The sequence below is a fragment of the Panthera tigris genome, chromosome D4, assembly GCF_018350195.1.
Source record: "Panthera tigris isolate Pti1 chromosome D4, P.tigris_Pti1_mat1.1, whole genome shotgun sequence".
NCBI lineage: Eukaryota > Metazoa > Chordata > Mammalia > Carnivora > Felidae > Panthera > Panthera tigris.
The window spans coordinates 73,192,263-73,321,125 of NC_056672.1; the positions used below are offsets into that span (position 1 = coordinate 73,192,263).

The 128,863-nt window shown below is 43.8% G+C and overlaps 1 long non-coding RNA gene and 1 pseudogene across 1 annotated transcript; both read left to right on the forward strand.

Moving 5' to 3' along the window:
* The first annotated feature begins 13,356 nt into the window (after positions 1-13,356).
* Positions 13,357-64,166, forward strand: LOC122233245. Its single transcript, XR_006210771.1, has 4 exons — positions 13,357-13,502; positions 29,134-29,283; positions 45,744-45,922; positions 63,809-64,166. It is a non-coding gene; the product is annotated as an uncharacterized LOC122233245 (long non-coding RNA).
* Positions 64,167-115,021: 50,855 nt separating this feature from the next.
* LOC102954212 lies at positions 115,022-115,450 on the forward strand (annotated as a pseudogene).
* Positions 115,451-128,863: the final 13,413 nt, after the last annotated feature.

Genomic DNA, 128,863 nt, shown 5'->3' on the forward strand with positions numbered 1-128,863 from the left:
ATTCATGGGCTGAAAGTTCTCCAGCTCCAAAAATGCCCCCTTCACCTGCTCATGGGTGCTGGAAACCCCACTGAGTGTCTCTGTTCTCCTTCCATCTTTTGAGTATTCTCACACCAGCCACCCTCACTGTGAGTCCTCACAGAACCTGATTCTTCTGCTCTCTGATTCTCATTCCACCGATATTTACTCCTTCAGTTTCTCTCTTCCTTGTTAGGCTATGTGGTGGGGTTCATTTTATGTGTCAGCTGGACTGACACACAGGGAGCCCAGATATTTGGTCAAACATTATTCTGCTGTATCTTTGAGGGTGTTTCTGGATGAGTATAACCTCTGAATTGGTAGACTGAATAGAGCAGATTGCTCTCCCTAATGTGGGTGGGCCTCATCCAATCAGTCGAAGGAATGAATAGAACAAGAAGGCTAAGCCCCCTTGAATAAAAGAGAGCTCCTCCTACCTGACTGATTGAGTTGAGGCATGGGATTTTTTTTTCCCTCTGCTTTTGGTCTCAAACTAAAACACTGATTTTTCTTAAGTCTTGAGCCTACTGGCTTGGCAATGGCCCTTATACCGTTGGCTCTTCTGGGTCTCCAGCCTGTTGACTATACATCTTGGGACTTCTCAGTTTCCATATAATCACTTGAACCAATTCCTTATAATAAATTTCTCTCTCTGTCTCTCCATATTTAGATCTCCTACTGGTTCTGTTTCTCCGGAGAGCCCTGATAATATAATACACACTGTAAATTTAGTAAGAACAGGGAAATGGTTCTATGCCTCAGTTTCCCCATCCTTAGAGCCTAGTGAAGGGCTGGCATTCAATCAATATTTGTTGAAGGAAGGAGAGTGAGTGAGAGTGAGAGTGAGAGTGAGAAGAAACCCCTATGGCAATGCTACACCTTTGAGCCCTTAGCCCTTCCAAACCCCATAGGGCAGCATTCACAGGATCTATGAAGTTAGTGACTTTGACCTTCAGATCTTTACTTACTTTCCTTTCAGCAACCTTCCCTCTGTTCTGGTAGATCCTTGGGCTCCCAGGTCCCGAATCTATTCTCCAGTTGAGATCCACTGCACACACGAATCCACACAAATGTGTGAGTGATGAGGAGAAGGGTGCCTTGAAAGGGTCCAGAGCTAATGATGCATACAGAGCATTTCCCCTGGTGCTTGACATGTGGTAGGAACTCAACTGTTATTTGTGATTATTGAGACACATGGGAATTCTGACAGAAAGCGTTCACCCCATTCTACAGAAGTGGCTACTGAGGCCCAGAGGGGTAGAGAGGCTTGGTCAGGGTAGAGCTGGGATTCGAACCACTATCTGTGGGAGTCTAAGCCGTATACTTTTCCCAAAAGAGCTCTCACGCTGATTGGGTCATTGTTCCCAATTCATTGCTTTTCCCCTTAAGAGAATTACACATCCTTCTGCTGGCCATGGTTTAATGGTGGGCACCTCCTCATCCCTGACTTTGGGTCTGGCCATATGACTTGGCTTGGCCAATGGGCTCTTAGCAGATGTGATGTGTGCAGAGGTCTTAAACGTGCTGGTCTGGTTTGGCCTCTTGTGCTCCTCTGATCCACCAAGGTAAGAACACACCCAGAACAGCTGCTGGTCCACGGAACAGATTAAACCCAACTCAATGCCTGCAGCCAAGCCAGGCCAGCCTGAAACCTGGAGCACAGCCGTACCAGTCATTCTACAGATTTGTGAACAAGAAAAGTAAATGCTTATTGTCATAAACCCCTGAGTTTTGGAATGGTTTGTTACGCAGCATTAGCATAGCAGGTGCTGACTGAGACATGTTCCCAAATGAGTATCTTTAAGAATGGAGGGGAAGGGGTGCCTGGGTGGCTCAGTCAGTTAAGCATCCAACTCTTGATTTTGGCTCAGGTCATGGTCCCAGGGTCGTTGGGCTCTGCACTGAGCATGGAGCCTGCTTGAGATTCACTCTCTCTGTCTTTCTTTCCCTTCCCACGTGCACGCACATGCGTGAGCTCTCTCTCTCAAAATAAAAAAAAAGAAGAAGGAGAAGAATGGAGGGGAAGTGGAAAGAAACACAATGTTTGGGTCCCTGGAAAGAGTATAATGGACATTACTAATGTCCAGATGCCTCTTCCCCTTGGCACACAGGAAAGTCCCCAGCCCTCTGGCAGTTGTCAGGGCCATGTAACTATTTCTGGCTTATGTGACATGGGTGCAAGTGCCACCTGGAAGTTTCGGGCCACAGCAGTGTAATTCCGGTGAAATTCCCTGGTCTCTCTCCTCTGCCGCAGTGACCAGGGAGGGGACCTCACACTGACTGGGAGCCATGAGATCGAAGTAGTGTCCCTTCACTGGGACCACAGTGGATTTTCATGAGCCAGAAATAAACTTTTGTAGTGTTAAGGGACAGGGCTTTAGGGATTGTTACTGTGTGACCCACAATCCTGGCTAATTCACAGAGAGAGCAAAAGACTATGGGAGGGGTACGGTTGCAACTTTCCCAGAACTCCAATTCCAGGTCTCCCCAGCGAGGGAGAAAGGCCTTGCCACAAGCTCACTCCAAGACCTGGGAGCGTCCCTCACCCCTCTTCCCCAGCTGGCTTAGCGGTCACATGGCGGAGGGGGGGGGTGGTCCAGCTGGCCCCTGCCTAGGAACAGGAACTGTTGGTGCCTGGCCTGCTGCAAGTTGATATATTCAGCGGGAACTCAACCCAGGAGGGGCCGCTCTGGTGCCACAGGCAGGGACTCTGGGTGCGGGAGGTGTGACTTCATTGGCGTTCATGAGGCCTCTTTATGCAGGGAACCAGGGAGCTGTGCTCATTGCAACACTTGACAAACCTGTAAATATTTATTTGGAGTCACTCACTGCCCGGTGTTTGCATGAAATCTGCATTGCCAAGATGCGTCCAGGAAACAGAACTCTTTAACAAGGCCGGTGTGGCCTGGGCCCGGCTGGCACCACCCTTCCTGCAGGCTCACTTCCCTCCTTTGTGAAGTGGGATGGTGTCTCTGCCCTGCTCGTTCTTGGGCAGTGTTGCAGATAGAAAGACAATACCGTGTAAACTGCCAAGCTCCAGGTGCTGGGCTCTCAGACGCGAATACGGCCCAGGTCCTGTCCTGTTGTTTCAAGGGGGCCAAAGAAAGAGATGACCCACCACCCAGGGTAGGGGAGGGAGCTGTGGGGTGAAGAGGGAGACAGAACTGTCTGTAGGGAGATTGGGGAGGACCTCCTGGAAGAGGGGTAGCTGTAATGGGTTCTGAGGGGCAGGTAGAATGTCAACAGGAAAAACGGGAGAATGCAGGCTTGCATTGATGTGTGCAGGGAGCAGCAAGGTCCACCGTGTCACAGGTGGCCAATAAATGAGCAGGCCCTCTTTGGGCCAAGTGACTCCCTAGACCAATCAGAGGTGACTCTGCACAAAGGAGCACTCAGGTCGATTCCCCAGTAGGGGTCGTGGAGAGGAGAGGCTTGGCTGTTGGGTAGGGCAGCCCCAATGCAAGGCATGTTAATTTTCCCCTCACAAAGTGGTCTTGAGGATCTAGAGACCAGCCCGGATCCTGACCGTGAGAAGTGTTGGAAGAGCCTGGGCAATTCAGACTCCAAGGACAGAGACGTGACCAGACTCAGCAACCGAAGGGGCAAGATCAGCACTCCTGGCAGAGAGAAGACCTGGAAGGTGTCCTTAGCAGAGTCTGGGGGTCCCTGAGGGCACGTGAAAACAAGTGGCTGGAAGGAGTGTGGATCAGAAGGGGTGTCGTCAGTCCCAGTGTTGAGTGGTCTGGGTTTTATTTTATTTTTAAATTATTTTCAATTTTATTGATTGAGAGAGAGAAAGAAAACACGGGCACACGCATGAATGGAGGAGGGCCGGTGGGAGAGGGAGAGAATCTTAAGCAGTTTCCCCGCCCAGTGTGAACCCCATGCAATCTCACAACAGTGAGCCGAAATCCAGAATCGGATGCTTAACCTACTGAGCCACCCAGGTGCCCCTAGAGAGTTGGATTTTAATCCCTGCTCTGCCAGAGACCTGCTGTGTGGACTTGCCTGGTCACTTAACTCTCTGTACCTCACTGCCCCTCCAGTTACAAAGTGGATATAATATTACCTGCCTAACTTTCTCCTATGGCTGTTACTCACAATGTGCATTTAGCTTTTATGTCACTGATGAGATGTAGGGGTATGAAAGCAGTGGCCCAAATCACCATTTTATAGAGATGGAAACTCTGGGCAGAAGATAATGCTGTTTGAAGTATGCTACCTGAATCCACGCCACGTACAGAGTCCTGGGCCAGGCATGATGGCGGGCAAGGTGATCCATCTACCCTCTTGACTGTAGCCAAGAGGATCTTTCTATCGCACACCTTGGATCCTGCCATTCCCCTGCCCGAAACCAGCGGGCTGGTAGAAACTTCCAGATGGACAAGTTAGAAATAACTTATCAAGAGCCTTGAAAAGGCAGGTGTGCAGGGTAAGAGCCCAGGTTTTGGAGTCAGTCACCTCTATTCGCAAAGCCCCCACAGATACTTCCCTGTGGCCCCATCGGGTCAGGTGGGCTCCCTGAGCCCCAATCACATTCTCCCATAACATTCCTGCCCCATGGTTGCCTTGTAAAATTGTGAAATGTAAAAGATGTAAGGCAGAGCCTGTGTCTGGCTTACAGTGAGCTTGGGTAACTGGATACTCTCCTAATTATTAGCAGCAGCAGTGGTAATATAACAAGGGGAAGACTGCTACATCTTAGCAGCTGGCACCAAATCCCTCTCAGGGAAGGCACTGTCTTGTTTGGGAACATGCCGTGTGAAGTCCACCTGAGGAGGAAGAGAGCCCGTGGGTGTGGACTGGGCAGGAGCCGGGGTGCGGGAGATGGGGGTGCTGCTCTGTTGGAGACTTGAGAGGCATCTGTGATTTTCATTCTGGGGGTTGGGAAAGGAGTAGGGGAGGGGGGAGAGCGTGAGAGGGGAGGGTGCGCAGAGAGGGCAGCGGAGGAAGGCGCGGGGCCACCCACAGTGGGAGCCTGACCGGAGTCCCAGTGGGGAGGCCCCGGCTCCACTTTATATGCCCAGCTTTATGAGTGCTCCCCTGTCCCTCCCCCACCCTCCACTTCCTGCACTTCGGAAAGTCTACTGTGGTCATCTGTCCCGTGGGGGGGAAATCTAATGGGGCGGGGGGTGGAACTTTAAACAGGGACAGACTTTCACAACTGGGGTGGGTGGTGAGGATCAGCAGAGGCCGCAGGGACGTCCTGGAATGTGCTGGAATCTTGAGCCGGCTCTGGTTATGTGCAGCTCCCTTCTCCCACCCCCTTTGCGGAATGAAGCCAAGTTTACCTTGAGGGGCAAGGGGATACTAGGCTGACATCTGGGCTCCACTGGTATGTTTGCATCAAAGGCAATAATGTCTACATTACTGAATCCTGGAATGTGCCAGGTGCCAAGCCAGGAACTCTGTATGCATCCTCCTACTTAATCCTCACCATCACCCTTGAGGAAGGCAAAGTTTAGAGTGAGTGTGTAAGGGGGACAGGCTCAAATGTCAGCAGAATGAGTCCAGAGCCACCCTTTCTGTCACTACAGTGAACTGCACCTGGTTCTGTGAACAAGGGGACAATGTTGCAGAAATCAAGAGCCAGGAACAGATGGAAGGGTGTGATTTTGTGCGTATCTGTGTAGATTTTTTATATGATAACATTTCCACCAGGAAAGGATGGGGCAGGACTGGGACCAACAGGCTACTGGGAAGAAATGAAATCGGCTTATATCGCACACTAAAAAAAATCCCACATGCTTATAGCATTTGAATGTAAACGCATAAATCATAACAGATGAATAATATGTGATCTTCACTGTGTAAGATCTTTCTAAACAGGTGCAAAGATGAAAATCATGAAAGGAAAAAGGTTGATATATATCTTTACGTTTATTTATTTATTTATTTATTTAGAGAGAGAGAGAGCACAAGCAGGGTGGGGGACAGAGAGAGAGGGAGAGAGAATCCCAAGTGACGAACTCAATGCAGAGCTCAAGCCCACGAACTTTGAGATCATGACCTGAGCTGAAATCAAGGGTCGGCTGCTTAACCAACTGAGCCATCCAGGCACCCCAAAAGGTTGATATATTTAACTGAACAGAACTTCTAAAATTCCATAGGGCAGGAATACCTAAATGAATTTGAACGTGTAACAATACAGTGGCCAAAATATTTGCAATATACGACCAAGAGCAAAACGCCTTTGCAGATTAATAAGAATAAAAAAGTGGCATCTGGGTGGCTCAGTCAGTTAAGCACCTGACTCTGCATTTCAGCTCAAATCATGATCTCACAGTTCACTCGATCAAGTCCCCCATCGGGCTCTGTGCTGACAGCACAGAGCCTGCTTGGGATTCTCTCTCTCTCTCTCTCTCTCTGTGCCCTTCCCCACCTCAAAACAAATAAAATTTTTTAAATTTTTTTTAAAAAGAAGAAAGGGCCAGGGATATAAAAAGGCAGTCCAAAAAAGACAAGTGGCCAGTAAATGAATAAAAATACTTACCTTTGCTAATAATAAAATAAATTCAGATTAAAATAACCATTTCTTCCCCCACCAATAGTCCAAAATGAAACAGACAGCTGGTCTGGGGAAAAATGAAAGATGAAGTGTCAAAAAGTTTAAGCCATGCTTGCCTTCAGCCAGTGAGGCTGTTACTACACCTTTATGCAATGGAAATAATCATGGAGGTCTGCAACTATGCAGCCACAAAAATATACAGGGCAGCGTGTGTGTTTTATGACAAAATACGTGAAAACAAGCTGTCTAATAATAGATCATTGGCAACGTAACTTATAGAATATCCACACAATGGGATAAATCCTTGACTGCTCTTAAAATTGATAGTGTGAATCTAGTATAACAACAAAGAAAGTTGTTCTAATTTTATTACCTAGATAAATAAAGCATATTACAAAATGCTGTTAAGTGTGACGCCATTTTGTAAAGATTTAAAAATCTACATGTAGAAATTTACAAAGGGAAAAAATATGGAAATTGTGTCCTGAGATACCAATATATTTCCCCAGGAAATGAGATTTCTGGTGATTTTGAGTTTTTCCTTTTCGTTTGATTGTTTTGTTGCTTATCATGATTTTTTCCTCTAAAATATTTCATGTGCCTAAAAAAAACCATATCTAGGCCAATCAACATAATAAACAGATGATTTTGCAGGATGCAGGCACAGTGGTATTTATAGGGAAATTCACAACTTTGAACAATGCTATTATCAAAAAAGAGAAAAGCAGCCAACTTTACATGCTAGAAAAAGAACCAAAACAACCCAAAGGAAAATAGTAAGAATAATGGAATAATAAAGATTAAAGTTGAATAAGAGAACAAAAAAAGGCATTGGAATTGATAAACAAAACCGAGAGCTCTCTCTTTAAAAAGATTAATCAAGTATACAAACTTCTGGCAAATCTAATCAAAGGAAGACCGGACACACAAACAAAATGAGAAAGGGGCGTAACCACTCAGATAAAAGAGATTAACACAGACAAAAAAATGCCGCGCAGATTCATGGTCATACAATAGAAGCATCTTAATGAAAATGGCTCATTTCTGCAATACATAAATTACCACGGGACTCCAAAGACATACCTCGGTCACAGGACACACATCAGCCACAGGAAAGCCCAGGCGGAATAAACCAGCTTTCGGGTCAAATTGTTCTGAGAGCCAGCTTTCCTTTTCTCTTGACAAAATAAAAATTAATCAAATAAATAAATAGAAAGGGAAACTTCTGCCAGAAGCTGATTAAGCGCGTCAAGATTAGCCTCAAAATATTATTAGAATGCATCAGAGTTGCTGGGCGAAATGACATCATTTGACACAGGCTGCAATTTTCTTCCAAGCCACAAGCCAGCTCAGCCATTTCTGGGGCGCTGACTCCCCCAGGGGCTCTTAGTTCATGCCTGGCCTCTTTTTTGCTTGGGGAGGTGTAAGACGTTGGAGTGTGCTCCCAGGCGAGGTTCGTGTGTCCAGGCACCCCTAAGATCTGGTGACGTTCCAGCCTTCAAAAGTAAGCCTTCTCCTCCTGAAAAGACCCTGTGTTGAGGACTGCTGATATAATTGGGCACCTTTGGTGTGAGGGTTTCATGCTTTCATGATCACGAACGCCCCGTACAAGGAGTGCTGTGCTCTGAGAATCCCGACACATTTGTGGATGAGAGCAAAACTGAAGGGTATGGGTGTTTTCTTGTACATTCTTTGCCCTGACATTCTCTAACTTAATCAGGGTCTACTATAAACATTAACAGATGTTCATAATCGTAACTGCAGAGTAAGTCTTAGGATATGTCTTTTTTTAAACATCTATTTATGGGAAACTATTGTAGACATCAAAACCCAATGGTGATCAGATGTTACCTAAGTGTGTTGACTGCTGCCCACCGCACTGTCCTTGCTGGAGAAAAAAAAATTAAGCTGTCATCAACCATTTTTATTTAACAAAGACTAATGTCAAAATATAGTACCAGAAAGGAAATCAAAGGGAAAACATGGTTAGAGTCTTCAGATATAAAATCCTCCCCCAGAGTTCATCTCATTCTAGGCGCCCCAAGTTAAGGACCTTGGAACTTACTCTAGCCTTCCATTTCAGCTTCATCAGGAGCACCTGCATGGATCCACAGGGTGTGGGAGCTAATAGAGACTGTGAAGAGGGGGCCCCACTTGCAGAGGAGAAGACAGAGTCTCATGGAGGTACAGAGACCCCCTCAACTCTTTGGTGAATTAACATAAATAACCATCTGGGGAACCCTTCCCAGAGGCACTTTGTAAGTCTTAAGGTGTTTTAGTCAGGGTTCTCCGGGGAAACAGAACCAATAAGTTGTGTGTGTGTGTGTGTGTGTGATAGATATAGATATAGATATAGATGATATAGGTATAGATGATATAGATATAGACATAGACATAGACATAGGTATAGATATAGATACAGATATAGATATAGATAGATTTATTTTAAGGAATTGGCTCATGAGGTTATGGAGGCTGGCGTGTCCAAAATCTACAGAGCATGTCACAGGTTAAAGCTGCAAGGAAGAGTTAATACTGAAGCTTGAGTCTGAAGACAGCCTGGAGGCAGAATTCTGTCTTCTTGGAATCTCAGTCTGTTTTTTCTTAAGGCCTTCAACTGATTTTATGAGGCCCACCCACATTATGGAGGGTAATTTGCTTTACTCAAAGTCTACTAATTTAAATGTTAATAATCTAGAGATGCCCAAGTGGTTCAGTCGGTTAAGTGTCCCAACTCTTGATTTCGGCTCAGGTCATGATCCCATGGTTCATGAGATCAGGCCCCACGTCAGGCTCTACACTCACAGAGCAGAGCCTGCTTGGGATTCTCTCTCTCCCTCTCTTTGCCCCTCCCCCTGCTCGCACTCTCTCTCTCAAAATAAATAAATAAGCATTTTTTAAAAATGTTAATCTCATCTAAAAAATACCATTACCGACTCTAAGGATTCCACCAAAAAACTGCTAGAACTGATCCATGAATTCAGCAAAGTCACAGGATATAAAATCAACGCACAGAAATCAGTTGCATTCCTATACACCAATAATGAAGCAACAGAAAGAGAAATCAAGGAATCTATCCCATTTACAATTGCACCAAAAACCATGAAATACCTAGGAATAAATCTAACCAAAGAAGTGAAAAATGTATACACTGAAAACTATTGAAAGCTTATGAAAGAAATTGAAGACACAAAAAAATAGAAAAAATATTCCATGCTTCTGGTTAGGAAGAACAAATATTGTTAAATGTTAATACTACCCAAAGCAATCTACATATTTAACGCAACATCTATCAAAGTAACAGGAGCATTCTTCACAGAGCTAGAGCAAACAATCCTAAATTTGTATGGAACCAGAAAAGAGCCCGAATAGCCAAAGCAATCTTGAAAAAGAAAACCAAAGCAGGAGGCTTCACAATCCCGGCTTCAAGCTGTATTACAAAGCTGTAATCACCAAGACAGTATGGTACTGGCACAGAAACAGACACTCAGATCAATGGAACAGAATAGAGAGCCCAGAAATGGACCCACAAACGTATGGCCAACTAATCTTTGACAAAGCAGGAAAGAACATCCAATGGAATAAAGACAGTCTCTTCAGCAAGTGGTGCTGGGAAAACTAGACAGCGATATGCAGAAGAATGAACCTGGACCACTTTCTTACACCATACACAAGAAGAAACTCAAAATGGATGAAAGACCTCAATGTAAGACAGGAAGCCATCAAAATCCTAGAGGAGAAAGCAGGCAAAAACCTCTTTGACCTCGGCCGCAGCACCTTCTTACTCAACACGTCTCCAGAGGCAAGGGAAACAAAAGCAAAAATGAACTATTGGGACCTCATCAAAATAAAAAGCTTCTGCACAGCAAAGGAAACAATCAGCAAAACTAAAAGGTAACCAATGGAATGGGAGAAGATATTTGCAAACAACATATCAGATAAAGGGTTAGTATCCAAAATCTATAGAGAACTTATCAAACTCAACACCCCCAAAATAAATAATCCAGTGAAGAAATGGGCAAAAGTCATGAATAGACACTTCTCCAAAGAAGACATCCAGATGGCCAACCGACACATGAAAAAATGCTCAACATCACTCATCATTAAGCAACTACAAATCAAAACCACGAGATACCTGTCAGAATGGCTAACATTAACAACTCAGGCAACAACAGATGTTGGCAAGGATGTGGAGAAAGAGGATCTCTTTTGCACTACTGGTGGGAATGCAAGCTGGTGCAGCCTCTCTGGAAAACAGTATGGAGGTTCCTCAAAAAACTAAAAATAGAACTACCCTATGACCCAGCAATTGCACTACTAGGCATTTATTCAAGGGATACAGGTGTGCTGTTCCTAAGGGACACTTAGACCCCAATGTTTATAGCAGCATTATCACCAATAGCCAAAGTATGGAAAGAGCCCAACTGTCCATCGATGGATGAATGGATAAAGAAGATGTGGTATATACGTATATACCACACACACACACACACATATATGTGTGTATACACACACACACACACACACACACACATATACCATCACATATGATGAAGTATTACTTGGCAATCAAAAAGAATGAAATCTTGCCATTTGCAACTATGTGGATGGAACTGGAGGGTATTATCCTAAGCGAAATTAGTCAGAGAAAGACAAATATCATATGACTTCACTCATATTAGGACTTTAAGACACAGAACAGATGAACACAAGGGAAAGGAAGCAAAAATTATATAAAAACAGGGAGGGGGACAAAACATAAGAGACTCTTAAATATAAAGAACAAACAGAGGGTTACTGGAGGGGGTGTGGGAGGGGCTTAAGGAATGGGTAAGGGGCTTAAGGAATCTACTCCTGAAATCGTTGCACCATGTGCTAACTAACTTGGATGTAAATTATAAAAAAAAAATAAATTATTAGATTAAAAATTAATTAATTAAAAAAAAAAAAAAGAAATGAAGACCTGAAAAAAAATGCTATCACAACAATGTTCAGGCTAGTGTTTGACCAACCATCTGGGTGCCATGGCCAAGTTGACACGTGAGATTAACCATCCCACTGGAGAACAGATTCTGAGTGGAAGAGGCTGATGCAGATGGTTTATAGGGGAGTGCTCTTGGAGACAAAGCGTTGGGGAATGAGGAAAATAGCACAAAGCAGAGAGAAAAGCTGAGCTGCCATGCAGTTGCAGCAGTGGCCTCAGCCCAAACCCCTGGATGGTCTGAAGCTGAGATGACTCTTGTTCCAGTTGAGTCAAGGCAAGGATGCTGGGCCTTCATCCCTGTGCAGAGTCCCATCACTGGCTATGGGCTGTCCCTAGGGAGGGACATGTTCCCAGAGAGTCTATGTTGAGAACCATCCTCCACCAATTCTCCCTGTGCCCGGGGACAGAAGTGTCCCCAACCAGAAGGAGGAGGTTGAGTGGTGCAGCACAGTCCACTCTGTGGACAGTATCTCATTTTATCCCTCACAGAACCTTGTAAAGTGGGATCCATTATCCCCATTTTACAGATGACGAAACTAAGGCCCAGACCAGTGGGATAACTTGTTAAAGCTCACAGGGCTGGCAGGTAGATTCAAATCCAAGCCTTTCAGGCTCTCAATGAGCCCAAGGTCTCCAGCACTCAGCCCCACGAGTTTCCCTATAACAGAGATTGTCATGTGTGGGGTTTATACACTCTCAGCTGCAGGGTGAAGGGCTAAGGGACATATACAGCTTCTAAGAAAGAGGAAGCCAAAAGGGGATTGGAAATGAGGGGACAGACCCTATAGCCTCATGTCAATACTTTTTGCCTTTCCTCTGTCCCTGGTGGGGAAAATCCGATCTCTCTCCGCAGACTACCTGGCTGGGGTCCACAGTACGGCAGTGGCTTTGTCCCATTGGGTCCACATGTAAGATCTCTGCAGTGAGTCCTCCCTCCGGGCAGTTGGTATCCTATAGGAATTCCCCTGCAGGCCCAAGATGGCTTCCAAAGGAGCACCTTCTAAAGAGTTTTTCAAATAACTTGCTTTTAAGAGCTGCACAACTATTAGGATGGGGCAATAGGCGGGTCGAAGAGAATTGCTGGAGGCCACCGCACACACCTACTGCGCGCCCAGCACTGCCCCGGTGGTTTTCACAGCTTTGGTTTGGGGACCCCATCCCGCCCACCCTGGCGCCATGATCTTAGGCTGGTTGTTTAACCTCCAGAGCCTCAGATTGCTCATCTCTCAAGTGGAGGGAATAATACCATTTCAAGAGACCCCTGTGAGCATCAGAGAGCATGTACATAAGATGCTTAGGATGGCCCCCGGCACGTGGTAAGTTCCTAACAAGGGCCAGCTTTCTTCCAGTCCCTGCCCTTTGGGAGCTTAAGTCCACATGCTGATTAATTTGACTAAAGTGGCACAGAGGGTTAAGAACACCCTCAGAGATGAGCTGGTAAGCGGGTCCCGAGTTTCCCTGGCTTGGGTATATGGGGCACATGGTAGGGGGGCCGAGCGGTCTGCAAGCCCAGCTCTCTCTCAGGCCAGGTGGGTAATGAGCCCCTCTGGGCGTCTTATCTGATTGTTGGCATTTGACCTTCATAAAAGGCAACACAAAGGATTATTTTATTTATAAGCTGCATGGGAAGCAGAGCATTTGCGTCTCCTCAGGGAACCTGCTCTTCTCGGAAACAGAAATTTGCGCGCGCGCGCACGCCCACACACGCGCATGCACACGCGCGCGCACACGCGCGCACGCCCACGCACGCACGCGCGCATGCCCACACACGCATGCGCGCACGCTCACACACGCACGCGCGGACACCCGCGCGTGCGCACAAGGACGCACACGCATCAGAGAAAAGTCCAGGAAATGTGGACTAAGCCTTCCGTTTGCCAGGCGCTGTGCTAACACCTCACAGGCATTGGCTGCTTACTCCCCCAGCAGCTCCGTGGGGCAGAAACTGCTGTGAACCCCGGTTAATAGACGGGAAAACCGAGCACAGAGAGGGTAAGTAATTTGCTCTGCCTCTCGCTGCTATTAAGTGGTGGAACCAAAGTGTAAACCCAGAATCTGGCTTTTCGGTCTCTAAACACTGTTGGCTGCCTCAGATCAATGATTACAGGTGCCCACAGGAGGGTAGGTGGGGAGAGGCAGGGAGGGCTTCCCGGAGGAAGTGGCCCTGAAACAAAGCAAGCGACAGCTAAGGATGAGCATCTGTTCGACTCAGACTGTGTGTGTGGAGTCGGTTGTGGGTGGGCAGAGAGAACCCACAGGGGAAGCATCTCGGTGCTAGTTCTGCAGGAGCAAAACCCGGGATGTGGGACTTAAGTCCAAAGTGCACTGGGCGCCATGGGGAAAGTGAGCCAACCCGCCCAGGAGGCCTGAGAAGCTAGCGGGGCATCTGAGCTGCCATTCCTGCACCCCCCCCCCCCCACCTCCTCCCCCATCATGACTTGCTCCTGAGCCCTGAGAGCGGGGATGCCTTGTTCTTCCTTCTTGGCTCCCTCCCTGCTTCTGCGACTGACACGCTGACCCACATCACAAGCAGTTGCATGGTCTGTTCCAGCCGCCTTGGCAGGGCCTGTTGGCTTTGTGACCGCCATCACTGAGTCTTACGCTTGGGCGGGCAGACAGGAAAGTCTCCCGGCCAGAGGGCTCTGTGCTCCCCGATCAAGTGAGCGTGTCTGGCCTTTTCCACAGAGGTTTCCTTGCAGCGTGGGCCTGGCTCTGGAGGCCTTCCATCATTGTTGCGGCTAGGCCAAGGGAGTGAATAAATCAGTTCTGGATCCTGACGATTGTCTCCTGATGAAGCAGCTGCATGGGCGTCACACGCACCCACCCCCCAGGGCTCTTCCTGGTTCCTGCCCCGCGGTCTGCAGACTGGCCACGAAGGTGGTGGCTTTTGAAGGAATGGGCAAGGTAACAGGTAAGTGAAAGAAAGAAAGAAAGAAAAAGAAAGAAAGAAAAAAAGGGCACAAACAAAGCAAACAAGGCCAGCTGTCGGTAGCTCGTTTATTCAATCCACAAATATTTCTTGCATCCTTGCTGAGGTCAAGCCATTTACAAGGAGGAAAGCCCACCAGCTTGGCTCTAAGGGGTGGCAAAATAAGGCTGGAGCTGTCCTGTGGGGACCTCCCTCCTCTTGGATGCTCCCCGGCTTCCTCCACTTCAGCTTGTCCAGAACTGACCTTGTCATGTTTTTCTTCTCTGGATTCCCTGTCCTCAACTGATGACGCCCCTGGAAACCCTACTGCCAAAGCCAAAAACACTGGGTGATATGCGTGACTTCCTGTCCCTCGCTCCCTACGTGTAGTCCATCAGCCCCTCCTGTGGAGCCGCTCCTCTGAACAGCGATCAAATCTGGCTTGATTTCTTCTGCCTCCGTCATCGTAAGGACCCGTTAGCTCTGGCTTGGACCTCTACAGCAGCCTCCGAACTGCAACCTCTGCTTCACTTTTGCCTCCCTGCTGTCCTTTCTCTGTGCCTCGACCAGAGACATCTGTCTAAAGCTTCAAGCCGATCACTTCCAGGATAAAAATCCCTCATCGGTGGCTCCCCCACTGCTCTCAGAACAAAATGTCCGAAGCCCTGCGTGATCTCCCCTGCCTGCTCCATCCCGCTAATTTCTGTCCGTTTTCTGGATGCCATCATAGCTTTCCTTCTGGAAACAGAAGCTTTCCCGACTCCCTACAGGAGAAGCCATTAGTCTTCCTGCCACCTCGCCCCCACCCTCTCCCCCACCATCGCCCCTGCAGCTGTGACCCGGGTGGGTATTCCCCAAGGACATTACGCCACGGCCAGGCTTCCACTTCGAGGGCCTGCTGGGGCCCTCTGACTTTTTGGCCTCACTCTCCCATCCTTTGGAAGGACAATTCTGAGCCATTTTCTGAAGTTTCTTGGAGAGTCCCCTTGAATTGAGCCCTGGTTACCCCCACATGTACCCACGCCAATTCCACACCCTCAATGGCTTTCCCTCGTTCCTTGTCTGATGCCTTCGCTCCTGTGTCCTGGGATGATCACCCAAATAAGTTCCCTGCTCCCAAGTCCTAGCTTTAGGCTCTGCCTTCAAGGGACCCAAACCAAGACACCCCTGCTCTCACTCAGACAGGGGTAGATGCCTTTCCATTCTTCTGTTGTTCAGGTACCTTCCATTTTGTATTATAATTATGTCTACAAGCCCATCTCCCCCACGTCAGTGTGAGCTGGGAAAGAAGAGGTGCCAGGCTGTCACTTCCCAGCACAAAACACAGGCTATCTCAGCAGGTAGGAGGTGTTATGGAACGAATGAACAAGAACTAGGGTGTTCATGATAAAAACACGCAATAGCCTGGGAAAGAAGGGAACTTCCTCAACATGTCAAAGGGCAGTTGTGAAGAACCCACAACTGACCTCACACATAATGGGGAAGGACAGAAAGCTTTTCCCCTCCCATCAGGAGCAGGATGAGAATACCCACGCTTGCTACTTAATATTCAACAGGTCTGGCTGGGGCCATCGGGGCAATTTCTTAAATGAATTAAGAGGCATCCAGATAGGAAAGGAAGAAGGACAAGTATTTCTGTTCACAGATGACATGATCTTAGAGAGAAATTTTTAAAAATCAACAAAAAATTACTAGTGCGAAGAAATGCATTCGACAGCATTACTGGATAGAAGATTAACATGCCAAAATCAGTTGTATTTCTATATGCCAGCAGTGAATAACCCAAAAAGAAAATTAAGAAAAAAAATCCACTTAAAATATCATCAAAAGGAATAAAATATTTAGAAGTGAATTTAACCAAAGGGGTGCAAAACTTGTACATTGGAAACTATAAAACATTGCTGAAAGAAAATTTAAAAGATAGGAATAAATGGAAAGACACCCCTGGGAATGCAAGCTGGTGCAGCCACTCTGGAAAACAGTATGGAGGTTCCTCAAAAAACTAAAAATAAAACTGCCATACGACCCAGCAATTGCACTACTAGGTATTTATCCAAGGGATACCGGTGTGCTGTTTTGAAGGGACACCTGCACCCCCATGTTTATAGAAGCACTATCAACTATAGCCAAAGTATGGAAAGAGCCCAAATGTCCCCTGATGGTTGGATGGACAAAGAAGATGTGGTATATCTATACAATGGAGTATTACTCGGCAATCAGAAAGAATGAAATCTTGCCATTTGCAACTATGTGGATGGAACTGGAGGGTATTATGCTAAGTGAAATTAGTCAGAGAAGGACAAAAATCATATGACCTTACTCATATGAGGACTTTAAGAGACAACACAGATGAACATAAGGGAAGGGAAACAAAAATAATATAAAAACAGGGAGGGGGACAAAACAGAAGAGACTCATAAATATGGAGAACAAACTGAGGGTTTCTGGAGGGGTTGTGGGAGGCGGGATGGGCTAAATGGGTAAGGGGCACTAAGCAATCTACTCCTGAAATCATTGTTGCACTATATGCTAATTGGGATGTAAATTTTAAAAAATAAAAAATAAAATTAAAAAAAATAAAAGAAGCTATTACATTGGGGAAAAATAAAATGAAAAAAATGGAAAGACACCCCTTGTTCATGGATTGGAAGATTTAATAGTGTTAAGGTGTCAATATTTCTTTTTTTTAAGTATTTTTTTAGTTTATTTTGAGAGAGAGAGAGAGCACTCTTGCATGCGCAAGTCAGGGAGGAGCAGAGAGAGGGAGAGAGAGGTGTCCAAGCAGGCTCCGTGCTGCTAGTACAGAGCCCTACATGGGACTCAAACCCATGAACTGTGAGATCATTACCTGAGCTGAAATCAAGAGTCGGACGATTAACTGTCTGAGCCACTCAGGCGCCCCTGTGTCAGTATTTCTTAAAATGATTTATTGATTCAGTGCAATCCCTATCAAATTCCCAATGGCCCTTTTTGCAAAAATGGAAAAGCTGATCCTCAAATTCATACAAAATTCCAAGGGATCCTGAATAGCCGAAACAATTTTGCCAAAGAACAAAATCATAGAACTCTCATTTCCCAGTTTCGAAACTTATTCAAAGCTTCATAAATCTAAACAGTGTGTTGCCAGCAAAAGGATGTATATATAAACCAATGGAATAGAAGTGAGAGTCCAGAAATAAATGAATACAACTGTGGTCAGTTGATTTTGACAAGGATGCCAAGACCATGCAAAGAGGGAAAGAGGAGTCTTTTCAAAAAAAGATGCTGGGACAATTATTTGCAAAATGTACAAGAATCAAGTTAGATCCATTTTCATACCATATACAAAAATTAACTTAAAATGGGCCAAAGACCTAAATGTAAAAGCTAAAACTATAACTCATACAAGAAAAACATAGATGTAAATCTCCATGACCTTGGATTTGGTAATGAATCTTAACTATGACGTCAAAAGCAGAAACAACAAAAGGAGAAAATAGGTAAGTTGGACCTTTGTCAAAATTAAAAGCTTTTGTGCATCAGAGGACACTATCAAGAAGGTGAAAAAACAAGTGGATTGGGAGAAAATATTTACAAATCATATATCTGATGAGGACATTTTATCTAGAATATATCAGGAACTCTAAAAAGTCTAACCACAAAGAGACCCAATTAAAAAATGGGCAAAGGACATGAAGAGACATTTCTCCATAGAAGATCTACAGATGGCCAACAAGTAGGTGAAAAATGCTCAACATCATTAGTTATTAAGGAAATGCAAAACCACAAGGACAGACGACTTTACACTTGACCGAACGAGAATAATAATGATGATGGAACATGACAAGTGTTGGTGGTCATGTAGAGAAATCAGAGCCCTTGCTCAGAATCAGTGGAAATGTAAGATGGTGCAGCCTCTGTGAAAAATAGTTGAGCAGTTCCTCAGCAAGTTGAACACAGAACTCCACATGACTCAGCAAGTCCCCTCCAAGGAATCTATCCAACAGAGTTGGAAAATGATAGTAAAACAAAAATGCGTACGTGTGTTTGCTTCCAGCGGCACTGTGCACAATAGACACAAGGTGGAAACAGCCCAGATGTCTATCAGCTGGTGAATGGATAAATAAAATGTGGTAGAGCCACACGATGGACTATTACTCAGCCACGGAGGGAGTGATGTACTGGCACCTGCTATGACATGGATGAACCTTGAAGACATGATGCTAAGTGAATGAAGCCAGACACAAAAGGTCACATATTGTATGATTTCATGAGTGTGAAATGTTGAGCACAGGCACGTCTGTAGAGACAGGAAGCAGACTAGTGGATGCCAAGGGCGAGGAAAGGGGAGTTGAGGCGATTGGGGGTGACTGTTTCATGGCTACACGGTTTCCCTCTGAGTGGTGAAAATATTTTGGAAGTACACAGTGGTAATGGTTGCACACCATGATGAATGTACTAAATGTTATTGAACAATACACTTTAAAATGGCGAATTTTATCTCAACCCAAACAAAACAGAAGTGGGGTGGATCCAGCTGTGGTGTCGGGCTGCGTGTCTTCTCATCCTGCCCTGCTCCCGTGCACCCCTCTGTCCGGGCCTTTCATGTTTCCCACAGAGCAGTCACCCAGTCAGTGGGGGGTGGATGGGGAGCCACCGCGATCTTTGTCCCCCTGTGTCCTTTCCTGTGGGGGAACGGGCACTGCCTCTCCCTCTCCCCGAGAGTGCCCATCGGAATTTGGCCAGAACTGTTGCTTCAGGTAACAATCGCTTCTGCCAAAGGTGTGTGAATATTTATGACTGCTCAGATGCTTTATGTTTACCATGTCAGCAGCACTGTTTGCATTCGTGCTGATAATAAAAACTCAATTTATAATAAAAACAAGCATTTTGTTGCAGAATCGGGTTTTAAGGCTCCTGTAAAGGCTTTGCAGAGATTTATTTTAGTCTAGTAAATGTCTTGCCCCAGGGTGAGACTTCAGAGCCTTCAAACAGTTCATTTTGAAGGATTTGGTTATTAGAAAACTTTTATAGTCTCTTTAATTTAATGGGAGAAGAATAACAAACAGAACGGCCTCCAACAACAGTGGAGGCTCCGTATCTGGAATGTCTTGCCATCCTAACTGGCAGAGTGGGACAAAACCATGGGAGTTGGAAGACTTGGATCCTGGGCTACTCAAAGGTTAAAAAATTTTTTAAGTTTTTATTTATTTCTTTTTCTTTTTTTAAAAACTTTTTTTTTACGTTTATTTTTTTATTTTTGAGAGACAGAGAGAGACAGAGTGCGAGCAGGGGAGGGACAGAGAGAGAGAGGGAGACACAGAATCTGAAGCAGGCTCCAGGCTCCGAGCTGTCAGCACAGAGCCCGATGTGGGGCTCGATCATGATCTGAGCCATAGTTGGACGCTCAACTGACCGAGCCCCCAAGGTGCCCCAATTTCTTCTTTAAAAAATATTTTTTTTAATGTTTATTTATTTTTGAGAGAGAGAGTCAGAGCATTAGTAGGGGAGGACAGAGAGAGAGGGAGACATAGAATCTGAAGCAGGCCCTAGGCTCCATTCTGTCAGCACAGAGCCTGATGCAGGGAACCCGTGAACCCCAAGATCATGACCTGAGCCAAAGTTGGACGCTCAACCGACTGAGCCACCCAGGTGCCCCTATTTATTTATTTTGAGAGAAAGAAAGCATGAACAGGGGAGAGGCAGAGAGAGGAGAGAACAAGAATCCTAAGCAGACTCCTCACTGTCAGCACAGAGCCTGATGCGGGGCTTGAATTCACAAGCTGTGAGATCATGACCTGAGCTGAAGTGGGACACTTAACTGATGAGCCACCGAGGCAAGGTAAATAACTTTAGACCAGTCCTTTCTCCTCGTTGGGCCTCATTCTTCTCTTTTGAGCAATCGGGGGGTTGAAATTTTACATAATAAGAAATTTTGATCCCATAATCCCTCACTTAGGAATTTTTCTCGAAGGGAAAAAAAATTCAACAAAAGCAAGGGCGCCTGGGTGGCTCAGTCCGTTGAGCGTCTGACTTTTCTGCTCAGGTCATGATCTCACGATTCATGAGTTCCAAGCCCTTCGTAGGGCTGTGTTCTGACAGCTTAGAGCCTGGAGCCTCTTCAGATTCCGTGTCTCCCTCTCCCTCTCTCTCTGCCCCTCCCCCGCTCATGCTCTATCTGTCCCTTTCTCTCAAAAATAAACATTAAAAACATTAAAAAATAATTCAACCAAAGCAGAAAGTTATATGTCTGAAACTGTTCAACATGGTGTTATCTATAGAAACAAAAGGCAGAAGTGAAAAAAACAAAACCCCACAAATTGGAAGTAGCTGAAAAAATTACAGAACAGTTTATGACAGAAAACTCACATTGAAAATGGCGATCGCATGCATATAGCCCCTCCCAACACCACGACGACCAGGATGATGCTCATTAAAACAAGACATGGTTATTTCCTGATGATGGGATCATACTTGATTTTTGTTTTCTCCTTTATGCTCTTGTGTATTTTTCGACTTGTATAATGAACACATCTTACCTTTTATACTCAGAAAAAACCACGTCATTGAAATAGCAATTAATTTTATAAAGATATAAAGAATGGCAACAAAGGAGAAAATGCTTTAGTTGCGATATGAAATGAGAAGGATATAGAACGTGAAATGAATATTCAGGTTGCAACTAGGTTGAAAACAGGAGCAGACCAAATCCCTGAAAACCACTTTGCCTCATTATCAGTATTTCTAATAGCCAGTTCCCTGAAAATTCACCCCTCTGCCTTTAGGTGTTTTGTCTCTATTCAATTATCATTGTCTTCTTCATTTTTTCACTTTTTGACATGGTATGTATTTGTTATCCAGTTGTCTGAGGGTCCTTCTGATAGTTTCATACTTTAAAGAAGTATTTTAAACATTCGTACCCTCCCTTGATTATGGGATTATTTCTATTCTTGTATGTATAATTCGTTCCTCTTTAATCTACTTTTGAATCATTTAAAGACTTGTTAGGCTGTTTGTTAAAAGTCCTTTCTTTAAAATTTAATATTTCTAACCCGCTTTTCAGTGGTACCCAAGGGGGCACCTGGGTGGCTCAGTCGATTAAGCGTCCAACTTCAGCTCAGGTCATGATCTCACGGTTTGTGAGTTTGAGCCCCGCATCAGACTCTGCTGACAGCTCAGAGCCTGGAGCCTGCTTCGGATTCTGTGTCTCCTTCTCTCTCTGCCCCTCCCCGACTTGTGCTCTGTCTCTGTCTCTCAAAAATAAATAAATGTAAAAGAAAAAAATAACAAATAAATCAATGGTACCCAAGACAGTAAGTACGATCAATTGTCAAATCTCCTCTGTCTTGATCCTTCACTAGAATTCCGTCACCAAAGTTATGGGGTCATGCACGACATGGATAAATAAGTGTCCTGAAAGGTAAAAATATCATTTATGAAATGCTGATGATTTATTTAATCAGTATAAAATGCTGCAAAGATAGTAAGAAAGAATAAGATACTCAATGGATTTAACCCAGGGTCACATTGTAGATGAATTCATCTTAGGGAACTGACTGTAGGTGAATTGATTTAAAACCTGTGGAAATGTAAGGGAAATTGCAAAATAATAATAATAATATAATTAATAATAATAACAATGAACAATGCTATACTAGGGTGGGGTTTTTGGGGGGTGTTTTTATTCAAAATTCTTTCTTTTTTAAAAGATTTTATTTTTAAGTAATCTCTACACCCAATGTGGGGCTCAAACTCACAACCCAAGATCATGAGTCACATGCTCTTCGTACTGAGCCAGCCGGGTGCCCCCCCAAATTCCCTTTAACGTTACTGTTTTCCCTCTCTGTTTGTCTGAAAGAAAACATGTAAGCATCTTGTTTGAATTTTTCTTTCAGCAATATGTTTCCATTGAAAACGCCAAACATGAACTTTTAAGTTTTATGTTCACTTAAGCCATTTCTTATGTAGAAGGAGAGAGGTCAATTGTTACTCATCGTCCTTGCTACTTTCTTATTTATTTATTTATTGAAGTAGGCTCCACGCCCAGCATGGAGCCCAACGTGGGACTTGAACTCACGACCCTGAGATCAAGCGTCCATGCTCCTTTTGATTTTGGCTCAGGCCATGATCTCACGGTCATTAGATTGAGCCCCTCATTGGGCTCAGCACAGAGCCTGCTTGGGATTCTCTCTCTCCCTCTCTCTCTTCCCTTGTCTGCTCGTGTCTCTCCTTCCTCCCCCCCCCCAAAATAAATAAATAACCTTAAAAAAAAAGGTAGATGCTCAACTGACTGAGTTACCTACGTGCCCCAGTCTTTGCTACTTTCTAGTGAGAAGGCATCCTGGTCCCTGGAGAGTCATTGGTAACTTGGCTGAGTGGGGTGACGGGTACGGGTAATAGGAGGGGCTGCAACAAAGCTCCACTGCCCTGCATGAGAAAGGGAAAGAGGCTTAAGAATACAGGAGTTGGGGGGCGCCTGGGTGGCTCAGCCAGTTGAGCGCCAGACTACTGCTCGGGTCATGATCTCACGATCTCTGAGTTCCTGAGTTTGAGAGCCACATCGGGCTGTCTGCTGTCAGCCTGTCAGCACAGAGCCCACTTCAGATCCTCTGTCCCCCTCTCTCTGCCCCATCCCTGCTTGCATTTTCTCTCTCAAAAACTAAAAACATTAAAAAAAAAAAAAAAAAGAAAGAGAGGGGCACCTGGGTGGCTCGGTCGGTTGGGCGTCCGACTTCGGCTCAGGTCATGATCTCACGGTTTGTGAGTTTGAGCCCTGCGTCGGACTCTGTGCTGACAGGTCAGAGCCTGGAGCCTGCTTCGGATTCTGTCTCCTGCTCTCTCTGCCCCTCCCCACTTGTGCTCTGTCTCTCTCTGTCTCTCAAAAATAAATAAATGTAAAAAAAAATTTTTTTTTAAATAATAATAAAAAAAAGAAGGAGTGAAGGAGTCAGGGAACTAGTGTCAGATGCTGAGAAAATCTAGTGGGAGGGAAAGCATCCAGGGAAATAACGCTCCTTCCTGGTTTACCATGGTGCCAAAGACGAAACTGGCTGGGGGTGTCTAATGGGGATTTGTTAAATTGTTTGTGCTATGCATGCAGTGAGTGCTGTCTCTGTTTCTCCTACTGAATCACCAGCAACGTCTACTTGGCTCACAAATCCTTTGGAATGAGTGGAATTCTTAATGATAGACCCGGGTCTTACTTGAGATTGGCTCTGTGCAAACATCATAGCTTCCCATAAGAGCAGGCAACATATGGTTACATCTGACCATTTCAGCCTCTGCCTGTGAATATGCCCAGAAAGAAAGACAGAGGGAAGACAGGGGGGAGAAAGAGAGAAAAGGAAGAAAGAAAGAATTGTATGAGAACTTAATAGTGTTCATGCTAGTTTAAAACTGAAACCATTACATTTAATTATGCTAACATTTAACAACGGAGAAAGAAACAGAATTGGACTTCAAATAAACATTTCTGCAAAAAAGCAATATTGGTTGTGGAAGATTTGTCTCAAGTTAAGGGATGAAAGGTAGGAAAAACTTTAATCGGTCAGGATCATCGTTAGTTTCTTTTAATGAAATCTGATAGTCTCTGATGTTAATGTCAATTAACTCTGCTTATACTTATCCGATCCCCAGTTTTTGGACTTATTTACATCTTTAAAATTTTTTATTATTTTTCTTGGTTTCTTCCTTTTTTGTCCCGCCTTCTGTGCATCTGGTAAAGTTTTCTGTATAGCTTCTTCCTTTTTATCCCGGTTAATGAGGAAGCTTAGATTCTATTTATATTCCTGTAGCGGCTATCTTTAAATTAATGTGTAAATTTAATGAACTAATTACTCTAATACGATCTAAGGTTGCCCAGTGTGTCTGCTCATCTGTGGAACAAGTTGAGGATGTTGGCACACTTTTTCCACATTCATTAACCAATCTTCCTTGTTGCCATAAGGAACAAGGATGCCAACATCTTGCAATTGGTTAATGAAGTCTGGGTGTTAGTTTCACTTCTGTCGAAATACAGGAAATGGCATGATGATTATTACGCAGTCAATAATTAAATTTTCTAGCATACTTTATCATTTCCTATGTTCATCATTTTCTTTGCATTCTCCTCTTCAATTTCACTTCTTGATGCACAGGTCCGTGGGTAGCAAATGGTACATCTGGGAAAAGCATCTGTGTTTTGCCCTCCCTCTGGGATGATGGCTCAGCCCAGGAGAGAAATCTAGGTTGGTGGCTATCATCAGTGCTGTGTGAGCGATGAGTCAGGGCAAATAAAGACAGCCTTTTAAGTGGGGTTTTCCAGGCCACCATCAAACAAGTGAAATAATGACACATTTCTGGAATTTGAAGGAGCTTCCACTCTGCTAGGCTCCTCTGGTAGCCATCAGGGTGTTGGGTTTTCCTGCGATCATAGGCTGTTGACTTTCAGGTTTACTTACCATGGAGCTGGGTAGCATGAGACAGGAATAGGGCAAATTAAAATGCCACAAATTACTTTCCTTACCAAAATTTAGCTGCCTTTCTTTCTTTCTTTCTTTCTTTCTTTCTTTCTTTCTTTCGAGAGTTGGGGAGGGACAGAGAGAGAGAGGGAGAGAGAGAATCCCAAGCAGGCTCTGTGCTGTCAGAGCAGAGCTCAACCTGGGGCTCAGTCCCATGAACCACGAGATCATGTCCTGAGCTGAAATCGAGTTGGACACTTAACTGACTGAGCCATCGAGGTGCCCCTAGCCTTTTTTCTTAAAGAGACGTTCCTGAGATTGCTACAGACCTTTGATTAACTTCCAGAATTCTGAAAATTTGATTCTGACATTTCTTTCAGTTTTCTTGTTTTTATGAAATGCAAGAGAGTTTTTGGAAGTCCTTCCTTTGCCATTTTCACTGATACCACTTGTTCATCTGTTTTTTGAATTTTGGTTTACAGGCTCATCTTAAGCAGGCGATCTCTTTTCTTTCCCTGCATTCTTCCCCCTCTGGCAGTTATGTGACTATCTCTACCCAACCCCTGGGGGCCTTTAGTTCAGAGTGAACTCTTACATTAGCAGCCTGGGGCTCTAGCCCAGACATGACATTGGGCATATTGCAGATTTCACTTGAGTCAGCAGCTTGACTGAGGTCCTGTTGGAAGGCCCTGGTCTTCCTCTGTCTCCCTAAGCTTACAGTTTCATGCAACATGTAACCCCTGAGAGCTGTCAACAAGCTTTGTCAGCTTCCTGTTAAGAGGGGTGGGTACCCCTTCAGACCCCTCATGCGGAGCTGTGAGCCTGGATCTCTGCCCTACCTCCTGCTGGAGGCCGTGACTCCTGCCGTATCCTGGGATCCACATTCCCACCCGCTGTGCCTGCTTCCCAGCCTGGAGCCCTGGAGGTTCACCAATACTGCCCCCTCTCCCACTTCTCATTTCTTGTCGTCTTGTTTGAGCTGGACTTTGTCTTTTTAATTTTCTCTCTTCATATTTATTATTGCTGTGTGTTTGGAGCAAGAGGGCTGAGGGTGCAGGGGGGAGACGAGGCATAATGAACAATGTCATCTTAACTATACATTGTGCAAGGTCTGCCATCATTTAAAATTTTAAACAATTTTTCAACCCGAGACAGTATCTATTGACTCTCCGCCCTGACAGATGAGGAAATTAGCCTAAAAGGATTAAAAATGACAATACATATCTCTGGCATGCCAGCGCACTGGGGGCAGTACTCCTGAGTCTGTTTCTCTGACAAAACAAGGTTGCTGTTTCAAAATTGTATAAATACATCAAGCATCTATCTTGATTTCGCTTTCTAGGAAAACACAGAAATAAGGCACCAATCACCATAACAAGGAATTTTTTCCTTTCCTTTTGTCAAGCGTGTTTTATGAGGGTGAAGAAGTGGCTCTGTGGAGGATAGAAATAATTCCCAGAAAAACCATGATTCCATCCAATTATAATATTTGTAGGCAAATATATGAACCCAGATGAAAAATTGTAATGCCCAGTTGGATAAAACTTCACTAACTAGGGGTGCCTGGGTGGCTCGGTCGGTTAAGCGTCTGACTTCAGCTCAGGTCATGATCTCGCAGTTCGTGGGTTCGGGCCCTGCGTCTGGCTCTGTGCTGACAGCTCAGAGTCTGGAGCCTGCTTCGGATTCTGTGTCTCCCTCTCTCTCTGCCCCTCCCCTGCTTGTCCTCTGTCTCTCTCTCTCTCTCTCAAAAATAAATAAAAACATTAAAAGAAAAAACCCACTTCACTAACTAGGAGTTTAAGGTTTAGGTCAGCTTGATCCAATTTGACCAAGTTGTATTCAATTTCTGTGGGCTTTGAGGGGATTCTGGAAGTGAAGGAATTACCATTCCAGCTCTTGGAGAGGGGGAGAGGAATTAAATACACTGTGGTCCACGCTGGCTTGACGAGCTTTAGAAAAGTTGTTTCTGGGTGATGCCTCCAATGACAGCTGAAGGTTTAAGAACAAACTTCTCCATCTTGTTGAAGGCCCAACAATGAGGAAACAATGAATGGCTTTATATGAAAATTTCCCATTGGCTTTTTATGGATCAACCCAGTGTTCTAGAAATGGAAATAATAATCATCAATTGGCTAGGGATATATCTCCGAAGGGTATAGAAATTCAGTTATTTCAATGTTGAGGTCTAGAAGGGTGACAGACATAGTTCTAGAGAAACCTCTTTATAACCAGCAGATGAAGTCAGATTTCGTCTTTGGTCTGTAGGTTCTCTCTCATTAAGGAGTGGATCTTGGAGAAGACTATGGGATGTGTCTCCAGCAGTAGGTGGGCAATTCTGTCCTGGGGGTAAGGATACCCCTAATGGAGGCTCTCTCATCTAACTCCCTGCATATTGGGACAAGCATTGTCTTTATACTTTGCTTACAGGAGTGCCTGGGTGGCCCAGTTGGTTAAGCATCCGACTGTTGATTTCAGCTCAGGTCATGATCTCACAGTTCATGAGATCAAGCCCCACATTGGGCTCTGTTTTGACATTGTGGATCCTGCTTGGGATTCTCTCTCCCCCTCTCTCTCTGCTCCCTCACCCCCCCCCCCCCAATCTGTCTGTCTGTCCCTCTCTCCCTCTCTCTCTCTCTCAAAATAAATAAATAAACTTTTAAAATAAGAACTATTATAATTCACTTATGAGGTGAACTCACTTATCCAAACCCTTCCATGACTTCAGCACAAAGTCCAAATCTCTCCGTAAAAGACTGCTTGCTCTGGACCCTGCCAGCCTCTTTTGCCTTACCCCTGTCCACTCTTCTTCTACCCTGAACTTGGCCCCAGACATACCCAGCTATTTGCAGGTCTGTGAATTCAGCTTCCATGCCTGTGTCTATGCTGTGCCCTCTACCTGGAGATGCATCCCTGCCCTTCCCCCCCTCCAGGAGGCCTTCCCTCATCTACCAGTGATAGGCAGCTAGTAATGGAGAGGATAATTTTGGCAGTGTATGGCCAGACCAAATAACGGTGGCTCACATAAGATGATACTTAACGGCTTTTTCACCTGAAAGTCCTGGTTGGTATGGAGCCTCTGCTTTACAAAGTTGTCTGTGGTGCAGTTTCCTTCTAGATTTTTCTGCATCTGGAAGACACGACCTTTGTCCTCAAGCTGGCTTGCTGTGAGGGGAGCAGGAGGAGGAGCAGGGACAAACCCTCCAAAGTGGACAGGAGCAGAAAGGGCAGGTCTCCTCGCTTCAAGGGCGTGACCAAGAAGTCACACATCACTTTCACTCATATCCCATTACCCGGACCGACTCGCATGGTCACACCCGGCTGCAAGGGAGGCAGGGACATGTAGCTTCTGGGAAACCTCTATCGTTATGGGGGGAATGGGGAGGATGGAGATTGGGGGAATGGCTGGCTGTGGATGATGGCTATGAGAACAGAAAGACCAGCCAGAGTGGATGAAGGTGAATTTGACCATAAGGAAGTCCAACAGGAAATCAGGTGACATCAAAGATGGACACATGGGGGGGGGAGGGGCGCCCGGGTGGCTCCGTCAGTTAAGCGTCTGACTTTGGCTCAGGTCATGATCTCACGGCTTGTGAGTTCGAGCACATGAGGCTCTGTGCTGACAGCTCGGATTCTGTGGCACCTGTCTCTCTGCCCCCTCCCCTGCTGTCACTCTGTCTCTCTCCCTCCCAAAAATAAACATGAAAATTTTTTTAAAAACGGACACATGGGGGTGCCCGAGTGGCTCAGGTGGTTGGGCATTCGCCTTTGGCTCAGGTCGTGATCTTGCGATTTGTGAGTTCGAGCCCCACATTGGGCTTTCGGCTGTCAGCACAGAGCCTGCTTCAGATCTTCTGTCCCCCCTCTCTCTGTCCCTCCTTCATTCATTCATTCTCTCTCTCTCTCTCAAAAAAAAAAAAAAAAAGATGGACACATGGCAAGGCATGAGGAAACAAGATAGGAGCCAGGTTACAATGAACTGGAGAATATTCCCGCGTCCATAGCTTTACTCCTGTAAGTCTTCCTGTCTAAATGCCCTGTCAGCTCTCATCTCTCCAGGCTCAATTGATATGCATGATCTCCTCATGGAATCCCCTACTGGTAATTTTAATCTTTCTCAGGTGTAAATAAAAAGCCTCCTCTCTGGGCTACTAACTGGACCACAATGACTGCAGTAATCTTTTACTGATGCCTATTAGAAGCAGGTACTTATACAGCTCTCATTTTCTTCCCACAATGTCCTAAGTGGGCTTTTAGGGGTTCAATAAAAAACACTTCTCTCTTTCTCTTCCAAAATGAGGACCCAATGGAAAGAAGATCCAGGAGACTGGCGAATGGAGACCAGTGTGAGCTTTTTATCGATAAACTGGACAGCATGGCCTCCTATCTGTGGTCAAAGGTTTTACTGCGCTCCACTTTCCCACCGTGGACCTGGGACAGCCCACCAGGGGTAAGTTTGGACTCAGAGTCACCCACTTACTCAGCATTTCTGCCTTGCACTAGTGTGGTGCAGGGGGACAAAACCGGAAAACATCCCCCGGTCTCCTAGCCTTTTAGTGAATGAGCTCCACCCACTGGGAACTGTGGTCCAAAGTCTGTTGCTCCTCCCCAGTAGCTCGGTCTTCCTCTGTGTGTGTGTGGGGGGGGGGGGGGGGGGGGAGGGGGGTATAGGGGGAGGCATGGGGGCAAGAGGTCAGAGCATTGCTCCCGTGGTGTCTGATCCCCATGTCTGATGCAAGGTAAGAGGAATGAAGCTTTCACCATAGCAATCCCTAAGGAGAGGAACTGTTTTGCCACATTAGAGACTCAGAAGCCAGCGCTGAGATAAGTACCATGACTTGCTAGCCCCACCTAGATATTAGGTGGCAGACAGTTTTGGAACCAAGTCTGTCCAGGTCCAAAATCTGGACTTGAGTCACTAGCTCCAGTAGCTTGTAAGCTCTTCAAGGGAAACATTACAATAAAATATCTCCATATTCCCTGCAGTGCTAACAAAGTATTTATTGAAAGACGCACGGCAATTTGGTCTGAAGGCCTGGGTGTTTGGGCTCATGTTTATTGCTTCTTTGTCCTTGTCTGGTGTTCAATCAAGTTTCTTTACTGGGACAGTTCATGGGGGAGCAGCGACCAGTGATGCTGCCCCGGGATGTTCTCGCCTCTTCTGCAGGATGTTTCTGTGCTGGATTTGATGGTGTGAGGCTCTTTGCTTATGGTTTTGGAATCTACGTTTTCCCTTGAGCCCCCTACTACCTACGAGGAGGGAAGGACAGGGTGGGGAAGAGACTCATCTAGCGGCACAGAGGGATTAAGGGCCATGAGCAGTTCAGGCTGGTGGTTGAGTTGGTAACCCTTCCAACTAATGTCCTTAAATAGTTGTCTAGCATCTATTTCACGAGGGCAAGGAGAGACTGGCTTTATATTAATAGAAATCGTACAGAAAGGGAAATTCAGTTACTAATTTGCCTCCTTAGGCAGAAGTGATATCCACATTCTGAGAACTGTCTGCCAAGTGTTCCCTGCTATCCTGTGGTTCTTCCACGCTTCAGTTTTCTTTTGCAATTTGCTGAACCGTACAACTTTTTGGCAGGTGGATTGAAGGGTTTTATATTTGCATAATGAAATAAGCCACTAGTTTCCAGTAAAACAGCCCCAACTCCATGGAACAGACCTTTGCAGAATTTCAGGCCACCATGACCTGTTCCCTGCAGACGACGGTGCTTGGGAGGAACGCTTTATTTTTATTTTCCACTGGAGGGCGCTGTGTACCTTGGTGGAAGTAAAACCCTCTTCTAGCTCACCAATTTATTCTAGTGATCTTTTAGCTTCCCTCATGGATTTGTGCCCTGAGCACTCATCCAGCTGTCCATTCCTTAATCTGGCTTTTTCCAAAGTTTTACAGGGCAGCAGCGTCAGGGTTCAGATGAGACCCGCACTCAAGTCTGATCCCTACCGGGTTACTGCACTGAGACTTATCTCCCCAATAAAAACACCAGGGCTTACCCCCAGCCTCCCCCCATATGTATGTATCTACTACATGTCTCCACACTATCTGTGGTTTAATTTCCATGACTTTATGTCCTTTGCCTTTGAGAAAACACAAACGAGTCATCTCTCAAGCAGAACCTGCTTCCTGGGTCACAATTTCTACCTCTGGACCGGCAGCATGATCCCCCTGTCCCCCCAAGTTGTCTGCACGAGGCTTTAGAAGATGTCCTCTCCAGCTGTCGCATGCAAAGGACTCACCTGGGTATCTCGTGAAAATGTAGATTCTGACGGAGTAGACCTTGGGACTGGGGCCTTGAGAGTCTGCACCAGCCCTGAGTGATGTCACTGTTGGTTGGCCTAGCACGTTTGGAATAGCAAGATTTACTGGCTTTTGCCTCCAGAAGTTTTCCCACTCGGTTTTGCATATGCGGATGTAGGCAGACAAACTCGAGAACGGAGGCTGGTCAGTATCTGTATAGAGCTTTGACTCTTACTTTCGTAAACCGTTCCTGCAGGGCTGCTCTCCCCCGGACTTTGCTCCTTCTTGTCCATGTCCCTTTCCCTAGCTGGACAACCAGGAAGCGATGTGTCGATGCTTGTGTGTGCCACACTTGTGCCTCAGGTTGTCTTCCACTGTCATACAAAGTAATTTCTTTTCATTTTCTTTGATGTCCCTTTTTCACTGAGAACCTGATTCAGGATACCGTGGATGGTAGCTAATGGTAACAGCAGGCCTCACATGTGCACAAAGCACCTTAATACCCACAAGACAGTAGGGGTAGAGGCTATGGGCCAGGGCTCCAGAGTCTGCCCACCTACATTCAAATCCTGCCTCGGCCACTTTCTAGCTGGTCGGCCTTGGGCAAGTTACTTAGCCTCTCTGTGCTTCCATTTCATCATTTGCACAATGTGGCTAACGATGCTTCATGAGTCGTTGAGAAGATCGAATGAGATCATGTGTGTGAGGCACTCAGAACGGACCTGACATATAGGAGGCCCTCGATCACAATCGGTGATGTTATAATTCCTCAATCCCATGAGGAAGCCGAGGGAACCCGAGGCTCAATGAGGAGAAGTGAGTCACACTCAGGATTCCACATCAAGAATGGTGGCACAATTGGGACCAGATCTGACTCCAACTCCAGTGCTCACTGCACCCCCACCATACTTCCAAATGCCAAGTTTTATTACCCTAAGATTTTAGCACAGAGTGTGGCTGCTTTCCCAGCGTTCGACTGATCTTTTGTTTCCTTTCCTTCTAATGGAGCATTTCCAGCTGGGGTGATTCATGGATCTGGGACCGCATGGCTCCCATTAACTTCGAGGAAAGTCATAAGGCAAAACCCACATCAATCAAGCTTCCAAATTATTCATCCATCTTTACAGGTGACACGTGGATTAAGACGAACAGGGAGTGAAGTGGGTATCGTACAATAACTATTTAGATTTATGAAAATTGCCTAAGAGCTTATGCCAAGTCCCCACACTGAACTTTGTTTTGTTTTCACAAGGTTGAACTTTAGGGATGAGAGAGAGGACGTCACAAGAGAATGGCCTTGAAGCTTGAAGTCCGAGGGGCTGGGACTCCCAGCTTCACTACTAGTTAGACTTGTGATTTTTGAGAAAGGCTTTTAACCTCTTAGAATCTGTTTTCTCGTTCTGTTATTCATCCTTACGATAAACCAAGGAGTTAGTTACTATCCCCATTTTACAGATGTTGAAACTGAGGTACTGAGAAGTTAAGTGACTTGATGGTGACCAAAAAATAAAGCAGCCTTCGAACCCCCTATATTTGAGTCCAGAAACCTATGTCCTTTTACCACTCTAGCCCATAAATGAAATGACAAGTCTAAAAACAGCAGGCGCTGTGTAGGAGCTTAAGAAACCTTTACTCAATCTGAATCTTGAGGACAAACAAAACTCATGTCATATTAATCCCTTCTTCTCTATTGTACCTTTGTACTTAGTAGGTTCTCAATTAATAAGAGTTGAGCTGCCTTATTACCCCTCTGGAAATGGTTCTGTTTTTATTTAATAATTTTCTTAGATGAATTTTAATAGGCAGACCACAATGCTTCTTGTACAATATCTTCTGGACTGCGAGGCGCGGGCATTCATTATTTTATGAGACGCATATGTCATGCATAACACAGCCCTTTTCTTAAACCAACACAACATGCAAATAGAAATTTCATGTAAAATCACATTCAGACAGTCTCAAAGTAGAAACAGATGTCTGAAAAATATGAACGCCAGGCTTATTAAATATTTTATCATCAAATATTTCATACATTTCAAAAATGTCATCTGTGAAAACACAGAAATACCGCCTCAGGAGAACCAAAATATTTAATCACTTTCAAGAAATTCTTAAAAATAAGTCTTCACCTCAGAACTATTCCAGGCAGAGAACAAATTTCCAGGTGCTGCAAGCTATATTTATTATATTTTCATCAAAATCAGTAACCTAGTTGAAGGAGATACAGTAATCAGTAAGGTCATTATTAGGTAAGATAATGACTTCTGAATGAATTCTCTCATTAATCTCATTACAAAATGGTAATGGTACCTGACTAATCATGCCGGAGGGGAGAGCTGTGTTGAATCAGAGCAAAATTAAGGCTGTAATCACAGAGCTGCTCTCTCCATTTCTTCATGAAAGCTTTGCTTGGGGTTTAGGGGCCGGTTTGAGGTTCCTCTGACCCGCTGGACTGCTAGTAGGGGGGTGCCTGGTGTAGCTAGGGGCAGGGTGAAGGGTCTCGGACAGCAGCAGTAAGGAGAACTGTCCTCTCCCTGCTTCTGTCCTCTACTTTCTGTGTGACCTTGGACAGCTCATGCCTGTCTCTGGGCTCCATTTCCCGTTTCCCTGACTTAGTCTCCTCTTCCACCCTTGCCTCTTAAACACATATGGCAGATCACATCACTCCCACAATGGCTGCCCGTCTCACCCCAGGAAGAAACCAGATCCTCACATGGACCACGCACCCTGCATGATCTGCCCCCATTGCCTTCCGGACCTTATCTATCAGCCTCCTCTGTGACTCGCTTCGCTTCAGCCACACTGACCTTGCTGTTTCCTCTGCCTCTCACTTCATGTATCTGCAGGATTCACCCCCTCACATCTTTTCACGTCTTTGCTCCAACGTCCAATGTCACCTTCTCAATAATGCCCACCTGACCGCCATATTGAACGCTGCAGTCCATTCATCGGTATGCCAATTTCCAACTACATTTTCTTTCTCCACGTCCTTGTCGCCTCCCAACACGCTATATACTTTACTAAGTTTCTTGGCTGTCTCCCCCCACCCCCACCCCCACCGGAATGTAAGCTCCACAAGGCTAGGATCGTCGTACACTCACACATATGCCTGGCACACAACCGATGAGCAACAGCTCTTTGATGAATGTGGAATGTATCACATGCTTGTGGGTTCCCAACTTTGCTGGACACTGATGGAGGAACCCAGTGTGTGAGACGACTGGCCAGGGATGACGAAGCATACGTGCTGCAGTGAGGCCCAGTCTGGCGGTAGGGCTGGCTTTGCTTTTCCATCTTGGTAGAAACCGGAGCCACGTCAAGCCCCTTTATTTCCATGAGGACTGGCTGAGAACACACGTGGTGAGTTGCCAATGTTGAGTCAGAGAAACCCCAACAGACAGGAGAGTCGAGTCAAACCGAGTCTGATAGAATTAACAGAGACGAAAGGGATGCCCTGTCCTGAGTCTTAACCCCAGGATAGAGGTCCAGCGTCAGGATGATGGGGCTCCGCAGTAGGAGGCATGCAGAGACCCCAGGGGGTTCAGCAGATGGTGACTCCAGATGTTTGCACAGACTGCTCGTGACCAATGTAGGACAGGTAGCAATCTCCTGCAACCCTCCCCAGTCACAGCACACAGAAACCGGTCAGGCAGTGGTCTTTGTTCACACTGCGCCGATGAGAGAATCTGGAACGTGACTGATACTCACAGATGCTCAATGAGTGTGTGAAGAGCCTCTGGATTGAGGCTTGAATATGTTTGTTTCTGCGTGTCCCATTTTACAGGAGGGCAAAAATAAACCGTCCAGTGGTAACAAGGAGTCTAGAAACCGTATCACTGAAGGGAGCAGGGAAAATCCAAGGATGTTTAACCTGGTCAGCAGAAGGCAGGATGACAGTAAGCCTGGGCTTCCATAACTGCAGGAACAGCATGTAAAAGCTACGTCATTTATATGTTATGTGGGCTTTAGAGCATGGACTGCAGGTAACTGGCCCTAGTGCCACCACACCACTGTCAAGTCTGGGGCAAACATCACTAGCTGATCATGAATATTTTCCTATTAAGCCAGACCAAACCTCAGAATCCTTTTCAACACAGTGCCTCAAATTCTCTCCACCAATTGAATGGAGCTGACATATAAGAGAAACCCTATTTGTGAAACTTTATCTAGAACACAAGGCTAGACCAATGATGGAAATTCCATTAACATTAAGCAAGAACATTTTGTGGGGTTTTTTTGTTTTTCTTTCCTTCCTTCCTTCCTTCCTCCTTCCTTCCTTCCTCCCTCCCTTTCTTCTTCCTTCCTTCCTTCCTTCCTTCCTTCCTTCCTTCCTTCCTTCCCTCCCTCCCTCCCTCCTTCCCTCCTTCCTTCCTTCCTTCCTTCCTTCCTTCCTTCCTTCCTTCCTTCCCTCCCTCCCTCCCTCCTTCCTTCCCTCCCTCCCTCCCTCCCTCCCTCCTTCCTTCCTTCCTTCCTTCCTTCCTTCCTTCCTTCCTTCCTTCCTGAAAGAGAGAGAGAGAGAATGAGAGTGCATGCAAGTAGGGGAGGAACAGAGGGAGAAGGAGAGAGAGAATCTTCAGCAGACTCCATGCTCCGCATGGAGCATTTTGTTATAAGCAAAGATGAAGTAAGTTTCCCTGGGGGCAATGGTTTCTCATCACGGCTCAAGAAAAGGCTGCTTCTCTCCCTTCTTTCCCACAGTGTTGTCTAGTGGCAAGGAAGGCATCCAAGTCCTCACTGGTATGTGGTGAACACATTTCAGTGTGGAGAGTTCAGACCACGAGTTACATCCAACAGGGCACTTTAACAGCTAAGAACTAAAAAATAACGATAATTATGTGATTCACCATAGAGGCATTAGCTAACACTACAGTGGCCATCATGTTGCGATATAAATGTATTGAATCAATATGTGTATACCTTAAGTGTACACAATGTCATGTGTCATTTAAATCTCAAAAAGAAAAGAGCTAAGGACAGTGACTTCAAGAACAAGAAGGACAAGGCACTCCAATACAGAGGACAGTGTCCTGGAAATGCTGCATGGCTGTTCCCAGGAAGTTCTGCCACTTTCTCCTGTTAACCAGGTCTCCATTTCAATGGCTCTAGCTGGCACTACATCCCTTGCATCTTGGCCCAGTATCTTGTCTCCAGATTCTTGCATCTAGTCTTGCATCTAGTCTCCAGATTCTATAGTTCATCCTGTAGCTCCCTTGCTTAGGGTGCTTTTGGCCCTCACTATGGGCACTGGTGGTGAGCTTACACCCTGGTATCCTCAGCTGTGTTCCCTGCAAGGGCATAGGAACTTTTGAATCCCCTATGGGATACACCCAGGGAACTGGGCTCTCTCTCTCTCTCTCTTTGCCTAATTATAGCACACCAGAATTCCTTGAGGCTGTTCATGCTGGTGGAGAGGTGCCCTATAAAGCTGTTGCCCCCCAAAGTAACAAAAGGTAAAACAGGCCTAAGTGCACTTTGTTTCAGCCCTCAACCTGTAATATATATGGGACCTTTCTACCACCTAGTCCTTCCCTGCCCCGATCCTGGGGATTTCTTTTGGAGGAGGAGCCAGGACACTTGAGTCTCTTGTCCATATAATTCTCTCTCCGCTTCTTTCCTCACCTTCCCCTCTCTCTCTGATGGGAACTCAATAGTCTGACACCTCTAGACTCTGTTCTTGATAATAAAGAAATATTTAGAATGTGAAGACTTTAATCTTTCTCAACAAAGCCTATCTTTCAAGGCTATTATCTTGCCTCAGAACTCTAGTTTGATTTGAAGTTGGGCAATGATATCCTTGGTCTAGACTGTGGGTGGTACCTAGGCCTCTGCCTTGAAGCCACAAGGCTATTGATTTAATAGATGGGGAGTTACAGAACACCGTGACTCACAGAGAAGGAAAAACATGGGCTTTTCCATTCTAAAAAGTTATTTTTCTATGGATTAACCAGAATGCACAAAAAGATTTGTGTTTAAGGGTGTCATAGCATTATGTATACAGTTTGGCCTTTCAACAACATGGGTTTGAACCATGTGGGTCCACTTATATGCGAATTTTGTTGGCTAAACACAGTACAGTAGTGTGAAGGTATTTTCTCTTCCTTATAGTTTTATTAATAATATTTCCTTTTATCTAGCTTACTTTATTATAAGAATACAGATATTATTAGAACAGACAAAATATGTTTTAATTGACTACTGATATCGGTAAGGCTTCTGGTCAACAGTAGGCTATCAGTAGTTACATCTCGGGGGAATCACAAATTATACTTGGATTTTCAACTGTATGGTGAATAGGTGCCTCTAATCCCTGCATTGTTCAAAGGACATCTGTAATTTTTTTTTTTTTAAGAATTTGGAAACAAATGGCCAACAAAAAGGGATTCCTAAATTTGTGATATTAAGTGATATCATAGATTATTTATTTACATGAGTGAAATTTTATAATATATTATTAGGTGAAGAAAGCACATCACAAAATGGCATTTTCAAATAGCATAACATTTTGTTAAAAGTATCTAGCTATCTGTCTCTGAATGGTAGAATGGTAAGTGACTTTTATTTTCTTCTTTGTACATTTTCATATTTTCCAAATTACCAGTGAACGTGTGTTAGTTTTGGGGTCAGAAATAAATGCTTTGTTTGTTTGCTTGTTTGTTTGAGGAGAAAATGCAGGTAATCCCTTGATGGGGATGATGAGGGTGGATTCAAGAACCAGATAGATGGAGGACGCTGGGACCGTTTTAGCTTTTCCAAGTCTGAAAGACTCTGGTTCTGGTATTTCCCCAACCTTGGCCTCTGGCCCAGTGGTGTGGTGAGAGAGTGGAAGGTCCTTCCCAGGCTTGGTAGCTCCCCAAGTCCTGGGACAACGTCCAGAGGGCCCCAACCAGCACAGAAAATGTCTACTCCCCATGAAGCCTTCCCATCCTAGAAACACTCCATTTATTTAAGAGCCATGGTGCCACGAGAGCTTTCTGCCTGCACTTAAACCTTGAGTACTCTGGAGTTTCAATCTTTTATGAAATAGCTTTTCATTTTTCCCTCTCTACGAAGGGCTATTACAAGCCACTGAGTGGTTCTTTGTACATCAATTTTTAATCTTGTTAAGGTGTTTTTTTTTTTTTTTCACTTGACCAGTGCTCAGTTCATAAATAAAACATCAAAAATTTGTTCCAATTCCTTCTTAGGTGTTGTTTGTGTTTGTTTTAGTATGGTCTCCCGCTGGGGAGGAAGAGAGCAGTGAACACATCACTATTTGCCCGTGTCCTTTGCCTGTGTACAAACCTTCCGTGGCTTCCAATTGCCAACCAAAGAAAGCCCATGATTTTCAGCATGGCATTTAAGACCTGCCATGACTTGGCCCAAATATCCCTTCCAGCTCAGCTTCTCTCTTCCAACACACCTCCCAAGGCCAAAACCAACCTCTGTTCCAGATCATACTCCATTTCCAGTCTTCTTCCCTCTGCTCACTCTGTGCCCTCTACTGGGAATACTTGGAAGACTTGGAATGATTTCAGTTCAACATTTTGTACGTGATTCTCTTGAGTTGTATTTAAGTTTCTGCCTTACAGATTCTGCCTGGTTCCTTTGTAGATAAGACTGCGGCTTAACAAACATCAGACTTGACGTCAGAACGATCTGGGTGTGAGTTACACTTTGTGACACTAGTCAAGAATTGGCAGTTCTGCTTATTTATTTGTAAAATAGAGAGGGATGCCTGCCTAATGGGGCAGTTATGAGGATTAAGTGCAAATGTATATGTAAGAGTGCTGAGCAGTGGGCATGGCATATATAGGACTTCAGTAACCATGAAATCCAAGTTTTAGACAATATTTATGCATCCAACTGCACACTTGTGCAGTGTAATAAACACCTGTGTATTCATGCCTTCGATCCAATAGTTGTTAACATCTGTCTCTTGATGCTTTATCTATCAACCTAGCTGTATCTATCCAACCATCCATGTATTATCTACCTATCTGTTTATCCATCCAGATCTGTATAAACTCTGTCACTGTTTTTATTTTTGTTTTTGTTTTTTTTGGCTGTAGCACTTGGAGGAGGTAGGAGACATAATGATTCTTTATGCCTCATATACCTAAAAATAAGAAATCTATAACAGAATGCTATTTTGCACCCAATAACATTAACACTAATTTTATATTGTAATCCAGTATCAAGTCCTCATTGAAATTCCTCAGTTGTCCCCCAGATATCTTTTATAGTTTCCCCTCAACCAAGAACCAATCAAAATTCATATATTGCATCTGATTGTTATAGCTCTTCTGTCTCTTCATCTAAAATATCTCTCACACATGGGTCTTCATTGATTTTTGGAAAAACTTGGCCTCTTATAGAATGTGCTACAGTTTGAAGTTTTCTTTTCTGTTTTTTTTTATTATTATTTGAGAGAGAGAGAGAGAGAGCGAGCATGAGTGGGGGAGAGAGGCAGAGAGAGAGAATCTTAAGCAGACTTCATCCTCAGCCCTGAGCCCAACGAGGAGCTCAATCCCAAGACCTTGGGATCATGACCTGAGCCAAAATCAAGAGGCAGTCAACTCAACGGAATGAGCCACCTAGGCAACCCTGAAGTTTTCTTATTGTTTCCTTCCAGTATAATTTAACTTTTTCCTTTACCCCTTTTATCTTCCACAAATGGCATAGACTATAGATCTTCCTGAGTGGTCAAGCAGGGCTTAATTCTTTCCTTTTCATCACCAAGTTTCAAAGTAAGGAATTGGAGTAACTGTCACTTTTAGTGTTGGCATCTGAGTCTCTCTCCCTCTCTCCATAATCACTAAGGATTCATGGATTTTTAAATTAACGCATCCTGTTATTATCCGTTACTTTCATTGTTGGTTTTGATGCTTGGATTGTTCTAATTTGGCGAATGGGAACCCCTTCAAGCCAACTCCTGTGCCTTCTTAAAACCTCCTCCATTTCCCCCTAACATATATTGTGAAAATTTTAAGCCTCTGGAAAATTGGAAAGATTCTTCCAGTGAATACCCACTGCACTGCATCTAGATTCTACCACTCATATTTTACTATATGTGCTTGATCACATATCTGTGCTTCCATTCATTTCCCCATCCATCCATGAATTTATCTAGGTATGATGTGAGAGCCCAATTTTATGTTTTTGCAAGTGACTGTCCAGTTGGCTTATATCATTTATCTTCAATGTCCCTATTTCTCTGAGGATAATATTCTTTCTTTAATAGCATCAACTCTTCATTTCTGGTATTCTAATTCTGTTCCTTTGATGTATCTGTCAAATTATGTGCCAATGCCATATTATTTCAATTTTAGAGACCTTACATGTTTTAACATCCAAGAGAACTAGTTCCCCTTGCCATCGCTCTAAGGTTTTGTGTTTTCCTTTTGCTTGTTTCCATATGAACTTTGAAGTCAAGTTGTCTTTTTCCTGAAAAACAGAAAAATGCTAGTCTTTTTACTGCTATTAGACTGTTTACATTATCTTTGGATATAGCAAGTTTGCCTTACCTAAGAAGAACATCTGTGGGGATGATCAGATTATTTTTATTATTAGAATTATTAATATTTTGAACTGTATTTATTTCCTGATATTGAACCATCCATGCATTACTGTAATAAAATGTGGTCATATGTATTGTTTTCAGTGTGCTGTTGCATCTGTTGATAACATTCTATTTAGGATTTTTGTGTAGTCTTCGATAAGGTTGAGGTTGGCCTGTAGATTTCTTTTTTGCACAATATTCATCAGGTTTATGTATCAGTGTTATTTTCACTTTATGCAAAAAATTCAGAAGTTTGCATTCTTTTTTCTGTTATTTGGAGCAGTTTAAATGGCATCGGGATTATCTGATTTGCAAAGCAATGGTTGACAACATCCGGGCCTGGAAATTTTATGGAATTAGCTCTTTCATAACTTTCTTCCTATTGTGAAAATTGATCTACTCAAGCTATCTTCCTTTGTGTCAATTTTGGTAAATGGCATTTTCCCTAGAAAATTGCCTTTTTCTTCTAGACTTTAAAATGTCTTTGCATGCAATTCTGCAAAGAGAGCTTGAGAAATTCTCGTTTCAATAGTTATTTCTTCCCCAACATTCCTTATTTTGTGTATTTGTTCTTTCTGCATAATTTCTCATGGGTTTAGTTGTCTATCTGTAGAGCCTGTGGGCTAATTTTTATGGAACTTACTAAAGTCTCCACAGTGACCTAATGTATTGTGAATTTTTGTGAATATTTCATGTGAACTTGAGAAAAAGTACATTCTCTATGTCAGTTGGGTTATACATTTTGATAGGCATACATGAGATCTACTTTACTGATTATGTTGCTTAGGGATTCTGTCCATCTTTACCTTTTGTCTACTTCATTCCTGGAGTAAGAGTGATGTGCTAAAATCTCTTTTCATTAGTAGTTTCTGTACATTTCACTTTGCATCTCCTACAGTGCCTGCTTTATGTAGATTGCTGTGCGTTATTTGTACAGTGATATTCACAACCATTACATCTTCATTTTGAATCGCAGCCTGTACATTATCAAGTGTTCTGCTTCGTTTCACTGAACTTCTTTGGCCCAAATTTTATTTAGGTTGTTTTAGAACAAAGTACCACTTTTCTTTCTGTTTGGCACCCTTTGGCCCAATCCTGTATGTTTACCCTTCCTGGATCACTTACTTTCAAGTCTGTTTCTTTGGAAGTCAATCTGAACATCTCTTTCTTCTAAGAGGTAAGTGCTATAGACTGAATGCTTGTGTCCCCTCAAAATTCACATGTTGAAACTTAATCCCCAATGTGATGGTGTTAAGAGGTAGGGCCCTTGGGGGGCGATTAGGCCATGAGGGTGGAGCTCGTGTGAATGGCATCAGTGCCTTTATAAAGGAGACCCCAGAGAGCTCCCTCACCTTTTCTGCCATGTGAGGATACAATGAGAAGATGGCCATCTAGAAACCAGGAAGCCCTTAGCAGACACTGAGTCTGCTGGCACCTTGATTTTGGACTTCCCAGAACTGTGAGAAACAATTTCTTTTACTTAAAAGCTACCCAGCCTCTGGTATTCAGGTTATAGCAACCTGAACAGATGAGGACAGAAATACTTATGATCATTAATTTTACTTGTCAACTTGACTGAGCTAAAGGATGCCCAGAGAGCTGATAAAACATTATTTCTAGGTGTGTCTGTGAGGCTGTTTCCAGAAGAGATTCGTATTGAGATCAGTAGACTGAGTAAAGGAGACGTCCTCACTAATGCAGGTGGGCACCATCCCATCTGTTAAGGGCCCGAGTAGAGCAAAAAGGTGGATGAAGCATAAATTATCTCTTGGCTTGAACTGAGACATCCATCTTCTCCTGCCCTCAGACATCAAAGCCCCAGTTATTGGGCCTCTGGACTCAGGCTGGACTTAAAACATTGGCACCCTTGGTTCTCAGGATTTGGAGTGTGGACTGGGACACCATCAACTTTCCTGGGCCTCCAGCCTGCAGATGGCAGATCGTCATGGGACTTCTCAACCTCCGTGACCACATGAGCCAATCCCTTGTAATACTCTCTTTCTATACATCTACATTTTTCCTATCAAGTCTGTTTCTCTAGAGAACACTGACTAATACAATGAATTAAGTCTATCTACATTTACTGATAGGATTTAAGTTTAGATTCAGTTCTGTCATATTTTATGTTTTATTTATTGTGTATCTTTTGCTATGGACTCTATTTTCTTAAACTTTTATGTTTTGTTTTGTGTTTGTATTTCTTTTGTTGTTTAGAAAGGATTGTGTTTTTGTCTTGATGGTTATGTCCATACTACTGCCTTTATTTAGTGCCCTTAGTCCCCCTCTCTTTACTTGTGTTTGTACTGTTTGGTTTGTTAACTTTATTTTTTTTTTAATTTTTTAATGTTTATTTTTGAAAGAGAGAGACAGAGTGTGAGTGGGGGAAGGGCAGAGAGAGAAACACACACACAGGATCCGAAGCAGGTTCCAGGCTCTGATCTGTCAGCACAGAGCCTGATGTGGGGCTCTAACCCATGGACTGTAAGATCATGACCTGAGCCGAAGTCGGACACTTAACTGAGCCACCCAGATGTCCCTGGTATGTTAACTCTAAATGGTATTCATTTGTTCTCAACTTTTTTTTTTAATGTTTATTTATTTTTGAGACAGAGAGAGACAGAGTGCAAGTGGGGGAGGGGCAGAGAGAGAGGAAGGGAGACACAGAATCCGAAACAGGCTCCAGGCTCTGAGCTGTCAGCACAGAGCCCGACGCGGGGCTCGAACCCACGAACCATGAGATCATGACCTGAGCCGAAGTGGGACGTTCAACTGACTGAGCCACCCAGGTGCCCCTGTTCTCAACTTTTAGCTATGCAGCAATAATGAACTTACTCCACTTGGTTTTTTCTCTTTCCTTTCCCCTTTTTAGTTATATAATTTCGACATTCTCAAAGTAGATGATGTTTGCATACTTTCACATTTGTGAAAATCTAAGTTTTAGTCCTAGTTCTGTCATTGAATAATCCAATGATCAAAATCAGTGTTTTGACCAATGTTTCTCCAATCATTTCCAGGTTGGATAAAGTTCTCCCTCTGGTAGATTCCTCAGGAAGGACTCATGAATACAATATTGTGTGAATCTTTGCATATGTGGAACTATTTCCCTTAGTCTTAATAGTGAAGAACAGATGACTGGTTAGAAAATTCCTTCCTTCCATGGTTTTATATACTTGGGTTTCTTTTTTTTTTTTTAATTTAATTTTTTAAATGTTTATTTATTTTTGAGAGAGAGAGAGACACAGAGCATGTGCAGGGGAGGGGCAGAGAGAGAAGGAGACACAGACTTTGAAGCAGGCTCCAGCCTCTGAGCTGTCAGCACAGAGCCTGACGCAGAGTTCAAACTCACGAACCATGAGATCACGACCTGAGCTGAAGTCAGACACTCAACCAACTGAGCCACCCAGGCGCCCCCATATACTTGAGTTTCTTGAATGCATTACTCTATTGATGGCTAATTTTATATGTTCCTATTGAGATATATAGTGCCTGGATTATTGTTAACCCCTTGGTTTCTGTGTCTGAAGGCTCAGAAGATATTTTCTGGTTTCTGAACATCTAATATTTTCATTAAGATAGAACTTGGTGTTCACTGTTCCGGGTCAGTTTCCCCAGGCATATAGGGAGGCTTTTTTAAAAAATATTTTTCTTCTTCTTAAATTTATTTTTATATTTTGAGAGCGAGCGCGTGCGTGCGTGGGTTGCGAGAGCCATGTGAGAGGAAGCGAGGGTGGGGCAGAGGGAGAGGGAGGGAGAGAATCTTAAGTAGGTTCCACGCCCAGCACAGAGCCTGATGCAGGGCTCAGTCTCACCACTGTGAGATCATGACCTGAGCTGAAATCAAGGAAATCAAGAGTTGGTCCCTTAACTGACTGAACCCCCACGTGCCCCCAAGGGAGGCTTTTTGATATGTAAATTTATGTCTTATTTTATTTCAGGAAGTTTTCTTGAATTATAGTTTTAATGGAGAGTTCTGGTCCATTGTTTTCTTTTCCTAGTTCATAACCCCTGATTATATTCATATTGGTCTTTGCCTATGTTCTATATGTCTCACTTTCTCTCTAATCCTTAAAACTCTTTCTTTTGGTTTTATTTTCTTGACTCTCTTCATTTCCATCCGCTTGGTTGTATCTGTTTTCCCTTGGGTACCTCATACTTTAATCCTTATTCCTCATATGATTTTATCTTTTTTTTCCACTTATTTCCTGAGTTTAGCCAGCTTCTATTTTATGTCTTCCTGTTATTTATACCATTCCTTTTCCTAGTTTTGAACTTGTTAAAAAAAATGTTGAGCTTTAATAGCTAAAATTTCTGGTTTAATTATATTTAGCTCATGCTGGAGTTTTGTGTTACAGCTTTCCTCTCTGTCACATATCTATTGTGTGTGTGTGTGTGTGTGTTTTTATCGGCTAAAAAGTTCTGATTCTCATTTTCTAATTTCTTTTTTTATTTTTTATTTTAGAGAGAGAGAGTGTGTGTGTATGCACACGTGTGCACTGGTGCGTGAGTGGGAGAGGGGCAGAGGGCCAGAGAGAGAGAATCGCAAGCAGGCTCTGTGTTCAGAGCAGACCTCGGCTTGGCGGGGCCTGATGCGTGACTTGATCCCACGCCCCTGGGATCACGACCTGAACCAAAATCAAGAGCCAGATACTCAACTGACTGAGCCATCCAGGTGCCCCTAATTCCTTCTTAAACTTAGTGTGGATTCTGTGAGTTTTTAGAAATGTTTATTGTTATTTATTTAGGTGGGACCTTCCTACCACGTGAGCATAAAGAGAAGGTGGAGGAGTTTGAGTGGCTTGTTTGATTCTGGGTTCGAAGGTTCCTTCCTTTGTTGCTACAGATAAAGGCAGATTCTTTAATACATCAGGTCTTTTCATCTAACTCAGTCTGATTCTTTGATAGTGTCTTATTTGAGTATTATTGGGGGTTACTTTCTCTTTCTTTTCACTACCATGAAGCCATGTATACTGTCCTTTCCAAGAATCTTTCCTCTTCCTGGAAGCAGTACAGTCTCCAGGCTGCTACTTCTAGAACACCATGCTTCGTGGGTCTCTCTTTTTGACTTTCCATAACCAATATTTAATCGGCCAGGTCTCAGACCCATTCTCGGTGGTGCTTTCTCACTCAGGATGAAGAAATACGTGTGTTTCTGGGAATGAGGTCTGGTTGGTGTCATCTGGGCTCTCTTGCTCTAGGACCTTGCTTGCACAGGTCTCTATTCCATGAAGACTCTGCCTGGAATTACGCTCTGCCGTGGACTCGGAATCAACTCTACTGGATGCAGATGTTTATTTTCCCCCCTTACAAGTAAGCTGAGGCTTCCAGTATTTTCTGACTCATTGTTATGGCATAGACATGGGCAAAGAGTAATTTCACCTGCTCTCTTTTTTTTGCTCAGTGAGGTTTTTAGGAGAAATATATAGACAAATTTGAACTCAAGCAGCTGCTCTTATCCTTGAGAATCCCAAAGGCAAAATATAACCTTTGAAAATTATTGATGAATTGGCCAATAATTGCCAATTCAAATATGCGCATCCTTGTAAAGGAAGCACCAGATCATTCATTTATTCATTCAGTTAGTTTTTATTGAGCAACTATTATGTGCTTGGAGCTGTGAAAAATCTGATCTACCACTTGCCACCTGTTAAGGCCCTGAGAGGTAGCTAGTGCAAACATCAGCACACCCATTTCACACATGAGGAGATTTCCCCCTTACCCATTATTCTGTAGGCCCCTAAAACTCTTTTTTTGAAAATTACTTTTAATTAAAAAAAAATTTTAATGTTTATTTATCTTTGAGAGACAGAGAAAGAGCACGAGCAGGGGAGGAGCAGAGAGAGAGGGAGACACAGAATCCGAAACAGGCTCCAGGCTCCAGGCTCCAAGCTGTCAGCACAGAGCCTGATGTGGGGCTCAAACCCACAGATTGTGAGATCATGACCTGAGCCAAAGTCGGACGTCCAATCAACTGAGCCACTCAGGCACTCCAATCTCCTCTCTTTTTAAAAAAAATTTTTTTCTTAGCATTTATTCATTTTTTTGAGAGACAGAGAGAGAGATCAGGGAAGGGACAGAAAGAACGAGAGGCACACACAGAATCCAAAGCAGGCTTCAGGCTCTGAGCTGTCAGTTCAGTGCCCAACGCGGGACTTGAACTCACAAACTGTGAGATCATGACCTGAGCCAAAGTCGGCCGCTTAACCGATTCAGCCACCCAGGTGCCCCATCTCTTTTTAAATTATGTATGCATCAGGACCATTGCACCTGCCATCACCCTGAAACTGTCTGGAACATTCCATCATTGGCTTTTTTGTATCCTTCAGACTTAAATATCATTTCTTCAGTATCTAAGTAGGTTTCCTCCACACTCGCCTCCATTATTCTGTTACTCTACATTATTCAGTTCCTTTGTAGCTCTTATCACAATTTATATTTAGATATTTATTTTTTTGGTCGTTTACTGATCTATTGTCTGTCTCTCCACTAGATTGTAAATCCTGAGAGGGCAAGGATTGTGAATGTGTTCAATTACTTCCCTCTACCTAGTACCTTTCAATGTTGAATGAATGTTGAATGAATGTTGCACACCTCTGGTGATGGGCAGCTCCTCTCTCCATGACCGCCTACATAGATAGCTTTGACCAGAAGGGAACTCTTCCTTTCAGGTGCTGGGAACATGGCAGGACTGCAATAAATATATTTTGAATGAATGATGCCCAGAGAGAGTAGGCAGTTAGCCCAAGGTCACACAGCAGGTTAATGGAGAAGCCAGCATTAGAATCCTGGTCTCTCAAAGCTAAGTGCTCTGTTCATTAGCAACTCTGCCTCTGTGGAGGGGTTGCTGTCTTCTCACTGGGAGTAAAAGACAGATGTTCTCTATTTTTGCCTCAATTAACCTTCTAAAAAATCTTCCTACCTATATAGGTTGGATATGGAGGAATTTTTTTTTTAATTTTTAAAAATTAAAAAAAATTTTAATTAAACTTCAGGCCCCAGCGTTCCAAAGTCAGTCATGAAAACCAAATCGCTACACTTTACCAGGCAGCCTACGGTCTGACCGGAAGGGTTGGGGGGACGGTGATTGCAGACCTTCAGCCACTTCGCAAGCCGTAGGCTTGCAGTGAGCACTGACCAGGTGCCAGGCACTGGGGAGGCAAAGATGGACAGGCAGGCATTTCCCTGCCCGCTGGTTGCTCCACTGTTTCAGTCCCTTACAGAGCAGCATGTGAAGTGCTATGAAATGGGAAAGACAGGAGCTGTGGAAGCCTGGAGGAGACGCCTAATCCATTCTCAGGGCTGAGGGAAGGGGGCTTCCGGGAGGAGGGGACTTGAAAGGTGAGTAGGAGTTAACCAGGTGAAAGGCAGAGGAAGGTGAGTGGAACAGGGAAAGGACTCATGGCCTGATGCAGAGGGAACAGAGCACTTGAGATGATTCCCGGGGCTTCAAGATAGAACCCGGAGAGCTGGCAGGGTGGTGGAATGACAAGAGGAGGCGGGGCCCAGGTCACGGAGAGACTTGCAGGCGGTGGCAGGACCAGGGTGTGACCTTGAGTGCCATAGTGGGGGGGATGGCTATGGAAGAGTGTTCCGCAAGGGTGTGGCCTGGACCAACACCCTTCAGGTGCCATCAGTGGCACCTGATGCAGAAAGGACCTCTCTGGTGATCTTGCCCAAACCCCGCTCCACACAAGGAGCCCCGCTGGAGGTTGCACACCTCTGGTGATGGGCAGCTCCTCTCGCCATGACCACCTGCATAGCTTTGACCAGAAGGGAATTCTTCCTTCTCCCGTGCTGAAAGCCGCCTCCCGCAGTCTCCACTCAACACAGACCTGCCTTTTCTTCTCATCTCATCCTTCTCTGAGCCAGTGTCCCCCAAAGTCCCTTGACCGTGATGACCCTTGAGACGCCCATGATCCTGGAAGGCGTTGACACTGTTACATATCCTAAACTGGTTTCTTTTGGGAGCCAGAGACCACCATGCGACGCCACTCACGCCCCCCAGGGTTGCCATGGAGATAGCCTCAGGTTGCTCTCCAGCAAGGACTCTGACAGAGACGCGCGTCTGGCTCGGAATGTCGTGGCCCTTGTTGGAAGTTGCTGCTTCCACCCACGGGGCGGAATGAAGCTGCCCTGGTGTCAGTCCCACTCCTGGGTTCTGCTCACCTGTATCCCTCTCCCTACTTTGCTGACCTTGACCCTAAGTGTGTGCTTTGCACGCCTTCAATCACCTCTAGGTCATCCCAGTTCCTGGCTCTTAGTTGACGTGGGCGACCCAGATTCTAGCTCCCTGTATCTTGGTCTAGACCCTGTTCCCGAGGGCCCTCTCTGGGTCCCAGCCCCAGGGTCCTTGCCTCATTTCACAGGTCTGCTCAGCTGAGCCCTGCATGACACTGCGTTATTAAGCAAATTCCACCAAATGGGAGTATGAGCTGCCAAGCATATTTCACAAGGGAAAAGGGAATTTTCATCTATCAAAAGCGCATTTATTTCAAGGGGGCCTATCACTCACTGAAATTCACAAGAGAAAGAGAGTCCCAAGAAAATCAAGGGCATTTGCATTACAATCCACCTCGATGCCCAAAAATATCCCGCTGAACATGCAGAATTTCAAGGAAAAGACTGTGTTTTGCTTATTTGCAGGAAAGAAATGAATGTTCCAGAGAAGGGGGGAGCTGAGGTTTAACATTTCAGACATTCAAAGGAAAGTGTTTGGTACATTTTGACCAAAGAACCACCTTCGACCTTACAAATTTTGGGACAGACCCTGGCAGGGGTGGCCAAGAATCCCCACACAATACAGATGGAAATGTGTTGCACGAAGGGAAGTGCCCTGGGATGGACCAAAAGGGTTTGAAGCTGCATGATTTTGACCTCTCAGTGCCTCTGGTTCTTTGTCTTTGAATGGAGGCGATGGTAATAGATCATCCTAAGAATTCGATGTGTGCCCTGCAAACTCGTCTCTCAGACCTCCCTCATCATGGCTGAGGAAAGTGAGCAAGCACTTGACCCACATCGCTGTCTCCCCACCCTCCCCCCCCCCCCCCAGGAGGAGGGGCAGTGCCCACAGTGGCTATGGCGAAGTGGAAATGCCTCTCAAGTTTTGTGCTTGAGGTTAAAGGTGAATGTAATTTGCATCCTGTTTCATAATATTTTGTGTTTATAACATGGATGTGCTTAAATGATTCCCAACTAGAGGGAAAACCGAAACTCAACCACAAAAGACTTCCTACCTGGCTTGTAGGCTAATAGGGGGAGTCACTTTCCATAATAACAGTAACTGATGCTTACTGGACACTTCCTCTATGCTAGTTATGCTGAGAGCTTGCCAAAGATCCTTCTGTTCAGAGAGATTAAGTAACCCGCTCAGAGTCATATGGGTAGAAGGTGGCAAAGCAGGACTCAGAATCAAGCCTGCGTGACTCTAAAACCCAGGCATGAGAACAGTGCACCTGATAGTGTGAGTCTGGCCCCGCCAGGGAAAAGGCTGCCCTGAAGTGTTATGACATCTCACCAGGTGAGACTCCAGGCCAGTTTTCTGCTCTGTCACAGTATTTTAAGAATTCAGACTTAGGTGACTATATGGATTCAAGGGTTCCCTTTTTAACTTCGCTTTTATAAGCCCCATCAGTGATCTGCAAGGGAAGAGCCTCGGAAAGTGGTAGAAGGGTGCATGGTACAGCCCGTGTTCTCAGGATGACCTTAGAAAATTCTCCATGACAGCCTCATCCTGTTGAGAGGTCCCATCACTCGCCTCATTGGTCGTTTTCTTCTCCTGTCTCAAGGCAAGTCTCAGCAGAGGACATTTCCAGTGAAGGAATCTGACTGGTGCTGAGGGTCTCTTACTTTCTGTTAAGGCTGTAATTTTCCCCGTACATTCTTCTTCCCCACCATCAACTTTTCCACCAAGTTCTCAGACTTGTCTTGGGCAGTAAGTAATTGCATTTGCATTGCAGTTGTCTGAGATTGACCAGACTGAAAAAACAAAACAAAACAAAAAAAAAAACTCTGCTGGATGCCTTTAGAAATTAAATATCTGTGAATCACATTTCCAAAGGTTTTATCCCCTCTCCTTTAATTCTGAAGTCTGTCCATGGAGAAAACTATTCAAGACTGTAGGGGGCAGTTTTTATTCATTTTGTCTTCCAGCATCTGAAGCCCTTCTGGTCTGTAACTAGAGTATGGAGCAGTGTGACTGCATAGGGCTACAGATTGGCAGCAGTTTCATTTCCCCCCATTACAGCCCCCCTGTAGCGGATCCCTTACTGGCGTCTCAGCGCCCCTGGCTTTCGGGATTCCTGTGGCCGTTGGAAGTCAGTCGGGTCCAAGCCCATGTCTGCGTCAGCACTTTCCCCCACCTGCCAGCAGCCAGACCTGTGATGTGTAGACCTGAAATGGGCATGTGCCATCTGCTTCCTCCTTTTGCTCCAGCATCAGAGCTCGGGGCGGGGGTGGGGGGGGGGGTGGGGGGAAGGGTGGAGCCTTCTTCCTACTCTCCTTCTTGGACCTGATGCCTCTGGTGCTGTGGGCTGAGAGGAGAACAGGAGATGGGAGAGCACTCTCTCTCTACTTAATTATTTTGGCTATGGGCCTGTTCAGCTGGCCGTTCTAGCTTCTCCAGCCAGCCCTGATGAAGGTCAGTGCCTTCTGGGCAGCAGCCACACACAACGCATGTCTTTCTGTGGGTGCACCCAGGATGCTTCAGATCCAGCTCCAGCATGATCCCTCTGGCTCCCTCAGCTCCCCCTGCCCCGTCACCTCCTGTCTCTGCTGGGGTCCCTTGCCTGGTGAGCAGATCTCTTGAGTGGGGTCCTGGCAAGATGGCAAGACCCTGGCCACCATGCACCTGGTCTAGTGGACATTTTGTTCTTTCTCTCCACCCTACCTTCTCTTCTCTTCTTCCTGCTCAAATAGGACCAAAGGGCAGATGAACAAGTCTTTTGCTGAACAAATACCAACTGGGGTCATGAGGTACCTGTCTGTTTGCATGTGCCCTCAATCTCTATGAGTGAATTCCTTGGAGTCCTTCTGCATCACTTGCCTTGGGGACAGAAGAATAGCACCCTGTTCTCCCCCGAAGATGGACAGAGATGGAGGGAACACACTGTCCTTCCTGTATGTATTTCACCAGTTCCCTCTCCTTCCAGCTTCTGTGTCTGCTTAGATGTGGGTGGGGGAGAGCCTGTTAAGCTTGCCTCTCAAATAGACCCTGACTGGGGTGCCTTGCCCCAATTATTCCCGGCTGTTTAGAATTCAGAGTGCTTACTGCTAACTCTTCTTCCTCAGTTTGAGACCCTAATTGCATTCCACATCCTGTTATCCATAGTTGGAGGGTTTTCATCTTCATGAGACAGAGTCTACCTCTTGCTAAAAAAGATGAGTGGCAAAAACTCACTTTCCCAGCCTCCCTTGCAGCTAGAGTACAGCTATGTTACCCAGCTTTTGGTGTTCACATACATAACCCCAGACTTTGAGTTAGAAAGCAGCAATAGAAAGCATTAGGGACTTTGCAGAAACTCAATATGGCAGCAGTTGGCAGCCGCCATAGCTATATCCGGTTTCTAGAGGCAGCAGCGCAAGGGTCCCATGTCACTGGGGTCAGCGGTGCAAACCACAGAGTCTGTGCAGCAGCTGGGTTGGAAATGCCTTCGTGGACCTCTTCTGACCCGGGGCTCTGCTCTGGGCTGCACACACTCTGAACCCTATTCTCAGGCCCTCCTGAAAGTCTGTGGGGTGTACCCAATATTCTTTGAGCATATCTCAAATCTAGAGCCCTCCCCCATCACAGCTTAAACAAATGTGTATCAGTGTCGTTTAAACAAATGTGTATCAGTGTCGTTAAGAGGGCTTTCAGAGTGACTTCCTGTTTCATTACATATTTGTCAAAAAAAAAAAAAAGATGATGAATCAAACGATGCTATTTTTGGCAAAAGTTGCTTTAAAAAAAAAAAGAAAAGCCTCACCACCAACACACTGAAAAACTTGAGTGGAAAACACTTCCAGGCAAAATATCATCAGTGGCTGATGCACTAGTTACAGCTGCCCTTGTATTTTGTGGCGGCTTTGATTAGAGCTCTCCCACTTAAGCTTTGACTGCTGTACGATTGATCCCACCTTCACCAATATCTTCGGTTTTCTTTTCTAGTCGACATTGACCTTGATTACAAAATAATTTAAAGTAATATTGAAAAAATTTCACGAATTTTTTTTTTTTTTTTACCATCCAGAAAATTTATTCTGGCCAAATTATTAACAGCCAAGATTATACCCAAATATAAGGTAAATAAGTATTGATAATTCCTAAAGTTTTTACTGAGCACCTATGCTGGGCCAGATGCCAGGCTAAGTATTCATTATTTCCTCTAATACAACAGCCCTATGAGACCAGAATTATCATCCCCATTTTATAGCTAAGGAAACCAAGGCTGGCCAGACTAATAGTCTCAGTCTTTCAGCCAGTTGTTCAAGTAGATTAGCTATATTGAGGATGACATTCAGCAAGAGCACCTTCTCCAGGTTCTCTTTGACCTAAAAAGATTGGACTTTATCTACAGCGAAGGGTGTACCATCTGCTTTCCATGCTTCCCAAAGTGTGTCTGTTGTGGCTCCTCTGCAGAGAATAAAATCCTTTCCAGCCAGTTGTAAACGCAAAGAGCTTTGCTACACAGTCCATGGGGAATCAAAGCCTAGCGCAGGTGTGGCAAAACATCCGCCGGAGCCACATGGCAGAACTGGGCCACCAAGGGAGCTGCTGCTCCTTTCCTACAAGAAGTGCATTTGATTCAGAAACACGTTTGATTTGGGAAGCCACCTTTGCGACGTCATGACGCTGCTCTAGACCCATCTCACCTCTGCTCACATCTGCACAGGCAAATGGATGCCCCCACACCTGCTCTTTCTACATTTAACTTGATTCCTAAATCACGTCTCGTACAGTACAATAAAGACAAGATCAGTATTCACTCACGTTCAGCTTCATACGGATAGAGATGGTTACCTACTGAAAACTTATGGATGTGTGTGTTTATGTGGGTTAGTAAACACCCATATATTTCCTTTATCTGTCAATTGAGAAGACCTAGAGGCAGTGGCATGTGGTACCAATGAGCACACCTCACACCCAGACCTGCTCCTACCCCTCGGGCTGGGGAGTCATGGGCATAGAGACATGAGGGGACCACTGAGGCAGTGACAGGGAAATAATCCAGGGAACCACAGCTCTTTAGATTGGGTGAGGGGAGAAGAGCTTAAAAGGAGCCTAAGGAGAGGTAAGCAGAGAAAGGGGGTGGGGGTGGGGCAAGAGGGAACAGAGTCACAGACCTAGGGAAAGAGTTTCTAGAAGGATCAAGTGGCCTCCAGATCAAATACAGCTCAGAAGGGCTGAAGAGTGGACATGGCAGGTGACCTTGATAAGAATAGTCTCAGGTAAGCAGTGGGATCTTAGTGAGATTTTGGTGGGCCGAGAATGAAAAAACACTCCAGGCTAAGGAGACTCAATCAGAAATAAAAGGGGTGGGGGTGGCAATGAAGAATGAGCCATGTTTAAGGAATGAGGAAGAGAGAACCAGAGTCCTTGGAATTTCAAGTTCTAGGAATTCCCGGTAGACTCTATAGCCATTAGGCAACCAAGGCAGGGTGTTGAGTAGAGGAGTGTAATTAAGACAAGACAAACATTTTTTTTTTTTTTTTATGGCTCCTTTCTGGGAATACTACTGAGATTCAGTGAATTTCTCTGAAGTGTAGTGTTTCAAGAATTAGGACCCAGTGTCTCTGTATCAGTCCCTGTTAAAACCGAGCAGGGGAAGAATTCATTTCATGTGATTACACGGAACCAAACCATTTCCTGATGCACCTACACTTGAGACTTGGGGAGATGGGATGTGGAAGATACGGGGACTAGTAATTCTGATGAGGATTTAATTAAGAACTCAATTTTCCCAGACTTCCAATACTGACTGCCTGATGTTTCTTTAATAGGAACTGTTGATATATTCTAATTACGGTGGGTTATTTATGGGATCAGGTCTCATCTCTCTGCTCAATTATGTTTTGTTTGGGAGATTTGCGTACTTTTATGACTCTGGTTCTTAATTGAGTCTATTGTCTTCCCCAAAGATGCACTTAGTCTGGGGACCTATTCGTTTGTGGCTTTTCCTCTACCAGAGATCCCGCCACCTCTTACCTTTCTTTCCCTTTCATTGATAAACTCTGAAGCCATCGGGAAGGAGACTCCCTCCTCCCTGATTCTCAGCACAAACTGTGATTGTGCTCCTGACCTATGGCTTTGCTTTGCAGATTCACTGTATAGTCTGCCTTTATATTTTGGAGACAGGATTCTTTAAAACTGTGCCTGGGTATTAGGTATGTTTGAAATTCTGAGAAAACTGAAAATTTCAGGTGCTTGGCGTCAAGAGGCACATTTGATATTCTGAACTGGAACATATTTATAGGTGTTTCTTTATGGAGGAAAGACTTTTGATTTACTGTCCTGGAGATGTTCTCGGCTGTGGGTAAATCACAATTAGGTGTTGGAAAACTGTGATATTGTTGTATTATTTTGTAGACAAGATTCCTTCCAGCATTACAAGATGACTCTGTTTCCATAACAATAGACATGGATCAACATCATTTTGAATGGCCACGTAGATATTCCACGTTATGGATACATGATAATTTGTGTAACCAATTATTTTCTATTGGTGGGTATCCAGGTAGTTTTCAACCTGGGATGAATAACTTTAGACATGCATCATTGTGCACATCCATAGTTATGTCTAAAGGATCAATTTCCAGAAGGCAAATTGCAGAGTCCAAGGGCGAGTACAATGTTGAGACTTTTAAAGACTATAGACTAGCAGTCCCAACAGATCAACGAGGGCTGGCGGTCTGAGTAGGGAAATGCAAGCCTGAGGACAGAAACAGCACATGTGAATGTATGAATGCTAAGAAGTACAGTTCTGCTTCGATCTTTGCTGATTTAAGACAAAAGTGGTCATGATGAGATCAGGTCAGTGACAGAACTGCTCCCCTTCAGGTACAAAACTTCAGCTCCACCATGATTTTCTAAATGCCCTATCCTACCTCCTTATTCCTTGCAGAGCATGGAGCACATAGTAGGTGTGAAATAAATGCTTGTTAGCCTGAACTGAGTCAGCATAGAAGTCTGTAGCCGCCCTGTTCCTTCAAAGCCCTTTCAGCCTAGGCTTCATGGTATAAAAATGCAACAAAGGGGGAGTTGGCGGTGGGGCCTGATTTGTCATAATTTTGTGATTATGGGGAAGAATTTCATCCTACAAGCATCCTCTGTTTCTGGTCATTTACATTTCCGATTTTGACTCTGTAGCCTTTCAGACATAAAGGAAATATGTAATAGAGGGAAAATGAGAAATATTAGTGCAATCATTTATCATGTTCATTGAAGAGGGTATTGATTCCCTGGAATGCTCGCAAACCCAGAGATGCTTCCAGCATCTAAAGATCTTGCTCTCCCGTGACACACCCCTCTCTGTCTTCTCAGCAGGGTCATTCAAGCCCCCAGATGCTCTCCTTGGCATTGAACATGGGTGTGCTTGTGGGGACTGGGAAAAAGCCCCCCCATAGAGGGCACTGTCCTTGCTCTTTCGTCTTCCCATCTGACCACCGCTTTAGTTAAGCCAGTAACCGTTGCTGTCCTTTTCTGAGCCTACTTCCTGACCCACATAGAAGCTCATGAGGCCATATGCTGCCATTTTCTCTCTCAGTGGTCTCAACCTGAGACAGAGAGGTCTGTAGCTATTTTCTAGTGCTGCCATAACAAATTTCCACACAATGAGGATCCTAAAAGCACACCCATTTATTATCTCACAGTTCTGTGGGCCAGAAGTCTGGGCTCCATACCCAGCTGGCTCTTCGGCTGAAGGTCTCACCTGGTGGGGACTGGGCTGGGCTCTCATCTGGAAACTCCAGGGCAGATTATGCTTCTAAGCCCATTCAGGTTGTTGGCAGAATTTAGTTCCTTGTGGCTGTAGGACTGAGTCCCCATTTCCTTGCTGCCTGTCAGCCAGGGCTGGGTCTTTGCTGCCAGAGGCTGCCTGCATTCTCTGCGGCTGCTTTCCATATGGTTCCATCCAGCAATGGCAGGCCGAGTCCCTCTCATGCTGCCGGTATCTCTTTCTTCTTCACTGCGTCTCTCTAATTCCAGCCAGAGAGAGTGCTCAGCTCTTAAGGGCTCATGTGGCTAGATTAGGCCACTTGAGTAATCCGGGAAAACCTCACTACTTTAAAAAGTCCCTTTTGGGGTACCCGGGTGGCTCAGTTGGTTAAGCATCTGACTTGATATAGGCCCAGGTCATGATCCCAGGTTCATGGGATCAAGCCCTGAGTCAGGCTCTGTGCTGGGCGTGGGGCCTGCTTAAGATTCTCTCTCTCCCTCTCCCTCTGCCCCTCCTCTGCTCTCTCTCTCTCTTTCCCTGTCTTTAAAAAAAATAGTCCCTTTCCCATTATAACCTGATATATTCATTCACAGGTGGTAGGGAGTAGAGCATGGATATCCTGGGGCTCTTGGTCACTTTGCCAGCTTCCAGGGGAAGGTGACAGGAATCCGGCCTCTCTCACTGCAGTCTCTCCCGCAAGGTCTAGCAGGGGGCTCGGCGCTCCATCTGCCTATGTTACCCTTCCTCACTCTGTGGAATTCTCTCTGTAGTCCACGGTCCAGTCAGTTTAAGGGGAAATTGGCTTCTGTGCAAGTAATGTCAATTACCTCTTCTTTTTGTATAGCACTTTGAAAGTTCCAAAGCAAGGTAGGTGAGGAAACTGAGGCTCAACGAGGGCAAGTCACATGGGGAAAGAGGGCACTGACAGGTCAGGAGGTCACTCTACAAGGGCCAGAAGTAGGTTTTAGGTCTCCAGGCTGCCAGGCCATCACTCTTTCAGAATCTGGAAAATTCCCTGCAACCAGAAGCCAAGTAGCTAAGGAACATATCTTCCAGCTTTCCAAGAGAATCCCCTGGGAGAAGTTGGCAAGCCGGTTGGAAGTTTGGCACACACTGTCCCTGGGCTCCAGCTGCTAAGAATTTGCAATGGCAGGACTCCCCCGTAGTGAATGGCACACTGGTTGCTGGCACAGCCTAAATGGAGACACCGGCTTGGACGAAGCGCCCCTGCCTTTTCCAAGCTGACACATGGCTCTGACTTGGCCACCGTTCATCTCTGGGTAACAGTTTGAAAGAGAGGAAAGTCAGAGAATCACAGAGCAGTCGAGCCAGGAGACTATTTAGAGATGAGTTTAATCCAAACCCTTTACCTGCTCATAGAGATGGAAAACATGAGGCTCACCCTGTTGGAGCGATGGCTCAAACGGGCAGTAGAGTCATGACTAAGATCCAGCCATTCTGCTTTCCAGAGCAGAAATCCGTTCTCAACCTCATGGTATTGTGGTTCTTCCTGTGCAGACGTCCTGTGGGCCTGCCCTTGCCACCCACAGCATGATGACTTATACTTGTGTATACGTGCAAGAACACACCATCTGTGTTCAGCCACACACATACGTGCACCAGCAATCTTTTTTTAAATTTTTTTTTTTAACGTTTATTTATTTTTGAGACAGAGAGAGAGCATGAACAGGGGAGGGGCAGAGAGAGAGGGAGACACAGAATCTGAAGCAGGCTCCAGGCTCTGAGCGGTCAGCACAGAGCCCGACGTGGGGCTTGAACTCACGGACCGCGAGATCATGACCTGAGCTGAAGTCAGACGCTTAACCGACCGAGCCACCCAGGCGCCCCCCAGCAATCTTAATAGAATTTCTGGTTGAGAGCCTGGACTCTGGGGTCAGGTGATCTGAGTTCAGATCCCTACAATGCTAACCTTGGGCAAGTTACTGAACCTCTCTGTGCCTCAGTTTCCTCCTTTATAAATGAGAATGATGATAGCACCCAGTTTATAGGGTTGTTTTGAGGGTTCACTGAAATACTGTATGTAAAGGGCTTAAAATGGTGTCTGGCATATAAGTGCTGAGAAATTGCTTGCTATTATTATTTCTAGAAAGGCTACTACCATGCCCCCCTATTGTTCTCTTGGTTGGGAAGTAATAATCTAATATAAATAATAATCCCACACAGTAGTATTCACAAACTGAAATGCCTAGGGTGGTCAGGGGTGGAAGTGGGCTGGGTGTAAGAAAAATTGTATGACCCCCCCCCCATTCCATTTGACTTTCCTTTTTTTTTGAGAGAGAGAGAGTGCAAGCAGGGGAGAGGGGCAGAGGAAGAGAACCTCAAGTAGGCTCTGCGTTCAGCACAGAGCCTGACGCAGGCTCGATCCCACGACCCTGGGATCACGACCTGAGTTGAAATCAAGAGTTGGACACTCAGCCGAACTGAGCCACTCAGGTGCCCCTGATCTTCCATTTTGAAAGAGAAACGAGCAGAGAGATCTATTTCTCTACTATAGCAAAAGCAACAGTGCAAGCACAGTGAGAAATGGTGACTGTGTCTGGGCTGCAGTATTAGGGACAGTAGAGAGTGGTGGGGACTGAGGTGAACTGAAGCATGGGAGGGCACATGCCCTGTGTAAGGGACAGTTGCTACTCCGTCTCGGCTGGTTACTGCCATGTGGAAATTTAGATCTGGTGCTGTCAGATCTCCTGACTTTTTTTCAAGAGAAGCCAGAAATCTGCATTTTTAATGTAAAATCTTCCAATTATTAAATGTTGGCTCAACTCTTTGCAAACATTGGATGAGCCAAACAAAACATCTGTGGACCAGACTCAGCTGCAGCTGCCAGTGTTCCGTTTCTGCCCTATATTTGTGAGCTGCAGTCATCCTCTTACTTAATCCTATGATGTCTATGTGCGTATCACCATCACCGGGTGGCCAGCAGTGGCCCCACCTGGGCATGAGATACAGACACCGTGGGAGGCAGCTCTCTGCAGGTAACTCAGCTGGTTAAAGAGGAAAACCCAAGATTACAAACTGGATTTCCCTTTTTTTTCCTAATGTTTATTTTTATTTATGTATTTTGAGAGAGAGAGAGAGAGAGAGAAAGAGAGAGAGCAGGGAAGGGGCAGAGAGAGAGAGAGAGAGAGAGAGAGGGAGAGAGAGAATCCCAAGCAGGCTCCATGTGGAATTTGACATGGGGCTCGATCTCACGACCATGAGATCATGACCTGAACCAAAATCAAGAGCCACATGCTTCACTGACTGAGCCACCCAGGCGCCCCACAAACTGGATTTTCCGAAGAAGATTACATCCCCATTTCTAAGATAGGTCCTCTCCTTCTCTGGGCTTCAGTTTCCCATTATCGAAACAGGTAAAGACAACCTGGGTCTTCTCCCACTGCTTACTAAGGACTGTCACCACTTCCAGCTACCCCTTATCACATTTACTCTCGGTGATGCTCTTCATGGTAGGACATCTGCTATTTTTGTCTCCTTGCTTCCCTTCCATTGGAGAACATTCCTTTCCTCCCCATGTGTTTATGGTGGAGCCATTGATTGCACAGAACAAACCTCAGCCACTGGCTGTATGATCCAAGCCTGGCCAATCGTGCTTCTCCATCCTTCTGGCAACAATAACTAATTAGTTCATGAAGTGGGAAGGTGACCCAAGCAGCATCTAGAGGGACCTTCTCTGGGATTGCCATTCAGATGCTGGGAGAAGGAGGCACCTTCCTTTTTGGGCTTGTGAACCTGGGGCTGCTGGTGGTCATGTCTCCACCACACTGGGAAAACTTCTCTGTCGTACGAGAGAAAGGAGCCAATGTGTAGAGAGGCAGAGACGAGACTCAGATGCAGAGGGAGAGTAGATGGTTCAGAATTTAGTCCTTGGTTCCAGATGCCAAAACCCTGGTCCCTAGAGCTCTTCCTCGGCCTCATTGGGCTACCTCATTATGCACTGAACCGTGGGAACCAGTCAATGCCTTAAGCAAGTTGGGTTTCTGTTAATTGCAAACCAAAAACTCAGACCGTTACCTTAGGACCTAAGGTGCACGAGAACATCACGGTGCAAGGGCAGGGCCAAGTCAATCTTGTTCACTACTGCATCCTCAGTGCTGTGAACAGTACCTGGCCCCTGGCAGATTCTCGGGAAATATTTGTTGAATGAATAAGCAAAACATGAATATTACCTCCTAGAATCCTCATACAAACCTTGTATCTAAAGCACCAAATGATAAGGTAAAGACCAAGTTTACCAGCTAGGAAGTGACAGTGGCCAGGTTCTGCCATTACTCTTAAACCGGAAACTGTATCGGGGCGCCTGGGTGGCTCAGTCGGTCGAGTGTCTGACTTCAGCTCAGGTCATGATCTCACGGTCTGTGAGTTCAAGCCCTGCTTCGGGCTCGCTGCTATCAGTGAAGAGCCCACCTTGGATCCTATGTCCCTCTCTCTCTTGGCCCCTCGCCCCCCCTCATGCTCTCTCTTAAAAAAAAAAAAAAGTTAAAAAAAACCCCAAACCTGAAACTGTATCACCTCCCAGCCTGACAGCCTCCTTCTAACTGGTCTCCTTGCCTCCCCTCATGCAGGGAATAGAGTGATCTTTCAAAGGCACAGACTTAATTTAATTGTCCCCTGCTTAAACTCTTTGCTGGTATCTATTGATCTGCCTGTCAATTGCAGGGGCTGGACCCATTTCCCATCCGTGCCTTTCCCACGCCTCCTGCCGCGTGGCCTTGTCCTTCAACAGGCACCCAGTTTCCAGATGGAGTTTTCCTGCCTGGTGGGCTCCCCCTCTCCCCATCCAATTCTGTGAATCTGTTCCAAGTTTCTGGTGAGTTAGTTATTGGAGCCTCAGTTTTAAATCTTTTTCATATGCAAGTAGTTTATTCTCATTAAGAGAAATCCTATCTTCTGCTTGTTTAACTCTGTCAGTTAAATCCGTTAAGTTTATTTGTGTTTGCCCAATGGTAATTTTTATTGAGAGAACATCCGAAACCATCTGCAGGGAGGAGGCTGAAGAAGCCCGCGGAGTGCCCCGGTCCCGGTGCTGATTTTCCTGAGTCTCCACCACCCAGAACGGCTCCTTCCGTCCACGGGAGGCTGACCGCAGGGTTGCTGCTCTCTGGGTCCTTTTGAGTTTTGAATTTGTGTAGGAAAACAGCCTTGACTTTCGAGATTTCACATTGTGTGTGTTTTCGTTGTTGGAGGGGCTTTCAGAGAAGGGTGGCCCTCAACGGCCAGGCTTAATAATCTCATGCGGGGTGTAATGAGCAGTTTCCTGCCTTCAGATGGAGGGGAAAGACCCAGACTGGATCCCCCTGGATGTAATCACATCCTCCTCAGAGCCCTTGCTGCACTTTGTTCCTTTAACAAGCCCCTGGCACCTTTTTCCTCAGGTCAGATTTATCTGCCTTATTCCCCTTCTTGGCTCTAGAAAGTCTTGAGTCAGGGCTGCATATAATTCATATACTCCCTACTTTCTCCAGTAGAGTGTCTTGAATATAGTAACCTCTTTTCATGATTGATGAATGAATGAATGAATGAATGATTCCACGCACATCATCCCCTGCACACAGCCCCTGCCTTCCCAGAATGCATACTTCAGAGACAACCTCAAGTAAATTTGCCCCAGGAGTTCCAGGGAGGTGATTATTGTTGTTCCTGTTTTATAAATAAGCCTTTTTAAACATTTGTTTTCTTATCTTTCTTTCCTTTAAGGAAAAAAAAATCCTCACCTAGCTAATCAAAAGTTTCCTGTGTCGGTTCATTCAATGCAAATTGCATTTTCCAAATAACGCAGAACAAAGATAACCACAATTACAAAACCAGACAGCTGACAAAGATAAACTGTAGATTTCAGAGCAGAAAAGAAAACTTAAACAAAACTTTGTCAACTCTCCTCAAAAACCTAGGTTTTTTAGCATCTCATTTTGATTTTAAAGAAGCTTGTAATAGATTGAGCTTTCAACTCTAAGTAGGTTGTCAAGATAGAGAGTGAGCTCCCCGTCACTGGAGGTAAGCAGGTGAAGATTGGATGATGAACACTGGAGAAAACAGAACAGAAACTAACTGACTAAAATATAGTGAAGGGTTGAATAATGTGCTCTAAGAACCCAAAAACAATCAACTCCACAACCGGTAGACAGAAATGAATAGTATAAGATTTAGGTTCCAGTGGTCCTGAGACTGCATCTTGGCTCCAGTGATGACTAGCTGTGTGATCTTAAGGAATTACATAACTTCTCTGGTTAAATGAGGTATAAATTATAAAGACCCTTGCTGGCACAGAAGATGTTACAATATGCTGGTCTCCTTTATTTTTACAAGGAGGAGAAAGAGTATGGTAGATTGCAAGCTTGGTCCAAACTTCTTCCATCCCTGTAAGCGTACCCACCTGCAAAGTGACATTACCTGTCCACCCATCTAGAGGCAAAATCTCTCTTTCCACATGGAAATTGGGTGTGGTTATGTGATTTGCTTTGGCTAATGGGGCATTAGGGGATATGGCACAAGCAGAGGCTTGCAAAATATATTTTAGAGCCCTGAAACTATGGCCACCTGAGCGAGCCTGGCCCAGCCTATTGGATGGGTAGAGACACATGACTAGTTTCCACTGCTCACTCTAGCCCCTCAACCAACCTACTAGCTAACTATAGAATTGCCTGGTTGACCCACAGACTCACGAGCAATAATAAAATGGTTGTTGTTATAAGTCACTAAGTCTTGGGGTGGTTTGTTACACAGCAGGGGCTAACTATTACAAGTAAATTAGAAAGTTATTTACCACTTGCAGGAATCAATGACGAAATGGGATTTTCTTTTCAGAAACTCACATGATAGGTGACTTTGCCATAATGCAGATATATCTCCTAATACAAGGGTCATCTAAGTGAATAGAACTGTCAAAACATAGCTGAATTATTTGTCAGGCTTTTAGCCAATGTAATCTACAGAAATGCATGTTATGCCTAGAACAGTGAATTTTAATGCTTGGGCTGCTAAATGTGATTTCAGCTACATTTTCACAAGGGTTGTATTCCAGGGAAACCTACTGGTCTTCTGGAGAGGAGGCTGGCTTGGGGCATCACTGGTGTTTTTCCTCTAGGATAGATTGTCTATGATCCCTGGGGAAAAGCAGAGAAATATTCAAACATTATTTAGAGCCCACTTTAATATTACCTAAAAAGCGCTATTCACAGGCTTTGATGTCTTAGCTTGGTAGAAATAACACTTCCCTCATCAAAAAAGTTGTTTGATCCCTGAATTTCATTTTTTTTTCTTTCAGATATTAACTCAGAGCATTTCAGTCTTCCCTGGGGAATGAAGCGATGAAAGCGGGCAGTTGATTTAGTGAATACAGTTATTTAACGTCATTATTATTGCAGCCCTGAAAGGGGGCACTATCCCTTTCCTGTTGACCATCTCATGGTTTCTGCCCCACCCCACCCCCACAGTCCCCACATAGCCCCCGGCCGGTTCTCACACCATCTCACACATGATAGTGGTGGCTCTTCTCCTGCCTCCCCAGTTTCCACCCTTCCAGACCTTGGGTCCGCATACCACTAGAGTGATCTTTTGAAAACGCCAGTTGCAGATGCCTGGGTGGCTCAGTGGGGTAAGCGTCTGACTGGCTCAGGTCACGATCTTGTGGTTTGTGAGTTCGAACCCCGCGTCTGGCTGTGTGCTGATGGCTGCTTTGGATTCTGTGTCTCCCTCTCTCTCTGCCCCTCCCTCACTTGTGTGTGTTCTCTCTCTCTCTCTCAAAAGTAAATAAACATTTTTTTTAAATTTTTCTTTCACGTTTATTTATTTTTGAGACAGGGAGAGACAGCATGAATGGGGGAGGGTCAGAGAGAGAGGGAGACACAGAATCTGAAACAGGCTCCAGGCTCTGAGCTGTCAGCACAGAGCCTGACGCGGGGCTCGAACTCACGGACCGCGAGATCATGACCTGAGCCGAAGTCAGATGCTTAAGTCGGAGCCACCCAGGCGCCCCTCAAAAGTAAATAAACGTTAAAAAAAATCCCCAAAATGCCAATTGCATGTGATTCCCTCGCTCAGAATTCTGCAATAGCTCCCTATTGCCCAAGTCCCCAGGACTCATCTCCTTCTCCTGTTGTGTTCGTCTCCTGGGGCTGCTGTTGGGAAGTACCCCAAACTGGGCAGCGTGAACAACGGTAATTTATCGTCTCATGGTCCCAGAGGCTGGAAGTCTGTCCGAGGTCATGGTGCTGACAGAGTTGGTTCCTTCTGAGGTTTAGGAAGGAGCACGTCACGCCCTTTCTCCTAGCTTCCAGGAGCCTTGGGCGATCCTCAGCTGGTACATGGCATTCTTCCTGTCTTCACATCACCCTCTGTGTGTGTCAGTTTCTGGGGCCAAATTTCCCCTTTTCACAAGGACACCAGTCACATTGAATTAGGGCCCCGTCCCTCATGACTTTACCTTAACCAAAGGTCATCAAATACCTTATTTCCAAAGAAGGTCATGGGCACATGTTCTGGGGTTAGGACTTCAACATCTTTTTGGTGGGAACACTCAGCCCATAACACCGGACTTTGAAAGCCTTTCATGGGCTGTGCCATATTCCTCTGTTCTGGGGACGCCCAGTTCTGGCCACAACAGTGTCTAGAGTTATGTCTACGTTCCTATTTCTGTCCTGCCCCTCCCGGGTCACTTATGTGCTCTGTGTGCCTCAATTTTCTTCATCTTTAAAATGGGGATAATAATAGTACCTACCTCTGGGGGAATTGTTGGGGGTTTAAATGAATTCGTACAAATAAACCCTTTGAATATTGCCTGGCTCATAAGAAATGTTAGTGACTGTTAATTACTATTATTTTTCTGGTTTTTTAAAATTTTATTTATTTATTTTGAGAGAGAGAGAGAGAGAGAGAGAGAGAGAGAGAGAGAGAGGCAGAGAGGGAGAATCCCAAAGAGGCTCTGCACCCGCAGCATGGAGCCCAGTGCAGGGCTCAATGCGGGGTTTGAACTCATGAACCATGAGATCATGACCTGAGCCAAAACCAAGAATCAGGCAAACGCTTAACCGACTGAGCCACCCAGGTGCCCCTATTTCTCTGTTTTTTGAAGTCTTCCCTGTTTCTTCCCTCCAGTGAGGCTCTCTCTTTCACTGTCCCCAAATAGAAGGTTGTGGTACCCCAAGGTCATACTGCAAGTCCATAGGATTAAAACCCAGACCTCTCCCCCAAATCCAGTGCTGGCTCCAGGGCCTTGAGGCTCCCGTGCCTCCCCTCATCCCTGGTCTATACACTGCTCACTCTCTTCTGGCTCCTTTCTGCGATCCCAAATTGTTCCAAGGTTGAGCCATGAAACTCTTCATTTTCTAAAAATCCTAGCTTCCAATCTGAGCTAAATGTGCTCTAAGTGTTAGCAGCCGTTGTTCTGTTTCATGTTAATTTGTCACTCGGGGATACGGAGGGGACAGGAGAAGCCTTGAGCGCCGGGTAATGGATTTCTCCTGAGTTTGCCCCCAGTCTTCATCAGCACCCTAATTATTCCACACCTTTTTAATAGAGGAAGCATTAGCAGTCCTAAACTGCGCAGGGGTCTGATTGAAATAATGTCTCCTGAATTATCTTTTCATAAACTGAAAAAATAAGTAAATAAGTGTGACGCTTCACAGACACAGCCCCCTTCTGGGTTGGTGGCTGGCCAGGGTCTCAGGGGGCGTGTGCAGGGACAGTGCACAGGATGTGACTGCGTTTGACCCACTGAGGGTTAGAGATGTTGCCTGTTTCCTTCACCCCTCCTCCTCCTCCCCATCCTCCCTCACTGTGCTCATCCCTCATGGCCCAGTTTACACTACCCCCCACCCTCCTTCAGGAAGCCTTCCCTGACTTCCTGTCCTGGTTACGTGTGGAATATATGCCACCAGACCCGGTTCTTAATTCTCTCAAGTATCACTGCTGTTCTTGCCAGCTTGAGTGGGAACTTCTCAAGGACAAAGCCCTGTTGGAATCTCCTTTTGTCCTCCCTTGTGGCTGCCAGCACAAGCCCAGACCCTAGTAAGGCTTAGTTTATAGCTATTGACTTAACAGAAAGGAAGACAGTGTACATCTCAGTGTATCCTGGCCCCCTCCAACTGTCTTCCATTCCAACCGCCTCTCTAGGTAGGACTATTCCAGAAGACTCAGCTAGTGTCAGTGAAATGCAGAAAGGAGCTTATGAGCAAGGAAGATCATCTCCACAGCCAGTGGTCTTGGCAGGGAATGGGCTGTCTTGTAAGATACAAAGCTCACCATCTCTAGGAGCATCTGAGCCGCAGATGGGAGACCTTCCATGGTTCAAAGACTCTAAGGTTCCATGGCTCCAACGTCCCATGGTTCCAGGGTCCTGTGCCATTAGGGTTCCTTTCTGTTTCATGTCATTCTTTGCAGGGGGAAGACCAGCCCCTTTTATGAGCTCCCAGGCCACGTGTTAAGAAGGAAATGTGTAGCCAAAACCCGCCACTTTGTTAAAATTGGTACAAACAGAACATCTCACATTTCGGAGCTGTCACTCCACTGAGAGTCATTCACATAAACAACAAGGTCCTCGTGGGTTTGATGGCAACACAAACACCACTTGTGACTCAATTAAGGAAGCAGTAATTAAAAAGGGGGAACAGCATGCAGTCTCTCCAATCATACCTTCCCATACAGCCTGGCCCACTGGCTGTAGTGGGATCCAGGGTACTTAGGGGGTCTGCCCTGGGGCCTGTGCTTCTGGCCCAGGCAGAGCTCACAGGGTGAGGCGCAGAGGGAGGGAAGATTCGGGGATGTGCCTCAGGGAGCCACCCATGTCTCACACCAGCAAGTGGCGGAAGGTAATAAAAATTATTGTAAATTAACAAAGTGCATCCAAAGGGAAGTAGCGTTGCCCCCTAGAGATCAGTCACGATTCCTTGGTTCTCAGATCAGCACAGCCAATAGTTTTTATTTTTACTGTCTGAAGAACTTGGAGGTATTAAGTCATACCATTCTCATGAGATACACTGCTGTTATTGGCTTCGTATTTCCAGATGAGGAAACAGAGGCACGGGCCCCAGGTCATTCAACGCGAAGAGGCAAAGCTAGGATTTAAATTCTGGAAGTCTGGCTCTAGAGTTCACTCCCTTAATCACTATACTCAGATGCCTCTCACCTTTACGAAATGTTCTTTCCTAGGCATGGGCCCCCCTCATAATAGTCGGCTTTGCCATTTGTTAAATGCCTACTCTGTTCTAGAAGCTATGCTGTGCAGTTGACATAAAGGATCTCATCTTATGAAATAGGTGTCATAATTAGCCCCGTTTTACAGATGGAGAAACTAAGGTGCAGAGAGATTAAATGCTGTCTTGTATCCAGCTGAATGACAGAGCTTGGAATTAAATCCGTATCTGCTTGCCTCCAAATATTCCATCCTGCTCTTCTTACTTCCCATTGCATTTGGGATACAATTGGTCAAGGCCAAATAGTAGGTGAGCAGATGTTTTTTTCATTTGTATCCTGCTCGGCTATGAGCATGGGAAGAGAGGACTTAACAAGATACTCCTTGAGGGTTGCTATGGTCTGAATTGTGTTCCCCCCAAATTTGTGTTGAAGCCCCAATCCCCAATGTGACTGAACTTGGAGATAGGATTTTAGGAGGCAATTAAGGTTAGATGAGGTGATAAGGGTAAGGTCCTGACCTGATAGGATTGGTGGCCTTATAATTATGAAGGGGAAGAGAAAGAGATCTCTCTCTCCTCATGCACATGTACTGAGGAAAGGCTGTGTGACCAGGAAGAGAGGAAGCCAGGAAGAGGGAACAGAACTCAACTATGCTGGCACCCTGATCTCAGACTTCCAGTCCCCGGAACCGTGAGAAAATACATTGCTTAAACCACTGAATCTGTGGTATTTTGTTATGGCAGCCCAACCTGACTAATACAGGGGTCTCATAATCCTTTTGAAGCATTCAGGCCAATGAATTGCAAACAGGAACTGCAGCTGACCCATCATCCATCTTGTGAGTGGCTGAATGGCTGGATAGGTGGTTAGATGGGTGAATGAGTAGATGCGTGGATGGGTGGATGGGTGGATGGGTGGATGGGTGGATGAGTGGGTGGATGTATATATGAATGGGTGGAAAGTTGGGTATACATGTTATTCACCCAGAGTTAGAAGCAATGCCCATGGACTAACACTGTTCTGACAGTTGTTCCGTATTCATTTTGGTAGCTTTTCCACCATTTCTTCTCACCTTTCATGGATGACTGAAATCATGGAAAGAAGCCACCACAGGCTTGAAATAATCTGGATGCCTCTCAGTGAGCTGCGGCCCTGACTGCATGACCAGTGGATTAACATTGAGTTCTACCTCATGAGGCAGCTCTCAGTAGTATTCGTCACTAACACAAATACACTGAAAGACCACATTCTGAAATTACTCCAGTATATGCTTCTAATTCTATAAATCACATCCCCTGTGTCCAGGGCAAGATGTTGTTTGGCAAGATTAACTGCTGGGGGAACCACACTGGGGGCCCTGGGTCCAGGCTTAGCTGGGGGCTTGGCAAACATTTTCTGGACACCTACTGTGTGCTGAGCCCCTGAAGGGCTGCCAGAAACAGAGAGGTGAACCCTGTGCCTGTCTTGGAGGAGCACTTGGTCTGGGGGAGGCTTATGAAGCGTCCAGCCTCTATCCTCAGAAGCTCACAGGTTCATAGAGCGTCTGTTGACCTCCACCCCCACCCCTGCTCCACCCAGGCAAAGCAAAGGAAGACACATCTGTTCTCTGCCAGGGAACAGAGCACCAAACACAGTGGGACGGAAGGCAGTGTCCCTGAGTACAGCAGGCTGCACACCAAAGGGCTCCACCCAGGCAAAGCAAAGGAAGACACATCTGTTCTCTGCCAGGGAAAAGAGCACCAAACACAGTGGGACGGAAGGCAGTGTCCCTGAGTACAGCAGGCTGCACACCAAAGGGCGGTCTCCACGGTCACATCCAAAGGGCTGAAGAAGCAGAAGAAAAGTAAAAGGCAACACTAGAGTAGAAAATGAGAATGAGTTTTATTGGGGGAGGGGGATGGGATGGGGAGGTTAAGCGGGAGCAGAAGTGGGGAGGAGGGGTGCAGAACCCCCAGAAGCAAGGAGGCAGAGGGAGGGAGCTTTTGGGATGGCGGACTTGGGGTGGCCAGGAGGGCAGTTCAGCAGGGAAGGTGGCAGCCGCCATCTGCTGAGTACCACGTCCCAGGCACAGCGTGACATCCACACGCACAAGGTCAAGTCTGAAAATGCCTGTGCGGTGTTTAGTCCAGTGCCAGGTCCACGGAAGGAATAACTTTATGATATAGGTGGTATTTCCCCCCCCCCATTTTTTCCCTGAAGAGAAATCAAAGGTCAGACAGCCAGAGCTTCGGTCCCCTGCTTCTGCCACAGAATGGCCAGAGCCGTGACTCCTGTTCAGGTCTCTGCGCCCCAATGACTGCACCCCTCATCTTCACTTCTGCTGCCTCCCCAAGGGGTGCTCTGAAACCGCCAGACCCTCCGCCACACCTCTCTGACACTTCTTTTTCCTTGTCTGTAAAATGGGTTGTTTGGGAATTAAGGACTGGATGAATCTATGTGACAGAGAAGCATGTGTCAAGTTTGTGGGGGGTGTGGCTGCTAAGCCAAAGTCGCACAGGGAACACAGTGGTACTAAAACAGTGCTCCGCTCTGACTCTGTGCCAGGAACTGCTCTGAGCATCCTTCATGGTATGAACCCATTCAGTCCTCAGCCCAACCCTATGAGGTAGGGACACTGGTCATCTTCATTTCCCAGGTACGGGGCACCGGGAAACCTTCGCAGCACCACACAGCTGCACGTGGAGAACACGCTCTCCCCCTCGGTCATCTGCCTCCAAGGCCCACGCTCTTTTCCTGTCCTGTCTGCATGGCGGAGCCCAAGGAGTATGGGCCTGGTGCCCAGAGAGGCGGTGAGAAGCCTGGCTCTCCCTGATGGTTCTGTGCCCTTTGGCAACTCACTGAACCTCTCCGGGACGATTTATCTCTTAAATGGAGATTTAAATGCAAGTGCCCAGCTCACCGGGGCTGTTGGGAGGATTTCAGGACGTGATGTGCATAAAACGCTCAGCCCCATGCTTGGCACATGCACTTGGAGGTGAACGGCAGCCACGATTACAGCCAGGAGGAGGAATAGGAGGAGAAGGGGAGCCGGATAAGGGGAAGAAGAGGAAGGAGAGAGGAGAATGAGAACAGAGCTTACCTGTTACCTGTTCCAACTCGCCTCTATTTCGGGCCTCCCCACTTGACTCAGGTGAGCCAACCCGCGGTAGCAGCTGTGGGCAAGAAGGGCAAGAAGTCTCAGTCACCAAGGCAGGGGCTTCTCCCAATGCTGTCCTGTCTCCCCGAAAGTCCCTTCCTTGATTTCAACAGCCCCAGAGCCTGCAGCGCAAGGAGCCCCATAAACAAATATGTTTCAGGCAAGGCCATCATTTGGGCCTGTAAATCAATAGGCTTTCCTTGGCCATTTGCAGAATCAAAGGCACAGTCAGCTCTAGATAATGCATCATGCCAGAGGGGCCAGGGGGCGGAGCCGTCATCTCCAGGCAGCGAGAAGGAAAATCTATGTCCTCTCCAGGGGCCCAGAGCTGGCGTTACTGGGGGCTGCCCGTCCTGTTTCCTGCGTGAGCCAACATGGGGCAAGTGACATGGGACAGGTGACAGTAGCTGCTGCATGTGCATGTATGTGTGTGTGTGCGCGTATGGAGAGAAATCCGTTGGGTTTCTGTTTGTGTGTATGTGTGTGTGTGTGTGTGTGTGTGTTTTCCAAGAGGCCATCAGCATTCCGGCAGCGTCCTGAGAAATTCATCAAATTATTTAACCTTTGCTGGAATAAATAATACATGTGCTTTCTCAGGATTTATTCTGATTAAGCCGTTCTGGAGTGGTGCCAGGCCTGAGCCCGCCCCAGGAAAGGCAGGAAGGAGGCTGGTGGCACAGGATGGGAAATCAGGAGGCCAGCTGAGGGCTGGATGGGAGGGGGCCGATGAGGCCCGAGGGCTCGTGTGGCAGAGATGGACCCCTGTGGGCCCCTCCGGGATGGTGGGACAGGGAAGAAGAGGATGAAAATTCTGCTAGCCCTGTATCTCAACCTGCAGGCTGTCTGCCTCCATCTGGGCACGAGGAGGGAGGTGCAGTGGAGAAGGAGCTGGACTGGGGGCTCAGAGATGTGGCTCAGGCTGCCAGGGACGTCTGCGTGTCCAGGAGGCTGAGAACCAGGAAGCCTGGGTTTGAATCCCTGCACTGTTCTCTCTCTCTGCCAGGTGTGGCCTGCCCCTCTCTGGGCGTCTCCGTCCATATGCACTTACCCTAGTGGCGTCTGTGACATGCAGCATCTAATATCTATTGAGTGTTCAACAGATATTCGGTTGGAACGTATGTAGCTGCAGCTTAAACCTGCAGAAGGACTGTGTCATACAGCTCAGCCCAAGCATTTGTGCAGTGACAATGACCATGCTTCCATAGAGAGTTTACTCTGTCCTCTAGTCTATGTGCTTTCAGTGAGTAACCTGATTTAACTTCAATCCCGTGAGGTCTGTACAATTATTACCATCCCCATTTTACGGATGGGGAAACTGAGGCCCAGAGAGTTACAGATGGGGAAACTGAGGCCCAGAGAGGTCAGTGAAGTTACTCAAAGCCACCCACCTGACCAGGGGGCTGAACTGGGATTTCTTTTTTTTTTTTTTTTTTTTTAAATTTTTTTTTAACATTTTTAATTTATTTTTGAGACAGAGAGAGACAGAGCATGAACGGGGCAGGGGCAGAGAGAGAGGGAGACACAGAATCTGAAACAGGCTCCAGGCTCTGAGCAGTCAGCACAGAGCCTGACGTGGGGCTCGAACTCACATACCGCGAGATCGTGACCTGAGCCGAAGTCGGACGCCCAACCGACTGAGCCACCCAGGCGCCCCTGAACTGGGATTTCAACCCAATGTAGCCCCAGAGTTCCTCTTGGTGATATGTGCCCCCGTCACTTCTGCTTTGCCGTCCCCTGGAGAATGCTGCCACGATGCATGGAGTAAGAAAGAGAGAAGGCTCTAGGTTTCCAGATTTGATTGCCTGCGTGGAGGATAAATGGGAGATAAAGATACACTAAAAAATCTGAGCGCATCAGTGACATGGAATTTGCAGAAACTCCATTTCAGTGAGAAACTCTAGATAAACTGCAGAGGCACGGAAGGGGGGAAGTTGTAATGTGTGGGATTTTTGTGCTCACAGTGGTGTTGGAGGGTCTGGAAAGGTTTTAAAGACGATCCAGCCATAGCAGACACATCTGTAGGAAAAGCCTGTGGATTCCAGGAAAAGGAGTCCGGCTGCCATACAAAATGCCACAGACTGGGGGCTTCCACAACAGAAACTCATTTTCTTGCATGTCTGAAGGCCAGACGTCCAAGATCAAAGTGCCAGCTGGTTTCTGGTATGACCTCTTGTCCTGGCTTGTAGATGACCACCTTCTCACTCTGTCCTCACGTGGCCTTTTCTCTGTATGCACACACATCTGGTGTCCCCTCTTCTTATAAGGACACCAGTCCTGTTGGATTAGGGCCCCACCCTCATGACCTCATTTAACCTTAATCTCTTCCTTGAAGACCCCCATCTCCAAATACGGTCATATTAGGGCTTATGGCTTCAACATCTGAACTGGTGGGGGTGGGACAGAATTCAGTTCATACCGGTCAGTACAGAGGAAGGCTGGACAGAGCTGGTCTGACCCCAAGTGGAGGGGCTGGGGAGCCAGGCCTACCTCAGACTGGAGGCTCTGTGGCCCCAGACACTTTCCTCTGCTGCTTCAGTTTCCACTGCTGCTGAGTGGGATGGTCACCCCTCTCCACAGTCCCTCTGAGATGTAACACTGTGATTCTCGGGCGTCTGAACAGCCAGGGGGAGTAAGCTGGGGCTCTGGAGCCACACGCATGGGTTCAAATACAGATCCACCACTGAGTGCTGTGTGGCCCTGGATAAGCGACCTGAGCTCTTAAAGCTCATTTCATTATCTGCCACCACGAAGGTAATAGCAAATCCTACCTCTGGGCTGGTAGGTCTGGTTAGTCTAGAGGATTCTGTGGAGCTCCTGGCTGGCAGTGGGGACTCTGAAGTAGCAGCTGCTACCCTGGTGGTCTGGAAGGTCTGGGCAGGGCTGGTAGGAAGCTGGCCTCAGAACTGGGGAAACAGAGGCACCTGGGTGGCTCTGTTGGTTGAGCATCCGACTTCGGCTCAGGTCATGATCTCACAGTTCGTGAGTTCAAGCCCCACGCTGGGCTCTGTTCTGGCAGCTCAGAGCCTGGAGCCTGCTTCGGATTCTGTGTCTCCCTCTCTCTTTGCTCCTCCCCCATTCATGCTCTGTCTCTCTCTCTCTCTCAAAAATAAATAAACATTAAAAAAAAAAAAAGAGTCAGGGAACAGAAGAGAGTGTGAGTCCTGGGAGCCCAGAGGAGTGTCCCAGGGGAGGTGGTGGCTGAGCCCCAAACCCACCTGGGATTCCAATCTCAAAGCTCATCAGGCAGAAAGCCCAGCATTTCCATAACCTCCCAGTCCACTCCAGTCCCTTGCCCAGGAGCAGAAACCTGAGATTGGAAGGATTCACAATTGCCCACCGATAACCCCAAATAATCTCTCTTGAAACCACATATCATTTTCCTCTTAAAGAACCAAAATCTCTAATTAGAGTTTTCTCTGAACGTTTTCTCTTTGAAAAAAAAATTAAAAATGTATAAGCCCTCCTGTATCACGTATGTATATTTCATTGCTGCATAATTGGGATCTTTGTCAGTAACCGGGGTAGCGGGCGACAGCCTTCTAACGGGCTACAGATGCTAATGTGGAGAGAGACGTTTTCCTCTTCTTTGCTCAACTGTCCCAGCCACAGCCTAGAGTCCTCCCTAATAAGTATTTATGTCAAAATCCTTTTTGGGGAGTGGGGGAGAGAAAGAGCAGCTGTACCACAGTTGAAAGACGGGGCTCTGATTACAGTATGCCAGCAAAGGGAGGGGGGATCATTTTTAGAGTGAAACACTGTTAATCAAGTTAATCACAAAACCCGCGCTATAATTGCTTCTGCTCTCAGACAAAATTTTACTTTTATCTAAATTACGAAAGTGAGGAGAGTGCAATCCACTCTAATTTAGCTTTTGAGCTAAGGAGAAAGCGTGTGTGGAAGGCTGGAGAGGTTTTTAAACATCAGGAGAACTCATGCTATGGAATTCAACTCTCCTCCTCTCCCTCCTCCCCTCTCCCTGCCTCCCCCTCCCACTCCCTGCCTCCCTCTTCCCACCCTCCCTTCCCTCCTTCAAGATAGCTCAGCCCTGGAGTTGAAAGCTCACAGGTAGTCCTGGATCTACTACTTAAGCTTTGTTAGCAAGTTGCTTAGCTTTTCAGAGTCTTCAGTTTCCTCATCTGTGAAATGGGGCTGATAATGGTACCTACTTCAGAATTATGGGGCAGATTAAATGAATTAACAAGGATGAGGTACTTAGAACAGTGCTTGGTGTGTGAACACACACACACACACACACACACACCACAAAAAAGTATAAGTTGCTATTCTTACTCCTGTTTTTCTTCCTCTGCCACCTCTCCTCCTCCTCCCCCTCCTCCTGTTTCCCTCCTCCTCCTCCTGTCTCCCCCTCTGTCCTCATTCCTGCCTTCTGTTGCTAAGCTCTCTCTCTGGAGGAGGCATGACCTGTCTTCAGGGAACTCATATTTTGGTTCTCAGTTCAAATACAAGGAAGAATGTGGGCATGAACTCAGGAGTATACAGAGAAGTTCTGGGGGTTTAGACCAGAGAGGACCCTTTCTTCCAACTGGGAAATCGAGAAAGTCTTCGTGGAAAAGGTGGCATTAAATGACACTACAGACGTGGAGTTAGAGGGTGGAGGGTGCCAAGGACTGGGACCCTTACTCCAGACAGAAGGACCAGCCTCAGCAGAGGTCTGGAGGGAAACATGCAGGCACAGCCAGTGAGGGATGCAGTCAGGAGGGACTCAGCTGATGCACGTCCTGCCCTTTGGAGCCCTCCCTGGAGTCTCCTCCAGGTCGTCTTCCTTTCCTCAACTTCCAGGAGACCCGGGCTGGCTCCCGTGAACCACACAACAGTCCCGTTGTCTTTGGCCGCCCTTCCCCACCCGCCCTCCACCAGCCTCACTTTTCCCCCGCAGCGGCCTCTGCGGGTCTTCCAAATTCACGCTTAGTCCAACGAGGAGCTGATGTCATCCAACTTGCCCGGAAACACAGATTAGAGAAAACACACACAGTCAATTTAACTGGCAATTAAACAGGCTCCCCTATGTAATTAGCGTCAAGACAACTCACAATTACTACAGGGCGCGCGTTCGCTGCCGAGGCTCCACATTTATATAGAGCGACAATTACTGGGCGCTAATATCTTAACAGGAAGCGGAGGGAATTTGTGAAACTGTTTTGAGGAGGCAGGCCATCCTGTCCCTCTGCACTGTAAATAACTCTTTTGTAAGTGCGACTGTAAAATTAAGGCGAGAATGCTTGAAACAAAGCAGCGGAAGAAAAGTATTTACTCTGTTGAAGGTAACCGACTGCTGTCTTGAGATGACTGATTACAGGAGACTAACCGGTTGTACCATGTTCTTAACACACGCCACTGATGGAGGGCCTCACTGTGGCAGGCCCATTATGTACCTTACCGCATCCAGGTTTCACAGTGACTCCCTTACAGAGAGGAGAACTGAGATCAGAGAGGTGACGCAGCTTGCCCGAGGTCACACAGCTCACAAAGCCAGCAGCAGGACAGAAAACCTGGTCTGTCACCAACGCCTTTGTGCAAAACCACCTTACACATGGCTGCTCTATGCCAGCCGGCAGAGCTCACGTCCAGTCCCAAATGCTAGCTAGCCGTGGGGAGGCGGAAGCCTAGAGAGGGAGGAGCTAGCCCAGGGCCAGCAACAAGTCCATGTAACTTGACCAAAGCAAGAAACGCCTAAAAGCACTGACTGAACTGGGCACACAGAAAGCACCCTTCTCCCTCTTCCCTTCTAACTCTCTAGAAATGCCCCTGAAAGGAATAGCAACCATCCCCTAAATTAAAAACCCAGCAATCAGGGGCGCCTGGGTGGCGCAGTCGGTTAAGCGTCCGACTTCAGCCAGGTCACGATCTCGCGGTCCGTGAGTTCGAGCCCCGCGTCGGGCTCTGGGCTGATGGCTCGGAGCCTGGAGCCTGTTTCTGATTCTGTGTCTCCCTCTCTCTCTGCCCCTCCCCCGTTCATGCTCTGTCTCTCTCTGTCCCAAAAATAAATTAAAAAAGTTAAAAAAAACAAAACAAAACAAAACAAAAAAAAACAAAAAAACCCAGCAATCAGGAACACTTAGGCAGACGTAATGCATAAGCTTAGTTCATCAGACAACTTTAGCAGCAAATCTGTGCATCCACACCATGATGGCCAGTTGGTGGATGTATCAGTCAGCCAGGGCTGTGTAACAAACCTCAAATCTCAGGCACTTAAAAATAATTATCTATTAGCACAATTATTTATGAACACATACCCATCTGCGGGTCAGCAGGCGTTTGGCTGATGGAAGCTGGTCTTGTCTGGGCACCTCTTCTTCTCATTGCAGGGGTGTGACTCAGCTAGGCAGTTCTGCCCTGTGCTTCTCCCAGGCTCCTTGGACCAGCAGGTTGGCCAGGGCATGCTCTTCTCAAGGGGATGGGAGAGGCTCAAGAGGATGAACAGAAACATGCAAGGAAGGCCTGAGGTCGGTTCTGGTATGGACACTTCTGTCCACGTGTTATTGCCCAAAGCAAGTCACATGGCAAGGGTGTGGCTGCAGAGAGGAGTGAAGAATCTGGAGGAAGCCAAGCATTCAACTTACTGCAGTGCAGCAAACAACAACTAAGCCATCTCTTTGTTTAGAAATCAGTATTCTAAGGGGACAGAGCTGGCGTCCAAAGGGATAGGACAAAGCTCTCATTTCTGCCTCTGTAAAATGAGATAATGACAACTAGCTCACAGGGCCGCTGTGAGATTTAAGCGAGATAATCCACATAAATTGCCCGGCACCGTTCCTGTCAAGTCGTCCACACTCGGGTATCACCACCATCTCAAGGGTGACCAGCTTGTCCAGGTTCGCCCAGACCTGTCCATCTGGGAACCCTGCAGTCCCTGGCAAACCAAGGTGGCTGGTCACCCTAACTGTCCCCATCACTAAACTAATACAAGCTAACCTTCCTTTGCCAGGTTTACAGGCAGGGGTGGGGATAGACTTGCTCATCTAATCCCTGCAACCATTCTTCTCAGCAAGTAGCACCAGCTTGCCGCGGCTGCTGGACGCAAGACTCAGGGAACCCTAGGAAACAGGAGGGGTGAAAGATGAGTGGTTTAATGGACTCTTCCCTCAAGGGGCTGACAATCTAGAAAGAAAGAGAAGGAGCACATGTACAGTAACAACCGTAACACAAGGGAAAAAGTGGTTCTGGCAAATCCAACTTCCCCAAGGATGGTGAGGTTGAGATTTTTCAAAATTAACATTCGTGTTTTTTATAGCGACTCTGTCTTAATAGCCAAGGTTAAGAGCCTGGCTTTGGAAACTCAAGGAAAAATATGTCTGACAACAGTTTCCTTGACAAAAGGAATTTGACTTAGTTCTCCCACTGGGGGTCTTTTTCTAAATATATTTGTTTACAAATTGGAAAACCTTTAAATCAACCAAGGGTTGGTAGGGGCTGTTCAACCTTCTGTTCCCTGAAATCTTGGGAAAGAAGAGGAATCTGTATTCAGGGTGCTCTGGGTAATGTCAACACTCCCTCATTTTCTTAGAAATGGGTACTAAATCAAACTTATCAGTCCTGATCATTCATCTTTCTCCTTGTAGCTGGGCCCTTTAATTTTACATTTTCATTGTTTTAAAAAGTCATGGGTGAAGCACTATATTACTGGGAGCACAGCAAGCAAATGGAGTGTTATTGGAGGAAGCCAATTTTGGCCTCAGTTTTGGTATCTTCTGGAAGAGCCAAGCCCAAAAGGTATGACCAGGCACCATGTTGTGATTCTTGAGAATATCTTAAGGTGAGCTTGGGGGCTCAGTGCCCCATGGTCTTGCCCTTGTCTGCCAGATTTCAATTCACTCTCACTTAGGTAGTGAGTGCTCACTTCCTGCCCCCCACAGACCAGAGCTCCAGTCCATTCCTTGGATCTCCAGGTTCATCCACCATCTACCAAACTTTCACCAAGGACTCAGTGGCAGAGATAAACCGATCAGTCTTGGAGAGACTAAACCAGACATGTGCATAAACAATGGCAAGGCAGTGTCAGCCTTATCGAGGTCCAAAGAGGGGGTCATGACATGTGTGATCAGGGCAAGGGGGTTGGGGGCAGGAGTCTAGAAAGACTTCTCAGAGGAGCTGGTATTTGGGCTAAGCCCAGCACACCCACAGCACCTTCTTGAAAGCAGGCATGGCACAGAGGAAAATTAGGCTCTGAATCCCAGGCCTGCTTCTCACAGCTGGGGGGGCTCTGGGCAAGTCGGCTCGACTTTCTGCGTTCAGTTTCTTCGCCGACAAAATGGGGGGATGATGATCGTACCTAATTCACGGAGTTATCATGAGAATTAACTAAGATAGCGTGTATTACACACTCAAAAAATTCAATCGTGTATGTAACCCTGACGTATCCAACACTAAATTGATGCTGGGCACTGTGCTGGGCAGGGGAATTCTCTGATAGGCAGAGGCAGACCCCAGCCCCACGGTGACTACAAAGTACCTTGGACATAGTTATGGGTCCATTAAATGGTAGTTGCTGTCTCTATCATTGCACACATCTTGACCCACGGAGTTGAAACAGGGCACAGAAGGAATACCATCAGATGGCCAGTTCCACAACGCCCGCTGCCCTCAGCTAGGAGGCACTGACTCAGAGTTTTAGCCCCGTCATCTCTAAATGGCAGTGAGGAAAGTGAGCTTTCTGAGGCCGGAAGTTAACCCAGTGTTCCGATGGCAAAACCCAAACACACGTCAAGTTCTCGGTTTCAAAGAAGTTTGGGGGCCCGAGGACCCAACTCATCACATTCCTCCCCCACCTCAGTGGTTCCACCACCTCCCTCGTGATGACAGGGGTGATGGCCACAGGCCACTGAGGGCTCACAGAATGCCAGGTGCTCACCTGGTCTGATGTGGCCTCCTGCACCCTGTGGGTACTTTATATCAGTGACTCTTAAATTTAGCAGGCATTACACTCCCCGGAAGGGTTTGTAAAACAGCTCCAGAGTTTCCGATTCCGTTGGTCTGGTGTAGGATGGCAGAATTTGCATTTCCGGCAAGTGCCCAGTCAGTACTAATGCTGTGGGCTCCAGGGCCACTGGTGTATAACATTATCTTCATTGTACAATTGAGGAAACAGGTCTGAGAGGTAAGGTGACCCTCCCACTCGTGCAGTCAGAAAGGAGCAGGACTCCCAGTATGGTGCGTTGGCCCGATTTGCTTGGGAGTGAGGAGTTTTCAGAGACATGAGACTTTCAGTGTTAAACCAGGACAATGCCAGGCAAACCAGGGAACTGGTCACCCTGATTTCAACCCAGACCTGAAAGATTCCATGGTCATGTCCTAGGAGCACTGTCCCATGTGCAGTTTACAAAGGGCCTTTATACCCATTAACACTATTGTGTAATTATTAATAACCACTATTTGTTGGAAACTAATTATATATTGTCAGGGACTATCTTGAGTGCTTTGTATCAAAATAACTCTGGATTCTCAGAACAGCTCTGAGAAGCTGGAATTATTCCACGTTGCGGTGGTAAATTGGGGCATGAAGAAGAGGTGATTTGTTCAGGTCATATGGCTATTAAATGGCAGAGAGGAGACCCCATGCTATGCCCCAGGCCTCCCCTGGTGGAAGGGTGAGTCTGAGAGGCTAGGTGTAGAATGGAGTGTGGTGGTTCCCAGCCCATGTTCTAGAACCAGAGTGCCCAGGTTCAAGTCCCAGCACTGGTGTTTGTTGGTGATGTGACCTTGGGTAAGTCACTTAACCTCCCTGGGCCTCCATTTCCCCCTCATTTTGTTTTAAAGTTTATTTATTTTGTAGCATAAGAGACTGTTAAAAACTGAGAACAAACTGAGGGTTGATGGGGGGTGGGAGGGAGGGGAGGGTGGGTGATGGGTACTGAGGAGGGCACCTTTTGGGATGAGCACTGGGTGTTGTATGGAAACCAATTTGACAATAAATTTCGTATATAAAAAAAATAAAAAAAATAAAGTTTATTTATTTTGAGAGAGAGAAAAGAACACAAGTAGGGAAGAGCAGAGAGAGAGAGAGAGAGAGAGAGAGACAGAATCTCAAGCAGGATCCCCACTATCAGCGCAGAGCCCAATGTGGGGCTCGAACTCACGAACTGTGAGATCATGACCTGAGCTGAAGTTGGATGCTTAACTGACTGGGCCACCCAGGTGCCCCCTTCCCCCGATTTAAAATGGATATCATAGCATCATAATGGGGTGTTGTTGGAGAATTGCATGGCTAAATCTAGATGAAGTCTGCAGACCAGGGCTTGGCACTGAAGGTATTATCATCAGTTATTATCATCTCCCTACCTTTACTGAGGGCAGAGGAGGGACTAGGGTCTGTCTTCCAGGGAAAGAGAAGCCCGCTCCCTGGACACAACCATTCTAGGGCCCTTGAACACAAAGCAATGAACACTCTGGTGGCTATATATCTATATCTATATCTATATCTATATCTATATCTATATCTATATCTATATCTATATCTATATCTATATCTATATCTATATCTATATCTCATCTGTATGTATCTATATATCTATATCTATATCTATATCTATATCTATATCTATATCTATATCTATATCTATCTCTATATCTAGATCTAGATCTTAACAATAATTTCTATCACTGACTTTAATTCCTTCCTGAGCCCCTGTCAGTTTCCTACACCCTCTTTTTCTGAGGCTGGTTCTGAGTCCCAAGGCCCTTATGGAGTGCTGAGGTTATTAGGGGTACCTGCCGGGGCAGCCATCCGTTCACCCTACCCTCAGCCACGCCCCACACCAGGGGCCACTGAGTCAGCTCCATTACCCCTCTATGAGAAAACCCCTCAGGGGCCTCTTCTTCTGTGCCACCTCTGCAGCACACCTTGCTGGGTGCAGGGGCCTCAGGGAGAAAGTTGAGGCCCTGCCTGAATCTCTGGGGTCCCCTCTCTGGGGATCCAACAGCCCTCCGAGGGTCCCCTTGGGATGCGAAGCCCAGGACCCATTGGTTCATGTCCCACACGTTTTGGGGTTTACCACCCACCACGCTTTTTATTTTTCAATTCAAGTTGTCACCTATTACGTTGACTTCATTGCTTGCTGATGGGTCACACCCCACAGAATACTAGCCAAGTTGACTGAAATGAGGAAAAGGTCGAGTGGTTAATGGAAATACTCTTCTAAAATATTCATTTCTGAGGCAACTGGGTGGCCCAGTCGGTTAAGCATCTGACTTCGGCTCAGGTCATGATCTCACTGTTTGTGAGTTCAAGCCTTGTATCAGGCTCTGTGCTGACAGCTCAGAGCCTGGAGCCTGCTTCGGATTCTGTGTCTCCCTTTCTTTCTGCCTCCCCTGCTCACACTCTGTGTGTCTCAAAAATAAATAAGCATTAAAAATAAATAAAATAAAATAAAATAAAGTAAAATATAATATAATATTCATTTCTGGGGGTACCTGGGTGGCTCAGATGGTTAAGCATCTGACTCTTGATTTCAGCTCAGGACATCATCTCACGGTGGCTGAGATCGAGCCCCGTATCGGGCTCTGCACTGTCAGCACAGAGCCTGCTTGGGATTCTCTCTCTCCCTTGCTCTCTGCCCCTCCCCCCTCTAAAAAGTAAATAAATAAACTTAAAAAAATATTTATTTCTGTTTCAGAATATTGTCCCACCTGAAACAAAATAAGCTCTTCGTGACCACAGGCCCGTTTCGCGGCCACGGCACCGTGAGGCCAGGAGTGGAGGAGCACCTGTTCTCACGGTTGTCCACAAGTTCATAGCACTAACAAATTAGGATGGGCCTGACGTGATGCATCTGCGCTCTTAATAAAATTCCTATTTGAGAAGACTTGGTGCTCAAGCCACAGCTGACTTGATAAGATGAATAGGCCTTGATCTAGAGCAGGTTGGAGAGAAACATGGCCCATTCCTGTGTCCCCGTCACTCTGCCTCTCCCTTCTAGGGGGACCAACTGAGGCCTGACAAAGGAGGGGGAATTAGCCAGCCCAGAAGTGAGAGGAATGGGATGGAGGGAACAGCATGTTCAAGAGCTCTGAATCAGGGAGGAGTTGAGAGAGAAAAGATAGTCCAGAGTAGTAGGAAGGGAAGAGAAAGAGGCCAGAGGGGTAGGCTGGCACTGAACCACACAGTCTGTGGTTCTCTGTCAGGACTTGAGATTTTATCCTAAGGGCGATGGGAGCCATCAAAGGTTTGCAAGCAGGGGATGATAGGGTCTGCCTGAGAGCTGCTTTTTGTCTCCAAGGTACCTGGATGTTACTGGGGTGGAGGATGGGGTCCCTAGAAAAGGGTCCCTGGGTCCTTGCTTTACTTTTAGCCAGCTCTCCCAGGCGCTCAGGGTGGGGAGACTGAGGCAGCCCCCAGCAGGGGGATGATGTGCAGCAGCAGAAGGGCATTCAGGTGGGGGGAGAGCTGGAGAACCTGGAGCCATCAGATTCCCCACCACCTCCCTCCCCAGCCCCTCTGTCATCGGGCCTGGCCCAGGGATTGAGTTGTGGCATCTGCCTGTGCATGGCCAGTTATTGTAATTAAAGGTCTGTCAGTGTTTCCTCTGGAAAGGCAATTTTCCGAGGCATCTGGGTTTTTTTTCTTGCTTTCCTGGGTATAAAGGAGCCTGGGCAAGGCATACTGATTGTGCATGCGAGACAGGTCTTGAGGTCGTTATGCGAGTGTTAATGTTCCGTTACAATATACAGTAATGAATTGGGACTTTCAGAGTAATAGCAGTTTGTGCTATTGGCCAAAATGAGTGTATTCATCTTAATTTTTAACATCTATTGCCTTGGAGAAGCTTTTATAATTAAATGTTTGGTTGCACCAGCAAATAAAAGGAAAGAAGTTTCCTTCACTGGATAGGAAAGACTTTCCCACTCTGATCCAGCAACAATGCTGGCCCTATTGCCTTCCCCACGGATGTAGGGAGAGTGAGATTTCAGCCCATGATAAAGAGGAGCTTGATTATGACAATCGTCTGGCAATGGACTGAACTACTTTTTGAGATAGTGAGTCCCCCATTGCTGGTGGTATTCAAGCATTGCTTGTAAACTGCTGAGCTGTAAAGGGGATTCCAACGTTAGGGAAGGGATTCACGTTTTCAAGGTGCAGGGATTTGTGTATGGGACCTGCAGAGGGACACGTTTTAACAAGGGCAGCAAGGAAGGTTATGTGGGGAATTTATCACTAATTTACAGGATTTTAATGGCACCTTCCTGCTAACAGAATATGTCTCCTCTTAGATGACTCATCCACTCTGCTCTTTTCCGGTCACTCATTCCTGCAGGCCTGGCGATGTGAAGGGGTTTTCTGAGTCAATGAATATGGCTTCAGAGTAAGAGAGTTAAATCTTTTTTTTTTTTTTTAATGTTTATTTCATTTTTGAGAGAAAGTGTGAGCAGGGGAAGGGCAGAGAGAGAGGACAGAGGAAGTGGGCTCCATGCTGACAGCAGCGAGCCCGATGTGGGGCTCGAACTCACAAACTACGAGATCATGACCTGAGCCGAAATCAAGAGTCCCAACGCTTAACTGACTGAGCCACCCAGACACCGCAAAGCTGAATCTTCTTCAATGTAATTCTAAACTTCAGACTTGTTGCTTCTCTGATTTGCCTTCTCAAAGAAAGTGGTCAGGAGAGCTAAGAAGGACTCGGTGGAGTAAGCCCCTTCTGTGTCTACTACAAGCAGTGACCTGACCTTGTCACAGGATTGGCATCTCTGCCTCCTTCTATACATCAGGAATCAGAATTGAACAAACATCCCGGAGTGGGGGGGTGCGGGGGGGAGGGTGGTTTGGAGCTACTTCAGGGATTTCTGGAATTCCTTGTAGAAAGTTTGGGACTCTCGGTGGCTCCCTGGCTGAGTGTAGAAACTAAAAGGCAAAGTATGGCTCATTTGGGGAAAAGTCTCCATGATCCTATGCTGACCTTTGCTCAGGGGGCCCCAGTGCCCTCATCCAGTATATCCTCACTGAGCGCTGCTTCTGGCAGACCCTATCCTTGAGTGTCCTGCCTATTTCTTTCCTGTCTTTCTCCCAGGAGACTGTGGAGACTGTGACTTCTCCACTCTCTGTGCCTCCACTCTCTAAGCTGCCTGGCTCAGTGCCCGGCACATGGTGCACATCCGCGAAACGTTGGTGGGATGAACCAATGAATGAATGTCAACAGAGGCCGGAGATCCCTGTCTCCTGAAGTCAATCAAGACAGAGTTTTCCAGCTCCTTCTCCTCTTCCCCTTTAAAGGGCATCCAGCTGCCCCAAAGCCATAATGTTTGGTGTGTGTGCCACACTTTGTAGCTGACAAAACTCTTTCATATTCATCATTTCATCTGGCGTGCCCATTTTCAGGTGAGGAAACTGAGGCACAGAGTCTCCAGAGCAATAGATGTCAGAGGGAGGACTCTAAACCTGGTCCTCTGATTCCAAGACCCAGGCTCTGGCCACGAGGCATCTGCAGGTCCTGCCATTTCCAGGACGTGTCCTCAGAAAGTATCTGCCTCAGAGAGGTCCACCCCTCATTTCCGGCTCACTCAGACCACGCAGGCTTTGGCCCTGGCCTTCCCCTTCTGATGTCCTCATAACTGCTCCACGACTCGTTCATAAGGGCTTTTTCTCGGTAGGCAATTACCTGAGTTCATATGGTTAATTGAAATATTCCTTTTCCTAGAGTTTTAATTCATCCAGCGTGGTTTCAGGAGCCACAGATAATAAGACCTAATTTATAATTAGGGCTTATCAAGAATCAGCTAATTTCTAGACCCCTCATTCCCAAGGAGGGAGCTGGCAGGGTGGGGGCTTCTCTTCTCTTTCCAGGGAGTTGCTACCCACAAAGCTCAGAGAGGCACCAGGGAGACAGGAGGACTAATTGGGAGCTGGCCCTCCATCTTGGACAATTTATTAATTGGATTATGGGAAATCTCAGGCCCCAGGCAAATCCCAAGGAGGCGCCACTGCCTCCCCTGGTTTACTGTGAGAATATTCGGCACAAAGACATGAGCCCTAGGCTTCGCTCAGTCTTTCAGGAGATGAGAGTCTTTAAATAAGTCATTGAACCCTGTCTCACCTCAGTTTCCCTGTCTATACAATGGCCAGGATCATCTGCCCTCCTGGCCTCTCAGAGCGCTCTCCTGGGACTTTCATAAGGTGATGGGCAGGTGCATTTCAGGAGCTGTCATGATTTCTTCTGCGGCCTTTGTGCCTGAAAAACAATCAGACAAAGGTGTCCCATCCCAGGAAACTGTACCTCAGAGAGCCTGAGATGGGCCCAGACCCAACAGGCAGGAAGATTTGGGGCCTGCCTTTGACCCCAGCTATCCTTGTGCCCGGTTTCCTGGGCCTTTGCTGATGCTTGTATGTCTCAGGGGACTCGAACTCCAGTCTCCTTGTTGCTTATATACTGCAACATTCATTTCCACTCAGACATCCACTCAACCAGTTTCAGTGTCTGGAAGGGGCATCGCAGGCAGTGGAGTGAGTGCAACTTTGGAATCATATAGGCCTGGCGTCAAAGCCATATGCTGCCCTCCACTAGCATGTAAGTTAGGATTCTTTTCACTAAAAGAATGTGACATGAGACAGAAACCCAATTCAAATGATCTTTTTAAAAAATTTTACTTGAGAGAGAGAAAGAGACAGAGAGACAGAGAGAGAGAATCCCAATAAGGCTCCATGCTCAGCTCAGTGCCCAACCCGGGGCTCAATCTCACAACCCTGGGCTCATGACCTGAGTCGAAACCAGGAGTCGGACACTCAACCAACTGAATCGCCCAGGCACCCCCCAATACAAATGATCTTAAGCTAAAAAAATAAGTAGCTAATGAATCTAAAAACTGTAGAGGTCTGGCTTTAGGTATGGCTGGATCCAGGTGCTCAATGATGATGACAGAACTCTCTTTCTCTCCCTAACTCTTAGCTGTGATTTCCTCCATAGACTTCATTCTTCAGCATGGTTTAACCAGTGGTGGGAACAGATGGACATAGCCCATCCCTGGAGTGAGCGAGAGGAGGTAGAATGAACCTGATACACAGAATGAGTAGGATTTTCACCAAGCAGGGAAAAGTGGCTTTGCAAAGAGAGAGATTGGGAAGACAAAAAACCATGTAATCTTAAGTCATTCACTCACCCCATCTGGCCTTCTGTTTTCTCATCTGTAAAATAGTGCCAATAGCAATGTTGCAGGGTTAATGTACAAGATTAATATACAAAAAATCAATTGTATTGCTGTATGTTAGCAATAAACAATCCAAAAAGAAAATTAGGAAAACAATTTCATTTATAATAGCTTTAAAAAAGTGTAAAATTCTTAGGAATACATCTAACAAAACAAGTGTAAGACTCATACACCAAAAACTACAAAAAATGTTTTTAAAAGAAATTAAAGAAGACGTAAATAAATGTAGACATTCTATGTTCGTGGAAGACTTCATACTGATAAGATGGTAATCCTCACCAGTTGAGCTACATCTTTAAGGCAATGTCTGCAAAATCCCACCTGCCTTTTCTTCAGAAATTGAGAAGCCAACCCGAAAATTTATATGGAAATGCAAGGAACTGAGAATAGCCGAAACATCTGGAAAAAGAAAAAAGTCAGAGAGCTCACAACTTCAACTACAGATTCCCAATGGCAAAACTTTCTACAAAGTTACAGTAATCAAGACAGTGTGGTCCTGGCATAAGGAGAAACATATAAATCAATAGCATAGAATTGCGAGTGCAGAAAGAAATCCATACATCTATGGCCAACAGATTTTTTAACAAAGGTGCCAAGACAACGAAATGGGGCAAGAATAGTCGTTTGAACTTAGGGCACTGGGACAGCTGGCTATCTGCATGTAAAAAAAATGAAGTTGGGGGGGTGCCTGTGTGGCTCCATCAGTTAAGTGTCTGACTCTTGATTTCAGCTCAGGTCATGATCTCCCGGTTTGTGAGTTTGAGCCCCATGTTGGGCTCTGCACTGGCAGCATGGAGCCTGCTTGGGATTCTCTGTCTCTCTCTCTCTCTCTGTCCCTCCCCCATGCTCTGTCTCTCTCAAAATAAATAAATAAACTTTAAAAAAATGAAATTTGACCCCCTACCTCACACAGTATTCAAAAATTAACTGAAAATAGATCATAGATCTAAATGCAAGAGCTAAAACTATAAAGCTCTTAGAAGAAAACAGAAATGTAAATTGTCATGACCTTGGATTAAGCTATGATTTCTTACATAGGGCACCAAAAACAAAAACAGGAGTGACAAAAGGAAAAGAATTTGGACTTCATCCCAATTAAAAACTTGTGCTTCAATGGACATCACCACGAAAGTTACGGAGAGAATAGGAGAAAGTATTTGCAAATCACGTATCTGATAAGGGACTGTGTTAAAAAAAATCTCACAGTTCAACAATAAAAAGATAAATAACCCAATTAAAATTGGAGTTTTAATCAGATATCAAAAGGTTTGCAATATACATTTCTCAAACGCGCACATCCTCAAAAGAAGGCATAGCAATGGCCAATGAGCGCATAGAAAGATGTTCAACATCGGTAGTCATCAGAGAAGTGCAAATCCCAGCACAATGAGATACAATTTCACATCTGCTAGGGTTGCAGCCATCAAAAAGATAGGCGGGGCATTTGGGTGGCTCAGTGGGTTGTGTCTGACTTCGGATCAAGTCATGATCTTGTGGTTCGTGAGTTTGAGCCCCATGTTCAGCTCTGTGCTGACAGCTCGGGGCCTGGAGCCTGCTTCAGATTCTGTGTCTGCCTCTCCCCCGTTCACACCCTATCTCTTTCTCCCTTTCAAAAATAAACATTTAAAAAAATCTAAAAGATAGGCAATAACCAGCACCGTTGAAGACGTGAAGAAAACGGAGCCTTCCAGTGTTGCTGGTGGGAAAAACAATGCCGCCATTTTGGAAAGCGATGTGGCAGTTCTCCAGAAGTGAAAGAGAGTTACCATCTGACCCAGCACTTCTGCCCCCAGAGATTCTACTCCCAATATGAAGAGAATTGAAAGCACATGTCCACACCAAAACGTGTGTGTGAATGTTCACCACAGCATTATTGGTAATAGGCAACAAGTGGAAACTGCCTAACTGTCCACTGACCGAAAGTCAGAGAAACAAGATATGTTAGATCCACACAATGGAATATTATTCAGCCATAAAAAGGAGCAAAGTGCTAACGCATGCTATAACGTGGGTGAACTTGGGAAACATCATGCTAAGTGAAGGAAATCAGTCACTGAAGGCCACATACGATCTTCCATTTACAAGCGATGTCTAGATTTGATAGAGGCAAATGGACAGAGGGTAGATCAGTGGCCACCAGGCGCGGGGGGAAGGGGGAATGCTACGTCTGCACAGCTTGGTAAATATGCGAAAGCCACTGACCTATATACTTCAAAAATGTGACTTGATGGTGTGGTGGCTAATTGCGTGTGTCAGCGTGACCAGGACAAGGTGCCCGGATAATAATAAACAGTATTCTAGCGTATCCATGAAGGTGTCTCTGGCAGAGATTAGCGTTCAAATTGGCGGACTGAGTGAGGCAGAGTGCCCTCCCCAGTGTGGGTGGGGATCATCTAACCCACTGAGGGTTTGACTAGAACGAAAAGGCGGAAGAAGGTTGAATTCTCTCTCTCTCTCTCTCTCTCTCTGCCTGACCTCTTGAGCTGACACGTCCATCGTCTTCTGCCCTTGGACCAGAATATAAACCATTGGTGCTCCTGGTTCTCAGGCCTTTGGAATGGGATTGCAATTGCATCACTGGCCCTCCTGGCTCTGTAGCTGACAAATAACAGATTGTGGGACTCAGCCTCCATAATCATGGGAGCCAATTCCTTATAATAAATCTCTTTTTTTATATTTCTCTTAGATATATATATATCCTAATATATATATACATATATGTATATGTGTATATATATATATATATATATATATATATCCTATTGGTTCTGTTTCTCCAGAGACCCCTGACTAGTACAGATGGTTTGTGAATGATCCCTCAATAAAGCTGTTATTTTAAAAACTGGTATCAGAACGTCCACCAAAGAGGGTAATTGTGGAGAAGAGACGAATTGTCACATCTAAAGCTCCCAGCACAGGGCTAGGCTCAACACTAAGTGCTTAAGTGTTCCTTTTCTTTCATTTTCAAATAAATCCTCCCTACTCTTCCCCCCACCACGCCCCTACCCCTCTAAGCAATTCCACTCCCCACCCCCCCACCCCCGCTCCTAAGGTAGAACTTTGAGGCATTCCACAAAGAAGCCTGGGCTATGCTCGGCTACTCACAGAGCAGCCAGGGTGGTTATTAAGACAGCTGGGCTGGTCTTCCTGATATTAATGAATAAGATATTCATTTCCCTAAGAGTGCATCAAGCTCTCTAGCAATCCCGGGAACACAGGGGGAAGCTGATGCGGCTCTATTAATCCAAGCAGGCCTCACATCCACTTTGATTCAGAGGTTTCATTCCGGTTGGTTTCCATGAGGGGGATGGTTTATTAGTTGGCGATGACAGGCTAAGTGAACTCAGGTACGGGGTGTTTGGCTAAGGATGACGACGAGGCTATTTTAAGTCACTGGAGTTCAAGGGTACCTGCCTCAGCGCTTTTGTTTAAATTGATTTGTAGTCCTGCTCACTTGACCTTGCTGCATAAAATAGTTCCACGGGGGAAAAATAGAAGAGCGTAATTCTAGCCAAGGGAGCAGATGTGTCCCAGCCCGCCCACCCCTCCTACATACCAGCGAACCCACCGCCAAGCTGACCTTGAGTGTGGGCTTCGACTGGGATGTGGTCACCACACGGCAGTCATGGGAGTCAGAGAATGGCCCGGCAGGGTGGTCCAGGTGGAGAAGACCCAGAAAGAGGGGAGGGCTGTACAATGTTGCAAAATGAGTGAGAAAGTGGGATTTTAATCCAAGTCAGGGTAACTCAAACTCATCCTCTCAACTCTTATAAAAATATTTAATATTTATTAAGTGCCTACCACAGTCCAGTTACTCTCTAATGCTTTATCTACATTAACTCCTTTAGTTCATACAACAGCCAGTGAGCTAAAGTACTATTGGTATCCCCATTTTACAGACAAAGAAACTGAGTAATTTGACCAAGGTCACATGGCAAGTGAAATGGCAGAGACAGGATTTGAACCCACGGACTATGACACTAGGACCCGCCCCTTAACCATCACACCACGTCGCCTCTATTTGCTTATTACATTGTGAAAAAAATGAAATCGGACTCTGCCAGGGTCTAAGCTGGACAGTTCACCTGTCTGCATGGACCAAATTAACCTGACATTGTCACATTCCCAAAACACCTCAAACAGAATGAAGCTAGATGACATTGCTTTGGAATCACGCCTCTGTCTAGGTTTTTGGAGAGCACAAAGAAAGACTGGCCAACCAGGATGAAATGTGCCGCACCTGACAGTATTTCCTGGCACTTCCCAAATAAGCTGTCTTGTTCCCCCTGCCCCCTTCTGATCAGTCAGAAACCTGCACCTCTACTCCTCTCTTTAGCCTTTAGCTAACCACCATGCTGGGGTTTGTTACTCTGTATGAGCTGAAGGTGCACTGAACTGGGAATCAGCGCATCCGTGTGGAAATCCTGTGTGTCCTTGAGTGAGTCACTTAACCTCTCTGACCCCCAAATTCTTCAAATGTAAGATAAATACAAGGATATCAGCTTTTCTCAGAGAGTTGCTCTGAGGATTCAGAGAACTTTCGTGTCGGGTGGGTTTTGGAAGGGACCAAGCATTTCGAGGTAGAGCCCTCAAGAAGTGATGGGGTGTAATGAGAGGGAGTGACCAGTAGGTGGCAGTGCTTCAAAGCAGCCTTGGGATGCCTGAAGGAACTTCTATTAACCCTTCCTCATCAAGTATATGGACTCCCCCCCACCCCCAACCCCATACACACATCCAGAAAAGGAAAAGCAAACCCCAGAGAGCAGAAGTGCCAGCTCCAAGGACCCATCATAAGACAGTAGTAGAACCAGAATCATACCTCAGGCCGAGGTGGTCTGTGAATGTCTTCTGTCCCTCAGCCCTATTTACTAGATTCTTGGCAGATACGATTCCTAGATTCCTAGCAGATACAAATGCTCTGTGCTCTGCCGTGAAATGCATTGCCCCAGCCCGGGCGATTCCCAGCCCTGTCCCAGCTTTCATGTCTGTCCCGTCCCACTGCTTCCTGGGCCTTGCACACTGGGATGGGCACTCACCCAGCCTAAGCTGGATACTGGCCAGGAGATCTGGTTCTAGCCTGTTTCACCTCAAACTTGCTATGTGACCTTGGCCAACACCCTCATTAGTAGGTCATGACATCCATTCAGGGGGTGTTTAATTGGAAAAGAAAAACTTTTTTTTAAATACTAGCAAATACCTGCCATAGTACAGCTAAACATTTTATTAATTGTTCCAATTTTATATACACAGACACACACGTGGATATCCTGTGGTTCCTGGTGTATGTCCCTGTGTGTGTGTGTGTGTCTACTGCCCAAAATGCCTGATGGCAAAGGCGTTTTGTCTTCTGCATCATAGTCTCACAGTTCTAAGAACCCCATCTGAAGGGGATTCCGATTCCATATTCTGCCATCCAGTATCCCCTGCCCTTTGCCACCTGCACATCTGCAAGCTGACCCCCACACCGCCCAGGCATCTCTACCCAGGTGGATTTGAACTTGTGGCAATCTGCCCCCCCAGCCGCATGAAAGGTCTACTAAACCCGTACCTTCCATTAAGTGATATGCTGATAGCACGCACGACGCCATTTTATGTCGATGGTACCCCACCTACAGATGAGAAGGTGGAGGCCCAGAGGGAATGTGACTTGCCTGCCCCCCCCAGGCCTCACAGCTCGCAAATGCTGGAGGTGAGACTTGAACCAGCCTCACCCTGACACTTCCCTGACTCCGCTGCCTGGAGCACAGGGCCGTGGACCCCTTCTCCAAACAAAAGTAACAACCGCTTACCAGTGCCTCCATTTCTCTTCTTCTGAGTCACTTTTATTTTCTCTCTCACTCTCAAGTTTGATTGAATTTACACTTAATGAATCCAACTTTGTCATTTAGGGGATGTCGGAGCAATAAGATCTGACAAGGGGTGAGTGATGATGCAATCAGCCGCTCTGGGAGCCTTGGCAGGCGCAGCCCGGAGCTGGGAGCCATCCCCGCTCCCTCCCTGGAGTGCTGGCCTCCCGCTCAGGCTCCGGGGTGGCAACCTGATGCCCTGCAAGAAGCAAGACTGGGTGTGGGGGTGTGTCCTTTTATTTAGGCGGAAAGAAGGGGAACCTTGTGGATTCGGATGGGTAAATGGCGTGGAAGAGGCGGCCAGCAAGGTGGGAGAAGGTGGTGCCAGCCCTGCCACTGACCTGCTGGCTCCGTGCCCTCGGGCAAGTCGCTTCACTCTCGATCCTCTACCCCTCCCTCTGTAAAATGGGACAGCAGCCCAAGGTTGTTGCTTTGTAAGTTGCATGGTGGGGGCTCAGGCTCTCCTCCGAATCTCAGAGGTGCTTGTTTGACAGTAAGTTAAGCTACTTGGAAGTCCATCTCAGTGCCCTTTCACTCGCCTGATGAAGGGCAGCCCCACCATCCAGGGCCCGCCCAGGTGCTAGGCTGGCGGGAGGGACCCTGGGAGAAGGGCACGTAACAATCTTTGATGAGGGAACAAAATGAAACATCAGAATTTTATTACGGTGTGATCTCCTTTTTGCTAGGAAAAACAATATATGCACAGAAAAAAGTGACTGGAAGAATATACCCAAAGTGTTCACAGTCAGGGGTAGAATCTTGTGGATTTTCCCCTTTGTTGTTGTTGTTGTTGTTGGCCTTTATTTTATTTTATCTTTCCCCCTTCTTCTTATCTGAAATTTTAAACCTTTTTTTTTTTTTTTTTGGTGAAAGGGCACACACATACAGAAGACTGCATAAATCATAAATGTGTAGTTGGAAGAAATAATTATAAAGTGAACACTTTCGTTGCCACCCCTTAGACCTCACAAGTGCCCTGCTCCACAAACCATTCCTGCTTCTGGACAGGCAGCTGATTGCCAATCGTCTCTCCATTTTTATTTTTCATAGTTTTACTCCCGGAGCAGACATCCCAAAATAAGAGCCCTTTTTTTTTTTTTTTTTTTTTTTACTATTTTTGAAATTTATAAAAATGGAATTCTACGGTCTGTACTTCGTGCGTATGCGTCTCTCTCCTTTAAAGCAAGATTATGTCTTTAAAATGTATCCTTGTTTTGCATGTGGCTGTGCTTCGTGCATTTTTATGTTAGGCGGTAGTAAATTTTGTGTCTCTATTACAATTCACCTACCCATTCCAGTTCTGGTGGACATCTGGGCTGTCTTCTTTCTACACTTTTCTACAATGGACGTGTCTTTACAGGTGGAGGGCCTGGCACATAGTAGGTGTTCAATTAAAATGTTTTGAACAAATGCATGAAGTGTGACAAGTTTTTTTTCTTTCAACTGAAGAAAAGTTTCAGTGGTACTACAAAGATTGAGAGTGAACGAAGATAGATCAAAGGGAGAATTTTCCAGATTTGTAGATTTTCCCTGGAGCTCAGAAGAGACATATTGGGTTAAAGCAGAAGATTGGTGGGTGTTGTCTCCATTACCTAGAAAAGCCTCAAGCATATTTGGGCGTCCCATTTAAACTACGAATGGAGTAATATTGAAAATGAAGAAAAATTCCCACAATCACTGCGTTACTTGTACGAGTAGAGAAAATTAAAATTTACAGGAAGCATTGCAGCAAAGCAGGCAAAGCACCTCACTGGGAATCAGAGGAGCTGAGTTTAATTCCCAACACCTTCATCAATGAGCAATGTGGCCTCGAATAGTCCTAATATCTCAGAGCCTCAGTTCTCCCATCTGTAAAATGGGACTAATTCCTCAGAGGGTTGGTCAAGTGAGATGGCGTTTTGTAAAGTGATTGCGTTTTGTAAAGGTTTCATATGAAACCAGAGGACAGAGAGCAAACCTTTTAGAAGGTCCGTTTCCTGACGCAAAGCATCCACTTCCTCACTGCCTCCTCCACACCACCCCTACTCGGGATACAGAAGATACAGAAGTGTCTCGAGGAGACTCAGCCTGCCTGTAAAACTGGAAGAAGAGACCAAGTTGAAATAAAAGTCACTGCCATGATTATTAGAAATCTGGGAACGCCAGGGCCAGGGGCGGGCGCAGGTGACTCCCTGGGAATCCCTACTATCCTGTTCACACTAGCAGGGACGGGACTCGAGCTCTGCCACGCACATAGCAGACACTGCATTTTGAAAGAAAGAATAAAAGTGGCAGTATTTTTAAATCACATTTTGGAAGAACTCCCCTCCCCTTGTGGGTGGTATATGTCTTCAAAGAATTGGCAAAGTTCTCTAAATCCGTCCTGAAAGCCCACCGAGGTCCAGGAAGGCCCTGTTCCAACCATGCATCAGAGCAGAGTACCTGACCATTTTTGTTTTTTTGTTTTTGTTTTTTTTTTAGAAAGAGAGAAAAAGAGACAGTGTGGGGGTTGGGGAGGAGGCAGAAGGAGACAGAGAGAGAAAAATCTCAAGCAGACTCCATGCTCAGCATGGAGTCTGACTTGGGCCTGATCCCACTACCCCAGGATCATGAGCTGAGCCGAAATCAAGTCCTATGCTCAACTGACAGAGCCACTCAGGTGCCCCCTTGACCATTTTTTTTGAGGCATTGACGTCTTTGACAGTCTGGGGGAGCCCACAGATCCCTTGTCAGAATAATGTTTAAAACATTTTTTTAAAACGTTTATTTTTGAGAGAGAGAGAGGGAGAGGGAGAGAGAGAATGAGTAGGGTAGGGGCAGAGAGAGAGGAAGACATAGAATCTGAATTAGGCTCCAGGCTCCAAGCTGTCAGCACAAAGCCTGACGCGGGGCTCGATCATGACACGAGCCTAAGTCAGACGCTTAACTGACAGAGCCCCCCAGGCACCCCAGAATAATGTTTTTAAATGGAAATAGTGTGTGTGTGTGTATTTAAGTGCATATGCATTTTTGATGAAAATATTTTGTAAGATAGCAAAGAAAATCAATTACATTGAAATACAGTTTTCAACATATTAAAAGAACAAATATGGAAAATAGTAATAGATAGGTTGCCTTATTAGCGCATTAGATAACCAGCTGTAGCAACGGGTCTAACAACTAACATGATTCTGAAATAATGATGGCTCTAAATGATATTTCAAGATGTGTGCAGCAACTGTATTGTGCTAGAAAGACTTCTGTGATTTTTATTGGTGGCATATCCTGGCACTGCTGATGTGACTGTGGTTTGTTGCCTATTTTCCGAGGGGAAGAAAATGCTATATTTCAGTTATAAAATTAGTGAAAGTAAAGAAAAATAAACATGTTTTTTTTTTTCTTATCCAAGTTTAGGGACCTCCTGAAAAATTTTAAAATGTTTTATTTATTTTTTGAGAGAGACAAAATGTGAGCAGGGGAGGGGCAGAGAGGGAGGAGACACAGAATCTGAAGCAGGCTCCAGGCTCTGAGCTGTCAGCACAGAGCCCGACGTGGGGCTCAAACCCACAAACAAGGAGATCATGACCTGAGCTGAAGTCAGATGCTCAACCGACTGAGCCGCCCAGGTGCCCCGGAAGCAGTTTTTATTAGTAACAAAGTGTCCCATACTGCATTACTCTGACTTTTTAGGAAAGATTTCTCTTTTTGCAAACACATGAACACAAAGAGCCAGCACCTATGGAGCCCAAGATGATGAAGGGGACACAGGGTAGGCATAAAAGAGTCCCTACAAGGGTACCTGTTTCACTCAGATACCCTTACCACTCTGGTTGTGACACCACAGCCTACCGCAAGTCCCTACCATATTATACACTGGACCAACAGACTGGGTCCAAAACATGGCATTTTAAGATCATGAGAAGCAACTAGTTAGTACAAGGGATAAATTCTGTTTTAAATGCTTTTTAGATTAAAAAATAAATAAATAAAAAGACCAAAGCTTACTGCTTTAGATCTTGGAAAACAGATTTCCTTGCCCCACCCCCACCATACGCACAAACTTGAAGGCCAACAGTAGGCAGGAAAGAAAGATAATAGCAGGAATAAACAAATCGGGAAACACAAAAACAGTAGAATCAGTAAATAAAACCAAAAGCTGATTCTTTGAGAGAGTTAATAGAAAAGGCCAACCTCTGGCAAATACAATCAAGAAAAAAGGCCCAAATGAAATCACAAATGAGGAAGTGATTATAATGACAGGTCCAAAAGATTAATAATAGTGAGGGGGGACGTGGTACGTAATTCTTTAGCAAATTTATTTTGTTATCAATTAAACAGACAGGAGGTGACAAAAATGTAAAATAATCCAGTTGCTACAAGAAATGTTAAGTTAGGTCAGCAAACAAGGAAGACTCAGAGAATGTGCATTTTATTTAAGAATGACCCTCCCCACCCCTGCCCAGGACATTTTTACCAACGCTGAAGTCTGTAGAGAAATCTATCCAAATTTTACAGGAGAGTGCATTTCCATGTTACATAAATTATTCTTTACCATAGGAAAAATAGGTTAAAAAAAACCTGCTAATTCATTTTGCAAGGCAAATGCAGTCTTGATTTTAAGCCCTGATACAAAATTTGTTTTAAAGGAAACAGGATCCAATATCATTTGAGAGTACAGGCCCAGCAAATAGCGTTCAGCAGCACATTAAGGGACTAAAACACCATAACCACAAAGGGTTTCTCCAGCAATGCAAAGAAAGTTCAGCACAAGGGTATCTATTAATACAACACATCAGATCAATAGATTAAATAATACGAACCATATGCTCATCCTAATGGTTGCCAAAAAATGCATTTCAATAGATGTCAAAACATTTTTAAAAATAGGAAGAGAGTGACACTTCCTTAACATAATAAGGATCTATTTAAAACCAAGCCAGCATCCTTTTTAATGGAAAAACATTACAGATTTTCCCATTAGAAAAGGGAACAAAATAAATAAGCTCTCTATCACCATTATTATTTAATATTGTATTGATAAATCTGGCTGATGTAATAAGACATGAAAAAGAAACCATGAGAGTAGTTATTAGAAAGATAGAAAGCTTCACTCGCAGATGATATAATTATAGCCTTTAAAAATCTGATGTTCTCATCTAAAATACCATTAGCAGTAATCCAAAAGTTCAATAACTGGCTCGCTATGGATACATGATAAGTATTTTAAAAATCAATAACTTTCATAAATAAACAAGATAGGAAACAAATTACAGAATGAGATCCAATTCATAATCAAATGTAACTGGGGTGCCTGGGTGGCTCAGTTAGTTAAGCATCTGACTCTTAATCTCAGCACAGGTCTAGATCTCAGGGTCATGAGTTCGAGCTCTACCCTGGGCTCCATGCTGGGTGTGAACCCTACTTTAAAAAAAAATGAAGCATAATCAAATATAACCAATTACATACACAGCCATAATCATGGGATAAAAAAAAAAAAAAAAAAACTTCAAAAATTTCCTGGAAAGCACAGTAGAGAATATGAGTAATAGAAAAACATCATGTTTCTCAAACAGAAAATCTAAATATTCTGATTTTCTGATTTAGTGATTCAGGATAATATCAAAATGATGCAAAAGGATTTCTTATGGAATTTGACAACATGCACTTAAAAACAATTTTGAAAACTACAGGCAAAATGGCAAAGGATATTCTGAAAAAAAGAGCAATGATGATAGATGACATTTAAATAAGTCACTGAAGGGGTGCCTGGGTGGCTCAGTTGGTTAAGCGTCCAACTCTTGATTTTGGCTCAGGTCGTGATCTCACGGGTCATGGGACCAAGCCCTGCGTTGGGCTCTGCACTGACAGCATGGAGTCTGCTCAGGATTCTCTCTCTCTCTCTCTCTCTCTCTCTCCCTCTCTCCCTCTCTCTGTCCCTCCCCTGTTCACACACACACACACTCTCTCTCAAATGATAAATAAAATAAACTTTAAAAATAAATACATAAGTCACTGAAGAACAATAACCAAAATAAAGATGCACTAGAGCAAAATTAGATCTAGAACTTGAAATGAAAGGTCCAAAAGCAGACAATGACAAAAGGAGAATTTAATGTGTAAAAAGGATGTCCCAAAATGATAGGGAAAGGGAACACCATGGAATAAAAGGGTTGGACAGTAGACAAGCAGAGAAATTAGTTTAGGCGTATACTTAGAAGTAAATTCCAGATTTAGAAGGGATCAACTAAGAAATAGAGAAGACCCTGTGAAATACACAATGGTGTATTTATCTTATCTAAGAAATAATAATGATAGGCCAAGGATAGAAGAAATAGAGATTCAAAGAGGAAAAATTGATAAAGTAAGCTGTATCGCAATGCTAAATGTATGCAAACACAAACTAAAAGAAAAAGAAAAGGAATACACTAGGGAAAAGATTACAATCAAATGAGCTCTGAACCATTATTAAAAATTTGATGTTTTTGAGAATCTAAGGAAAGTTAGGACCCTTTCATGTATATATACAGACATGTGTACATACACATACATACAAAGACAGAGGAATACACACATTCACTGACACTTGCAGACCTACACACACACAGATACGCACACACACAAATGGTAGGTATGCTTGTACAAGGCTGATGGACTTCCTAAGACTCCCTGTAGCCCCAAGATTAAGAATACCTCATGTAGGGGCACCTGGGTGGCTCAGTCCATTAAACAACAAACTCAGGTCGTGATCTCGCAGTTTTGTGAGTTTCCATGGATAGCGCAGAGCCTGCTTGGGATTCTCTCCCTCTCTCTCTCTCTCCCTCTGCCCTTCCCCTGCTCGCGCACATGGACACACACACTTCCTATCTTTCAAAATAAATAAACTTTTTTTAAAAAGACAATACCTCATCTGGACAGAATAGAGTACATTAAAATATGTAAGAACACCCCTAAGCCAAATAAATGGGCAGATGACAGGACCAAACAATTCACTTAAAGGGAGATGGAAATAGTAAACTCAAGGACAAATGATCAATAGGCATAAAATATGCTCCAATTTTTGTCTACTAAATTATCAGATTGGTACGAACTGATTTTTAAAAGCAAACTAATGTTGATGAGGTTTCAGGAAAATTGCCACATTGCTGGTCCCTTTTGAAAAGTAATTTAAAATATCTAACAAGAGCCCCACAACATCAATACTTTTTGACCTAATTGTCCTTTTTCTGGGAATTCATGAAATAAATTTCAGGAATAAATCTCCTCAAAGACTTTCATCGCACCATTTATGAATTGTGGGAGTGCAAAAGTAGAACTCTCTGAATAGTAAAAGAAAGGACAGAGGACAGCTAAACAATTTGGGAGGCAACACAATGGAATGATATATGGCCATTAAAATAAAAGTGATGAAAATCTAAAAAGGATTATGATATGTTGAATTAAAAAGTAAAATAAAGTTGTATAGCTTTTATTACAAAAATGATGGTGGATGATACATTTATTTTTTTAATTGCCCTTAATGTTATACATGAAAAGTTTTATTTATGCTAACTATGGAGAGGGCATCATACTACAGTAGAATATGAGAAAGGGAGGGATTATAGAGACGAATGGGGCTGCCATGCAAATCCAGGACCTCCAACATTGTCTAGTTGTACACATGAGCTATCTGGGAAAGTAGGGTCCTAGGAACTTCTATGATGAACTTTTGGTTCCTTATCCTCCTTTCTCTTTTCCCCCTTTTTCTTCTTTCCTTCAACTGGGTGATTCTTTTACTTCACAATCATGGTTTGAGCTTTCTGCCTCCCCGAATCCTGTCAAACTCATAAAGCATTCAAAACATCTGTGTCAGCACTAGATACAAAGATATTTTAAAGTAATGTGATGTACATGAGGTCAAGTTGAGGGAGATAAAAGTCTCCACATCATATAATGCAACCCTTCTCCAGAATGCAAGCTCCATATCTGTCTTCTTCCACCTCTGAATCTTAAGTAAGCATCCGGAACATATTTGGCACATCATAACTGCTCAAAAAAAAACAGATGGTTGGATGGATGGATGGATGGATGGATGATGGATAGATGGATGGGACAAAAAAAATACCCACCTAAGAAGCAAAGACAAACAAGCTTGAAAACCCTAAAACTGAGCAAACCATTGTTATGGAGGACCACATGGTGATCAAGAGGGGCAAGTCAAAAGATGTTTGGAATTGCTGCAGGCCCACACTCGGGGCGCTTGGCTGCAGCCTTTCCTCCATCTTTCCCATAGGCCACACTAAAAGGTGGTGCACTAAGTCAAGATGGATAGTCAGACTGGTTAGAGAAGAAGCCTGTATCCCCCACTAACTCAAATGGTAAAAGCAAAATATGCTTAAGTGAACCCTGAATGTCCCTGATCTATAGGGCTCTTTAGTAGAGACCTTTTCCAATCCTCACTGGCATCTGGACCTAAGACTTCACCCAGATGCATAGAATTAGGGACTGGCATTGAGAGTGAGCCAAGAGGCAGTGAGAGGAGAGTTAATCTCAATACCAAGAATGACTTGGGCTACTGTGTCTGCCCGTGCCCACACTCAGAGAGGAGGAAAGGACATGCTCCACAGAGAAATGAGCTTCATTTAGTAGGCAAGCTATTTGTCTTACAAACAGTTACAACCTACACCGTGTGGTAAATTGAATGCCCTGACCAGCCAACCAAACCTTCAGAAACATAAAATTTTTCTTTCTCCTTGTCTGAGATCAAAAGAACTGAACTTGCTCCTCTGACATACTTTCTCTGCAAACCCAGACCTGCCTCCGAAGGGTAAGTAAAACAAGGGCAAGCATCAAATTGTTACTTTCACCCAGAATTAAATCAGATATATAAGCTGAACAAATGTTTCCCTATGAAACAAACTTACTCCAAGGAACAGAAGGGGAAATTTTTTAAATAAAATTTATATTTTCCATGAGAGTAGAATATATTATATTTATGAAAAGATAATCATCTGAGATAAGACAATTTTACTTTAAGATGAAAACCATGATTACAGAATTTTTAAATGTAGTAGGGGCAGTGAAGAGCATATTAAACATTGAAGAAAACGGAATTAATAATTTAAATTGTCTGTTAAAAAAAGAAAATCTCCTAGATTTCTGAGAGAAGCATAGCGAAATGAAGGAAGATGAGAAAAAAACATCAGAGCAAATCTCTAAGTGGTGATAAAGGTTTGAGAAAAAAAGCACCCACCAGGAGCAGGTAAAATTAATTAAGAGTATACATCTAGAAACATCCTGGGGAAATTTCCAAATGTCAAACAAACAAGAAAGGAGTCGAAGATGAATAGAATTTGAATTTTAAAAATAGGATCAGCCAAAATAAAAATAAGAGAATACCCAATAAAAAAATTTAAAAAAAATGAGAAAATACACAAAACTCCTGAAGGAGTAGAAACCGAGAAAGTGAAAAATGTGAACACTATAAGCAAAGATTGGGGAAGAAAATAAGAAACACCATAAAAAACCAATGACAGAATTAAGAATATATTAGTCATCACAATAAATAGATCAACAGACCCAACCTCTCTATCAAAAGACTAAGATCATATTGAGTCTAAAAGCAAACTCAGAATGATAATGTTTCAAATAAAAGAATGAGTAAAAAGATATAAGGCAACTGTTGGTCTGCCAAAGAACTACAGGGACAATATTAATATAAACAGTTAAATTCAAACCAAAATTTTAAATAAGATAGGGCTAAATTGCTTTGATAAAGGTAAAATTCTCATTTATGATGTCATGAACTTTAGGCACTAAAAATAACATGACATTACAGTAGACGAAGCGAATATTCACAATGAGAGTCTTTACAAACACTACCAACACTTTCATTTCTGACCATGATGGAGTAACTGGAATCAGACCAGCCCTCCTTCCATCAATATCTAGAAAAGTGAACAGAATACATGAGGCAACTGAGTTCAGGCAAGTCTGAGGTCAAAAAAAAGAAAATCACCAATCATGAGGGCACCTGGCTGACTCAGTCGGAAGAGCCTGTAACTCTTGATCTTGGAGTTCAAACCCCACATTGGGTGCAGAGATTACTTAAAAATAATAAGGGGCACCTGAGTGGTGGTTAAGCGTCTGACTTCAGCTCAGGTCATGATCTCAGTCTGTGAGTTTGAGCCCCACGTCGGGCTCTGTGCTGACAGCTAAGAGCCTGGAGCCTGCTTCAGATTCTGTGTCTCCCTCTCTCTCTGCCCCTCCCCTGCTCATGCTTTGTCTCTCTCTGTCTCAAAAATAAATAAAAACATTAAAAATAAAATAAAATAAATAAAACTTTAAAATATTACCAATAATGTAAAAAAACAGAAAAATACAAGCAATTAAAGAAGAGAAAAATCAATCAATTGAAACTGACCCAGAAATGATATACATGTATGTACAAGAACATTAAAACAGTACTATAGCTGTTATTTCATATGTTCAAGAAGCTAGAAAAGGTAGAGCAAGTTAAGTGCAGACACAGTAGATACAAAAAAATGACCCAAATAGACCTTCTTAGAGATGATAATTACAATATCTGGGATGAAACGTACTACAGTGGTTGGGGTTAACAGCAGATTTGACATTGTATAGGAAAAGATTAATGGAGTTGAAGACGTGACAATAGAAACTATCAAGAAGGAAACACAAAGAGTAAGTAGAAGGTGGGGAAGATGGAATAGATGTAGTTTTCCTTATTTCTTCCATTAAATGTAACTAAAAACCCTAGACATTATATCTATATCTATAAACTATATATATGATAAATACACCATTGTGTATTTCACTGGGTCCTCTAATGTCTTAAATCAATTTAAATCAATTAAATCTTCTAAATCTGGAATTTATTTTTTAGGTTTAGTTTCTCTGCTTGTCTCCTGCCCAAACCCTTTATTCCATGGTGTTTCCTTTTCCTATTTTGTGATATCCTTTTCATATATTAAATTCTCTTATGCCATCATGTTTTTGGACCTTTGGTTTCATCAAGTTCTAGATCGTATTTCCTCTAGTACCCCTATTTTTTTAGTTATTGTCCTTTAATGACTTGTTTAAATGTCATCTATTATTATTGCCCTGTTTTTCAAGAATATCCTTTGTGGGGCACCTGGGCATCTGACTTGCTGCTTTCAGCATGGAGCCCACTTCACATCTTCTGTCCCTCTTTGTCTCTGTTCTTCCCTCATTCATGCACTCTCTCTCTCTCAAAAATAAGTTAAAAAAATTTTTTAATTATAAATAAATAAATAAATACAAATGCTACTTTCCTGGTGAAAATATTTTTAAAAAGAATATCCTTTATTATTTTGCCTGTAGTGTTCAAAATTATTATAATCATGTTTAATTTTTAATTAAAAAACTTTAAAATATTTATTTACTTTTGAGAGAGAGAAAGACAGAGCATGAGCAGGGGAGGGGCAGAGAGAGAGGGAGACACAGAATCTGAAGCAGGCTCCAGGCTCCGGGCTGTAAACACAGAGCCCGATGCGGGGCTTAAACCCATGAACCATGAGACGATGACCTGAGCTGAAGTTGGACGCTTAAATGACTGAGCCACCCAGATGCCCCTAATTTTTGATGTTTTTAATGTTTATTTATTTTTAAAAGAGAGAGAGAGGCAGAGAGAGAGGGAGACAGATGATCCAAAGTGGGCACTGTGCTGACAGCATAGAGCCCAACGTGGGGCTTGAGCTCACAAACCCAATCATGAGATCATGATCTGAGCCAAAGTTAGACACTTAACCAATTGAACCACCCAGGCACTCCTCAAAATTATTTTTAAGTGCATGTTGTCAAATTCCATAAGAAATCATTTTGTATTATTTTGAGATTATCTTAAATCATTAAATCAGAAAGTTAGTTTTGTTTTCTTTAGTCAGAAGACTCTGAAAGGCTCTAGAGTGGCAAGAGATCTCAGATTCAAAGAACAAGAGAGCAGTGAGTTCCCTCAGTTTTCTTTTTGCCACAGCTACACCAGACTGGGTGCTGGAGTAGGTGGCAATGTGGAAACATGAATGGAAGCAGGCAAAAAAAGGCCACAACAAAAACTTTCTTCCTCTAGCCAAAGGACCAGGAAAAGGGCAGCCTAGGCTGATAGAAAACTTTTAGAAAATTACTACTTGACTACATCGCAACATCAAAGAAAAATCTGAAGCCCCACTGTAACACAGTCTAGGGAAGGACAAGTGGAGAGCTTAGACTTCCATCCTTGTCAAGCTGTCATGAGGAACCTCAATACTTCCACCAGGGTGGTGTCAGAAAAGGCTCAGATGGATTTTCATCCCTGTCAGGTGGTAAAGAGGCACCCCTCCATTGCATCAGTGGATAGGAAGCCTGGACTCCCACCCCTACCTGGAGGTAATGAGGTGCCCTCTCATAGTAGGATAGTGTCAGAGGAAGCTGAGTGGGAAGCAAGGACTTTTGCCACTACTCAGCAATAACAGGGCCATCCCTTCCTGTAGTGCCAACAGAGGTCATGTGGGGAGCAGGGAGAAGGCATTCCTAACTCTTCCAGCCAGGAAGGTATTAGTGGAGGCCTAGCGGGAATGTGGAATTCCCTTGTAGCCCAACAGTAATGAAAAGTGCCCCACCTTGGGTGTCAAAAGAGGGTGAGTAGGAAATTTGGATTACTACTATTACCTGGCAATATCAAGGCAGTATCAGAGTAAATCAGGTAAAACATAAAGTTTAGGTAAAATAAAAGTCTCATAATATGCCTAAAATGTCCAGCTTTTAATAAAAATCACTCATCATGCCAGGAGCCAGGAAACTCTCCAACTGAAAGAAAAATCACAATCAGTATATCCCTACACTGAGATGCCAAAGATGCTAGAACTCTCTGACAAAAATTTTAAAGCAGTCAAAAGAAAAATGCTCCAATGAGCAATTACAAACATGTTTGAAACAAATGAAAAACTGGGGATTTGCAAGAAACAGAGTCTCAGAAAGAAACGGAAGATATAGGGGCACCTGGGTGGCTCAGTTGGTTAAGCGTCCAACTTTGGTTCAGGTCATGATCTCACGAATCATGAGTTTGAGCCCTGCCTCAGGCTCTATGCTGATAGCTCACGGCCTGGAACCTGCTTCAGATTCTGTGTCTCCTTTCTCTTCCCCTCATCTACTCATGCTCTGTCTCTCTCAAAAGTAAATAAATACTAAAAAAAAAAAAAAGAAATAGAAGATATAAAGAAGACCAAATGAAACATTCGAACTGAAAAATACAATAACCAAAATAAAGGACTCAATGGGTGGGCTCAGGAGTGGAGTGGAGAGGATATGGGAAAGAAATCAGTAAATTGGAAGTCACATCAATTGAAATTATCCAACCTGAATAACAGAGAGAAAATATACTGAAAAAAAAAAAATGAACAAAGCCTAAGGAACCTGTGAGGCTTTAACAAAAAATATAATATTTTTGTCATCAAAGTGACAGAAGGGGAAGAGAAAGAGGTCAGAGATGAAAAAGTACTAAAAAAAATAGCTGGACAGTTTGGCAAAAGATATAAACTTTCAGATTCAAAAAGCTTTAATGAACCCTAAACAAAACACCAAGAGTTTCATCGTCAACTTTCTGAAAACTAAAGACAAAACAAACAAACAAAAAACAACTTGAAAGCAGTAAAAGAGAAATAACACCTATCTAGGGGCAATACAATTAGGGTGACAAAGGAGTTATTATTGGAAACCATAGAGGCCAGAGGGAAGTGACACAATATTTTTCAACTGTTCAAAGAAAAGAAATATCAACTCAGAATCCTGTATCCAGAGAAAATATCCTTCAGGAATGAAGAATAAATCAAGACATTCTCAGATGAAGGAAAACTAAGAAAATGTGCTGCCAGAAAACCTACACAAAAGAAAGACTAAAGAAATTTCTCTAAACAGAAAGGAAACAATAAAAAAAGAAATCTTGGAACATCTGGAAGGAATGAAGAACACAGTAGGCAAAACTATGGGTAAATACAAGAGACGCTCCTTCTGTTGAATCTTCTAAATTGTATTTGATGGTTGAAGAAAAAGTATAGCACTGTTTGAAATGCTTTGAATTTTCTGTAGAGGAAATATATCTGACAATGATACATAAAGAGGGGAGAATAAAGGGACATAAAGGCAAGTAAGATTTTGAACTGGTAAAATGAGAATACCAGTACACTGTGATAAGTTATATATACAAAATACCTATAGATAGCTAAGTAATGCTTAGAGCAGCCACTAAAAATCTATACAAAGATATACACTACAGACAATACGAAAGATAAGTCAAGATGGAATTCCAAAAATGTTCAAGTAACCCATAGATGATAGGAAATAGAAAACAGAGATATGAAAAACAGAACAAACAGCAAGCAAAAAAGTAAAATGGGAAACTTAAGCCCTAATATATCCATAATTCCATTACATGTAAATGGTCTAAATATATCAATTAAGGGACAGATATTGACAAAATTGATTAAAAGACCTGACCAAACTACAAGAAACCCATTTTAAATACAGTGATATAGACAAGTTGAAAGTAAAAATATATGAAAAGATATATCATGCAAACAAACATTAATCAAAATAGACCAGAAATGGCTATATTAATATCAAGTAAAGTAGACTTTAGAGGAATGAAAGTTATTAGAGACAGAGAGAGACATTATATTATGATAAAAAATTAATCCACAAAGACAATACAGCAATCCTTAATCTGTATGCACTAAAATATAAAGCTGAAAAATGTGGGTGCCTAGGTGGCTCAGTTGGTTGTGTCTAACTCTTGATCTCAGCTCAGGACTTGATCTCAGAGTTGTGAGTTCCAGCCCTGTGTTCCGCTCCCCACTGGGCATGGACACTACTTACAAAAAAAAAAAAAAAAAAAAAAGCTGCAAAATGTGAAGCAAAAACTGGTAGAACTTAAAGATGAAATAAGAAAAGTCTCACAATTGGAGTGCCTGGGTGGCTCAGTTGATTAAACCTCCGACGCTCGGTTTTGGCTCAGGTCATGGTCTCACAGTTCATGAGTTTGAGCCCCACATCAGGCTCTGCATTGACAGTGTGGAACCTGCTTGGGATTCTCTCTCTCCCTCTCTCTCTACCCCACCCCACTTTTTCTCTCTCTCAAAATAAAGAAATAAACTTAAAAAAAGGTTATCTTTGAAAAAAAAAGAAAAGAAAAACCCACAATTCTGCTGGAGACTTCCACACTCCTCTCTTAACAATTGGTAGAACAGCTGGACAGAAAATCACAAATATGTAGAAGAACTCAACACCACCAACAACCAAAAGTATTTAATCAACATTTATAGAAAATTCTATCCAAAAAGAAAAGAACATACATTCTCTTCAAGTGCCTACAGGAAATATGCCAAGATAGACCACATTTTGGGCCATAAAAGAAATATCAACAAATTTAAAAGAATTGGAATAATAGTGTGGTCTTCAAGCACTTGGAATCAAACTAGAAGTCTATAACAGAGAGGTAATAGGAAAATCTCCAAAATCTTGGAAACTAAACAACACTAAATGACTTCTGAATAATCCATGAATCAGAGAGAAAATCTCAAGGAAAAATTTTTAAAAAATACAATTGAAGTGAATGAAAGTGAAAATACAACATATCAGAATTTGAAAGACACATCTAGAGAAGGGCTAAGAGGAAAATGTATAACAGTAAATGCATACAGAAAAGAGGAAAGGTCCTAAATTAATAATATAAGCTCCCATATCAAGAATCTAGAAAAAGAGAGAAATAAACTCAAAGCAAGGAGCAAGGAGATAAATATAAGGACAGAAATCAATGAAATTTTAAATTGAAAAACAATAGAGATAATAAATGAAGCAAAGGTCTCATTCTTTGAAAAGATCAATTTGGTTGAGAAATATCTGGCAATATTAGCGAGAGAGAGAGAGAGAGAGAGAGAGAGAGAGAGAGAAAGCATCTTTACCAATATCAGCAATAAAACAAGAAGAATCACTACAGACTGCAGACATCAAAAGTTTTAGGGAATATTAAAACAACTCTACACACATAAATTTGAAAATATAGATGAAATGGACTAAATTCCTTGAAAAACACAACCTACCACAACCCAATATTAAATAGATTATTTGAAAATGCCTATAACATAAGAAATTTAATTTGAAACTTAAAAATTCATCCCAAAGAAATCATTGGGCCCAGAGAGCTTCACTGGAAAATTCTACCAAACGTATAAAGATTTCACACAAATTTAGTACAATCTCATCTCAAAAAGAGAAAAGAAGGGGACACTTCAAATGCATTTTATGAAGATAGTTTTACTCTTCTACCAAAACCAGACAAAGAAGTACAAAAAATAAAATAAAAAAAGAAAGAAAACTACAGACTGATATCAGTCATCATACAGAATTATAAAATCCCTTAACATATATTAACAAATAGAATTGGGGCGCCTGGGTGGCTCAGTCGGTTGGGCGTCCAACTTCGGCTCAGGTCATGATCTCGCGGTCCTTGAGTTCGAGCCCCGCGTCGGGCTCTGTGCTGACAGCTCAGACCCTGGAGCCTGTTTCGGATTCTGTGTCTCCCTCTCTCTCTGACCCTCTCCTGTTCATGCTCTGTCTCTCTCTGTCTCAAAAATAAATAAACGTTAAAAAAAATAAAAAAAAAAACAAATAGAATTTAGCAATATATTAAAAGAATTATTCACCATGATCAGGAGGAGTTTGTTTTTAAAATGAAGACTGATGCACCAAATGTCCATTGATGGATGAATGGATAAAGATGTGGTATATATGTACAGTGGAATATTATTCGGCAATCAAAAAGAATGAAATCTTGCCATTTGCAACTACATGGATGGAACTAGAGGGTATCATGCTAAGCGAAATTAGTCAGAGAAAGACAAATATCATATGACTTCACTCATATGAGGACTTTAAGATACAAAACACATGAACATAAGGGAAGGGAAGCAAAAATAATATAAAAACAGGGAGGGGGACAAAATATAACAGACTCTTAAAAATGGAGAACAGAGGTTTATTGGAGGGGTTGTGGGAGTGGGGGATGGGCTAAATGGGTAAGGGGCATTAAGGAATCTACTCCTGAAATCATTGTTGCACTATATGCTAACTAACTTGGGTGTAAATTAAAAAAATAAATAAACATGGTTAAAATTAAAAAAACAAAAAGGTGGTGCAATATTTAAAAGTCAATCAAGGGGCACCTGGGTGGCTTAGTCAGTTAAGCCTCTGACTTAAGCACAGGTCATGATCTCACAGTTCCTGGGTTCAAGCCCCATGTCAGGCTCTGTGCTGACAGCTCTGAGCCTGGAGCCTGCTTCGGATTCTGTGTCTCCCTCTCTTTGCCCCTCCCCCACTCATTCTCTCCCTCTCTCTCTCTCCACCCCCCCAAAATAAATAAACATTAAAAAATAAAAAATAAATAAAAGTCAATCAATGTGATCTACCATATTTATGGGCTAAAGAAAAAATCACATGATCATATCAAGTGATGCAGAAAAAGTATTTGACAAAATCCAACACCAATCCATGATTAAAACTTTAAGAAAAATAGGAATACAGGGAACTTCCTCAGGTTGATGTAGCACATATACAAAAAATCTGCTGCTAACATTATACTTGATGATAAAAGAATGAATGCTTTTTGCCTAAGTCTGGGGAAAAGAGAAGGATGTCTGCTATGTCACTCTTATTCAGCTTAGTGCTGGAAGGCCCAGCCAGTGCAATAAGACAAGAAAAAATACAAAGGATATCACTCAGAAAGAAAGAAATAAAACTGTCCCTCATTACAGATGACATAATTGTTTATGTAGAAAATCCCAAGGAATCTACAAAAACATCCTATAACTAATAAGTGAGTTCAGCAAGGTCACAGGTTCTAAGATTAAAAAAAAATTGTTAATCAGTTGCATTTCTAAATATATAACAATAAACATGGCACAAAAATTGTAAATGCAATACCACTTACAATTGCTCAAAATAAAATAAAAAACTTAGGTGTAAATCTAAAAAACATATACAAGGCTTGTATCCTGGAAACTATAAAATGCTAATGAAAGAAATCAAAGAAGTTCTAAATAAATAGAGAGACCTATTATGCTCATGTTTTGGAAGAGTCAATATAGTAAAATATCAGTTGTCCCCAAAATTGATAAGCAGGTTTAATGCAATTTCTATCAAAATCTCAACAAGATTTTTTGTAGATATATACAAGAGTTTTTAAAAATCATATGAAGAGGCAAAAAAACTACAATAGCTGAAACAATTTTGAAAAAAAGGAAGTGGAAGGAATCAATCTATTGAATTTTAAGATACACAGTAATCAAGACCTAAATCAGACAAGAAACCTGTATCAAGAATATATAAAGTGGAGTGCCTAGCTGGCTCAATCAGTGGAGAATGTGACTCTTAATCTCAGGGCCATGAGTTCAAGTCCCATGTTGAATGTGAAGCCTACTTAAAAAAAAAAGAAAAAAGAATATATAAAGAATTCTAACAGCTCAAATATAAGAAGGAAAACAACCCAACTGTTAAAATTGGCAAAAATTGAAACAGATAATTTCACAAAAGATGATATAAAGTGACAATACACAAGTATCATCAATCATCTGGGAAATGGAAATCAAAACCTCAATGAGATATCATTACACATTCACTTTAATGGCCAAATTTTTTCTTTTTCTTTTTTTTGCCTTTAGAAGAATGTGCCTTCTTTATTAGCTTATTTCCTGGTTATGTTATAGATTTTGTTACTATTGTGATAGTTTTACTATGTAAAGAATCATGTCTTTTTTTTCTCTTTTTTTTGGATTTATTATTTATCTATTTATTTATTTATTTTAATATAATTTATTGTCAAATTGCCTAACATACAGTGTGTACAGTGAGCTCTTGGTTTTGGGGGTAGATTCCCACGGTTCATCACTTACATACAACACCCAGTGCTCATCTCAACAAATGCCCTCCTCAATGCCCATCTCCCATTTTCCCCTCTTCCCCAACCCCGAACAACCCTCAGTTTGTTCTCTGCAGCTAAAAGTCTCTTATGATTTGCTTCTCTCCCTCTCTGTTTGTAACTATTTTTTCCCCTTGCATTCCCCACAGTCTTCTGTTAAGTTTCTAAAGTTCCATATATGAGTGAAAACATATGATATCTGTCTCTCTCTGACTGACTTATTTCGCTTAGCATAATACCTTCCAGTTCCATCCACGTTGCTGCAAATGGCATGATTTCATTCTTTCTCATTGCCAAGTAGTATTCTAGTGGCCAGAATTTAAAACACTGATATCAGTGACAATGTGGAACCACTGAAACTCCTATGTTGCTGATGAGAATGTAAATTGCATGGCCACCACAGAAAAAAAGTTTAGTAGTTTCTTATAAAGTTACATGTACACTTAGAATACAACCCAGAGAAATGAAACTATAGGTCACATGAAGACTTGTACACAAATATTTATAGCAGCTTTAATGGTTGTAGCCCAAACTGGAAAAAATCCCAATGCCCACTAACTGGTGAGTGGATAAACAAATTGTGGTATATCCATACAATGAAGCACAACTCAGTAACAAAGAGGAATGAACTAGTGACACTAACAACTACTTGGATGAATCTCAAAATATTATGCAAACCAAGAAATCAGACACAAAAGAGTATAATATCTATTAGTCCCTTTATATGAAATTCTAAAGAGGCAAACCCAATTCCTGGTAACAGGAAACAGAAGAGTTGCTGTTTTGGATCAACATTGAGGGGAGAGGGAAGAGGTTGGATTGGGAAGGCCACAAGGGAACTTTTTGGAATGATGGAGATGTTCTCTATCTTGACTGGATCATGGGTCACACTAAACAAAATGCACACTTAAAATGAGTACATTTTAATGTATGTTTTTATTTTATACACAATTAGGTTTTGTTTAAATCAATAAAATTGACTTAAAAGAAACAATTCTCAGCCTTTGATAGATCCAAGAAGGAAATAGAGGAAGTGAATAATATATTTAATTATGATAGATGAGAGAAAAATGAATAGAATATTCTATGCATATATTATTCTCAGAACAGCTTTTAAATTGATGATCTCATAGGTTACCAAGAAAAAAATTAATCCAAAGAAGGAGGATTTCATTGATATGTTCACATACTGAAATGCAATAAAATAAGAAATGGATTGCAAAATAATAAATAAGCATCACTTGGAAAATTAAAAATGCCCTCATAAATAAAGCTTAAGTCAAAAACAAAATAAGATTGCAACTATAGGCTGGAAAATAATTATGATAACACTGTATCAAACTTATGAGATGCTAAGGTAATGCTCAGAGGATAATTCATAATTTTTAATGTTATTTACTGTGAAACAAAGAAGACTAGAAATAAATGAACTAAACATTCATTTCAAGAAGTAAAAAAGGAAATTTTACTAGACCTTCCTAAAGAAAGAGAAAATAATGAATAAGGTTAAAGTTGATGAATTGAAAAAAAAGGAAACCAAGAATTAAGCCTACATTTTGTTTTAAAAAATAGTAACAATAAGACAGAATTCTGGCAAAATTAATAAATAGAGAGGGATAAGAAAGAAAAACTAAATTAACATATTTGGGTTACATCAGTGAAAATGGCAAGGCAAGGCCATTCAGAAATTCGCTCCTTCATAAAAACAATGAGAAAACTGGCAAAAGTGGTCAAAATCAACGTTTTCAGAACTCTGGAAATCTACCAGAGGCTTGAAGTTATGTGGGAAGTGTTTGTTCAAGGAAAACAGCTGAATCTCAGTAAGAACATAAAACTTTGTGATATTTTAATTGATTTAATCCAATCTACATTCTCCAGATCTTCAGTATACTTGAAAACTAAGAGTCTGCCTTTGGGGTGAAAAACAGTAGCCTGGTGGCTAATAGACTGAGCAGAACAGTACTGTACCTCCTTCAAAGTTTTATTTCCCATCACTTTTCATGATCTGACCTATCTTGTGCATCCTTGGAAGACTCCATGTTCAATGCTATCTTCATTTGACCTGGTTGAGTGCTTGCCCAGTGCAAGAAACCTCTTCCCTAGAGGTGTTTGTCTAAAACTATTACCAGCAATTGTTTAACTTCCTGACTCCCTGAGATGGTAGAAAATAGTTGGACCAAGCAATAGACAAAACAAAAAAGCTTAATGAAAGAATCTGGGGGAGCACCTGGGTGGCTTGGTTGGTTGAGTGTCCAACTCACCGTTGTGGGATTGAGCCCCACATTGGGCTCTGTGCTCACAGCATGGAGCCTGCTTGGGATTCTCTCTCTCCGTCTCTCTTTGCCCCTGCCCTGTTTGTGTGCTCTCTCGCGCTCTCTCTCAAAAATAAATAAATAAATAAACTTAAAAAAAAAATCTGGGGAATGAGATATGCATTGGGCTTTGCAAAATCTCTGAAATTACATTAAAATTTCAGCTTTTTTTTTTCTTCAGAAATCCACAAGCTTATCCTAAAACTCACATGAAAGTACAAGGGACTAAGAATAGCCAAAACAACCTTGAAAAAGAAAAAGTTAGAACACTCCAATGTCCCAATTTAAAAAGTTTTTTAATGTTTATTTATCTTTGAGAGAGAGATAGAGCATGAGTGGGTGAGGGACAGAGAAAGAGAGAGAGAGAGGGAGACACAGAATCTGAAGCAGGCTCCAGGCTCTGAGCTGTCAGTACAGAACCCAAAGTGGGCTAGAATTCACGAGCTGTGAGATCATGACCTGAGCAGAAGTTGGACACTTAACTGACTGAGCCACCCAGGCACCCACCAACTTCCCAATTTTAAAACTTAGTACAAAGCTGCAGTAATCAAGACAGTGTGGTAAAGGCATAAGAAGAGACATGTAGATCAACGGTATAGAATTGAGAGTCCAGAAGTAAGTAAAGCCATGTATCTATGTTCAGTCAGTTAATTTCCAATAAGGGTGCCAAGAAGCTTCAATAAGGAAAGAATAGTCTTCTCAATAAATGGTGCAGGAATAACTGAGTATCCACATGCATAAGAATAAAGTTGGACTCTTACTTCACACCATATAGGAAAATTAACTCAAAGTGGATCAAAGGTAAAACACAGACTAAACTTATAAAACCCTTAGAAGAAAACTAAATTTTAATTTGGATTTTTAATTACACATTATTTTCTTTGATATAACATCTAAAGCTCAAGCAACCAAAAGGGGGAAAGAGATAAATTGAATTTTCCCAAAACCTAAAACTTCCTCTTTTGCTCAGACACATGGTGCCGGCAGCATGGGCAAGTGGCCAGGTATTCATACTGCCAGGAAGTTCTGTAGTCACTGACGAGACTAGAAGTGGCATGATGAATAGTACGAGAAAGCCCAGTTGGGTGCAGCCCTGGAAGCCAACCCTCTTGGAGGCACTTTTCATACCAAGGGAATTGTGCTGGGCAAGTAGAGATGGAAGCCATACAGCCAAATTCTGCCATCAGCAAGTGTGTTAAGGTCCAGCTGATCAAGAATGGGGAAAAAAGTCACAGCCTTTGTACCCAATTATGTTGTTTGAATTTTATTGAGGAGAATCATGAAGTTCTGTTTGCTGGATTTGATCGCAGAGGCCATGCTGTTGGTGATGTTCCTGGAGTTCACTTTAAGGTTGTCAAAGTAGCCAGTGTCTCTCTTGGCCTTATACAAAGGCAAGAAGGAAAGACAAAGATCATGAGTTTTGATGGTGAAAACATGATAGCAATAAATTTCATGTTCCAAAAATTTTTTTTTAAACTTGAATGCTTTAAAAGAGACTATCAGGGCCCCTGCGTGTCTCAGTTGGTTGAGCGTCTGACTTTGGCTCAGGTCATGATCTCGAGGTTCATGAGTTCAAGCCCTGCATCAGGCTCTGTGCTGACAGCTCAGAGCCTGGAACCTGCTTCAGATTCTGTGTGTGTGTCTCTCTTTCTGCCCCTCCCCTGCTGACACTCTGTCTCTTGCTCTCAAAAATAAACATTAAAAAAATAATAAAAATAAAAGAGACTATCAAGAAATCGAAGCATTGTCAACAATAACCAAACCACGGAAAGAACCCAAGTGTCCTTCAACTGATGAATGGATAAATATACTTATCATATATATATGATATATATATATACGTGTATGTTATATACATATATATACATATATACATACATACACACACACAATGGAATATAATAATAAATACATACACATAATTGACTATTACTCAGCCATCAAAAAGAATGAAACCTTGCCATTTGCAATGATGTGGATGGAGCTAGAGTGCATTATGCTAAGCAAAATAAGTCAGTTAGAGAAAGACAAATATCATATGATTGCACTCCTATGTGGAATTTAAGAAACAAGACAGATGAACATATGGGACGTGGGAAGGAAAGAGAGGGAAACAAATCATAAGAGACTCTTGATGATAGAGGACAAACTGAGGGTTGATGGAGGGAGGTGGGTGGGGGATGGGCTAGATGGGTGATGGGTATTAAGGAGGGCACTTGTGATGAGCACTGGGTGTTGTATATAAGTGATGAATCACTGAATTCTACTCCTGAAACCACTATTACAGTATATGTTAACTAACTAGAATTTAAATAAAAATGTTTTAAAAAGAAATTTAAAAAGCTGAAAAGGCAGTCCATAAGATGGAAGAACATATTTTCAAATTATATGAGAATCATGTATCTGATAACTGACTTGTATCCAGAATATATAAAGACCTTCTACAACTTAACAATAAAAAGACAAATAATTTAAGATAACCCAATAGGCAAAGGATATATATGCCTTATGGAAATGTAAATAAAAACCACAATGAGATACCACTCCACACCCCCTAGGATGACCATAATTTAGAAGATAGACAATAAAAGCTGGTAGCAAGGATGTGGAGAAGTTGGAACTCTCTCACACACACTGCTAGAAGTGATGTATAATAGTAAAGCCGTTTTGAAAACCTGTTCAGTAGTTCCTCAGAAAGATAAACATAGAGTTACCCTATGACCCAGCAATTCCACCTCTAGGTATATGCCCAAGAGAATTGAAAATACGTGTTCATACAAAAACCTGTACCTGAATATTCAGCATTATTCATAATAGCCAGAAAATGGAAACAACCCAAACACTCATCAAGGGTGAATATTATTCAGCCACGAAAAGAAATGAAATACTGATACATTTTATAGTGTGGATGAATCTTGAAAATATTGTGCTAAATGAAAGAAGCCAGACATGAAAGGCTGCATATTGTGTGATCCCATTTATATGAGATGTCCAGATGAGACAAATTCATAGAGACAGAAAATATATCAGTGTTGCCAGGGGCTGAGAGGGAGGGGACGGAGTGACAGCTTAATGGGTGCCAGATCTCTTCTTGGAGTGATGAAAATATTTTGGAATTAGACAGTGGTGATGGTTGTAAAACCTGTAAATATATTAAAAATCAGTGAATGGTTCACTTTAAAAGAGTGAATTTTATGATATGTGAATTATATCTCAATACAAAAATTTATAACGTTGGGAATAATGAAGGAGTTTTAACCAAAGATCTAGACAGAAAAATGTTATTTGTAAGCACATATTACATAGAAATTACAAAAATGCTCTATGCTCCAAAAACTTAAAAAAAAATTTTTTTTAAGGGGTGGGGGGGAATCCCAAGCAGGCCCCATGCTCAGCATGGAGCCTGATGTGGGGCTCAATCTCACAACCGTGAAATCATGACCTGAGCCAAAATCAAGAGTCAGTTGCTTAAGTGATGGAGACATCCAGGTACCCTCCAAAATTAAAAATTTGAATGAACTAGATTATTTTATGAGCATATGTATTCCCACAATGGACTCAAAAAGAAACAGAGAATGTGTATAGACTATAAATCATCGCTGAATTCAAGATGGTTGTCAGAGAATTGTACCAAAAGGCATTAAATCTATATTATTTCATCAGTAGATCTCTCAAACTCAGGTCTGATAACACTTATATACACACACAGAAAAGAAAACTAATAACGAGTCATGCTTTGGGTTATGGATATAAAATTTCTTTAAAAAAATAAAAGAATGATTGGATCCAGATGTACATTAAAAAATCATACACCACCACCAAATAGGGCTCATTATGAGAATAGAAGGTCAATTCAATATTAAAAGTCCACTATTATAACTAATCATATTAATGTCAAAAATGGGAAACCATATTAAGCTCTTTACATACCAAAGATAATAGTTACACAATTTTATGTGTTTTAACCTACATCAAATCAAATGTCTAGAAACATTGTAATTAAAATCAGAAAGAAGACAAGACCCTCAACCATCAATGTTACTTAACTTCATTATATAAGTGCTTGCCAACACGATTAGATAAGAAACTTTACCAAACCCATGGGCAACATTTAAATATTTAACAAGGAGATAGTGATATAAACTAATACATTCATTAGTTAGAATTTAGTCTCTTTTGCTTTCTAAGAAACTAAGATATATCATAAAATTGCCAATTAATAAAGGTTATAGTTAATTTTTTTTTTCAACGTTTTTTATTTATTTTTGGGGCAGAGAGAGACAGAGCATGAACGGGGGAGGGGCAGAGAGAGAGGGAGACACAGAATCGGAAACAGGCTCCAGGCTCCGAGCCATCAGCCCAGAGCCCGACGCGGGGCTCAAACCCACAAACCACGAGATCATGACGTGAGCCAGAGTCGGATGCTCAACTGACTGAGCCACCCAGGCATCCCTTAGATAGATCATTCTAATAACTTCCAAACCATTTGTTGATTTTTAGAAATTGTCGGTACAGTTTTGTAAAACATAGACATCCTAATTAAATGATGCTGTCTCTGAACTATAATGTAACACCTGAATTGTACCAGATTCTTTAAATGATTTACCATTCCTTGGTGGTCAGTGAGTGGTTTGGTTAAATGCATGTCTCTTAATGTCCAAAACACTGTTCACAGTGCTGACTCACCTCTCAGCTTCTGCTGGAATTTTTTGGCCTTTAAAATATTTGGGATTTTATATATTTAATTTCTATTAAATAAGACATAAAATTATTTACTATAATGTATTTAATTTTAAAAGTCATTTATTAATCTTCATTTACTTTCAATCCATGGGGCTTCATAAGCACTATTTTTGGTCAAATAATGGCCAAAGCAACATTAATTATTTAATAAATTAAAGAACACAATTTATTAAAGAAAAATAAAAGAAATTTAAGAATTATTACTTTTTACTTTTGTCATTAAATAACAAATATATTTCTGATAATTTACCAATTGAATATATTTTCCTTTTGAATCAGTACTTTATCTTATTTAAAAGGGTATACTCGTGGGGCGCCCGGGTGGCTCAATTGGTTAAGCGTCTGAATTCAGCTCAGGTCATGATCTCACAGTTCGTGGGTTTGAGCCCTGCATCGGGCTCTATGCTGACGGCTCAGAGCCTGGAGCCTGCTTTGGATTCTGTGTCCCTCTCTCTATCTCTCCCTCACTTGTACTCTGTCTCTCTCTCTCTCAAAGATAAGTAAACATTAAAAAAGTTTTTAAAAATAATAAAAGGGTATTCTCTTTATTTCTATAAAATTTCAATTTTTCTTTCGTTTTATATATTTAAACATTTTTAATTTGGGAGCATTTAGTTTTTAATTTGGGAACATTAATTGTCCCATATACTTAGTAAAGCTTTCTATTAAGCTAAATATATCATTGATATATTTATTATATATTATATTATATATGTTATATTTAGCAGAGAGAGAGAGAGAGAGAGAGAGAGAGAAAATCTTAAGCAGGCTCCTCGCATGGAGCCTGTTGGGGGGCTCGATCTCATGACCCTGGGATCATGACCTGAACCGAAATCAAAAGTCATACACTTAACCGACTGAGCCACAGAGGCATCCCTATCATCGATATTTAAATTAATGGATAGTTTAAAGTAAAATCTCTTTTTAAAAAAGAGTAATTTTTAACCTTTTGCTTCTATGACACAATTTTTGTTCAATTGATAAACTTGAAATGAATTTCAAACCGCTTTTGTAATTCTGACGTTACAGCCGAGCATCCTAATTTTCATGGTCTCAACTCCCAAATCTTCAGATATATTATAAATTTTTCCTGATGTTACATGATGTATGGTAATAAATTAAGAAAACCTTTACAATTACTTACTTGGTTTATATATTTTATTGCATCATTCAAGGGTAATTGAATTCAGTGACTTGGACAGTGCCAAATTAAAACATTCAAAAATTTCCCTAAATTTTGGCTGAAACTGCAGACTCTGTCCCTTGCTAATCACAGGCACTGTGTGTATAAAATCAAATAAGGTTTTCATGAAAATATTTCTCATTGAAACCATTTTTCTCATGTGTCAACAATAAATTTTGATAAATTATTTCAGATGTTGTTCCTTCCTGCTTCATGAGATCAACAAAAACCACTAAATTATCTTCAAAGTCTTGAATTTCACATTTTAAGTAAATTATTAAAAACTAGTTTATATGAAACAGTTGAAGCTTCATCAATAATGATTGAAATTTTACTGCCTTGATTTATACATTTTCCAAAAAGTTGTTTTCTCATATGAGCAGATAAATATTTTGCACAAACAACTCCATAAATTTAGATTGCTACAGTAAGCCCATATTGATATTGCTCTTTTTTAAAGTTCTATTAAATATTTTATGTTTGACAATGTTCAATTATTTTTTAACCATACAGATGGTGTTTTCATTTGCTGTATCAATACTGTGATGCATTTTTTCAGAGGTTTTTACTATTGCCAGTGGTTTTTATATGAACCTGATTTATAACCTTTTTTATAATCTTCCTCATTGACGAGGGAAATTTTTCTTTATTTAAACCATGAATTTTGGGGTGCCTGGGTGGCTCAGTCGGTTAAGCGTCCGACTCTTGATTTCAGCTCAGATCATGATCTCACAGTTGTGAGGCTGAGCCCTGTGTCGGGCTCCTCGTTGGGTGTGAAGCCTGCTTAAGAGTCTCTCTCCCTCCTATAGATGCTGGAGAGGATGTGGAGAAACAGGCAGCCTCTTGCACTGTTGGTGGGAATGCAAACTGGTGTAGCCGCTCTGGAAAACAGTGTGGCGGTTCCTGAAAAAATTACAAATAGATCTACCCTATGGCCCAGCAATGGCACTGCTAGGAATTTACCCAAGGGATACAGGAGTGCTGATGCATAGGGGCACTTGTGCCCCAATGTTTATAGCAGCACTTTCAACAATAGCCAAATTATGGAAAGAGCCTACATGTCCATCAACTGACGAATGGATAAAGAAGATGTGGTTTATATATACAATGGAATACTACTTGGCAATGAGAAAGAATGAAATCTGACCGTTTGTAGCAACGTGGATGGAACTGGAGAGTGTTATGCTAAGTGAAATAAGTCATACAGAGAAAGACAGATACCATATGTATTCACTCCTTTGTGGATCCTGAGAAACTTAACAGAAGGCCATGGGGGAGGGGAAGGGAAAAAAAAGTTAGAGAGGGAGGGAGCCAAACCATAAGAGACTCTTAAAAACTGAGACTAAACTGAGGGTTGATGGCAGGTGGGAGAGAGGGGAAAATGGGTGATGGGCATTGAGGAGGGCACCTGTTGGGATGAGCTCTGGGTGTTGTATGGAAACCAATTTGACAATAAGTTTCATGTAAAAAAAAAAAGAGTCTCTCCCTCTACTCCTGCCCCTCCCCTGCTCTCACTCTCTCTCTCAAACAAACAAACAAACAAACAAACCATGAGTTCTAACAGAACATAAAACATTTGATGAAAGTATAGCACTTTCAAGGTTTAATTGTAAACAAGTTTTGTACCCTGATCATCTGAGTAATATTTACACGCTAACTATAGAGAGTCACTCATGTTACTTTTGTTGGAATAACTGAGTTGTTTTCACTCCATGTATACAATTTCTTTATTTTATTTTGCTCTGTTTCTTACGCAGCATCAAAAGATGTCCCGGGTATTGGTTTCCACTTGGTATCAGAAGCTATCCCAGGGACGGCTCGTTATTAACATTAACATATTAACATATTCTTCCTTGTTCTTCCATGGTCAGAAGATTCATGTTTATAATATTTGTTTGTTTATCTTTTAGAGAGAGAGAGAGAACGCAGGTAACGCACTCGTGTGAGTGAGGGAGAGGCAGAGGGAGACAGAGTATCTTAAGCAGCAAGGATTCGCACTCAGCACACAGTCAGACTTGGGGCGCGATCTCACAACCCTGGCTGGGATCAGGCACTGGAAGCAAGAGTCAGATGCTCAACCGACCGAGCTACCCAGGTACCCCTTTGTTTATAATATTTTAAAAGAACATGAAGAAACTTACCCAAGCTCTACTGTGTCTTCACTCTGGGTTTCATTTTTAATATTTTATTATTAGGTTTATAAACCTCGGAACACTGCACTATGACACAAAGAATTATAGTATATAATTATAGTATACTATAGTATACTAACTGTATACTAACTGTATATATATACTAGTATAGTATACTATACTAACTGAAATATTTAGAGGCAGGGCCAATTACATAATTTGGGTGTAATAATAAATTTTGAATTCTCCCCACACAGTGGTTCTCAAACTTTTTGGTCTCAGAATTCTTTTACAGAGTTAAAAATTAGCTAGGGCAGCCTTAAATCTTTTGTTTATGTGGGTTACATTTATCAATACTTACGGTATTAGAAGTTACAATTGAGAACTTTTCATTTGTGTATTTATTCAGTAAAAAAAAATAACAATAATAGCCTGGGGAATGCTAACAAAGAATTTTTTATGAAAATAATTGTTTTCCCAAATAGTGAGAAGAGCACCATTGTTATACATTTTTGCAAATCTCTTTAATGTCTGGCTTAATAGAATTCAGCTGGATGCTGAGGGCCGCTTCTGCCTTCAATCTGTTGTGATATCGCTCATCACGTGGCCTCTGGAAAACTCCGCTTACACTCACGGAACAAGAGTGAAAGAGGCAAATGATGTGGTGGTGTCATTAGATGTTTTCTCCTCAGAGATTCCTGAAGGGGTCTCAGAGAACCTCAGAGGTCACTAACCCACAGGCTGGGAAGCACTGTCCTCAAGTACAGAGTGCTTCTGAGAGCGTGTGCCGTGAAGTCATGCTGCCTTCCACGAAACAGGCCAAGCTGGAAGGGAATGCTCCAAAATTGCTCAGATGTCACTATGACGGGAGACCCGCCTACTGGCAGTTATCGAGTGCTACAGCCATCAGCGTGAACTAATGGGTTTACATTGGAATCTATATCATTAACTGATTTTGCTGTACCTTGCTGTTACTGATACACTATTTACCAACTGGTAGGCATGTTTTTCAAAATTTGAAAATGAGTAGATCATACTGGTACCTACCACAGAATATTAGCTCTGCTAAGAATTATACATTAAAAAAAATTTTTTTTCTTAATGTTTATTTATTTTTGAGACACAGAGAGAGAGAGAGGGAGCACGCACGTGCGCGCGAGCGTGGGGGAGGGACAGACAGAGAGAGAGAGAGGAAGACACAGAATCTGAAGCAGGCTCCAGGCTCTGAGCTGTCAGCACAGAACCCGATGCCCGCCTCGAACTCACGGAGTGCAAGATCAGGACCTGAGCTGAAGTCAGACGCTTAACCGACTGAGCCACCCAGGTGCCCCATGAATTATACATATTTTAGATGGAGAGTTATAATTGTCACTCTTGGTTGGAGATGTATTTTATTTTTTTAATGTTTTATTTATTTTTTAAGAGAGAGCATGAGCAGGGGAGGGGCAGAGAGAGAGCGGGGACAGAGGATCCAAAGCCGGCTCCATGCTGACAGGGTGACAGCCGCAAGCCCGATGTGGGGCTCAAACCCATGAGCCTCAAGATCATGACCTGAGCCAAACACATAACATGACCGGAGTCGGACACATAACTGACTGAGCCACCTTGGCGCCCAGTCGGTGATGTATTGACATCTGAAAGCCAAGAAAATAAAAAAAAAAACATTGACAGTAATTAGGGCATTCTGTAAGAAAACCTATTGCAAAGTAAAAATGTATACATATCTGTGTGTGTATCAACATTTATATCGATTTACATCTATATCTACTTTTCCTATACAGCAAGGACCATTCAAACTTACCAAATATATGTAGAACATATATGAAGAACAGAATTTGACTGGGGACATAAGAGAAGCTGTATTATTACCCTAAATGAGAGGGTTCAATATTGTAACTCTTCCCAAATTAATGTATATATTTAACATACCTCTATCAAAACAATGCTATTAACACTGAACTTGATAGAATTATTTTGAAAGTGTTTATATAGGCTTAAATTTGATAAAAAAAAAATTTAAATGTGCAAGGGGAGCAAAACAAAATCCGGAGGAAAAGAGCAGGGTGGGAGTATTGGGTCTGTTTGACTGAACATTAATAATGCATTAAAAATGTGCAGTATGGGGCTCCTGGCTGGTTCAGTTGGTAGAACGTGTGACTCTTGATCTTAGAGTTGTGACTCCAAGCCCCATGTTGGCTGTTGTAGACCTTACTTAAAAAAATTTGCAGTGAAATTTGAAATATGAACATATGAAAATAATGTCATTTTGAGGCTAGAATAAGCATATTATTGAAACAGTAGAAAGTCACCCAAACACCCAAGGTGTATACCAGCTTAGTGTGTAATAAGGGGGACATCTCAAATTCATAGGAAAAAAAGGGTTAGTCAATAAATAAATGGTGGTACAATTGGCTAGTCATTTGGGGGGGGGGGGACGAAGTTAGATGCCTAACTCACATCACACACCGAGATAAGTCCCAGTAGCATTGAAGATTTAAATATCAAGGAGATATATTTAGAGCGGTTAGAAAAAAAATGCAAAGAAATATTTATATAATCTTGAAACAGAAAAAGCTCTTCTAAGCATAAAAAAAATTTGACCACACTGTAATTTAAAAATTGCATTAAAATAATGAGTAAAAAATAAATACCAAAAAAGTCAGAAAATGTTGAATATTCTGCTAGAAACATGGACAGCTATAGCAGATTGATGAATACACAGGAGTGGCCAGGAGGCACAAGAAAAGATGCTCAACTTGCTTGTAATCAAAGATGGAACCTAAGAACAAGGTATCAGTTTCACCTCTCCCATTGGTCAAGAGTTTAAAGAATCACGAAATCTACTGGTTAATGTGTGAAGCTGGGGCAATGGTTTGGGACGGAGTGGAGGTGGATTTGGAAGTATTTAGGTAAATTCTTCAAATGATCATAATTTTGATGCAGCAATTCCATTAAAATTTTTTTTCAGGGTGCGCCTGGGTGGCTCAGTCAGTTAAGGGCCCGACTTCGGCTCAGGTTATGATCTCAGGGTTCCTGAGTTTGAGCCCCGCGTCGGGCTCTGTGCTGACGTTTCAGAGCCTGGAGCCTGCTTTCGGACTCTGAGTCTCCCTCTCTCTCTGCCGCTCCCCCGTTCGTGCTCTGTCTCTCTCCCTCTCAAAAATAAGTAAACATTAAAAAAATTATTCAGGAAGGTTCATAACAAGGAATGTTCAAGAAGCTCTTCACAACACTGTCTCTATCGATGAAAAGATCAGAAACAACCTAAATGGTCAATAATCAAGGTCTGGAATATTTGTATATACAATATAATAAGGGCTTGGCATATTCTGGTATACCATGCATTGTATCATATGTACCATATAATAAGGGTACAGCGTATTCATGTGATGAAATTTTATGCTACCATTAAAATGGTATAAATATTGGCTTGGAAACCAAGCCAATGATTGGTTCATGATACAATTGTAAAAGTACCATCCCAGGCAGCACGTAGAATCTGATTTCATTGTTCTTAAAAGCTTACTATTTACATACCTGTATTATATATGAATGTAGAAAGTATGTGTCAGGCTCTATGGGGAAATACTAACACTCATTAGCTTCAGTGGGAGGCTTAAAAATGATTTACTTTTTTTCCGTTTTTGCTGATTTTTTCAACACCAGACATGGACGACTTTCGCCAATAGTGTTTCTTTTTTTTAAATTTTTTTTTTAACGTTTATTTATTTTTGAGACAGAGAGAGACAGAGCATGAATGGGGGAGGGGCAGAGAGAGAGGGAGACACAGAATCCGAAGCAGGCTCCAGGCTCTGAGCCATCAGCCCAGAGCCCGACGCGGGGCTCGAACTCACGGACCGCGAGATCGTGACCTGAGCTGAAGTCGGACGCTTAACTGACTAAGCCACCCAGGCGCCCCGCCAGTAGTGTTTCTTTTAAAGCATGCTTCGGCTGGCGCCCAAATAGGTTTGGTCCTTAAATACTTTAGAGACCATGCTCTGTCAGCTCCACGTGGAGGGAAATCCAGGGGACTGGTCGTGAAGGACTGGCGAAGACTCTGAACGTCTGTTGTTGGCCAATACAAATAGTATAAACGTACGAGGAGAGAAGAGGCTGCCAAGCTGTGTGGGTGTCTGGAGAGCTGGAGCCCGTGTGCGTCTTCCTCAGGCTGGAGGAAAAGCTCCCTCGAAAGCCCCAGACTCTCGGACAGTGAGGAGCGATCTGCGTGTTGCCTTGCCCCATGTCACAAATCTGCAGCTTCTGTCCCCTCGGCCAGGGGGTCAGACGCCAGTTCCGAGTGCATGGTGCTCCACACTGCCCACTCAGCTCTCTGGTTCCATTCTCTGTCTCCCGGACGACCGACCACCCCTCTTCCTTAGGTCTCACCGTGCCACTGAGAAGGGCAAACACGGCCATGCCTGGTTTACCGGTCACATCTTCCACGGTCACCAACCCCCCTTGCTCAGAACACCGCCACGGGATTGGTCGCTCACGTAATTGCGTGCTGAGGGACCTGTGTCTTCCATCGGACTCTGGCTTCCACCAGCCCAAACACCTACCTGGTTTGTAGCTGAGGCCCCGGCACTTGGCCAGATACAGTAAACCCCTTACTGACCTGTGAAAATTTGGGATGAAATCTCATTTTGCCTGCTGTTCCTAATACCATTCACTCATTCAACAAGTGCTCATCGAGGAACATCTCTGTGCCTGGCACACACCTGCTTTTCTGCCTAAGCAGTACCCACCGGCAGCTAGCAAAAACCTTTTCAGTGACTGGTGAGAAGCCAGAGTGACTGAGGTCTTGGCACGGGCTGAGAAAGAGCTGGCTGCCTTCCTCCTACTCCTTCCACCTGGCTCCCTCGCCCAGAGGGACGAGCCAAGGATTTGGACAGAGTATTCCGAGAGGCACGATTTGGGGATCAGATAACAATTCAACCACTTAGAGACTGTGTGACCTTGGCCAACTGACTTTACCTCTCTGAAGCTGTTTACTCACCTGTAAACGTGGGGCTAATAATCGTGCATACCTCACAGAATGGTTTTGATTTTATGTGAAATAATGTCTATAAAGGTCATAGACTTGGGCTTCGTAGTGGAGTCCTCATTGTTGCTGTTATTTTCCTCCTGGGTACTGTATTTATTAGATGGGTTGGCTCTGGTCAGACTGAAGAACTTCCTGAGACCCTACCACTACCTGCCATTCCCACAGACTTGCGTCATGGTGGGGCCTGAGACCTTCCATATGCCAGGCAAGGCTACTGAGGTGCAGAGGACGTGGGACTTGTGTAACACCACCCAGTGAGCCTGCTGTGGCCATCAAGACTCCCAGGCCCCTCCTTCCACTGAGCCACATGTTTTCTCTGAAGAAGAGTTGAGCCTTTAAAAAAATTAAGTTCCCAGCAGAAGGGATGCCCCCCATTCTCTTGCCTGAAGTTTCCCTGGCACAGCTGTCTTTGCACCATTAGTGGGTGGCGAGGCCCGGCTGGTCTTCGCTGATGCGTGTTTTACATTTGCTAACTTCGGCTCAGCCGCCGCACACGGGTGCACCCCGGATAGGCTCGCTGTAGAGCTGGCAGAGGCGGGCTCCCCTTCTCTGCAGGAAACAGATGCATCTCGGCTGGAAGCCTGCCATCACCTTCGTGTGGCTTATGAACCCAGAGCACAGCATGCTGGGGTGTCAGAATACCAGCGTCTGCTTCCAGCAAAACCACAGCAGCAGCTGGTAAGGATCATTGCTTCCCATCCTCTGAGGTTCCCGGTCCCGCATTTCCCTGCCCGGTGGAAAGGTGGTTCCGCAAGAGACTCTGGGATAGAGACGGCCGTGGGCGGGAACCTTGGGAAGTGCAAACCGTATTCCCCTCACAGAGATGTTCGTGGCAAACAGACACAATAAAACCCCTGAGAAATGCTTGGGAAGCCTGTCAACTCACATTGACCTTGCATTTTCCAAATTTATTTGATCATGGAATACAACCTTATAAAAATGAATGAAAAGAACCGTTAAGGTGGTTGGTTCCCTTCCTTCTGTGTGGTCTGTGATGAAATGTTGGCTCCTCAGAGGACTTTCCTGGTTCCCCTGGCTAAAATAGCACCCCATATCTCTCTGTGTCTTCACCCTGCCTTGTGTTCCTTCATAACACTTACCACAAACACATTTGTTTTTGTGTTTACATATTTTTAGAATGATATTTTAATATGTATTTGTTTATCATTTGTCCCCCTTTCTAAACTGTAAGCTCCTTGGTGGAAAATGTCTTTTTTACAGCTATACTTTCAGTCTTTGGCACTTAGTAGGTGCTCAATAGATGCTGCTGAATAAATGAACATTCCTGCAAGAGAATTCAGTGCCCGGGGCACCTGGGTGGCTCGGTTGGTTAAGCATGTGACTTTGTCTCAGGTCATGATCTCGCATTTGTGAGTTCAAGCCTCACGTTGGGCTCTGTGCTGACAGCTCAGAGCCTGGGGCCTGCTTCAGAATTTGTGACTGCCTCTCTCTCTGCCCCTGTCCTGCTCATGCTCTGTCTCTGTCTCTCAAAAAATAAATAAATGTTTAAAAAATTAGAAAGAGAAGAGAGAATTCAGTGCCCATCCTCTCAGTAGAAAAGTTTCCTGGATGTCAACCAAAAAGTGGTCTGAGATAATATCTTTCAATAAGACGTGAATTTCTTAGCCAATCGATGTACCTTCAACTTGGTTGTACAGATTACGATGGGCTCTGTGAAATGGGAAATGAAAATCATCTGATAAAGTTTAGCAAAAGCAAAAGTTGTGATAA